General features: G+C 44.0%; 2 long non-coding RNA genes across 3 annotated transcripts; one reads left to right on the forward strand and one right to left on the reverse strand.

Annotated features, from left to right (window-relative positions):
• Positions 1–2,837: 2,837 nt before the first annotated feature.
• Positions 2,838–48,986, reverse strand: LOC128346894 (uncharacterized). The gene is made up of 3 exons (XR_008317276.1): positions 48,660–48,986; positions 39,636–39,763; positions 2,838–4,363 (listed from the first exon to the last, which is right to left on the reverse strand). It is a non-coding gene; the product is annotated as an uncharacterized LOC128346894 (long non-coding RNA).
• Positions 48,987–49,422: 436 nt separating this feature from the next.
• Positions 49,423–109,453, forward strand: LOC128346889 (uncharacterized). Of its 2 annotated transcripts, XR_008317274.1 has the most exons (5): positions 49,423–49,836; positions 56,142–56,280; positions 70,763–70,911; positions 107,164–107,290; positions 109,056–109,453. It is a non-coding gene; the product is annotated as an uncharacterized LOC128346889 (long non-coding RNA). The 2 variants fall into 2 exon arrangements; XR_008317273.1 differs by lacking the exon at positions 70,763–70,911.
• The last annotated feature ends 34,726 nt before the right edge of the window (positions 109,454–144,179 follow it).

The following is a 144,179-nucleotide window of genomic DNA, read 5'->3' on the forward strand; positions in this document are numbered from 1 at the left end:
TTTATCAAAATATACATATATAATACCAATAAAGATATGCAAATTGTATGCCAAGTGGGGAGTTTTTGGAGACTTTTTTGGGTAAAAGGTAAAGTTGTGCTGTTGAATCGGTGTCGACTCCTGGCAACCACAGAGCCCTGTGGTTGTCTTTGGTAGAATACAGGAGGAGTTTACCATTGCCATCTCCCACGCAGTATGAGATTATGCCTTTCAGCATCTTCCTATATCGCTGCTGCCCAAAATAGGTGTTCCCATAGTCTGGGAAACATACCAGCGGGGATTCGAACCAGCAACCTCCTGCTCCCTAGGCAAGTTTCTTCCATGCTGCACCATTAGGTGGCTCAATACCCACTTTTTTGGTGATAGATATCAACTTTTTTCACCATCTGGACCTGGCAGCCCTACTTAGAGACGAGCCTAGGAAAGTTCGCGTTTCAATAAACCAGTAATAACTTCCTTCATTGAATGTGTAAAGTGGTCTGAGTCAGGGGCAGGTATGTGCAGACATGCACCATGAGTTGCCAGGTTGTGGCATGCAGGGGCGTAACTATAATAGGGCAAGGGGAGACAGTTGTCTGGGGGCCCACTGCCTTGGCCCCCCCGAGGCAAGTCACATGACTGACTCCCCCAGCCGCGCACCCACCCAGGCTTCCTTCAGTTGTATTCATCCTCCGAAATTGATGTGAGTGTTAAGACCTGGAGCTAGGGAAGAGCATGTCTTTCTCTAGTACCATTAAATGACTTGCATTGTCCACAATTTACAAAACCGCTTTTTGTTACCACTATTCAGCCTCATTTAAGATTTCTTTACTTCATGAGCTGAGCTTCAGTGAGGGGGGGCATTTTAAAATCTTGTCTCTGGGCCCACTCCAACTTTGCTACGCCCCTAGTGGCATGGCTGTGGAAATGGCAGAGATGGCTGGGGTTTGTGGCAGTCAATTCCTGGTGGCCCGAGTCTGCATTCCTGCCTGCCTCACATTTGCTGTGTTGCTTGCCCATGCCCTGGCCCAAGACTATAGGCAAACCCCCACCAAGCCACAGTATGTATTGTGCTGTGTATTACAGAAGCACTGAGCAACACTTTGCATTTGACTTGTGGCACAGTTGCCAAAATGGCTAGCCACGACTGACAATGAGGAACTTGCAACTTTCTGCAACTTCATCACACCACTAGCTTGACTGAATGGCTCACACCTTGTTGACAGAACCTTCTGCTTAGGAGAGCAAAAAGGCCAACTTTGAGTTGCGAAACAAAGTGAAGCCCCTTTTGGTCATGGAATATGTATAACATGAACACATTGCAGGGAGGCTCCATCCTCATCCTCTGTGCATTCATACCGATGCCTGAGCAAGGCCTCTGTGCATATAGCTGTATGCATGGAGGGCTCTCACTATGTGATCAGGACCTTTACAAAACCAGGGTTCCTTCTTGGTCATATGCATAGGGCCTTCCAGCATGGACAACTGTATGTAAAGGGAAGGACTCACTTCAGGCATTCTAATGAATGTGCACAGGTTGAAGGCAGAGCTTGCTGCACCACATGCATCCCACATTCCTGAAAAAGGCGACTGTGTGCTTTCAAACTGCACATAACTTAATATAGGAATATCTATGATATGCTTATAGAAGGGTTGATAGTTGTGCTTTATCAGGCCTAATTAAGGACAGGGGAAATGTCAGTTTCCATCCAAACAGATACTGATTGTCCTATTCATGACTTCCTTGAAAACAGATGCAATTTTGTGTCTATGGCTGTAAATATTGCCAGGTGACTGGAAAGACAGACGTTTTGGAGTGTTGCAGTTACTGCTTCCTTTCCCTGTGCCAGTGGTGAAATGTTTGATTTGCAAATCTGGTGCAGAGGCATCCACCCAGCTGAACAAAGCTTTGCAGAAGCAGTTTCCTCTGTAGAAATTAATATACTGGCATGGGTTGTTGACCAATTAGTCTGTACATTTTTGGAAAGAGAGGCTGCATCTCTGATGTTTCCGGTGTTGGCATTCATCAGGAATACAGAAATTAAAGTTGCTAGATATAAGTCAGACATAAGGCAGATACTGCTATTTGTTCTGTGAAGCTTTAATATTCTGGAGTTTAAGAAATAATTAATATAGAATATGATAATGCAAGCAGAAAATAATTTCTTCTAGACTCACACTGCATATTTTTCAAATTTGATTTTTGCTTGTATTTAACAGTGATTTGTAAATATGCTCAGTAGGATTTACTTACAAAAACTTGTGCAGAAGACAGCAGTCACATGGGTGATCTCAGTCAGTCAGGGATCACATAGTGAAAGGGATGATGTCTTGATGCCACATAGCCAATCAAATTTGGCTAGATTATGACATAACTTAGGGCAAAAATCAATTTGACAATCAGTGAACAGGAAAACTATGTGATTTGGCTATACAATGCTGTTACTGAGAGCAAAAGAAATTAATTGAAGAGAGGGAAAACAAGGGAGGGCAATATAAATGAACAGGTGAACATGTGCTCAGCACTACCAAAAATTGTTGAAAGCAGAGGGCATTTTTCAGCATTGCTAAAAATGTTCTGATAGACATAATGAGAAAAGAGTCAACCCTAATTTCTTCTAAGGGTATATAAGCTATTTTAGATACAAAGAGTCAATTATGAAATATACGGACTTGCCAACTGATATAAAAATGTATGGTCTTGATGAATAATTAGTAGCAAAAATAATAAAATGTTTAGGGGGGAAAGAAGAATATCTTCTGGAGTGTTTTGGATGAAAAAGAATCCTAACAAAGGAAGGGTAATGGACTTGGTTTTATTTCTTAGCTGATACACCATCACAAATAATAGCATTTTACAGCACTCCAAACTACGGACCAATGGCATAATGACTGACATTATAAGGGGGAAATGCTGCTTTTTCTTGGCCTTGCAACATTCATTGTCCATGAGCTAGAGGGGAGATGTCTTTTCTCAGTATTTATGTGATGCTGAGACATCCTATTTGTGCTCTCCTACACTCTGTTTCACTACACGCTGTTATAGAGGAGCATCATTTGCTATGGATGTAAAATTCTTCACATGGGGTAGCTACATGGAAGAATTAATGCACAAAGCACATTCACATTGATAGGTGCTACTTCCTGGTGGCAATTCATGCAAGTAAAGAGGTTGGAAAATATGCCATGACGTTTATGTAGATCACTGCTGGAAAATGGTCTCTATAAATATGGTTCCACTTAAATATGGTTGCACCAATGACTTATCTCAACTCATGTGGCTGCATCCATGGAGCTGCTCTACATGGGTGATTTTAAAGCATAAGGACTGGCACTCTGACATGCAAGTATTGCAATCCCTGTGTTTAAAGTTTCTCTAACTTTGCTACTCCATTGGTATGGCTGAGCATAGAATTGTCTAGCTTAAACCTTTGCAGGCATAAGGTGAAACAGTGCTCATCTTTTCTAGACCACAGGGCCAAAATGCCATTTTAATAACACCCTTATTTGGACAGAAATTATATTTTTAGTTGGGTCCAACTGCACATTAAATTCACTCTAATGTGCATGCAATGCTCCTGCATGGGTGGGTTTTCATTTGGGATTTAATATTAGGGCCAGCTTATGATGCACAATGAGAATGCATGCACAGTGCTGGTCCAACATGGAAATCAACAGGGAAGCCTTTATGCAGCTGCTGCAGTGAGCATCTGAACTCCTACTTGCATTGGGGCCCCTTGATCGTGCTGAATGTACATATAGCAAAGGGCCTTATTGTTGGTGGGTGCATCATTAAATTGACAACTTAACATGCATACGTTTCATCACTAAAGTCCTGGTTAACAATTCATGGAGCACTTTGATTTTGCATTATTCAAATTCTGCCACAACTAGTGCAATTTACTGTATTCTGTTTCATGCAGACATCAAACATGAAATGTGAAGCAAATGTGAAGCAAGACTGTTCAGTTGCAAGAATTTCTAAGTGCAGTTTTTAAACTGCAAGAAAGCAACTGGTTACTCCGCTGTGACTGAAGATTGCTAGCTACTTACTTACACATTTATTATCCGTTCTATTCTGAGGGTAAAGAATGAGTTTGAACTATAAAAGCTGAGCCTGCAGGAAGCCCTATCAGTCTCTCCACACTTCTGCTGTCATTCCTATTGTACAAGAAACATTATTCAAACGGCAGGCTCCAAACTCCCAGGTAACTGGGGACAGCAGGATATCAAGTATATTCTTCATCAACCTTTTTGTTGTGATGGGAAGAAATGAACTAACTTCACTTTCATCTTGCTGTGTCCTCACATCACCCAGTAGGTGAAGTGGCCTTGGCCAAACTCTTTGATAGAACACTGCCCTTTGGAGTCATAAATTTTCCATCTGTAAGAAAAGAGTTGCTGTTAGTTGGGTTTTTGTTTTTTTATTGTTCAGAACTTTGCTCAACTAGCCATTAAAATATTTGATGCATTTCCTGAAATGAAACAGTGCCATTTGCTGAAACCCTTTGCTCTCCTTTAAGTGCCATAAAACAACAATAATATGACCCCAGCAAATTCACACATTTGATTGTCTAGGACTTCTGGACAATATTATTCAGCACTTGCTGTTGCCACCAACCTAAGAAAATGAACAAACAACAACAACATACCCTGATGGTAAATGTGAATGTTGAATTTTTATAGTTCTGTTAGATGGTTCGGAGTGTTTCATGTGCTTCACAACAACTTTTTAAGATAGGTCAGTAGCATTTCCCCTGTATTGCATTTGCAACAGACAATAATGACTTGATCTGGCAAGTTTATAAGCCCTGTTCAGACATTCTATCCAACACCCCTACAATGAGTGTACTGCATACACAGATACAGATCTGTATACAAATACAGCTATTCACATGTTAGGTTGAACAAGTACAGCAGTACACTTCCTTTCTGTATCATGCAGTTAAGGGGCCTGTGCCCAGGTTAGCTTTTAAAATAAAACAGGTTTATTCATTCACACAAAAACTTGTCATGTGTACAGACATCTGTATAGCCATGCAACATAGTGTCTGACTAGGGCTATAACTGAGGAGAAACTCTTGACTGATTGTTCAAGATCCAACTAGATGTGGTGAGAAACTGTTATGACTGGAACTCTTGATGATAAGCAGCTAATAGTGGCTTTGGAGGCGTGCGTGATTTGTATCAGGTCCATGATGCAGGGGAAAAGAAAGGTTAGCCCGCCACCAGCACCTACTATACCATGACCCTAATTCAAACTGGGTGTGGGGAGTTGTGGCTGTTGTTTGAAAAAGAAACAAGTTCTAGTAAGAAGAACTAATCTGCCTACTTTCCTTTCATTATCTCTACAACTGGACTAAATTTGGTACAAATCAGTTAGGCAGTTCATAAGTTAGCCCACTTCCACCTCAAATGTTCATGCATCTGCCATCTTGAATTGGGGTGGATGACATCATTACAAACTATGCGTTTGAGGTGTCCCTACAACTGTACCAAATTTGGTTCAAATTGGTTTCTATTTGCACCTCAAATGTTCAAGCATCCGTCATCTTGATTTTGACAAATATGATAAATAAAAATCTTGGATTGGGGTTGATGACATTATTACAAACTACACCACTGAGGTGTCCCTATCTGTCACTCACAATAACTGTACTACATTTGGTTCAAATTGTTTAGACGGTCCACAAGTTAGTCCACTTCCACCTCAAATGTTTACGCATCTGCCATCTTGTATTAGGGTGGATGACATCATCACAAACTACACCATTGCGGTGTCCCTGTGTGTCACTCACTACAACTGTACTAAATTTGGTTCAAATTGGTTAGATGGTCCACAAGTTAGCCTATTGGCTCCTCAAATGTTCACACGTCCACCATCTTGAATCAGGGTGGATGATATCATAATAAACTATGCCAATGAGGCATCCGAATGTATCCCTACAGATGTAGCAAATTTGGTTCAAATTGGTTTGGAGATTCACAAGTTAGCCCACTTGCACCTCAAAAGTTTGCTCGTCTGCCATCTTGAATCAGGATGGATGACATCATCACAAACTACTGCTGAGCCTTGCATGGTGACAAGTTGCAAGTTGCAGAAGTCAAAGATGTCTGCACATTAGAAGCCAACCCCGTATTGCTTCAGCAGTGGGTTAGTCCATTTCAAAAACAAACAGGCCATCCTTACGTGCTTTCTCCAACAACTTCTTTAGCATGAGTTATGCTTTTCTTTCACCCTTCTAGATTCTTCTTTTTAAAAATTATCCTTAAAATATATCTCAAGTCTGCCTGGTTGCCCCAAACCAATCTGGCAGGTTGAGAGCTGGTGTCGTAGAGCTGGTATAGTAGTATTGTGGCTGAGAGACAGAGCTGTGAATCAGGATTCCCACAGTTTGAATCTCGCCTCTGCCATAAACTTACTATGTGGTTTCCAATCCCTCTTAGCCCTTCTTTCATTTGTAATATGGGGATAATAAGATTTACTTGCAGTGTTTTTGTAAAGATTACAGCAAGATAAAACATGTATTGCATATTCAAAATGTGCTTTACACATGCTAAATAAGTATTATTACACATAAAACCTAATTTTCTGGAAGGCACCATAGGTCAACAGAAGAACATGTGATTTGTAGGTATATGGGTATTTCACCCAGTATGCCAGTGATCTTTGCTATTTCTCAATGGTTGCTGCTTGCCATAAAGACCCAAGTTCTTCAAGACTGGAAAAGGTCTCTTCCTGAGATCACAGTGTTCTTCAGCTTGCCAGGGCTGATAATACTGGCCTAGTATTGGCCTGATTCAGCATAAGGCAGTTCCTTAGATACAGTTCTGAACTGTAGCAATGTCATTGCCTACTGGGCAGGTGAAATGAACAAAGACAGGAAAGGGAAAGAGAAGTGGTGGTGGGGTGTGTGTGCAACCAAGGCAGCTAATTAGAGGATTAATTCAGAATTTCTGAACCACATATTTTTGGACATAGCAGAAATATCCTTGGAAAATGCATGATCATAATCAAGATAATACAGTAAACTATGAGGCTAGTTCAGATGTCACACAGAACCACAGTTAAAGCCTGGTTCTGCAGGATGTCTCTGAGCCTTGGGATGACACAGTCCCCACTTCCATGTCTGCACAAGCCTGAGAAGAATTTTACTTCCAATTTAGAATTTTTTTTAAACTTCCAATTCGAATTTTCGTTTTGTCCAAATGAAAGCAGTGACAAGTCTTTATTGCTGATGGAACTAGTTTCAGAATAGTGTTACATATTAAAAACAAATGGTTGCTTTTTCTATTGGGGATGTAAAAATGTTCGTTGGCACCATCTATTACTACTACCACAGATATCTTGCAATTTAGGCTACAGACAAGAAGGTTTATCAAATTTATAGCAGTTAATATATGCAGGGTAATCTACAATCCTTGTTTAAATCACATCATCACCAATTTTTCATTTTTTTCATTATTTTTATTCATTATCTTCTATATATTTAATTCTCTAAGGCATACCCGCAGCTAATCCCGTGTGTGGCAGCTCTCGCGAGAGTTTGCAAGCAGAAGCATCTGACTGGACAGTAGGGATTCCATATGCAGATAGGGAGGAGGAGCCTGTGGCAACATGGTGATTGGGCAGTGGGGATTCCATATGCAGATAAGGTGGAGGAGCCTGTGATGGTTAAGTTCAGTTGGAATGCAACTGTTACTGGTCGGAAGGTGTTCTTGATTGTAGAGGAGAGGAATAATAAAAGGATGGTGGGCAGGGGTCTGCTAAGAGAGGAGTCCTGAGGGAGGAAAGAGCCCCTTCAGGAGAAGGAGGCTGCTGTTGTGTGAATTAGATGAGAAAACAAGGTGAATGAGATCTGTTAACAAGATGAACAAGATCTGTTAACTCAGGGATGGAGGGAAGGAGGGAGGGAGGGGGAGAGAGAACATGAAGGGAGTGGGGAAGAGTGGGGAAGAGCGAGTGGAGGAGAGAGAAAGAGAGAAAAGGGGAGGGGAAGAGAGACAAGGGTGAGGGACGGACCCTAGCCTGTCAGCAGCCTGAGGGGAATGAATGGCCATGGCAGCACCAGCAGCAAGGAAGAGTCAAGTCAACTACTGCTGCTGTTTGGGGCTACCAAAGCCATTGGTGGAGGCAGGCAGGCAGGCAAAAGGGTCAAGTCAACCCAGGCAGGCAAGGGATGGGCCTGGGCCTAGGCCTGTCAGCGGCCTGAGGGGAACGAGTGGCTGTGGCGGTGATGGCAGCGAGGAAAAGTTCCTGTGAGCTGGAGCAGAGCAGACCTCGGGTGAGGAGGTCTCTGAGGACAGGAGGCTGCAGCTTGGCCAATAGGTGCCAGCAACGCTGCAGCCGTGACCAAGAGAGATGAGGGGGATGGACTAAAGATATGGAAGAGTGATCAAGAGGGGTGAGGGGGATGGAAGCAACGGGATGGAGGAGCAGGAGTGCAGCTCTAGTGAGGGTTGAGAGATCTCTGAGGTAGGGGGCTGTGGCGGGAGTGAGGGGAACAATCAAGTACTAGAGCGCAGACGCACTACACAGGTTAAGCTAGTTGTTGTTGTTGTTGTTGTTATGATGTCCGATGGGGCCCCCCACCGGCCTTACCAGCTCCGACGTTCCCTCAGCAACCAAGGCCAGAAAGGCCCCAGGTGGTGCAGGCGGCCAGGCAGAGCACCCCAACGAGCGGCCAGCCGAGATGCTGCAAGACCAAGAAGCCGGGCTAGAGGTGCTGGGGGAAGGGCGGGGGTGAGTGAGGGAGGAGGCAGTAGCAGACAGAGGCACAGCTGAGTGGGATAAGGGTAAGAGCAGCCTGATATGGCAGGGCGGAGGTCCAATCAGTGGGGGCGTGGGATGCATCAGTTGTCAGGAAGGATATAAGGCAAGCTCAGCCAGTGATGAGGGGCAGTTGGAGAGTGAGTGGTGGAGGCCTGTGGAGAGAGACTGCCACAGTGATCCCAAGGAGCCTGGAGGAGGAGGAGGCAGACTTGGGTGAACCAAACCCCTCCCCTCAAAAAAAAAAAAAAGTAAAACAAGAGAATGGCTGTGGCGAGACCAGGGTCATGACAATTATTGTTGTTGTTGTTGTTGTTTACACAGTCAGACAGATGTTATTGACTGGTTTGTTTTATCCAGACATCGAGTCCTTCCCAAGGACCTGGGATGGCTGAATTTTATTATCAATGTTGTTGCTGTTGTTATAGGTATCGGCGCAGAATATAGACTGTTCCCAGTAAAGCTGCTTTTTGTAATTGGCTGATGGCGATTTCTGTGGCCCCTATGGTGTTGAGGTGCTCTTTAAGTTGTTTGGAATTGCACCTAGGGTGCCAATGACCACTGGGATTATTTTGGTCTTTTTCTGCCACAGCCTTTTAATTTCAATTTGTAGATCTTTGTATTTGGTGATTTTTTCTATTTCTTTTTCTTCTATTCTGCTATCCCCTGGTTTTGCTATGTCGATTATTTTGACTTCTTTTTCTTTCTTCTCAGCTACAGTTATATCTGGTATATTGTGTGGCAGATGTTTGTCTGTTTGTAGTCGGAAGTCCCATAATATTTTTGCATCTTCATTTTCTACAACTTTTTCAATTGTATGGTCCCACCAATCTTTGGCTACAGGTAGCTTGTATATTTTGCAGACGTTCCAGTGTATCATCCCTGCTACCTTGTCATGCCTTGGTTTGTAGTCAGTCTGTGCGATCTTTTTACAACATCTGATTAGGTGGTCCACGGTTTCATCTGCTTCTTTACAAAGGCGGCACTTGCTGTTTGTTGTGGATTTTTTGGCTTTTGCTCTTATTGCATTTGTTCTTAGTGCCTGTTCTTGTGCAGCCAGTATTAAACCCTCTCTTTCTTTCTTCAAGTTGCCATTCTTAAGCCATTGCCAGGTCTTGGTGATATCTGATTTTCCACTTATATTGTGCAAATATTGACCATGCAGGGGCTTATTTCTCCATTTTTCTGCTCGGTTCTTGACTTGTTCTTTCTTGTAGGCCTGCTTTCTTTCATTGGTGTTGAATAGTTTCTTGTTATTGACCATTTGAAGTGCATCTTCTTCAATATCCTTTATATATTCTTCAAGGCCTCTTTTCTCCTCCTCTACTGTTTGATGGACTTGCATTATTCCTCTTCCACCTGAGCTGCGAGGGAGGTATAGCCTATCTACATCACTGCAGGAGTGCAGAGCATGATTGATGGTCATTATCTTCCTGATCTTACGATCTAGCGTCTCTAGCTTTGCCTGGTCCAGTCTATTATTCCTGCACTGCATCTGATAATACGTATAGCCCAGGTGTTTATGGCTTGTATGGTGTTCCCACCATTGAGTTTGGACTTTAGGATTTTTCTAACTCTCCTTATCTGTTCATTTCCAATTTTTCTTTTAACTTCAGTGTGTGCAATGTTATCAGCCTCAAGAATTATTATTATTATTATTATTAGGCAGAGAACTAGTGATGGGACCAAGCACATCCTCTGAATTCAAAGCTCTACTGGAATTTGAAACCAAGCCTATAACTCTAGAGCATCTTTATTTGGAAATAAATGGCCTACATGAGGAGGAAAATTACTTGAAATTAAAAGGACAAGTTATGCATTACTATTTCGAGTAATTTCCAATTAAATTAGTTTAGGAGTTAATGGCCGACATGCTAACACAGCACTAGTGTTCTGTGAGATGCACCAGTGCTGCAGATGGGTCCTATACTAATGCAGTACCAACATTTGTGCGTTTGTGTTTGTGGGGTGAGTGGGTGGGATTTAATGATCTCCCATTTCCTGGAAGTCCTCTCTGTTACCCAAAAATATGTCCCCTGAGAGACATACTTCTGCAAATGAAAAGGACTTTTGGAGGGAGGTGAGAGAAACGGAAATCACTTCCCCATCCCTCTCTACCTGCACTTCAAGGCAGGTATGCTGCCTGCAGCAGCCTCTCTGTGAAGGAGCAGCCCTTATTCCGCTCTTCTACCACTGCACATGTGAGTCACTAGAATGGATTGTGTGCTTAAGTGACTTCTAAGGACGTGTAGTTTTCTTTGGATTATACCAACTAAGTAAGTAAAGTGTGCTGTCAACTCGATTTCGACTCCTGGTGCCCACAGAGCCCTGTGGTTTTCTTTGGTAGAACACCAGCTATGTAGCTATTAATCTGTTCTACTAGGCTATGTTCTGCTATACAAATTGACATTAAATAGCACTTCCTTCAGTTAATTCGTTGGAACTTCACTGATGCGAGAGAGAGAGAGAGAGAGAGAGAGAGAGAGAGAGATCAGAATCAAGCCCAGTGTTTAAAATCTGACAAGAGCAACTACTAAATTAATGTAGTTAATAACAAGTAGTTGGCTAGCAGCTATCCCAGTCCTTCACGCCTAACTCTTCATTTGTTGTGATGCAAGTAATGTTTCTAAAGTTGACTGACAGGCTGGCCAGGCTGTTAGTAACACTCAGGATAGGTGTCTCCAGCCGCACCTCTTAAGAATGGAGTATGCTCCTCAAAATGAGACCAACCTTCGACCTGCAGCCATCATTTTGGCCATCAGGGCAACAGTTGTTTCCCAGAACATCAGCAATTGTCTTTCTCCTTATGTCAGGAAGCTCTTGAAACATTATACGGGGATAATTAAGTGATGAATAAGGGTCAGCCTGAACAAATAAATCAATCGGATAGTTTGAACACAGACTGATTGAGCAAAAACAAGGAATTCCGCTATGCCTGTTACCGCGGCTCTTGATGTTAACTGACTTTGTTAACATTGCGTCCAAAGGCGGCAAGCGAGAAAGCTTTGTGAGGAATCAAAAGCTGAGCAAAGAGACATGGGCTTTAATTGTTCAGCTTTATTTTTGAAATAAAGACATGCAGGGCATCAATTTAGCTGACTTTAATGGAGCACAAAACTGAAGCCATTCTTTAGAATGCTAATTGAGTTAGAAGGTTTTTTTCCACAACAAGAATTCAAAATTGGCCTTGCCATAATCATGTGTACACTTGTGGGGATTGTGGGTGATGAATGTAAGATACAGGAGAAGGTAAACATTAACACTATAAGACTAGGAGGAAAAATACTGTTGAATAAATTCACCAGATGGCCTACCTTAAGCTTTCATGATCAAACACTACAGAAATCAAGGTCATTAACTTAGGAAGAGGATTCTGTTGTTCACAAGGGGCAGCAAGGCAGTATTTTAAATTTAAAAAAAAAATCACAGAAGAGGCCACCATTTACCTAGACATCAAAGTCTTCCCAACAGGAAAAAAATGCTTTTGAAACATAGTACTTCTCTTACAAAAACAAATCAATATTTTACCTACACATCAGTGAGAAATAAAATCATACAGGTGATAAAAGACTGCTTTGTTTAAGCTGTCTACAGATAGATGGCTCAGAGCACATAGGATTGTTTATGTGTTGGCATTATGTTTTAAGTTCTCTGTGATAGTTTTAAAGGACTATTATGATAATGAGACTATTTGTGCCTCTGTTTTTGCAGGTACATACTCTGTTAATCACTGAAATGCATTCTCCCCTCCCATGGGACAAAACCACAGCAGGTTACCCCGGTGTTCATAGAAACAAAAGGCTAGTTTGGACTATACTTCCTCAACTCACATGATTAAAGGGGGAATGCACCAAGTGCACACCTGTCATGGCTTCTTTCATGATGTCCTGATGCCGTCCTGGTACATCCCTTAGGTGTGTGTGTGTGTGGGTGGGTTGGGGCTGTTTGTCCAATTGGCCACTCTGTACCCCAAATACTAGTTTAAGATAGTAGTGAGATATGGCCCTAGTGTCTCTTATTCAGTGGCGAAACTCTGTTACATTGCTGGTAGAATTCGGATCACTCTGGTTCATGGTGAGACTGGTGGAATTGTCTGAATGTATTTCTTGATTGTGCTGCTGTTTTATTTATTTGATTTGCTAATCAATTGACTGAATAAAGATGACTGGCTGACTGATAGTAGTAGTAGTAGTAGTAGTAGTAGTAGTAGTAGTAGTAGTAGGTGTGTTTATAGCTGCCATTCAGATAAATAGCCTCCCACACAATAAAGGGAGACACTGGGAGGGTGTCAGGACATTGTGAAAGATGTCACGACAGGTGCACACTTGGCATGCCACCCCACTTTATTTGTGTGGGCCTGGGAAGTATCTTCCAAACTAGCCCAGAGTATTTACACAGAAATCATTCTACTGATAGTTGGCATGGTTCTTCTGCATAAGCTTTTGTGCAGCTCCCATTCATTTCAGGAGGGCTTGTGCAGGAAAACCTCTCGGAGAACTGCACCTGGATTTATTGATGTCACCACAATAATCTTTACCTGGATGCTCAAATGTCATCTTCATGTAGTAGCATAATGTAGTGCCATCTTTGTCCTATTTCGGATTTCCTTTCCGAGGAGTGCAGATAGTGTGTGTGTGTGTGTGTGTGTGTGTGTGTGTGTGTGTGTGTGTACTGATGAGCCCAGGGTACCAATAGTAGAGACCCCAAGACTTACTTAGGATACTGGTAGGGAAACTAACTCTCCCAGTCCTCCCAAACCCTCAACAGAATCTCTTGGTGGCCCCCATGAGTATGTATTTTCTATGGCATCTGTTTAGAAGAAAGGAATGGAGATGGATGGGTTATGTTTATCATTTATCATTTAGCTTTATCATTCATTTATCATTAAATTTTAATACTGCCTTTCATTAAAACAATCTCAAGGCAGTTTACAAAACATTTAAAACAATGGAAGACTATAAAAATTACACAATAAAAATATTAAATTGGAATATAAAAATACACATCTAATACAAGTTTCTCAGGTTTTTCATCAGCTCATATTTTATCTCATAATCTCTGACTTGTTCTGTAATTCATTATATGCATCATCCACTATTTTTTGTGTGACAGTGGTTTGTGACAGATCTTTTTTTGTCATGTCAGCTTTAGATGAAACTTGGTATGCCTTTTCCAATCTGTTCTAGATCTGTCCATTTTAAAACACTGGTTCAGTGAAAACCCTTTTTCAGGGTTTCCTCGTGCACAATATAACCATAAATACAAAGCAGCAGCAACAAAAATAACACTAATATAAAAGCCTGGGTAAAAATCCAAGATTTCACTTGCTTTCTAAAAAGTGATGGAAACTGAGGAACAGATGCCCACTGGGAAAGCATTCCCAAATCTGAGGGCAATAACTGAGAAGGCCCTGTCATGTGTGCACGACAGCCGAGGCTCCCTTATTTTGAGCACATGGAGCAGAGCCCCCTCTGATGACCTCGTCAAGTGGGCAGAAACCCTTGGGAACAGGTGGTCCCTCAGGTATTTAGGTCCCAAACCAAAAAGGGCTTTAAAGGCCAAAACTACCACCTTGAATTGGACCTAGAAACAAATTGGCAGCTAATGTAGCTCTTTCAAAATGGGTGTAATATGATCCCAGTTGGCAGCTCTGGATAAAATCCTAGCTGCCATATTTTGCATCAGCTGCAGTTTCTGAATATTCTTCAAGGGCAGCCCCACATAGAGTGTGTTGCAGTAATCCAGATGGACAGTGAGGTGGACAAAGGGATGGACAGGTTGGTGGGGTGGTGGTGAGAAGACCCAGCCTGCCAGCCAGTTCCCAGCATTGTTAGCTTATTCACCATTCTTGCCTTCTCTTTGGAGAAAAACAAGACAGATTGGACTTTTAAAATAAGTAAATTGAACATCAATGTGCAGAAAATGGAATTAATTGTTTCCCCTCCCAAACTGTTGGTATATTCTTTTATCTCATATTTTATCTCATCATCTCTGACTAGTTCTGTAATTCATTATATGTATCAAGTCCACCATTGTGACAGTTGCTTGTGGCAGATTTTTTTGTCATCTCAGCTTTAGATGAAACTTGGTTTTCCATTTCCAATCTGTTCTAGATCTGTCCATTTTTAAATGCTGATTCAGTGAAAACCCCTTTTCATTTTTTACTATTTTTACAATTAATTGCTCTAATATTATTTTCTCTTCAGCCTTTAATATTTGTCTTTTTTATATTTCTTTACACTGGCTCCCTCTTACTTTCTGGATTTCACATTTCTTTTATTTGTTTTTAAATATCTTCATTGTCTTAGTCTTTGCTATCTCTCATCTCTGCTTTCTCCTCATCCTCCTTCTTGGTGTCTTCACTTTTCCAATACAAACATTTTAAAACCTTGCCTCTTGTGTGCTATTTCTCAATTAAAACAAAAACAAAAACCTACAATGCCATATGCCTGGAGTACTCTTCTTTTGTTGATGCTATGCTTCCTTTCTTCCTTTCTCCAGGAAGGTACTGGAAACTAATCATTTCCCTCTGCTTTTCCTACATTATCCTATTTGGTTGATATTTGGCATATTATCCTTCTTCTCACCTAATTCCTTTCTGTGGTGTTTAACTAAAATGTAAACTTATAGACTTGTCTCCTTTAATTGGAATTGATACAGAATAAGTAATAAATGATGGTTATAATGAAGATGACAACAGTGGCTTTAACTGCTATGAAGTCAACCTACTGCACCCCAAGATCTCCTGGAATTAATAACCTTGTAGTAGTAGCAACTGGGGAGAGTCTGTAATTCAGTAGTTAGAGCACATGCTTTAAAGAACATAAGAAACTACCTCATTTCGCATCCCCTAAGGGGAATTTCTTACAGTGCTCACATGTTGTTACTCATCCAAAGGCAAACCACGGTGGAATCTCCTGTTTAGCAAAGGGGATAATTCATGTTCATTACCACAAGACCAGCTCTCCTCCCTTTGCTTTGTACAGAGAAGGTCTCAGGTCCAATTCCTGGCATCTCCGGGCAGAGTTGAGAAAGACCATTGCCAGAAACCCTGGATGTAGACAATGCTGGCTGACACCCTGACTAATGATGCACTAGCCCCACACTACTTTCTGGGTCCTCTAACATGCCTGCTGTTGTGGAAGAGGAGTTTGGAGCACTCCTCATGCTCTGCTTTGGAATTGCTCTGTACAATTGGGAACATATTGCTGAGAGTCGGCAATTGTTTTGGAATTTGGATTTTACAGAGAGTATTGGAGCACAGGAATACACTGAACTCCTAGTCCTCTTTCACAACAGCACATGTGCTAGAGGACCCAGGGAGTAGCACAGGGGCTAATGCTGTGTGCCCTCAGGGACTCAAATGTACATAGTACATAATACTATGTTGCTTGAGTCCTCCAGGGCTCAAGCACACATAGTGAGGATCTCCACCCCTGAGCTAGATGGACCAATAGCCTGACTCAGCATAGGCAACTCTCTATGCTCATGTTCAACAGAGAGGTGGCAAAGCAGATGGAGAAAGGGAGAGGTGGGCAGGCTCCTCCAGTTCTCTTTATTGTCCCCTCTCCGCATTCTGAATTATTACTGGTCCCCTTATGTATTATGTATTCTTTACGATAGTTGCCCTTTGCTAATTTTTAATAGATCCCCACATGTTAAATCATTCCCCCTTCCAACAAAATAACACATGTATTAAAAGGTTCATTTTGAAAATAGTATTTGCCTTTTCTCCCTATGCAATAAAATCGGAAACGTAATAATAATAATATTGCCATGAAATTAATTTATTATATATTCATTAAAATATGACACTCCTGAACCATTCAAAATAGCATAAGTATTATGTTATTGCAAATAAAATTTTTGTTTATGCTGCATACATTTCCAACAAATCCAGCAGTGGTAATGCTATTATTTTCCTGATGTTTTAGAAAGCACTTTTCGAAACACAGCACATTGGAGATGCATGATATATAATGTTTGCTACAAATATTTCATAAATTTATTTCAGAAAAACTCAAATGAAGATATGTAAAGAAATAATAATGATCATGGATATTTTCTGGCTTGCCTTGATTATTTTTGATGACATCTTTCGATATATCTTCTTTTGCACTGTGGAAATATTTGGTTGGACTAATATGCCACAGATTTGTTATTTGCAGGAATTTGCATTGTAACTCACTGACTCATATATCCCATGAGTTTTAAAACTATTACAAGACAGTAAGAGGACGCATAAGAAAGAAAAGAATGTGATTATAAAACACTTAAAATAATTATATAGAAGATATTATATGATACAGGGACTTCTTTCCCTGATGAACGTGTAAAGAATCTATGGGAAACATATCTATGCACCCTCATAAATTACTAGCGTTTGCTAAGAAAGGTGTAATGGATTATGTTGAAAGATGAAGGAGAGCTTATATACCATAACCAATCAGCTTTTTTCTTAAAGGTCAGGACATTCTGTCTGGGTCCACTTGAGTTTTTGATTCTGCCTTTGCACTATTCATGGGCACAATGTAACTGTCAGTCTCAACAACGGCCCCCAGATCCACTGGCTCCACTGCTCACAGGGTAACACACAATATTTCACATCCACAAAACAATTCAGCGTCTGCATAGGCAAACCATATGATTACCATGGGGAGCAATATTGACACACCCTACTGAGCTCTCTTAAGGAGACACTTAAAAGAGCTGGACCTTAAAAAAGAATATGATCTTGCCATTCTTCTCTATTACTAAGTTACCAAATAGCATTTTAATGTTCGGTCTTCATAGGACGGGGCCTAATGCAAATGTCCCCATCTCCCACGCTCCCCACTACCCCATTTCTCATTTTACTAGTTGGTGACAGTTTTACTGCTTTTCAAAATCTCCCAGGTCCGTAAGAAGGTAGCATGATAGATATTAGGAAGAGTTTAGCAGCCCGACATATAGCCTGTTTAGATTTCCCCAGTGAGTGTTTATCATGGTATATATATTATTCATTTCTATTTCCAAGATAAATCCAAAGACTGGCATGAATTTATATGCATATGAGACTGCACTGCTTGCTTGCCTTTGGGAGACCAAAGGCACTGACTCACCAAGGCACTGACTCACTTCTAAAGGCATGCCACAGCAGGTTGGTTTGAATACAGGAATAACTTGGGCTGTGGGAATCTTGAAGGGATTCCGTATTAGATTGTTAAGGGAAGTGTGATCTCAAATGTGTGGGGTGAGGCAAGGACTGATGAGGATGAGAGCTGGTTCACATGCATTGGGCATCATTTGATTTCTCATCACTTGGTTCCTTAACATGTGATGACTCTCAACCAGCGTGGTGTAATTCTACCATGGGTAGAATGGTAGAATTCTGATATGATAGAGTGCTGGGACCGGGGAGACCCGAGTTCAAATCCCCATTCAGCCATGATACTTGCCGGGTGACTCTGGGCCAGTCACTTCTCTCTCAGCCTAACCTACTTCACAGGGTTGTTGTGAGGAGAAACTTAAGTATGTAGTACACTGCTCTGGGCTCTTTGGAGGAAGAGCAGGATATAAAATGTAAAAAAAACCACCCAAAAAACCTACTTGTGTTAATTGTCTCAATTGAAAAGTATTGTTTTTGTATTGGTATGAAGATTCCATCCATAGTGATTAATGTGCGGTGGCTCAATCACACATCCAAGGCATCAGCTGATGCTATACATCCAAGTCAATGGTGCAGAGTATAAGGTACCTGGGCCTGGCTCCTGAACAAGTGAAGAACATACATGAGGCCAAGTGTAATTCTACCCATGGTAACACAGCCAGGGGCTGACATCAAGACTAGCAAAGTGCAGAAAAGGAAGGACGTGTTACAGACTAAGAGGCTGTTCACATGCAAAACCAGGGCAAGGGAGCTCAGCTTGGTTTTGCACGCATGTGTGAACCACTGGGATTGAGCCCGATCCCAGCGGTACCATGGCGGCAAACACGCCTATGAAGCCACCCTTCAAAATGAAGCCACCCTTGTAAGCAGCCACAGCTGGCAGACTCAGGGAGGGGAGGGGGTTCCCCATAATGCAGTGCACACCCGCATGGAGCATTATTGGAACTCTGGGGGTGGGGCAATGCACATCACTGTGTCCCAGCACCCCGACCCTTGGAGCTTCCGGCAGCAGCTGGTACTCATGTGGGCTGGCAGTCTGCCCACCCAGGGATGTTGGATCGATCCACTGTGGGGAGGCAAGCTCTTTAGGGCTTCCTCACCACAAACCATGTAGCCCCTTCTCACTGCTCACAAGAAAAGGCTTTAAAGCAGCTTGGATCATATTTGACCCAAAAGTCATTGTCATTTCCCCCCTATCAACCTTTCCCTCTGAAATGCTCTTTGTGACCTGTAAATATGTCCTTGAGGACTATGCAAACTCAGGGACATATACTGTATTTAGGTGGCACAGAACACTTCAGAGGGAAGAGGAGATTAGTGAACATCGCTTCCCCATAAGCGTGCCCACACGGCTTTAGTCTGGAATGCAGGATGCTATGCATGTGCTTCATTAGTCTGATGTCAGCCAAGGGCTTCAGGAATGGCTAGGGCCATTTATGTCAACATTACCTGGGCTCTCTACTTGCACTGGTACAACACTGGGACCACAAAGACATTATATCAAAAATATCAATAAATTCTAAAATCTATAGGGTCTATGAAATCAGGATCTATAAAAATGGTCCCAAAAATATGTATTATATGAAAAATACCAGTAAATGCCACCTTATCCTCCAACAGCCCTGTGATTGAGGTTGTGATAGAGATCAAAGGTTGTGATTGATGCAAAGTCATGCAGCTAATCTCACGACTGAGCATTGATTTTTCATCCAAATTTTCCCTAGTCCTATTCTGACACTCTCTAACAAGGATACCACACTAATTTATGGTGCTGGCCAGAAACCTAACCAGGTGATCTGGATATCTAGGTCTGGCTAACCCTGTTCCCATAGGCTTGATTGCTCAGTCTAAGCAACATCTCATAACAAGTAAGCCATAGACTACCTCCTTTCCTTACCTTCTTCTTCCCATTCTCAGAGCGCCTTCTATGGGAATCTTACCTTACCATTTTCATAGAAGTTGATTTGTTTCTTGCTGTGGCCTGAAACTGCTCTGAACTTGGCTAAGGCCTGACAACTGCTTACCAGACCACTTCACACATTGGCCCACATGATGTACAGTGTTATGGCTTTGTAAGACTGCACCCCGGGGCTGCTGTGGTGCTGGTAAGAATGGGCAGAAGTGCTAGCAGCAGCCCTGAGGAGCCAGAATGTTGTGCATGATGTGGGTGATTATGTTTTATAGATGTACACCTAATATTTTTAAGCATGCACTCAAAAATATAATGCATAATAATGCTTGGAAACATGTCTTACTTTAGTGAACTAGGACTGATTGCAGTGCATGTATGAACATTTCAAAATGCTACTAGAAGAGACGTGGATACAATGAAACTAGAAGTATTTTATCTATCTGTTGACAATCCAATAGCCATCTGTAAGATGTTAAAAGTCCAAGATAGTTCATGGTTTAAAAAAAACCAACCCCAAAACATCAACTAATCACAGTCAAAGGACCAAAAGCAGCAGATACAGCAGACACAGTTAAAAAAACTAAAAAAAACCAAGAGGACACTCTGTAATCATAACTGCCCAAGGCCTTGGGGAATATTGAAATTAGTCCTAGGTAGATGTTTAAATGTGTATTTTAAGTGGATGCATTGATTCATCTCCAAAATGTGATAACTTGTCTTGTGAGATATTAAGGTCATTCATACTACCTAATGGTGTGGGGCTGGGGAGGGTGGAGGGAGGTAGGATCACATCTACCTTCCCCATATTATCCTTGTCTTCTCTTTGGACACACCGTTTGTCTTTGGATGAGCCATGCTACTGGGAACAGCGTGGCCATCTGTAGGCCAGGGAAATGAAGCTCAGCCTCCAGAAAACCCACAATGTGCCACGCAATGAATGCAATGCATTGGAAAATTTCCCCGCTGCTGGGCATGCCCATGCCCTTCTACCTCAGTAAAAGCCCAGGTAAAAAAACTCAGGCTATCTGGCAGGTTTTTTCCTGTGACACTCTATGGATGTGAAAGCTGAATTTTGAAGAAGCAAGACAGGAAATGTATTGACATTTTTGAACTTTGGTGCCGGAGAAGACTTTTGACGATGCCATGGACAGCCATGAAAACAAACAAATGGATCCTAGAACAAATCAATCCAGAATTTTCACTTGAGGCAGAAATGACCAGGCTCAAACTATCATACTTAGGACACATTATGTGAAAACCCAGCTCCCATGAGAAGTCCATAATGCTGGGAAAAGTTGAAAGAAAGAGAAGAAGAGGACAACCAGCAGCAAGGTGGATGGACTCGATTACAATAGCAGTGAATGCACCACTGAGAGACTTTAAAGGCCAAACTGAAGACAGCTCATCCTTGGAGAATCTATCTATGTGGTCTCTAAGAGTCGGCACCAACTTGACGGCACTTAATCAATCAGTCAGTCACCTGGTGGAGGAGCCCCAGGATTGGGATTGACTCTGATGCTCCACAGCAGCAGGCCTACCCAGGTAGATTCAAGCCCAGGTAGGGCTACTCATATGCATGCCCTTATTAACTTAGGCCAAAATCCTGTGTGAACAGTCTTGAGAGTAAGTCCCATGGAACTCAGTGGATCTTACTTCTGAGTAAACATGCTTAGGATTGCATTGTTACTGTCAAAAGATTTTGCATAAATATTTTGATCATTTCCCCAGCGCAAATACGTGCATTCCCTAAACTCATTGTAAATAGATATGTTTCTTGTCAGAAGCAATGTGCTCAGAGTACCCCCTCCAAGATGGGAAAGCTTGTGTGTTCAGCCGCCCATGACAAGCACATGTCAGACCAGACAACTCTGAAGTGGAACACTGCTTATCTGATGGACAAGCCATTAGAGTTGTTTGTGATGCTAAAGGCTGCTTTTGTCATATCTGAGGAGCGATAAAGAGAGAAAGGTTAAGAAACTCATATGATAATTCCATGCTGTTTGAAAGTCAAATTATTTTCATCATGTGATCTGAGTTAGATGTAGAGTGCAACACTATGTATTTAGATCTACATCTTCTGAAGGTACTGTGGAATATGGAAGCTTAGAGTTAATTTTGTCAGTAATTGCAGCAATATTTCTGAGAAATTAAAATAAAAGGCTAACTGTGGAAATGATGGCTCTCATTCATAGATGCATGTACACAGCGGGACTTTTAACTTTTTAAAAAGCAGCTCTGTTGCACCACAGCAGAAGCTGAGACTGGCATTTGGGAGGCTTTTAGAAGCTGTTTCTGATGAGACACGGAGAGTGGCTCTTAAAGAAAAACAAAGAAAAGAAAAGCCCGGCTGCCTGTGCACAAACCCAGACACATCTGATGAGCTTTGCTAGTGAGAATTGCAACCCATCATCATGATCACTATCCATCGGCATAGTATAAAAATAATTTAGCTTCCATTATTGGCTTCGCACTAGTCCTGCTTCTTGCAGTCATGTAAGAATTCATGGCTTCAGATCCTATGGAGTGGGGTAGAGACTCCTGTGGAGGAAGGTTTCTTTTAGACCTATGGCCAGAATCTTCATTGCTTAGAGATCAACGAAGAGATGACATACAAGCTTTTGGATAAAGGGGGGCACAGACAAATGTGCCCCCAATTTTTTAACCAAACTGTTAAAAGAGGCGTCAAGTGGGGATAAGGTAGCTAAAAGGCAGGGCCGGAGGTTGCATCTAACTAACCTGTCCTGTGGTAGCCCATCTGCGCTCAAGTACTGATGAGCCCACCTGGGCTGAAAATAATCTAAAGCACAGGATATGACTTCGCCAGTCCGTTAGGCTTCGGGGCAGGTTTGAAATTATCAAGTGTATGATAATTTCATACAAAAATTCCAATGCTTGACTTAAGAGAAATAATAAACCAGATTTGCTTTCACCCAGACCTCCTTAACCTGAATAACATAGTTAGTTTGTGCTGTTCATATGATCTTGCTTTCTAGCTCTATATGCCACAGGTAGGCATGCCTACCATTCCATGCTCTTGACATGCCACAAAGACGCTTGTACAGAACCAATGAGATATCTGACTGAAGACAGGTGTCATGACTCAAAGCTGTGACCCTCCACCCATCCTGGAAGATTCCTTAGATGAGGAGGAAGACGGGGTGTAGGAACCCAAAATTCACAGCCAGGAACTTGCTACAGAGGACTTCTTGGAAGAGGAGGAAGATGGGGCACAGGAACCCAAACCCCAGCCCTCTGTGCCAAGGTCTGACAACAATGCGCTGCCCTTTGACTCTGACTTTGAACAATCTGCCAGTGACACTGAAGACCTATAAGTCTTGGCAGGATCAGAGACATAACTGAGATCCATTTAAGCCTTACTAGACCTGCCCCTGGGGGTGGGGTTGCCTCCATCTTGACCAGGAGTTGTAGTATAAAGCTTCAGTGAGCCTCAGGAAGACTGTTGGAGCAACAGCTCATATAGCGCTCCTGTGGAGTGGTGACCTTAGCCTATTGTATTCCCAGCTTCAACTGGTTTGACCATGCATTTGCCTAGCCTCTGTATCTGTTGATTACTGGGTTGGCCTTGGCCTGCTTGACCTTGCTTCTGCCTTGACTACTGTACCCACGAGACTACTGGTTTAACTTTCCTGCTTGACCTTGTCCCTGTCTTTCCCTTTGCATATCAAGGAGTTATTCTCACAAGGAGCAGAAGCCCAGCCCGGTTTTTGCTGCTCATGAGAATCACCAGGAGCTCCTAAATAGCCTGTTGCTTAACCCGGGTTTGGGGCATGAGTGCACCCAAAAACCTGGCTAACTGATCATGTGTCTGCTGCAGCTGCTTGCAGCAGGCACACTCGACAGGGGAGTAATGGGCACACTCAGGGCACACCCGGCTCCCAGTAATGCACCACACACTTGTTATTGGGGCTCCATGGGGTGGGGCACAGTGCAACATGTTATAAGTACCCTGACCATCCAGAGCAGCAGTTGACATATGCTTCTTGGGACAAATGGATCCCCTCTTTCCCAAATGACTCAGGGTGGGGGAACTAGAAATCATGCTGGTCAGGGGCGTATCTAGGGTGGGGCAGGCAGGGCACATGCTCTGGGTGCCACTTGAAGGGCACCATTTTTAAAATTAATTTTTTTAAATGGCCACCAAAAACAAAATGGCCACCACACATGCTCAAATGGTCCTTGTGAGGCCCTAGAGGCCAGCGAGGGGAGGGGGAACCTTTGCAGACCCCACCCATGGCCTATAGGAAGCCCCCCAAAGGGGCTACTGATAAAAAATAATTTTTAAATTTAATATAATATAAGTCACTGTACACATATTCAGTTTGGCACTATGTACAGAGAATCAGGGCTTGTGAATACTGAGCTGAAGCTTATGAGCTAGGATTGTATTCATTTGCTCTTACTTTGCTTCTTGTGATAAGTGAGTTAAATGTGATGTCTTAATAATATGGCTATTAATGGTAAGTTTGTCTTTGAATCAGTGTGAAATCCTTAGTATTATGGCCCACTGGGAGTTTCTTGCTCTCTTTCTCTCATTTTAACTGTCTTTCTGAAATACTAGAATATATTCCAAGCAGTGACACAGTTTACTCTGCATATCCTTTAATTATTTTCAGAGTATCTGGGAAAAGTCAAATTCTCCATTTATTTTTAAAACTTATGTAATAGTGATGATACAATGCATAGTAGAGAATTAGACAGGCACTTCTGTTTAGTTTTCCAAGTATACCTCCACATAGTATTTGAGTATTTCATGAGCCCCAGCATACTGAAATGTGTAGTTTCCCAGCACATTTTGGTCTGGCTACGTCCACTGCTAAATATTTTTTGAAATATTAAAAGATTAACGAGCTTGACTTGTATTTTTGAGCTGATATTATGGAAAAGTTATCTGAAAGATGGGTGTCAGATGTTTGGACAGGGGGCGCAATTTCAGTGCTTGCCCTAGGCGCTATTTTCCCTAGATACGCCTCTGATGCTGGTGTATCATCACTCCCCCATGTCAGGCCAAAACTGTGGCTAGCTTATTGTTTTGGTTTTTTTTTAACAGGCTTGATTCACCACCCCAACATCCCTTGCCCCAGACTATCACAGCTGCTGCAGCATTTCCACTAAGTGGCAGATTGCCCTAGTAAACAGGTCTGAAACTTTGTTCAACCCCCCTTGCCACCATTGAGATAAACTCTAGAGTGGATAACACCAAGTTATTTTCACCTAGGTGGATTGCTAAAAGTCTGGTGTGCACTCTTGATACGCCCGCTTGTATAATCAAGGGATCCGCTCTTGCCACCTCATTCCTTGCCTGCACTCCCAACTCAGGACTGCGTCTGGTGAAAATCCCAAGTGCAAGTCTCTGCTGTGCTGGGAAGCTCAGTAAGGGATGATGTGCCCAACTATCCACATTGGGGAAGTTGCTCCCCTACCAACAGGATCTGTAACAAGAAGAGAAGACCAATGTACATTAGCTGGCAGCAAAACCCAAACTTCCAACTCCTACAAGGGAAGCCGAGGTCTTGTAAATGCAGAGCTGGAAAATCCAAGAGGACTATTTCCTAATTTGCTTAATAGTGTCCTCCCTGGTTCCTTCTTCAGCTGTCGTTGTGGTGGCTCCAATATAAAACAAATGAGAAGTTATTGGCTGAAAGAAGTTATCTACTGCCCAGACAAGAACTGGAATGGTATCAAAGGTGCTCCCGGACTTTTCAATTAGAAAATGGCCACCCCACCTTGTAGGCACTGAGCAATGTAGGTCCAAGCTACCATCACTGGGTAGAGAAAGGAATCCAAATTTGCCCACATTTGAATCATGGTGCCCCGCCTGACCTGAAACAGCAGGACTTCAAGCAAGCTGGAACATATTCATGACAAAGTTCCCATGAGCTTTGTCAAGTTTGCTAGGATTAAGGGAGACTGTTTGTCTGGATCCCAGCCATGTTCCCTATCCTGTCCCTGCAAAACCCATCTGACCCTGAAGTCAGCAGAGGGGTCAGTCTTGCCCCTAGCCTTACAGAAAAAACTAATGGCAGCTAAACACTGTGACATGGAGCTACAAGACAACCCTGTCTTGCGTAGGTGGACCCAAAATTGCAAAATCTGGGAAAGAGAAACCGCCATATGCCCATCATTGGTTGAGAAGCCCAAGAAGGCTGAGAACTGGGCAAAGCATCATTTGTACATTACCCTGCTGGAAGAGGAGATAGCAGCAAAGCCCTATCTACCTTGGCTGCCTATGAGTCCAGATGTCTGAAGGGAGTTGCAGCAGTTCCAGTTTGGTTTCTAGTGCTAATTCCCTGAATCTGGAAAGCTGAAAACACAACAGGGCATCTGCCATCTCATTGTCGAGACTGGGCATGTGTTTAGCTTTAAATGATATTGTTACACACCCCTTTGGTCCTGAGTCATATGCCTATGCTCAAGTGCCCCAGATACCAGGCTGTACTAGCGAGCCAACTTAATGCTCCTGTGTACCAAGTTATATCTGCAGGCTTAATTGACAAGCGTTCCAAGTACAATCTTATGCCAGCACACCAACTTAATGCTCCTACACACCAATTTATCCTTGCAAGCCAAGACACAAACACTCCAGGCATCAGTTTATACCAGTGGGCCAACTTAACACCCCTGTATACCAGTCACAGGTGTAGCCAGCGGAGCAGTGGCCCATGTTCTGCCCCACCAGTGGCCTGCCCTTTGCACGCAACACCATGCACGAAGAAGGCAGGGCCCGAGCTCCAAGAAACCCATGAGAGCCCTCCCAAAGTCAGCCAGTGCTTGCTTCTGGCTGTATTTATTTCCCTTCCTCTTTCTCCAGCGAGGGAGGTGAAGGGAAATAAATGATTCCACCAGCTGGCTGGAAATAAGATTGGGAGGGCTGGGGTGGGCCCTCTGACAATTGGGCCATGGCCCTGCTGCATGTGACATCACACACAATGGGTGCTTTGGTGGCAGGAGTGTAGCTAGGGGAGAGGGGGGCCATGTTCACCCCTCTCTCTGGTGGGCCCTCAGAGTGAAGGAGACTATGAAGAAGATAGGGGAGGGGTGTTGCTGCGGGCCCTCAGGAGCTCGGGGGAACGAGTTCTTTGTACCCATCCGTTCAATTATAGCTACATCCCTGTTCGGTGGCCCCTTCTATTGGTGGCCTTTGAACCCATTTGCTCAATGGTGGTTCCACCCCTGGTACTGGTCTATATCTGCGAGCTTAACTCCAAAGCTGTCTGAGGATTCCTGCCTAATTCAAAGAGGGATTCAACCAGTGGATGCGTGAGAAGACACAAGGAACCAAACCTGAAGTGTAATAATTTTACTTAAGGAAATAGATGCTATGAAATACAATAGATATAAGGTTCTGGCAACCAAAGCTAATTTACCTAACTCTAGCAGTTTACCTAGCAATGGAAGGGGAAAGGGAGGGAGGAGGGGAATGGAAGCAGGAAATATCCCTTACCAAAGGTGTAGGGAGACCTTAAATGGCCAGTTTAAGGTCTCTCCTGGTGATTACAGATGCTAGGGTTTGATGAGAAGATGGGGTGCATGATGCTTGGGGGCAAGGATGTTACAATGGAAAAGATGCGTCTTCTGGATCTGCCCTCTGAAAACTGGGTCTGGAGTCTTCTGGTTTTATACTCTTCTCAGTCCTTGACTGTTTGTAGTGATAAATGACCCTCACATTCATCAAAATATATAGTTATGACAACTCCGCCACCTGTCTGGCCTTGGGTCTTCAGATGTTCTTTAGATGTTCTCCTCTCATTCTTTCATCCTCTCAGCATACACAGCTTCTTATCTTCTGCACCTCAAGACATGCAAAATAAGTGGTTTATACTTTTCTTTTCATTAATGTCTTTGGCCTTGGTGCTTAGACACTAATTTTTCAATAGTCATCACTTTTTATTTCTGGTCCTTTGGTCACAAAGTCTGTATCAGTTTTTTTAAAAAGGGAATTTGAGGAAAGTGGTGACAGGGGTAAGATTGCAATTATGCCAAATTGCTATAGAGAATACAGATGCCAGTTGTCTTGAACACAATACAGTCACATTCATAAGCACAACCAAATTTGGTTCAAATCAGTTAGGCGGGGTTCACAGGTTAGCCCACTTGTACCCAATTTGTTTAATATTGATCCAGGCATTGTGAAGTTGATGCAGGGGACACACAGACATGAGCGGAATCATGGCCATAACTATGATTAGACAAGGGGAGACAGTCATCTGGGGCCCACTGCCTGGAAGGGCCCACCCAGAGACATGTCACATGACTCCCAATCGCCCACCCACCCAGCCCCAAGACCCCTCAGTCAGCCCTCCTGGCCGGCAATCTAAACAGCCAGCCTGCAAGCTGCTAGAGAGCTCCTTTCTCTCCCCCGCCTCTCAGCTGATCAATGGGTGGACGGGGCTTCCAGAGAGGCCTCCCTGCAGGCCTCCCTGAAGCCTGAACTCGAGTGACCGGCAGGCAGGCATTAGGAAGGAAGGAGGTAGGCAGGCAGAGTGGCCATCGCTGGCTGCCTTTTACCCACCACAGTTCTCTGCAGACTCTCTGCCCAGCATAGACCAGCCTTTGCCTGCTTAGTAATGGAGGTATGATATGATTCCTTTTTGTGGTTCCCCCCCCCCATATAGAAGGATCTGCTTGCCATAGGGCTTTGATATGGGGGGTGGTGGAGAGAGAGACTGAGAAGTCTCTCAATATTTGAAACAGATTGGAAAATTTGCTGGCTTTTTTTTTAAACTATCTAAAAAAATCCTATAAGTGGCTTGTTTCATGGCAGAAAATTATAAAAATTTCTGGAATAAACAATATTTTATTCATTCATTCATTCATTCATTTAGAAATACACTTATGTTCAAGTTGTTTTGCAATCCAGAAGGTCTGAGTGAGAACTGTGAAGCATGTGTTGTGCTTTTACTTTATTTTTCTTTAGGAATGCTAAGCTGGTTCAACATGCCCCAAAACCTCACTCACACTATTTAAACTGTATGTCATCAGTCAGGATGATTCTGTAATGATATGAAATGTTAAGGAGGCCCTGCACATGCTGATTTGCCCCCCAGCCCCACACCCCACTATGGATGACCCTGCTTCTGAGCACCTGCAGAGAGTGGTTTTTATCTCAGTAGAGTGAGAGACCACAACCAGCCCTACTTCCACATTGGGGAGCAGGGAAAATGACTTTTAGGACAGAGGGCGAAACTTCAGGAGTTCCTTGAGCCCTGGCATGTCTCATCTATCTTAAAATTTTACCAAGAAGAGGCAGATTCCTCATTCTCCCCGCCCCTCTTTTTCTCCTGAGGAATGGTGCTAATTCTTGCTCTTTTCTCTATTTCTCTCCACCTATCTTACTTGCTTCAGTGGGACTTACTGGTCTCCTATAGGGAGCAAAATATGCTGGGAGCACAAATTAGTTTGGTTTGGTTTACATCCCTGAGCATGTGCAACCCTATATGCACTTACCAGGGAAGGATCTCAGACAGTTGAATGCAATGGAGTTTATTTTTAAGTAGACGTGCTTTCCTTGCTAGTAGGTCCTTTAGGTTTCAATGAAATGTACTTCCAGCTAAATGTGGTTAGATTTGCTGCCTGAGGCTGCAGTTCTCCACACACTTACCTGGGATGTTTACACACAGCAGGTTTTACTGCAAGTTTACTGGAAGGCTTTACTACAAAATTGAAGTTGTCCCAAAGAACCAATGCAAAATAGTGGATTTTCTTAAAACTTGGTATATAAATCAGGCTACATTCTAACGAGCAGTGAAATACCTGAATTGCGTGTGAACTGCTCCCCAATAATTCGCAGGGACTTCAGGGTAAATCTGGTCAACATGTGAATGCAGCATCTCCATTCCAGAGGAGATGTGTGTTAAAGGGCTTTAAAAGCCCCGTTTGAAAAACCTCCTGGAATCAAACTTTACTGAATTTGTTCAGAATTCTGAGAAAACATACATAGGCTCACACTGCATGGTTGAAAGTTTCCTTTGCTAATCTGCAACCAGGGGCCAATTTTAGTTATTAGTGTTTCAAGTGTGTTCTAAGCATTATAAGTAGCACAAATATTTAGTATTCAATGTATATCACTATATATTGTGAAGTGTGCATGTGTGTATTCAGTGAAATGTATTTCCAGGCAGCATACTTATTTTGAAATATCAGACTTATATCCTTGGGGGCCTGGGATGTGTGGAGGCCCTGGACTTTGAGGGGAGGCATTTTAAAATCTCATCTCTTGGCCCAATCCAACTTTGCTACGCCCCTGGGCGGAATGCCAGGGAGCTTTACACACATGGCTTTTGGTTTGAATCTACTCTGGAATGGAGTGTGCCAGTCCACATATTAGCTGCATTTACCCTGAATCCTGGTCAAACCGCTGCAGTTAAACAATGTTTAACTGGGATTGAAAACCAGGATTATCTGGAAATTCCGAGTTCTTATGTCACACTCTGAGGCTGTTCTCACAGGCAGTGGAAGCTGGGCTAAGGTGGCACAGTCTGGTTACCACTGTGCGTGAGAACTGCTGGGAGCTGCGTGGCTCCTGGCAGCAGCACAGTGGCAAACCCTCTTGTATAGCCTGCTGCTTAACCTGGGTTTGGGGGGCAAGAGTGCCCGAAAAGCGGGTTAGAGAATCGTGTGTCACTGCAATGTGCCACTGTGCTGCAGTGCTCTGCTGTGACTCATGAGTAGCCCCCTGATGGGGAGGCTACAACAAGCCTCCCAGCATCGGGAGGTTCCCCAGAATGCTCCACATACTCATGTAGGTCATTCTGGGACTCCAGCTGACTCCGTGATGGAGCCGGTAATCATCTGGGCAGCCGTTCCAGCCACCCAGGGAGGACTGCCTGATGGTTTGCAGGGAGAGTGGGTCAAACCCACTCTCCTCGTAGACCCCTTTTGGCTCTACACACGAATCTTGTGTAGAGCCTGATTGTGGGAGTGCGTGGAGCCTGGCGAACAAGGTTAACTCTTTGACTGTGCTTGTCATCGTAGTGAGAACATAGCCCTAGTAATATGTTTATTAGTACCAGCAAAGTCTTAAGCAAGCTTTTGAATTCACCACAACTCTTCATCAGGCTGGATGTTGTTCAGCAAAACAAAATCGGGTGTGGGGAGTAGGGCATGTTGTAGGGAGCAGGGCGTGTTGTGGGAGCCCAAAAGTCTGCAGCTGAACAATCTGAAGGTGGAATGCAAGAGACAATTCCACTATCATCACAAGCTGCTAAACCAGGGATGGAGAACCTGAGGCTCTCCAGCTGTTGTTGGACTACAACTCCCGTAAATTGCAACTACAGATTATGATAGTTGTACTCCAACAACAGATGGAGAGCTTCAGGTTGACCATCCCTGTTAGGAACATAGGAAACTCCCACATTCCAAGTCAGACCATTGGTCCATCTAGCTCAGTATTGTCTACACCAGGGATTCTCAACGTTGGGTCCCCAGATGTTACTGGACTTCAACTCCCATAATCCCCAGACAAAGGTCACTGGAGCTGGGGATTGTGGAATTTGAAGTCCAATAGCATCTAGGGCCCCAACACTGAGAATTCCTGGTCTATACAGACTGGCAGTGCTTTTCCAAGGTTGCAGGCAGAGTCTCTCTCAGCTCTATCTTAGAAATGCCAGGGAGGGAACTTGGAACCTTCTGCATTCGAGCATGCAGATGCTCTTCCTAAAGTGGCCCCATCCCCTAAGGGGAATATGTTCTAGGCATTGCTTTAGAGATGCATGCTAGGCTTCTGGGACAAAGAATAATGGCAGTTCCCCCATTTTTAGAAAACATGGAATATTTCAGAAAATATGTGTATTCACACATTATCATTTTAGGGGCATACCTAAGTTGTTTTAAGCATATAACTAAAAATGTGTGAATGTGACAAACACGTATTTGTGAGCATGTGCATACTGTAACTATACTCATCAGGGAACTCATCCGGAGCAGCAGACGTGAATTTGCTGCTCTATGATGTGTGAAATGGCCCTAGAGCTTTAGGACTGTTGAAGATACTAACCATAAAAATTTAGTAAATTTTTTTTAGTGTGTCAGGCTTATTAAATTTTCCATTGTTTAAAAAACAAACCGTTCAATCAGGCTTTAAATATGTTAGCACATGGGATGAGGGAGGTGTTGCCTGCTAATATCAGGCCATGTTAAACCCTCCATCATATATGGGAGAGAGCAAAAGAGAAGTTAAATTTAGAACACAACACTGTACATGAAAGAATCTCTCCCTGGGGTGCTTCTACAATAGGCCACAGAGTACCATTCTTGTGTTCTAACAGATGCCCAACAGAGAAGTTCCAGGCCCTAAACCTCACTGTAGTCTCTTGTGTTAATGAGGACTCTTGATGCAGTTTAAGGTACACTGGTGAGCAGCTCTAAATCAGAGCTCATCCTGCTGTAGGAAACTTTACAATGGATACAGAGGCCAGTCTGTTAGCATTCCAGATGTGGCGCCTGTACCTTGCCTATGACCAGCATTCATTTCTGCACTCCACAGCTGGTCCATGTAAATGTGCCATATTGCAGCCCATCTGCTCAGAGAGTGCACAGTGGCACATCTCTCTCTGACAGTGGACCATTTTATTGAACACTATAAATATTGAAATTCATAGGCATGAAGCAGCAGATTTTTAATGTTACTTAGAGAGACATTTGAGCCACAACCTTTGGCAGAAGCATACACTGTTACTATCTCAGTACACTGTGCACCATTTGGTTCAGACTCATGAACAACTTTTCCAGAGATTTCATGGCTCTCCAATCCCAGGTAAAATGGAGTACAGACCCTATGGGATGATATTTAGTGTGAATGTCACCCTGCATACAATGTGCATTTGGGATATGGACTTTCTAGCCCTGTGCTGCGTTGAACCATATGTTAATGTTTTTATACTCAGAAAAGATTAGATCGGGGACCAATAAAGTTTCAAAACTACAAATAATAGGCTAACCATTATGAAATGTGAGGTATTCCTTTGCCTGTCCCCCCCCCCGCCGCGCTTCCCAAAGTCTCTGCAGTTTTTCTTTATTTTTAAATGGCAAGTCTGCATTTTGCTTCAGGAAAGCAGCTTATCCATATTTTATAAGTTAATATGTGCACATTTTGTAATAAAAAATAAACATCCCTATTAATTTGAAAATGCTGGCAACTGATCTGGATCAGAAACAAATTCACACAGCTTTGCACATTTTCTCTTTCAAACACACTCTAGAAAGAGTGCATTTAGGTGGCAAAATGGAGACAGATATTGATATCTTTGTTTTTCTGGGGGATGTCCTCATTTGCAACCTGCAACTAAGGCTATGAATTTGACCCTAAAAGCAGTTAGGCTGTCCTTCGGATGTTTACTATAGTGTAAACAAAGATAATGAGGCATCTCCAGCAGTTCTAAGAACCAGGATGGAATTGCCCCAATTGCTCTCCCTTTGAATCAGATAGGAATTTGAATGGCTGGGTTTAATTTAGCACAGGATTAGAGCCATAAAAACAAGGAAATTGCTTTTAAAATAGTGATTTAAAAACACACACAAAACCACCATGTAATATACGTTCACTGTTTGTGCACATGAAAATGCTGCATTCTTCACACAGTACAGAGGGAAAGATTCTGATTACCACATTTACAGCCCAGTCTATGCATGTTTACTCAGAAGTAAGTCTTACTGGGTTCAGTGGAATATACTCAGAAGTAGTCAGTGGGATATACTCAGAAGGGGAAACTTAAGTATGTAGTACACCACTCTGGGCTCCTTGGAGGAAGAGCAGGATATAAAATGTAAACAAACAAACAAACAAACAAATAAATAAAATAAGTAAGTCCCACTGGGTGGATTCAAGTGAGTGTGAGGCTGCAGCTTTTGCAATTAGAACCAGGGTATTTGCTTACTTAACTGCTTCCAATTCGAGGAACAGAAGTTGGTGGGGGTGTGCGGAATTAGGTACTAGAGTTCTCAGTGTGGTATTTGTTTTGTTTGTGGTTATGTCTAACAGTTAACACAACAGCTAGCTTTCAAGGTTTCCCCATTTATTTGCTGGTGTGAAGTAGAAAGCACAAAGGAGTTGTTTTTATAAATATGGATGGACTAACACTCGGGCACATACATTTCTCAGCACTGCTACTATTTAAGTAAGTTGCATTATACATTTTTAGTTTTTTGTAGTAGTTTTTTTAAAGCTTTCTTTAACAGCAAAGTCGTAACATTTCAACAATAAGCTGTGTCATTGTTCAAACAGTTCCCTGAGTTCCCAATCAGCAGCAGTGTTATGTAAGGTGGCAGGTTAATAAATGCGACACACTGAAATCATTTGTACCAGATTATCTCTCCTTCCAAACTCTGACAGATGCTAAGTCCAGCTGGTAAAGAAAAGTTTATAGGCGAGCTGGATCTAGGGCCTTCACACACTCCACAATGTTGGCTACCAATGCTGGTTTTAATGAGTCACGAATTGCCTGTTTATCTTCTGCTCCCTGCTGTTTCTGCATTTTCTCTTCCAGAACAATCCTAGAAACACATGCTGCTACAGACGCTGGAGCAATGTGTGTAGACATTTGAGCCAAATTATTATAAAGAACTCTTTCTTCTCTGATATTAAAAAAAGGGGGGCGAGAATTGCACATTGCCTAGCAAATCGTTATCTCAGATGTTCACTCTGACATGCTCAATATGGCCTACCAGAGAAAGTTGGAGACATTTGAAACCTTAACAACTCCCGAAAATGACACTGTAATTGGCGGGTTTTGTTGTTCATGTTCTGGCTCGGCTAAAAACTGCTCCAAACACTTTGTTTAATGATGTTACATTATGACAACACATGGCTTCTATACAGCAAGCCATCATGTTTAACATGCGTCTACACAGGAGCAGTAGCAAGTAGCCAGGAAATAGTAACAGATACAGGAAAACAAGGTCTAACAATGGGAGGACGAGTGGCAGCATCCAGTCCCTTCCCATCCAGCTGGAGGCAGATGATCCTTTTTTTCGGAGTGTTGAAGGTGGCACAAGAGAGGCATTGTTAGCCGTGGTGTGTGCAGCTATCCCACATTCGGTGCTGCTGTATACTTCCAAGTGGGGAGCAATGTTAGTCCGAAGCAGCAAATGTAACAAAGGGTTTTGTGGCACCTTAAGGACTAACACAGACACGGAATGCAATCTACTTAATTAGATGCATGATGTGTAATCCTCACTAGGCAGGTAGGTGTGTGTGCGTGTGTGTGTGTGTGTGTGTGTACACACACACACACCTACACATGATTATGAGAAAATAAGTAGTTCTGGTAAGAAGTTCTTGGTGTAGAGCTGACATCAAATTTGTGGCAGGAATGGATCCCTGTGTTTTGAGTTTCTGTTATATAGGTGTTGCTGCTGAACTTTTAAGATTAGGGAGGCCTGTGGCAGAGAAGTGTCCAGATGGGACACTGATTATGCAAGTCTCTGGGCGGTTTACAACAAAACAATAAAAACAACAGATAAAAAGATTAAAACATGACAACAATTTAAAAATTAAAAAGTTAAAACTATTAAAAACTCAATTAAAACAATATTTAATTAAAAACCTGGGTGAACAAATGCATCTTAACTGCCTTTTTAAAAGCTGTCAGAGATGGGGAGGCTCTTATTTCAGCAGGAAGTGTGTTCCAAAGCCTTGGGGCAGCAACGGAGAAGGCCCATCCCTGAGTAGCCACCAGATGAGCCTGTGGCAAGTGCAGATGAACCTCTCCAGATGATCTCAATGGGCGGTGTGGTTCATAGCGAAGAAGGTGTCCTCTTAAAGAAAGAGCCCCTGGTGGCGCAGTGGTAAAACTGCCGCCCTGTAACCAGAAGGTTACAAGTTCAATCCTGACCAGGGGCTCAAGGTTGACTCAGCCTTCCATCCTTCCGAGGTTGGTAAAATGAATACCCAGAATGTTGGGGGCAATATGCTAAATCATTGTAAACCGCTTAGAGAGCTCCGGCTATAAAGTGGTATATAAATGTAAGTGCTATTGCTAAGTGCTAAATACCCAGGACCCAAGCTGTTTAGGGCTCTATAGGTTATAACCAAAACCTTGTATTTTGCCTGGAAACTTATCGACAACCAGTGAAGATCTTTTAAGATAGGCGTGATATGGTCTATCTGAGATGACCCAGAGACCAACATGGTTGCCACATTCTGGACCAACTGCAGTTTCTGGACTATGTACAAAGGCAGCCCCACATAGAGTGCATTGCAGTAGTCAAGTCTGGAGGTGACCAGCAGATGTACTGCTGTTCTGAGATCATAATGCCACTGATGGTTTCTTGGAGTGGTTTTAGTTGGGAGCTATAGGTGACAAACAGTGATTTTTTGTTTTGTTTTACTTCTGGGTCTTTCTTGTAGTAGATAGTCTCTGGGTACAATTTCTAAATTCCACAATGACTTTCATCTTACCACCCATCTGATCCTGAACCACACAGGCCAGGTTCATTTTCTGAATACTACTGTACAACTACATGATGGATTTATAAACATCACCCTATACTAGAAACCTACTGGGGCTATTCCCACGATCGGGAAAAATTGGGCTAGGAAAGCCTAGCCCGATTTTTCCCGATCGTCAGAACCACCGGGCTCGGCTTAGCCCGCTCTTCCCGCTCACTGCCCCAAATGTGAGATCATGAGACCCGGTCCACTGACTACTACACATACCTACATGCTTTTCACCCAGAACACACCCCACACTTAATTTCCTATAGCCAGACCCTATGATACAACTGTATTTGTTCCGACCCATTGGATAGGCGCTCCATTTGAAGAATTTATAGTAGGGCTGCTCGTGTGGAGCTCCTGGATTAGTCCTGATCTCAGCACATTTCACCAGGGTAGCCTGGGTTTTCTACCCAGGCTTATAGAGAGGTAGAACAGCACGAGCGCATCTACCTACCCCACTCCCCAGTCAGATGAACACTCGGGCTGCCTGCCTGCCGGTTCATAGAGTCAGGCGGCAAGAGCACCTAGCAGCAGGGAAATCTCCCAATGCACCACACTCCTCACATTGTGGGATTCCTGGAGGCTGGGCTTCATTGTCCCAGCCTCCAGACGGCTGTGCTGCTTGCTGCAGTGTGGATTGTGTGGGCACGTGAGCTGCTTGGCTGAAGGCAAACTAGTCGTGTGCGGGGAAGGTAGGATCGATCCTGCCTTCCACACTGCCCTCCCCAGCCGTGGGACAAATGGTCATGTGAACGACCTTACTGATACTTCTCTCTCACAGGCCTTGGGTAGTATGCTTCTTGTTTAGAGAAGTGTGTGTACACCAAGAGCAACAGTGCTTCTGACGTACCACTTTTGGCTTTCTTTAAAATGATATGAGATTTGATGTTGCCTTTACTAGGCTGATTCTATAATGGCTTTGACCAGAGATCCTTGATACACCTGAGTGAAATTAAGGCTGGAATCTGCCAACCAGGACTCGGATCCAAATAGCTGCTTAGGCTCAAGCAAGTGGAACTTTTTATTGACTGAGCTGACACCCTTTTCATGTTACAAAGTGCTTTTGAAATTCCCCTCAATTTCACAGGATGCTTGCCATGTAGGATAAGGGGACACTGTTCAAGGAAAACCAGTCTAAAACCATCTTGTGCTCACAGAAATAGCTGTATGGTTCTCTGGATCATAGCCTAGATTTCTAATGGCCCAATGGTAAGGCCAGCATAGCGTTATCGACAGGGTGCTGAACATGAACTGTGGATATCTTGTTTCATGCCCTACTTATCCTTGAAGTTTAGTGGGTGGCCTGAGCCATCAATACAATAAAACAGAGCAGTGACAAAACAAGGCAAAACACAAGGCAGCTAAAACAAATCTAAAGGCCTGGGCAAGGTAAAGAGAGAGGAAAATCTTCACTGGGCACTGAAAGAACAACAGACTGACTTGGTGCTCAGTGAGCCTCCTCAGGTAGAACATTGCAGCAGCACCACAGACAAAATCCTCCCATAGGTAACCACCCGCTTCAATCAGATGGGGTAGGAAGCCAAAGCAGAGTACCTGAAGGTGATCTCAATATCCAGGCAGTCCTTATACTGAGGCAGACCATTGGTCAATTGAGGTCAGTATTGCCTGTATTGATTGCAATTCAGGGTTCCAGACAGGGGTCAATCCCAGGGGTCATGCCTGGTTTCAGACAGGGGTCATGCCTGGAGATGCCAGGGATTGGACTTGGGACCTCTTGCATACAATGCATGTGCTCCACCACTGAGCTATGCAGTAGCCCATCACCAACTTAATTGAACAATTTCCCTTTCTGAAGAGGGAAGAGCCCCCTGTGGACTCATACAGGCAGACTCATGAGGCACACAGCACTCTCCCATTGGCCAACAGAGGTGCTCTTACCCCCAGACCTTGGAATCCAAGGTGTTGGGGGCCTCCTGACACCACACTACCCTATCACTGCCCCATGGCACTGAACTACGGCACCAAAAAATTCAATAATTCTAGCCACCCATCTGGGGATGGGAGGTGTGGGGTGTGAGCTGAGCAGGCCTTCCCCCATCCCCCTGGTGGTAGTGGCAGTGGTGGGCATAATGGCTGGTGGGCCTGACCATTCGGCCCAGCAGCCCTTGAGAATTGTGAGGCGCTTCAGTGCGCCTATGCAGTTAGAATAGAGTGACTCAAGCCTGAGATGTTGGGGCTTGTGAGACTCTATTCTTAAGGGCCGCTGGGCTGAACGGTCAGGCCCAGAGGCCTCTTCCACTCCGCCTGCTGCCATCGCCACCACAGGGGTGGGGGTGGGGCTGCTCAGCTCACCCCCACACACCCCAGCCACACACATGGCAGCTAGAATTATTGAAATGCTTGGTGCCATGGTTCGGCGTGGCGGGACAGCGGCGGCATGCTTCTGGGGAAGTTAAAACCTTTAACTTTTTTTTAAACTCATGGCGGGTGGCGGGTGGGTGGGTGGCCCTCTGAAGACCTTCAGGTCTAGGCACCAAAATTACCTGTTGGCCAACTCCACCTGACAAGCCAGAATGCCAGGAGTTGGAGCAAGTGAGGTCTGCGGGATCAATTATTATTATTGTTAATAATAATAATAATAATAATAATAATAATAATAATAATAATAATTTTAAAAAAAATTCAATTTCTATACCGCTCTTCCAAAAATGGCTCAGGGCGGCTTACTCAGAGAAATAATAAATAAATAAGATTGATCCCTGTCCCCAAAGGGCTCAAAATCTAAAAGAAACATAAGACAGACACCAGCAACAGTCACTGGAGGTACTGTGCTGGGGGTGGAGAGGGCCAGTTACTCTCCCCCTGCTAAATAAAAAGAATCACCACATTAAAAGGTGCCTCTTTGTCCAGTTAGCAGGGCAAGTCAGTTAGGGCTTGAATAGTAATAACAGTGGAGCTGTTTCAGCACGGGAGAGGCATGCTCTTACATCTGGTCTCAGTCAGTGATCTAGCTACAGCATTTTGTCCTGACTTTAGTTTCCAAATCACATTTGGGACAGTCCCATGTTTAGCATATTGCAACAGTCCAAATAGGATGTGGCCAGAAAATGGATGGCTGTGGCCAAGAGATGTCTCAATTGGCACATGAGCGGAAGTTGATGAAAGCTGTTTCATGTTACTGAAACCACATTGACCTCCATGGATATGGTCAAAAATAACAGTACCCTAAACAATGAACCTGATTCTAATCTTTAGGAGGAGGGCAACCCCATCCAAAATTAGCCAACCACCATTGCCATCAGCACTGAGGAACCATCTACCAACAGCTTGTCAACACTGAGTTTCAGTTTATTGGCCCTCATTTAGTCCATTATCAGTCTCAGACACTGGTTCTGCATGTCAACAACATCACCTGTATTTGATGAAAAGGAGAAGTAGAACTGGGGGTCATCAGTGATGACACCGCACTTCAAATCCATGGATGATTTCACTCAGCAGTTTCATACAGGTGTTAAACAACACTGGGGTCAAACTAGAGTCCTGTAGAACAAGAGAGCATCATCATCATGAAGCAGATAAAACGTTTTTAAGCAACACCTTCCCAGGGTGGAATGGAACCATTGACATTGGCTTCTAATGCCGCCCTAGACAGGCCGTTCAGAAGGATACCATGGTCAATTGTACTGAAAGCCACTGAGAGGTCCAGATGACTTCCTTCCTTCCTTCCTTCCTTCCTTTTCTATCCTCCATTTATTTTTGTAACTGACTTCATACATTTGGTGGAAAGACCCTTGCAAATAGGGAAAATAGGGGGTTGTAGCTTTTGCACTGATCTTCTCTCAGGTTTCAGTTCAATTTCCTTGAAAAAGGAAATGAACAACTTCTAATTTGTTTCAGCCACATTTGACCAATGGAGCAATCCAGGACATGGGGAGCTCTGAAGTCTCTTGTGTTATGTAAGGAGCGTTGAGGCATTCTGTGGTATAACAAAATCAAGTACTCCAGCTAGGTATCACAATATGGTAACCTGAAGTAACTTTTAAGCATTGATGGGCTTTTATGTAAACAAACAAATATATGTCTCTGCCTTATCTAGCATAGACTTTCTAAACAACAAAATATGGCACATACTATATTTCATTGTTATGACAGAACAGTTGCCACATTCTTAGGTTTCCCAAGGTTCTATTTTGTTTCTGCTGGCTGCGGTTGAATACAGGTTTTGATGTCCTCATTAAGAAATGGCAAAGAGAAAATTTCCCCCAGTGTCCCCAATTATTAACAGAATGTTTTTAATTTGCCTATTCTTTGCACATGGGAAACTGTATGGTCATTAGACAGATGTTGAAACTCACCAATTTTATAACCAGCAGCTGGAGAAGACAATGGATGTCATATGAAATATATGCTAGGGAAAGAGTCCATAATCTGCACTAGTATACTGAAAATCACCATTTGTAATTTTTCACTGTCGTTCTATAAAAGACAACACTGTGTTGTGATATTTATAGCATTTGTTAAGATCAGTGTAATGCACATGCAGGTATGATTATTAGGAGAAATATATGAACCTCTACATTATCTACTACATTTATCTTTTTAAAGGCTATGATAATGATGGGAAGAAGGCATACAGATTAAATATTGTCAACATCAAGACGTGGAAGGAGACAGTACGTTTGGCTCCCAACCATGAAATTTTATTCTGCAGTTGCCTTCTTAATGGCATCTCTTGAGGTCAGTGGCTTTGAATACCTCCAATTGTATAGGGTCACTCGGGCAGCATTGGCCAAGGAGAAAAACTTCAGACAGGAGAAACAATGGCAGAAGTCACCATTTCAATGTTCTGCCTTCTATATCATCCAATTGATTCCATGGCCCCCCACTATGATGTCACTGTTTGACCAGTTTGCTTTAAAACAGCTTAATTAGCTGAAAGGAAAGCTATGTCTGACCATGTTTGTGATTTTATAAAAAAGAAACAAGCCAAAGCTCTCGCCTTTCAGAAAGCTCATTGTCTGCCTTGTCGGAAATCTTAGATCTGCAATGAAACAACATTCCTTTCATACAGAATTAAGGCCCTGACAACAAATTTCCCCAGATCGGGGAAATAACAGACTTTGAAATGCATGAGTGTTGATATATTTATTGTTTATGAATCCTCATACCTGTGTATCCTTATTAATGAATCAGTGTGAGAGAGTATATATTTCGTAAAAGAGGGTTTCCTGCACCACACAATGGATGAGAAACATTTAGTGACAGATATTTAGGACACTTTCACGTGTAAACTTCAAACCTACTGTATTTAATGTGAATGTAAATCGTACATGGTTGAGAATTTACAGTCACTTTTTGAGTATGTAATCCATTCCATTTAATGCGGCATGCTTAGAGTGAGAGAGTTCTAAGAATGCTTTAACATCTCAGGTAAAAACAACCCTAGATCTTGAGGAGATTCTGACAATTGGGAAAAAGCGGGCTAAGGGAGCCTAGCTCGCTTTTGCCAGATTGTGTGCTGCCACGGGAGCCACGCAGCTCCCAGCAGCAAACCCTCTCAATTCCCCTACCCTTAGACGAGGTTAGTGGAGTGAGCACTCCGCTAACCCCTTCTATTTGATCGTGTATTGCTGTGGCACAGCTTCACGCCATGGCAACACATGAGGAGATCCCTGCCGGGAGGCTGAAACAAGCCTCCTGGCCCTGGGGGTCTCTCCAGGATGCCCCGCACGCTCATGTGGGGCATAATGGAACTTCTGGGGGCCGCACAGCCCCCGATCCCTGCAGCCCCCGCCGGCTCAGTGACGGAACAGGCAGTTGTGAGGGCGGCCAATCCGGCCACCCAGGGGTGTCTGAGGATCTTCTGTGGGGAGAGCGGGCTAAGCTGGTAACCTCCCGGCTTGACTACTGCAATGCACTCTACGTGGGGCTGCCTTTGTACCTAGTCCGGAAACTTTAGTTAGTTCAGAATGCGGCAGCCAGATTGGTCTCTGGGGCAACCCGGAGAGACCATATTATGACTGTTCTGAAACAGTTACACTGGCTGCCGATATGTTTCCTGGCAAAATACAAAGTGCTGGTTATTACCTTTAAAGCCCTGAATGGCTTGGGTCCGAGATATCTTAGAGAGCGCCTTCTTTTACATGATCCCCTCCGCACGTTAAGGTCATCTGGGGAGGTCCGTCTACAGTTACCACCGGTTTGTTTGGTGGTGACTCAGAGGCAGGCCTTCTCTGTAGCTGCTCCCGGGCTGTGGAATGCACTCCCAGAAGAAATTCACAATCTTAGTTCCTTACTGTCCTTCAAGAGAGCCCTTAAAACCCATCTGTTTGGCCCAGCCTTTCAGGGTTTTTAATTAGTTTTAATTGTTTTAATGTTAACCAGGTTTTCAGGGTTTTAATTGTTCTGATAGTTTAATTGTTTTTAAGATGTTTTTTAAATTGGTGTTTTTATTTATATTTCTGTTTTTAATTGTTATTGGTTTTAATGGTTTCTGTTTTTAATTGTAAACCACCCTGAGCCATTTTGGAAGGGTGGTATAAAAATCAAATAAATAAATAAAAAATAAGCCCGCACTCCCTGCAAACCCTTTTAAAGCAGGTCTCACTGATCATGAGACTCATCTCATTATCTTTATCATTGTCCAGATTAGAGTGTCACAAGCGCCGACATCACGGGCTTGCGGCACTCTATTCACCTGTGCAGGTGTGCTGGAGCACCTCACAGTCCCCAGGGCCCCTGGGCCGAACAGTGAGGCCCAGCAGCCACTCCCACTCTGCCCACCACCACCATGGGAGTGGGGGAGGCCTGCTTGGCTCACCCCCACACTTCCCACCACCCCCAGCCCCCAGCCGTGCACATGGCAGCTAGAATTATTGAAGTTTTTTGTGCTGCAGTTGACAGAGTGCCTCTATCAATAGTATTAATCCTGACCTGCAAGTTCACCATTTATTGGTTTAGAGATACTGTCATCAGGTGTTAATTTAGAGAACACACTATATGGGTGTTGCCAGAAATATGACTTGCTGAAGGAGTAGACCCAAACCTCAGAAAATGCCATCACTATCCCAGCAGTACATTCCAGGTTCCCAGTGTGTTCCTTCTCATCAGCCTAAGAAGAGGCATGCTTGCTTTTAGCACATGCCTTCCGTTGAACAAGAGGGAATTCGTAAAGCATGTAGAAAATGAAAAAGGGGAAAGAGAGGCTGCATTCACATGTAACGCAGAACCATAGTTGAATGGCCCGAGGTTCCACAGGCATTACATCCGAATGGGAAATACGGTTTGGAGCGGCGACAAAACCAAGGGTTCAGATTTGGAACTCCAATCTGAACCCTCGGGTTGTAGTGAGTTGTTGCCACATCCCCAGGCTGGATGCAGCCTGTGTGTCATCCGAATTCTGGACTATGGGTTGCATCCCCTGAAACTGGAGTTGTGGGAGGAAGCTTATCCCTCAAATCTTGCATGATTGGCTGGGCAGGCTGTCCTTCATGGAAGAAGGAAGCCCACACAGCCAATTCCCTCTCCTTTATGCAGTCTTGGAAGTCAGAATCAGACAGGAAAATGGGGGGAGGAGGAGCAGTGCGAGTCCATTGGACCCGTGGTTCCATGTGATGTGCGAATGCAGCCAACGAGAATGATGCTTGTTGCCTGATTCTGACTTGAATCATCGGTCCATCTAGCCTGGTATTGCCCTGTCAACTCAGACTGCTCTTGCAAGGGAATCAATTGGGTGTATGTTTCACTTTCTTCATGAAATTATATTTTATTTTTATCTTCAAAAGGTTACATCTATAATTATAAAAAAAATTAAATAAGCAATGGGTGTTAATTGCATGAGGCATTATAGATAACCAATATGTTCACTGTTGATGTCCAAATCTTCATTTAAAATGCCTTAATAAGTGATAATGCTCTGTATTTTTTTCATCTTAAAGATTAAAGCATATCATGCAGTGTGATATTTTTTGTAGGAAATTCTCTCTCACACATTTTTAGAAAGGTGAAGCAAAGGGTGATTAAATCAGAAACAAAGTCAGTAATTAGCAGTATAAATCTCCGAGTGATTTTAGTAGGTCACGAAATTAACGGGTACAGACTTTGGACACATCTGCTCTTTTGGCAACTACTTCCCTTTCTACATGTTCTGATTGGATGGCTCTAATCATATGATAGATCTCCTGGAACTTATTTGTGTTCCCAGTGCTAAAGACAAGCAAGTGATGAAACCCGGCATGTCTAAAACACTCATATACGTTGCATTATGAGAAGTATAGAACTCTTAGCAACCAAAACCATGGTGCCACATTCTGCACACTCTTCAGTCTTTTCAGAGAATACGTGAAGGGGGAAAACATAACACATTATAATGGACAGATCAGCTGCAGCACATTGCATTGCTAGCTTTGAATGGAGGCAGAATATTTAGCTAAAGGCGGAGAGATCTGCTATATTGATAGAGAAAGAGGACAGCATCTACAAGAGGGTTATAGAGGTTTTATTTTATATATTTTTTGTGCAGTCTATCTACTGTTTGGCTAGTATAAAGCTTGGGCCCTGTCTTCACTCTAGCTTATAGTGCTCTGTTTGATTATGTGTAGTTTGCATTCCTTACCACACACGGTTATGTAGCCATCTGCTCCCTCCATATTATTTATATGTTTCAGTTGCATTCTGCCCTTCCTCTGAGAAGCTCAGAGTGGCCATTTAGCCTCACAACAACCTTGTAAGTTGAGTTCATCAGGGAGATGGTGACTTGCCCAGGTCTACCGAGAGAGCTTCACAGCTGTGTGGGAAACTGGGGTGCTCGCATCCAGCCCCAGCACTCTATACAATGCACCAGACTGGCTCTCATGCATCATGTGTTGGCACAACAAAGTCTGCAACCAGATGGCAAATTCCCCTAGAAAATATAGAGCTAGATAGGACATGAGAGAAAGGGTATCTCTAGAAAAAGAGCCAGCTAGTATGGAATTTAGTGCTACAGTTACTGCTCTGAACTATACCTCCTGCACTGATCCAGCAAGTCCATTTGGAATAGCAGTGTTCAGCCCAGGGGTTGGCATACTGCTTGTTTGGGATTTGGATTTCAGGTGCATAGGTTCAACATGACTAACACTCAAAAAACCCTCCATCTAGGAGTGCTGGAAGGATAGGATTAGGTGTCCGTCATGGCTTTAAATAACCTTGGGTGAGAAGGGCATGTTTCTACATGGCAGTCCTGCAGGTGGCATGGGGGCTGCCAAGAACACAATGGGCTCCACCTACAAACTAAGCGATTCTGAGGAGTGGGCAGATGGTGGGCAAGAGAGAGTTGGCACCTCAGTGATAATGTGGGAAGGGAAGAATGAACATAAGATTAGTCCTGCCGGATCAGGCCCAAGGCCCATCCAGTCCAGCATCCTGTTTCACACAGTGGCCCACCAGATGCCTCTGAAAAGCTCACAGGCAGGAAGTGAGGGGATGCCCCCTCTCTCTTGCTGTTGCTCCCCTGCAACTGGTACTTAGAGGCATCTTGCCTCTGAGGCTGGAGGTGGCCTATAGCCTTCAGACTTGTAGCCATTGACAGACCTGTCCTCCATGAAAATGTCGGATATGTGAGAACAGCAGTACACATCAGACTTCTTTGAATAACTCAACTATTTGGGGGGGGAAGCCCAAGTTCGTTGTACCAAGTACAACTTAACTGAGAACTGTCTTTGGTGACTGCTTCATCTGGACCTCATACAGAGTTCAAGTATTTACATAGACTTCACACAGACCTTTCTTTCAGGTTACTCACATGGCTTGTATCATCCTGAGGCCATTTGGACTTGCGTCTTGAGGCAGTACAAAACAGAGACTTAGGGGTAATAGAGGAGATTTGGGGTAGGGTGGTTAAATATTTTTTAGTAGAAAGATACAGAGCTCCATTTTCATGTGTTAGTATGATATGTTGACTTCATATCTAGAGAGTAACCTCAGCAAAACCCAGTCTAACTAATGGAGGTGGTAGCTGAAACCACATGACACCCTGGAGAACTCCTTTACATATTACAAGGGAGCCTAATGCAGGATGTGAGTGAGTGAATTGTTAACTGAACTTAAGAGGCACCTTTTACAGCAGCAATTATCTTATATTTAGCAGGGAGAGACCAACTGTTCCTACCCAAACCAGCACAGCATTATTGCTGGCATCTACCTTGTGTTTCTTTTTAGGCTGTGAGGGACAGGAAATAATCTCATTTATTTACTTTTTTGCCCTATATAAACTGTTCTGACAACTTGTGTTGAAAAGCAGTATATAAATATTTGTCATCATCATAGAATTGTCTGTATTGTCTTTCTGTGTTTTTTTGTATCTTGCAAAGGGGAGATACGCATGAATTGAACCCACATAAGGAGTACAGGGAACAGACGTGCATCCATGGAACAGATGCGCATATTCTCTTACGCAGGGTTCCTCGAAGTATAGAACGAGGTTGTGCAAGATACTTTCTTGCTGCTTTCTCAAAATGTGTGAGGTGGTACCAACGATGTAGTGTGAGACAAGCAAGGGGCAGAAAACCAGAGACTTATGCATGATATCTCAAGTCTTACAAATGAGATTTCTTGATTTCCAAACTGGTGGATATCTTTGTTATTCCAACATGATACTTATGACTGGGAAGCAAGTTAAATGTTTCCAGAGAAACTTTGACGTTCCATACATTTTAGAAGTATTTTGTGACAGTTATTTGTTCTTTTCCTTGTCTACACTTTGGACAATATTATCTGGAAACCAAAGTATGACAGCCAAAGGAGGATAGAAACAGCATTATCTGCTCTCAAAAGCAGATCCTCAGATTTAACAATATAACACAACATTCACTATTCTACTACAGGAAAGAAATAACATTTTGCAATACTTCATTGAGGAAAAGAAGCAAAAGACAATGGTATGGTATGGTCATTATACTTGCCTGGTTGATAGTTCTGTATAGGTAATTCTAAAAATCCTTCCAGTTAAGAGTTAAGTTAAGTGCTCTAAAAAGCATGGAACTTGCTGCAAGTTCAGATGGTGACCTTACCCTCCATGCCATGTAAGCAGCAAAGATTTTTTTTACCATCTGGTATATTATTCTGGCCTTACAAGTTACTTGCTTTGGTCATTCAGCTCCACACTGAGTTGCAAGAAATGCACTTGATAACTTTTTTCCTGATGCATCACTGCAAGGCACAATGCTTTCCCAAAACGTCATGAGGAAAAATGCATTTACTACTGACTGGTGTCTGTAGGCAGCACAGAAAGGAAACACCAAGTACTATATTGTAAAACGTGTTAGCAGAAGACAAAGTCACTAAGCTTACACACTAGAGTATATTTATTCAGTCCCGGATTAACCTAGTAGCAAAAGTAGCATTTGCTACGGGCCCTGCATTTTCGAGGGCACCGCACTATCAGTGATCACTCTGATAGTCTATATAGTCTATCACGCTGCTCGCCACCCAAATAGCTGGTTTGCCTTGGCCCCCCTGAAGAAGCATGAGGCACAGGGGAGCCTTTCATTGGCTACCTGGCCTCTGCAGGGGCAGGGTGTAGCCCATGCGGCCGGCTTCGGCGGCCGGCCTCTTCAGTCTGCTCTGTGAAGGCAAGGAGAGTGGACGTGGAGGCCGGAGCTCTGCTAGCTGAGTAGGCAGGCTGTGCAGGCTTGCAGCCTTGTCTGTATGGGTGCACAGCAGGGAGGGCAGGTTCCCACCCTGCGGGGTGGCTGTGGCAGCTGCAGCATGGCAAGGACGGTAGAAACGGGGGGGGGAAGCGATTTTGTCACAAGCCCCCCCCCTCAATTTGGCGAAGTGCCTGCGGGCCGTGGGAGGGCCGGGCTCATTGGGCAGCCTCCTTGGGGAGCGTGGGGGGCATAGCGGGCATCCTCATGCAGTGGTTTGCTTCCCAGGCCGTGAGCAATGGTTTCCCATGGGCAGGCCTGAGGGGGAGAGTGGGCTTGGGGGGTTGTGCTAGGGCCATAGCAGCCCCTTTCAAACGAAGGTGTGTTTTAGCAGTATTGAAACACTTCTAGTAAAAGTTTATGTGAAAAGTCCAAAATCTCCAGAAATGCATAGGTGTGTGTGTGTGTGTGTGTGTGTGTGTGTGTAGTTCTTCCTCTTTTTATTTTATTCTGGATGATTAAACACATAACTGTTCCTCAATCAATGGTAACAAAAGCTTCCAACATGATTCTCCTATACAAAAGTTACCATAGTTCAACTCAGTAATTCCGTTTTCTTGAAATTTCTCTGCTGACCCAATTCTTGCCTTCCACTCCAAAAATTGGTAATTTAGGGCACCTTTATAACATATGCTACAGGCCCTGCACTAGCTTTATCCAGCCCTGTATTTCTTTCCTTTAAATCACAGGCACCTGTTTAATGGTTATGATATGCTGTACCTCATCCCTCTTTCTTGATATGAAGAGCTTACCTTGAAGAGCTTACCTCCCCGCAGACAATCCGTTTTCTTCCCTCAGGTGGGCAGATTGCCCACTCAGACGAGCACTGGCTGCTGCTAAGACTAAGGGTAAAGGCACGCAGCAGCCATGTTTATTGAGGGAAAAGATTGTTACTGGGAAGAATCAACCAGGCTATTTGAGACGTGGTGCGATGTAGATGCTCAGCTGATTACTCTGTTATAATGTGGACTTCAAGGACTAATAGCTTGAAAAATAGCAGATTCTGTTCAAAACAACAAAAGTATGTACTGCTTTATGGACCTGATTTTTAATATACATTTAAAAGGACAAGGTGGATAGAGAAAGATATGGCTAAAATCAGGTCACTTACATGTAAAAAACCCTCAGCTTTTTAGGGGCCAGGTTTCAAACTGCTATGCCTTTGCCAGTTCTCAGTAGATTAGCACCATATCTGGAAAGGTGGCGGTGCTTGTCACCTGGTTGCTCCTTCCTAAGTTTTAGGCAGATTGGACAGATAGGCCACATTCACATGTAGTGCAGAACTGGGGTTCAAGGGGCCAGAGGTTGCTTTACCATTACATATGAATGCACGCAGCTCCGGTTCCACAAAGCAACCGACCCAAAGTTGTTGATTTTTTAAAACTCCAATCTGAACCCTCAGGTTGTAATGGGTTTTATTGCCCCAACCCATGATCTCTGTTACATCCAAATTCAGACAGGACAGCAAGGTGGGGTGGGGAGCAGGACCTCAAGTTCATTGGACCCGTGGTTGTGCGTTACATGCAAATACAGCTATAGTTATCTTTTAGAACCAAAAGAATATTCAAGGCTTAGAATGATGGAATGCAGTTTTTACACCTTACCTTAACTACACACACAGTATTGTGCCCGTAGAAGATGTTCTACCCTTCAGCGAGTGTTTGATAAACCTCCTTGGTTCTTTCATGAGACATCTTTCATTTCTCACAGCACAAAACCCGTATGTGAACATGGCGACTGTTCTGACACTTTGTGTGTGAACATCATGCAGTTCAAAAGAACTTTGTTTGGCATGGAGCTAGGGTTCTTTCTTACAGAGCCATAGCTTTTGTTTAGGTGTCAAAGGAGCATCCCTCTCATCTCTCAGATTGATGGCATCGTCTAGGACTTCCCACATAGACAAGATAAACTAAAGGCTTCTGCAGACAGGTATGTAACTGTGGAGACAGCAATGCTGCAGAAGAGGCCTTCTAATCAGAGTGAATGTTTGTCCCACAGTCAACTCTATGGCATAGCGGTCACCTTTGACATGACTTGCTGAATAGCAGTTTGTTTTTTAATTTTCATGGTTCAGCCATAGGCCATGCAAAGTAAATACAAGTAGACAGACAACAGTGGGTTCAAAGAAACATAAGACAAGAATCCTCCTTCTTTTCTCCTGTCCCCCAGACCCTGGAAGACAGTTTTAGTAATGGTCATGTATGAATCAATCTGTTTTGAGTCTTTGAAGTGATTTTGATGGAAAGCATTGGAATAGAATTCTGAAAACTGTTGGGGTCAACAAGAATTATTCAGTTACATTGACTATGTCCACAGAGAGTTCACCAGAAGCTGCTAACCCTCTATGGTAGAAATGTGTGTTGTTGACAAACTATTTAAACAAGAGAGGGAACTAGAATCTGAACAATCTTGGACATATTAAGAATTTTATATGCATGAGTATTTCACAGAATGAAGTATAGTCAAAAATCCTATGCTATACATATATGACCTCTTTATCTATGAGTGTATAGCTAATTGTTTGATGTTACTGCACTTTTTCTGGAAGATGATGGGCTAAGGTTTTCCTTTCATGTCTGATGGGCAACTCAGGTGTTGTAGAGGAAGTTGAACAATTTCTTTAAAATAATTATGACAGACATGACACAGCCAAAATTAAATCCTTGAAATTTCATTAATTTAAGTGGAACAGAGTTAAGTGCATACTTACCACTTCCAATTCAATAAATCAATGCATGTGAATTGCAATATTCAGGTCTTTCACATGATCATCTGTGGGTGTTTTGGAGGAGGAAAGAACTCCTACCCTGATCCCCAATAGACAAACAGAGCCTCTGTTTGACTCTAACTCACCCCATACCTCATGCAAGCAGCAGTGGGCTCCATTCTTGAAAAACTGAGCTCAGTCCTCCAAGGATCAAGCGAAGTATCCCATAATGCGTTGTGCTCACAGTAGAGAGGCAGTCCTCAATAGAGCAACAGCTCTCTTCTGCTTGGCCCCTCTAGCCAAAGAACTCTATGACAAACATGGTTGCTGGCTGCCAAGCACAGCTTTAACCAGCAAATTCAACAGACAATTGAACTCTGAGGTAGGGCAACTGCTATTTTTATCCTCCCTCAATAAAAACCAAGGTAAAGAAGTTGGGCTACCCACATTTGAGTGGGCTGTGTTGGAGAATGCTTCATAAGCAGAGAGTTCTCATAAGCAGCAATAGCTGGATTTTCTGCCTTCTACCTTTATGTTGTTGATTGTGAGAATGAGCCCATTATCCTTTGTTTTTTAAATGCTATCCTTGGGGTATATAATCTACATTACAAATTGTGTATTAGTTTAACTATCATTGAGTTTCCCCAAGAAACCTGATAATTGTAGTTTTGGTTGGTGACGATACTTAGAATTCTGTTTTAACGATTCCTAATCCCTCTCATTGAACAAGACCTTGCACGCTAGAGACCTGGATGCCAGCAGGAGCTTTTTTGCCAAGGCTAATATCAGCTATAGGGAGTCATGATCAGGACCACAGTGAGGTCAGAGGATAAACCCCATCCACCGACACCATGGACCCAATCTATGGGGAGATGATCTGCTAGTTTTAGATTGTGATGCTTTTAGATTGTGATGCTGGGACAGGGATCCATCTTATTTATTTATTATTTCTCTGTGTAAACTGCCCAGAGCCATTTTTGGAAGGGCGGTATAGAAATCAAATTATTATTTCTTGTTTACAGGTGTTATTGACTGGTGGTAAACAAGAAATAATAATCTGATTTCTATACCGCCCTTCCAAAAATAGATCCGGGCAGTTTACACAGAGAAATAATAAATAAATAAGCTGGATCCCTGTCTCCAAAAGCATCACAATCTAAAATTATTATTATTAATAATAATAATAATACTTACAGCCTATATTCTGTGATGATATCTATAATAATAACAGCAACAACATTGATAATAAAATTCAGCCATCCCAGGTCCTTGGGAAGGGCTCGATGTCGGATAAAACAAACCAGTCAATGACACCTGTCTGACTATGTAAACAACAACAATAATAATAGTTACTGAATGAAAAACAAGCATGCTGGCCCATATCTCATGTTTAAAGTAATAGTGTATTTTGACCCTTAAGAGAAATGATCATTGCAAAAAGTTTTATGCATGATCTGAATAGATCATGTGGCAGCTAGAACTGTTATGGTGCAATATGGCCCTCTGATGGGAGGAAGGAATGGCTGTTAAACCACCTTCTCTGTAGTGTGGATAGCAGTTTGAACTATCTCTTTAACACTTTCCTGATTACTTTGTTCACATTCTATGCCTATCAAATTCTATACACAAAGCAAGAACACTTCTCAAAAGAGGAATGGAATTTTAAAATCATTATCAATTGATAATCGATCATTTTTAACTCCCATCCCCAGCCACAATTATAGTCCCCATATTAAGCCCAAGTCTGAGAACCCCTGAGTTAGTTTGTAAAAGATACATTTTATTTTGCTGAACCTTATTGTGGTATCTTTTTATCATTGAATGCCATATAAACTTATATGACATACATAAATTAAATTTTACATAAATATGACTTTATATAATATATGACTTATATAAATATGACTTACATAAATACAACTTTACTTTTTAACCTACTTTAGTTTCCGGTAAGCTTATGAGATCACCTGGCATTCTGTGTGTGTGTCCATGTGTCCCCTGCCCCCCCATCAACTTTATAACGCCTGGACCAATATGAACCAAATCAGGTACAGTTGTAGGGACACAGAGGGACAGCTCAACGGCATCATTTGTGATGATGTAATCCACCCCAATCTAAGATGGCAGACATGTAAACTTCTGAGGCGCACATGGGCTAACTTGTGAACCGCTTAACCAATTTGAACTAAATATGCTACAGCTGCAGGGACACGTATAGTGAGTGATGATGTCATCCACTCTAATTCAAGATGGTGGCCGTGTGAACATCTGAGGCACAAGCGGGCTAATTTGTGGACTGTCTACAGTGGCAGTGAGTGACACACATGGATTCCTCAATGGCGTAATTTGTGATGGTGTCATCCACCCCAATCCAAGATGGTGGATGAGTAAACTTTTGAGGCACAAGTGGGCTAACTTGTGAACTGCTTAACCAATTTGAACCAAATTTCTTACAGCTGCAGGGACACATAGGGATGCCTGAATGGCATGGTGTTTGATTATGTCATCCACTCCAATTCAAGATGGCAGCTGCGTGAACATCTGAGGTGCAAGTGGGCTAATGTTTTATTTATTTATTTATTTATTTATTTATTTATTTATTATTAAAACTTTTATACTGTCCCTCCAAAAGGCTCAGGGCGGTTTACATTAAAACACCATTAAAATCAGTTAATAATTAAAACAAAAATTATAAAAGCATAGAACAATGATTAACAATTAAAAACATCGGGGGGAAAAATTAAATAGTCAGAACAATTTAAAAACAAGTTTTAAAAAGCTGAGAAAGCCTGGTTGAAGAGATGTGTTTTCAGAAGTTTTTTAAAAATTGCCAGAGATGGGGAGGATCATATCCTAGCGGGGAGCACATTCCACATTCTCGGAGCATCAGCCAAGAAGGCCCATCTGTGTAGCCACCAAACGAGTTGGCAGCAACTGGACATGGACTTCCTCAAGTGACCTCAATGGGCGGTGGGGCTCATCGCGAAGAAGACGCTCTCTTATATACCCAGGGCCTAAGCCGTTTAGGGCTTTATAAGTTATAACTAGCACTTTGTATTTTGCCCAGAAACCTATTGGCAGCCAGTGTAGCTCCATCAACAGAGGAGTAATGTGGTCTCTCCGAGATGACCCAGAGACCAACCTGGCTGCCGCATTCTGAACCAACTGAAGTTTCCGGACTATGTACAAAGGCAGCCCAACGCAGAGCGCATTAAAGAAATAAAGTCTGGAGCATGGGCGTAACAAGGCTGGAGTGGGCTCAGAGACAAAATTTCAATATGGGCCCCTCGCTGATACACACACACACTTCACAATATATAGTCATGTGACTTGCCTCTGGGAGGCCCCTCAAGGCGTGGGGGCTCCCAGGCAGCCGCCTCCCCTTGCCGAATAGTAGTTTTGCCCCTGGTCTGGAAGTTACCAACAGATGTACCACTGTTTTGAGGTCATTGATCTCAAGAAACGGGCGCAGCTGGCATATCAGCCGAAGCTGATAGAAAGCACCCTGGCCACCACCTCAACCTGAGAAACCAAGGAGAGATGTTGATCCAGAAGTACTCTCATACTGCGAACCTGTTCCTTATGGGTGAAGTGTGACCCCATAAGAACATAAGAACAGCCCTGCTGGATCAGGCCCAAGGCCCATCTAGTCCAGCATCCTGTTTCGCACAGTGGCCCACCAGATGCCTCTGGAAGCCTCAGACAGGAGTTGAGGGCATGCCCTCTCTCCTGCCATTACTCCCCCGCAACTGGTACTCAGAGGCACCCCGCCCCCGAGGCTGGAGGTAGCCCACAGCCCTCCGACTAGTAGCCATTGATAGACCTCTCCTCCATGAAGTCATCCAAACCCCTCTTAAAGCCATCCAGGTTGTCAGCTGTCACCACATCCTGTGGCAGAGAGTTCCACAAGTGGATCACGCGTTGTGTGAAAAAGTACTTCCGTTTGTTGGTCCTAGACCTCCTGGCAATCAATTTCATGGAGTGACCCCTGGTTCTAGTGTTGTGTGAGAGGGAAAAGAATATCTCTCTCTCTCCACTTTCTCCACGCCATGCATGATTTTATAGACCTCTATCATGTCTCCTCGCAATCATCTTTTTTCTAAACTAAAAAGCCCCAGGTGTTGTAGTCTTGCCTCATAAGAAAGGTGCTCTAGGCCCCTGATCATCTTGGTTGCCCTCTTCTGTACTTTCTCCAGTTCAACAATGTCCTTTTTAAGATGTGGTGACCAGAATTGAACGCAGTACTCCAAGTGTGGTCACACCATAGTTTTGTATAAGGGCATTATAATGTTAGCCGTTTTATTTTCAATCCCCTTCCTAATTATCCCTAGCATGGAATTGGCCTTTTTCACAGCTGCCGCACATTGAGTCGACACTTTCAACGAGCTGTCCACCACAACCCCAGGATCCCTCTCCTGGTCCGTCACCAACAGCTCGGATCCCATCAGCATATACTTGAAGTTGGGGGGTTTCGTCCCAATGTGCATCACTTTACACTTGCTAACACTGAACCGCATTTGCCATTTTGTCACCCACTCCCCCAGTTTGGAGAGATCCTTTTGGAGCTCCTCACAGTCTGTTTGGGATTTCACTACCCGGAAGAGTTTGGTATCATCTGCTAATTTGGCCACATTGCTGCTTACCCCTGCTTCTAGATCATTTATGAATAAATTAAAAAGCACCGGTCCCAGTACAGATCCCTGGGGGACCCCACTTCTTACTTCCCTCCATAGTGAAAACTCTCCATTTATCGCTACCCTCTGTTTCCTGTCTTTCAACCAGTTAGCAATCCACACATGTACTTGTCCCTTTATCCCATGACAGCTAAGTTTCTCAGGAGTCTTTGATGAGGAACTTTGCCAAAAGCTTTTTGGAAGTCCAGGTAGACTATGTCAACTGGATCACCTTGATCCACACACTCGTTGACACTCTCAAAGAAGTCCAAAAGGTTGGTGAGGCAAGATTTACCTTTGCGGAAGCCATGCTGGCTCACTCCCAGCAGGGCCTGTTCTTCTAGGTGCTTTACAATTTTATCCTTGAGGATGCTTCCCATCAATTTGCCTGGAACGGACGTTAGGCTAACCGGCCTGTAATTTCCCAGATCTCCCCTGGATCCCTTTTTGAAAATCAGGGGTGGGAGGCACTCTTTTACAGTGGTTCCGCTCCTACCTCTTGGACAGATTCCAGATGGTGTCGATTGGAGATTGTTGCTCTTCAAAATCTGAGCTTAATTATGGTGTCCCTCAAGGCTCCATACTTTCTCCAACGCTTTTTAACATCTACATGAAACTGTTGGGAGAGATCATCAGGAGATTTGGAGCTGGGTGTTACCAGTATGCTGATGACACCCAGATCTACTTCTCCATGTCAACTTCTTCAGGAGTTGGCGTATCCTCCCTAAATGCCTGCCTGGAAGCCGGAATGGGCTGGATGAGGGAAAATAAATTGAAGCTGAATCCAGATAAGACAGAGGTATTTATTGTGCGGGGTCAGAACTCTAGATTTGATTTTGATCTACCTGTTCTAGATGTTCTCAGAGCACAGCCAGCAGGGATAGCAAACAGGACGTAGGAGTTTTGCAGGAGTTTAGCGGGAAGTGTGCGGCGGATCCTGGAACAAGCCCCTGCAATCACAAGGATCACAAGGAGCCTGGTGGAGAAGAGAACGTAAGTACATATCCTTCCCTCGTATCCCTCATATTCAGCAGGGCTGTTCTTATGTTCTTATGTTCTTATCCCAAGTGGTCTCAGGACTGACGCACATTGCTGGTCACACGCTTGATTTGATCTTTCATTCTGATCAGAGTGGTATTCTGTGGGTGGGGACTCCTGTGATTTCCCCATTGTCATGGATGGATCACCATCTGGTTAAGGTTGGACTCACAATCACTTCCCACCTTTGCAGGGTGAGGAACCTATTAGGATAGTCTGCCTGAGTAGGTTATTGGATCCAATGGGGTTTCAAGAAGCCTTGGAGGGATTTCGTGTTGGCTCTGCCACCAGTTCTCCACCTGCTGATGCCTGGTGGAGAACTGGAACAGCAAACTCACCGGGACAGTAGATGCGAATGCTCCTAAGCGTCCTCTCCGACCCACTTCAAAATTGGCCTCACGGTATACAGAAGAACTATGGGGGCTGAAGCAGCAAGTTAGATGACTGGAGTACAAGTGGAGAAAGACTTTGTGTTGTAAATCTGTCAGGCTAGCCAGACGGAGCGTAAAACAGGCAGAGGCAGAAGTATAATAGCAAAGTTACAGGAAGAAATTCGCCAAACCAGGTTTAGTCCGAGTCAAATCCAATCAATCCAACAGAGTCCAAATCAAAGTCCACGGGCAAGGTCAACACAGTCCAGGATCCAAACATGGCCAAGGCTATACACAAACACAGCCGATTAGCTCACAGGAAATTGACATTGCTATCAACAAGGTAACTGTGGTGCAGTTGTCTTAAATAGGCTGCCCCCTGGTGCTGTTAATAAAGAGTTCCTGAGTCTGCAGCTTTGCCTGTTGTTCTACGCATGCGGTTCCTTAGCTCTTGCTGTCTCTTGGACCGACGCCTCTCCACAGCTGAGACCGGTCACGCCTCATCCACAAGAGCTGCCTCACCTGGCTCTAACTCATTTTCAACTCCCCATGCATCAGACCCACTCTCCTTTGCAACTTCTGGTCCTTGCCCTCCCTCCTCTGCTGTAACCTCCTTACTCTCCTCCAGCTCCTCCTCGGTGTATTCCAGCATGACAATGACAACTCTCCTCAAATCCGACAGATTGAACATAGAGCGCATTTGACGATCTATGCTCGGGTGATACATGCAGGAAAGAAGCGATTCGTTTCTGCTCATATTGCATCCACAAGTTCACGTCTGGCAGAGCTGTTCAGGGTTGTGAGAGGGCTAGTATGTGCCCCTCCTCCCTTGTATCAGAATCTGGAACCATCGATTACCCATGGTGATGTGTTTAATGAATTTTTTGTTGAAAAAATATCTCGTTTTGGGGCCGACTTAGACTCTGTCTCCACAATTACTTCACTGTCTGATGTGGAAGTGTCCAGCAACTCTTGTGTAGTTAAGTTGGATCAGTTCCAGTTTGTGAGTCCTGAGGATGTGGACAAGCTGATTGGAACAGTGTGACCTACCCAGCGGCGTAACTAGGGTGCGGCAGGCAGGGCATGTGCCCTGGGCACCACTTGAAGGGGGGCGCCATTTTTTAAAAATTAATTTTTTAAAAAATGGCCACTGAAAACAAAATGGCCACTGTGCATGCTCAAATGGCCTCTGTGAGGCCCTAAGCCATGCCAGGCCATTTGAGCATGCATGGCAGCCATTTTGTTTTCAGCAGCCATATATATAGCCACCACACATGCTCAAATGGTCCCTGCAAAGCCGTAGAGGCCAGCGAGGGGAGGGGGAACCTTTGCAGACCCACTCCACAGCCTTTAGGAAGCCCCCGAAGAGGCTACAGGTATTTAAAAAAATTTAATATAATATAAGTCACTGTACACATATTCACTTTGGCACTATGTACAGAGAATCAGGGCTTGTGAATAATGAGCTGAAGCTTATGAGCTAGGATTGTATTCATTTGCTCTTACTTTGCTTCTTGTGATAAGTGAGTTAAATGTGATGTCTTAATAATATGGCTATTTAATGGTGAGTTTGTCTTTGAATCAGTATGAAATACTTAGTATTAAGGCCCACTGGGAGTTTCTTGCTCTCTTTCTCTCATTTTAACTGTCTTTCTGAAATACTAGAATATATTCCAAGCAGTGACACAGTTTACTCTGATATCCTTTAATTATTTTCAGGGTATCTGGGAAAAGTCAAATTCTCCATTGATTTTTTAAATGTATGTAATAGTGATGCTACAATGCATAGTAGAGAATTAGATATTAGTTTTCCAAGTACACCTCCACGTAGTATTTGGGTATTTTATGAGCCCCAGCATACTGAAATTTGTAGTTTTCCAGCATTTTTTGGTCTGGCTACATCCACTGCTAAATAGTTTTTGAAATATTAAAAGATTAACAAGCTTGACTTGTATTTTTCAGCTGAAAGATGGGTGTCAGATATTTGGACAGGGGGTGCAATTTCAGTGCTTATCCTAGGCACTATTTTCCCTAGATACGTTTCTGGACCTACCACCTTTTCTCTTGACCCTTGCCCGACATGGCTTATACTAACTGGCAGAGGGATTGTAGTAGAAGGCCTGGTAGAAATTATAAATGCTTCTCTGAGGGAAGGCAGGATGCCTCCTTGACTTAAGGAGGAATTATTAGACCACTTCTGAAGAAGCCTACCTTGGGTCCTTCAGAGCTGAGCAACTACAAGCCTGTCTCCAACCTTCTGTGGCTGGGCAAGGTAATTGAGAGGGTGGTGGCCTTCTAGCTCCAGACAGTCCTGGAGGAAACTGATTATCTATATCCATTTCAAACTGGCTTTCAGGTGGGCTGTGGGGTGGAGACTGCCTTGGTCGGCCTGATGGATAATCTCCAATTGGGAATTGACAGAGGAATTGTGACTCTGTTGGTCCTTTTGGACCTCTCGGCGACTTTCAATACTATCGACCATAGTATCCTACTGCAGTGGCTGGGGGGGTTGTGAATGGGAGGTACTGCTTTGCAGTGGTTCCGCTCCTACTTCTCAGGCAGTTTCCAGAGGGTGTCCCTTGAAGACTGCTGTTCTTTAAAATCTGAACTTTTGTATGGTGTCCCCCAGGGCTCCATATTGTTGTTTAACATCTACATGAAACCGCTGGTAGAGCTAATGAGGAGATTTGGTGCAGGGTGCTATCAGTATGCTGATGACACCCAAATCTACTTTTCCATGTCAACATCATCAGGAGATGGCATAACCTCCTTAAATGCCTACCTGCCTGTAGGCAGTATTGGGTTGGATGAGGGATAACAAACTGACACTGAATCCAGATAAGATGGAGGTACTCATTGTGTGGGGCCAAAACTCAGGAGATGAGTCTGATCTGCCTGTACTGGATGGGGTCACACTTCCTCAGAAGGAACAGGTATGAAGTCTGGGGGTGCTTCTGGATCCAAGCCTCCCCCTGGTGTCCCAGGTTGTGGCCAGAGGTGCCTTCTGTCAGCTTCAGCTGACATGCCAGCTGTGTCCGTTTCTTGAGATAAATGACCTCAGAACAGTGGTACATCTGCTGGTAACCTCCAGACTGGATTACTGCAATGCGCTCTGTGTGGGGCTGCCCTTGTGTGTAGTCCAGAAACTACAATTGGTACAGAATGTGGCAGCCTGGTTGGTCTCTGGGTCATCTCAAAGAGACCATATTACTCCCATATTGAAAGATCTACATTGGCTGCCGATAGGTTTCTGGGCAAAATACAAGATGCTGCTTATAACCTATAAAGCCCTAAACGGCTTGGGTCCTGGCTATTTAAGAGAAAGTCTTCTTCGTCATGAACCCTGCCACCCATTGAGAGCATCAGGAGAGGTCCATCTGCAGTTGCCACCAGCTTGTCTAGTGGCTACTCCAGGACAGGCCTTCTCCGCTGCTGCTCCAAAGCTTTGGAACGTGCTCCCTGCTGAAATAAGAGCCTTCCCATCTCTGACAACTTTTAAAAGTCTTTAAAGACGCATCTATTCACCCAGGCTTATAACTAAGTACTGTTTTAACATCGTTTTAAAATGTTGTTTTAAAATTTAAACTTTTGTAATGTTTTAACTTTTACTGTATCATTTATTTTGTTTTAACTAATGTTTTAACTTTTTATGTTTGTTTGTTTGCTTGCTTTGTTGTAAACTGCCCAGAGATGTGAGTTTTGGACGGTATAAAAATATGTAAAATAAAATAAAATAAAATAAAATAAAATAAAATAAAATAAAATGGATGAATGAATAAATAAATAAATTATAGATTTTGGCATCACCATGGGGTTAAAAATATGAAGATGCCATAAGTATGCATTATCTAGGGCTTCAGGGCTTAAGCTTTGGTTAATGAAGGCATGTTTAGTGAGAAAAGCCCCCAGCTGCTACTTTAAAATGTAGTCTGTTGTTTTATTAGCCATCATTTGCAAATTTCTGTCCAGGATTTTCTATCATTCTGAACATGATGGCTATTTTAACTAAGTCAGGACTATCATGACTTAGAATGTAAGAGTGAAGGATGGACATAAATTGTGACTGTTCCACCTAAATTAGGGCAATCAAAGAGTAGCGTTGAAGGATATAGATATAAGAGAATGAATGTACATGTGGTGTTTTATAAAATTATAAAGGCATACCATTTGCCTGATGTTTGAGAGAAGGGTCAAAACTGATGTCAGGTTCAGCAGCATTCAACTTGCTGGAATGTACATCGGTAACACAAGTTTTGAAACCAGGTTCACACCATGGACAAAAAACCTGCCATGATGGCTCTGAAAATTCCATGTCCAGCCCAAATGTGAGTGAATTTACATGCTGAATATTCATATTGCTGGGGAGAAGAATTCCTAGCTAAAAATTAATATATATCCATAAAATCAATATGTTTCTACTTTAAAATGTTTATACTTTACACAAGGCATACTTTTCCCCCTTGCTCCCCAAAGTAAGTTAAGTGCACAAAGACTTCAGGATTGCTGTGATGAAACAAAGGGTTCCTTGTTAGACTAGCACTCTGTCATCAGGGAAGCTCATCACAGAGACCTCGAAAATGACAACAATGCACGACAACAGTTTCATCACAGAAGGAGACTAACGCACCTTGAATCTACCCAGCTTTCTCATTCCATGCTTGACCACCTGCCAGGAAATATGTGGCAGGCCAGCTGACCTCATTCTTAAATCACTTTTGAGAGGTAGAACTTCCTATAAACTGGGATGGACTATGGGGCTAAGTAAAGAAAGACGAGAGATTTACAACTATTCAATATTTCTCGCTTTTGAAAATTAAACGGCATGATAGAGACACTAAAAGGGGGGTTCACAGAAAGGGGCAATCCCATGCATGACCAGTTCAACATTCAGGACCTTGCTAGAGAAGTGGCATCAGTATATAAATTAAAAAGAAGTTATTGTTTTGTAAGGTGATGGCTATAGAGATGCAGGGCATTCTGGCCTTCCCCAGGCCTTCAATGGAATATCTATCAATAAAAAGAAACTCCCTCATGTGAAGAAGTATGTTTGGTATTTTAACAGGCCTTTTAAAGAACTGCATCCACAATGAAAGGGTGGAGGGAAAGAGGCTTACTTCATGTGAATCAAGCTGTCATAGGAATGGCACACGGGAATGGCCTTGTTAGGTTCCATGCTTTTGTAAAATAAATAACACTCAAAAGCTGAGTTTAAATTTACAAAAGAATCCCGAAGTAAGGATGTTTCCAAAGGAAGCAGCACACAATTTCTGCATTCTTCTGATTAGTGCTCCATGTACCGTTTTATTTTTAATATGAACACTACATACTTAAAGAACAGGTATTACCCAATTTGTGCTATAAAAATGTAGTGTTGCTCTCAGGATTAGGATTCACTGTTTTGTCACAAAACTATGGAACTAAGTCTTCAACTGACATAAACTGTTATTTCTCTCCTGATATTAATGGAGTATGGTCAGGTTAGTCCAGTTTAGATTCTGGCATGTTATCCATAGAATTATGGTGTGAAGTAATCTGGTCTAAATTAGTGAAGGCCTGCTTTGAAAAGCCCAACAAGTTAACGCTTTATTATTTATCAGTGAAGTTGGCACACAATGAAAACACGGACAGGGGGAATTTGCACAGTGTTTAACTTAGGTCAAAAAACCAAGTAATTTGTTAAGTGGCAAGGGCACCAACACGTGCCAGGTCACGCTGAATTTTCTTTAAAAACAAAAAAAGTAACAAAGTTAAACTTTCAATCAACCTGAAAATATTTGCTTTTTATGGGAGCAGTGCAGAACGAATGGGACAGCCAATCTTTCTTCAGTGGGCGATTTTCAGAAAGTGAAAAGCTCTGTGGAAGAAAGTGGAAAGCGAAGGAACGGAGGGGGAGAAGTACAGAGAAAAAAATGGGGGACAAAATCTAAGATTAAAAATCCAATGTGAACATGAAAAATCCAATGTGAAAAATGTGAAGCAATAAGGAAAGAAAAGCATGTGAGAATATTACCGGATAGTTTATGTCTGTTATTTCTTGATAAGAGGGCTTCAAGAGTAAGAAACTAAGAAGAGCTTTAGGAAACAAGGGAATGTGTATAGCCTGTATAACCTATTTTAGTGAAATTTTTGGATACACATAACTTAATTATTATTATTATTATTTTAAAAGATCCTTATATCTGCTTTTCATCAAGAAAACCAGCTGGAATTTTGAAAAGTCAAAGGCTGCAATCTTATGCACACTTACGTGGGAGTAATCCACTGAACTCAGTGAGACTTAACTAACAATGCCTTCAACGGACTTTAACTCTAGTTTGGAAAAGCTCATTTGTTGGTAAATTTCCTCATTTCTAATTAGTTATTAGTTAATTACTCAATGTCCATAAAATGCTGTGTGAACCTTGAAACAAGAACAAAGAAGTGGCGGCTTAATTGAGGGAGAACAGGATGGTTGGAAGCTCCTTGTAAATGAAGAGCTTTTTAAAAACAATATATATTGAAATGATTCCTTTTACATTCCTGAAGTCCTGTTAGAGCTGATATATGGACTACCACTGTTTGTGCTTGTTGAATAATTTCTTCTAAATTCTTCAGGAACTACACTAGGTGTCACTCCATCCATCCCTTTTCTTCAAATACTTTAAACCATATTTTTTTCTTTGTTATTCAAATTTAATTTTCACAACCAAGGGGTCCCCTCCCCCAGTATGTCTTGGTCCCCATACTTGGTCAGCACCCTGAACTTGAGCTCCATTTCTAGCCTTGTCTATTGTATTAAAAATGCAATCTCTGTGTGTAGTTTAAAAATAAATTACTCCTAACATTATTTCAATGGGAGCACATATGCTGGAAGTTTTATTCTTACTTATAAACTATAACCTACACAGAGTATCATATAAATATTCTTATTGTTGCACAGTGGCTTTGAGATGCTATTTGTGGGAGTAATTTCCAAACATAAGCAACTACAGCAATATTGTGTGTGTATCTCTCCTCCTGTGCTCACCCCCCCCCCCCCGCCCCCAGCCCTCTGCTCACACACTCATACACACTCTAAGCTATCTGGTGAAAGCAAGAGTGCTGGATAGTTTTGACCTCCAGCATCCATACAATGAGGAATAGACAATACAGAAGTTTGGCTATTTTCTATACAGACCTGCTTTTGTACTCTTGTCGGGGGCTTGATCCTTGGAGCCTTGTGAGCTCAGTAGATGCCCGGGAGATAGATGTGATCTGTTAGCCTCATCCAGAGCCGACAGCTGAGCCACTTTCACACAGTCAGGCAGGTATGGCTGTGCCTGGGTAACAGATGAGAACTCATGGGGAGCCCTTGACTATGGAGAGTGAACAATAAAAAGAAACCATATTGGACACAGATACAAAAGGACTCCCCTGTTTTATTGCTGCCTTCCCTTGTTCCTTTTCTCCTCTTCCTCGCTAAGCTGTAATGAATATGGAGACTGCTTTCCTCCTGGAAGTATCTGAACATACGCAGGGTCCAGATGCTGTTCTGTTTTTTCGCCCCTTTCCTGCCTGCAAATGCTGCCCGTTAACCGAGGGTTTCATTTGCAGCCATGCTGTATGTTCTGTGAAATACCTCTTTAATTCTAGGAAAAACAGTTTTGGACCTCTCAGAAGTGCCTGTTGTTGGCACAGTGCTGATGTCACAATGATTGGGGTTCAAATCTAGAGTCTTGTGACATGATAAAAATTTACAAGTTGTTTCAAATTAATGTTTTTGTTTTTTTAAGGAGATGTTTGATTTCTTACAAAACAAGTCAGAGCTTATCCTGATGAAACACCTAACCGCTAATGTATTATAGGAAGCAAACCATTTCCATCTCTCTTAAGCACTATTGCCTTTCTTTGGAAAACAGGCTGCAGTCCTGCACACAGAGAGGAGACATAAATCCCAGTTAGGTCAATGTAACCGAAGTGGCCTAACTGCATGCAGAATTGCAGCCAAAAGCTAGATATATTAAATGTGCCATATTTCCATTTGTGTGTGTGTTTTAAAATAGTAGCTCTGGGGGGTGGGTGGGATAGGGAATATGGATTAAAACTGTGGTGTTCATGGGAGAGCTACGCTTATTCTCTGTGTACATAATCCTGATGAAAACAGCTGCCCATAGTATTTGTTGGAAATGGAGTTCCAGTGCATTGACCTTTTGCACCAACTATCCTAATGACCACTAGGGGCATTGGGAGTAGAGGTAGTTAGTGAGGGTCTCCTTACCTGTCCCTGCTTTGCCTCTGCTGTGACCCCTGCCTTGACTCCTCAGGTACTTCCTGTAGTGAGTCAGTCCTCTTCCTTTCTTCCCAGAGAGATGGAAACATCTCTCTCCCTCCCTATCTATTCATTATATTGCTGATAGATAGAATAGGTTTTCCTAGCTCAAGTGTACTTCATTAATTAATCAACTTAGTATTTAGATTGTACAACAATCTCTATACATGTTCTTTAAGTCACTGCAACAAGTAAACTCTACACTCTACTCTGTAAGTGGAGTGGGTAGCTTCTCTTGTTGGCGCTCTGCTAAATAATCACAAACCCCAACAGTATTGCTATTTGCTCTTGGAGGAAAGCTACCACTATGAGTACTATGGTGAGGAAAACTCACTTTTAAAAACAATTTGGGAAAACTTCAAATCTGGACTGCATAGGCTTAAGGCTGTTATCAAAGTGCAAAAGATCTGGACGGTCGGTCATAACAAAGCCTATAAAGAATGCTCTAGTGCTCTGCTAGTTCCAACAAACAATTAGGGATGTGCACGGAACAGGATTTGTGTTCCATTTCGAGCTTGGAATGGAACACAAATGCCTGTAACAGTCTATTGGAACAACCAGTCACGCAGGTTGTTCTAATGGAATGAGCACGGAATGCTTTGAGTGTTCCAAGCTGATCCAAGCACCATTTTGGTGGGCTGTTTTTCCCTTGTTGACTAGTTTTGGCACTGGCTTCCGATTAGTTTGTGATCTCTTTGCTTCCTGGTTTGCTTGTTATCATACAAATCAACTTGATCAGTATGATAACAAGCCAATCAAGAAGCAAGGAGATCACAAACCAATCGCAAGCCAGTGCCAAAACCAATCAGCAAAGGAAAAACACTTCTCCAAAATGGCGCTTGGAACATTCAAAACATTCTGACTTAGAACAGGGTCGGTTTATTCTGATCTTAAAACAGGCCCTTCATTTGAAGGGCATTCTGTTTCGAGCTCAAAACACTCAAAACAGTCTGTTTCACGCTGGAACATCCTGCATGATCCTATAAAGAATTATGTGGAGCAACCCTTAGACTCTAGAGCCACATCCTAAAGTATTGTCTTTAACCTCATGCTGCAGTAATCATGCTGAAGCTAGTCAGCAAGGCTGACAGGAGGGGAGAACAGAGCCAACTGTACTGGTGAAGCAGAGGCCTGAAGGAGGACTGCCAGGGTAGGCACCACCCCATCTCCCTGTGTCTGCCTGCCAATCACTTTCTCCTCCCTTACAAAGAGGCCAGTTAGCCTCGTGGGTCTTCAGGAAACACTTTAGGCCAGCACTGTACTGCTTTCAACACACTTCCTGAAGGCCAATAGAGTGCTGCCCTAGAGTGTCTCAGAGGACCTGCTTGAGACCAGCACTTTCCTAGCTGAATACATTTCTACTCCAGTTCCCTTTTTTAAAGGAAGAGTGGGAGGCTGGAGTGAAGGAAGCGGATAGGAAGGGCTGGGGGGAGGAAGAAGAGGTGGAAGGAGAATTGGTAGGCTGGCAGATCGGTGATCTGGGATGGGGGTGGTGGAAAAAGCTGCTTTGTCTAGTAAGCGGGTGGGCAGCAGCCCACCACACCGTTTCCAATACATTGTGGGTGGTGGGGTCCACTCTACATACAGTAGATCGGGCTCAGAAAATCCAGTGGGCACCCTGGCCTTCACTGCTTGGATTGGAGACTGCTTAGGAACCCTGGCTGAGAAGAAAGAAAGGAGAGAAGGAAAGAGGAGAGAAAAGAGAGAAAGAGAAAAATGATTTTCAACCTATGTTCTGGGAAGCCATGATTATTTGTTTGTTTGTTTGGTTGGTTGGTTGGTTTGTATACCGCCCTTCCAAAATGGCTCATTGAGGGTTTTTTTTTAAAAGAGAAGAACTATAATGGCAGACCAGCTTCCTTAACAGGCACCTTGCCCACTATTGTGTTTTAAGTCTGCAGTGTACAGATGGGAAGTATTGAATGTATTCCAGCAGGCACCCTTGATCCACATGGGGCAACAGGGAGACCTAACAATTGGTTCCTTGAGGCATTCCAAAACCACTGATCTGAATTCACCTTTAAGCATGACAATCCTTATAATTCATTGAAACGTGAATTTCTTGTGCTTGTTTTGGTGATTCCTAAAAGGACAAGAAGAGCCCTACTAAATCAAACCATCTAGTCCAGCATCCTGCTTCCCTCAGTGACCAACTAGATGTTTCTGAGAACCTACAAGGAAGGTATAAGAACATAAGAATAGCCCTGCTGGATCAGGACCAAGGCCCATCTAGTCCAGCATCCTGTTTCACACAGTGGCCCACAAGATGCGGCTGGAAGCCACAGGCAGGAGCTGATGACATGCCCTCTCTCCTGCTGTTACTCCCCTGCAACTGGTACTCAGAGGCATCCTGCCTTTGAGGCTGGAGGTGACTTATAGCTCTCCAACTAGTAGCCGATGATAGACCTCTCCTTCATGAAGTTATCCAAACTCTTCTTAAAGCCATCCAGGTTGTTGGCTGTCACCACATCTTACATAGGAAGCTGCCATATACTAAGTCAGAACATAGGTCCATCTCGCTCAGTATTGTCTACACAGACTGGCAGCGGCTTCTCCAAGGTTGCAGGCAGAAATCTCTCTCAGCCCTATCTTGGAGAAGCCAGGGAAGGAACTTCGAGCCTAGATGCTCTTCCCAGAGTGGCTCCATCCCCTAAGGGGATTATCTTACAGTACTCACACTTCTAGTCTCCCTTTCATATGCAACCAGGGCGGATCCTGCTTAGCTTAAGGGGACATGTCATGCTTTCTACCACAAGACCAGCTCTCTTCCCATCTTGTGGCAGATAATTCCACAAGTTGATTGTGCATTGTGTGAAAAAGTACTTCCGTTTGTTGGTCCTAGATTTCCTGGCAATCAATTTCATGGGATGACCCCTGATTCTAGTGTTATGTGAGAGGGAGAGGAATTTCTCTCTATCCACTTTCTCCACACCATGCATGATTTGATAGACTTCTATCATGTCTCCCCACAGTCATCTTTTTCTAAACTAAATAGCCCCAGGTGTTGTAGCCTTGCCTCATAAGAAAGGTGCTTTAGGCCCCTGATCATCTTGGTTGCCCTCTTCTGCACCTTTTCCAGTTCTACAATGTCCTTTTTGAGATGTGGTGACCAGAATTGTACACAGTACTCCAGGTGTGGCCACACCATAGCTTTGTATAAGGGCAATATAATATTAGCAATTTTATTTTCAGTCCCCTTCCTAATGATCCCTAGCATGGAATTGGCCTATTTCACAGCTGCCACACATTGAGTCGACACTTTCAACGAGCTGTCCACCACAACCCCAAGATCCCTCTCCTGGTCAGTCACCGACAGCTCAGATCCCATCAGCATATACTTGGTTGGTTTTTTGTAACAATGTGCATCACTTTACACTTGCCAACATTTGCCACTTTGTCGCCCACTCCCCAAATTTGGAGAGATCCTTTTGGAGCTCCTCACAGTCTGTTTTGGATTTCACTACCTGAAAGAGTTTGGTATCATCTGCAAATCTGGCACCTCACTGCTTACCCTAGCTTCTAGATTATTTATGAATAAATTAAAAAGCACCAGTATGGATGCAATAATCTTCCCCTGCTGTTGCTCCCCAACAATGGGTATGTAGTAGGCATGTGCCCAAAACGTTTCAGAGGCCATTGTAAAGGCCTCTGAAACGTTTCGGTGCTGGGGGGGGTATTTGGCATTTTGGCGCCGGCAGGGGTAGTACTTTAAGGGTGGGGGAAGGTGTACTCACTCCCCCCGCCACATTTCCCCCGCCAGCACTCTGTAAACTTTAAGCTCCTTGGGGTGGCAGCGTTCCTCCCTGCCACCCCGTTCCCCCTGTCTGCCGGAAATAGCGAGCGTGCGTGCGCCCATCATGCATGCGCATGCACAGCAGACGGGCACACACGCACTACTTCCAGCCACTTCCAGCCGACAGGGGGAACGGGGCGGCAGGGAGGAATGCTGCCGCCCCGAGGGGCTTGAAGTTTACAGAGTGCCGGCGGGGGAAATGCGGCGGGGGGGTGTGAATACACCCCCCCTATAGTACTTCCCCCGCTGGTGCCGAAGCCTCTTCGTGCACATCCCTAGTATGTGGTGATCTGCCTTTGCACATGGCGGCTCCATAACGCTTTTGTGACTAATAGCCATTTATTGATGTATCCTCTATGAATTTGTCTAATCACCTTTTAAAGCCAACTAAGCTAGTGACTAGCACATCTTGTGACTGTCAATTCTATATATTAATTATGCAGAAGAGCATACAGCACAAAGAGAAAGTGGTTTCAGAACTGAAACCACAGACATATTCTGGGCACTCTCAACAATGCAGTGAAGGGGTTAATTTAGCATTGACCAGTACTTGCAACACACTTGCCATCTTTATTTAGATAATATGGAGCTGTCTCTCCCTGCTAGTCTATTAAGATTAAGTAAACTGTTTCTCATCATTAGTGTGCCTAATGACAAGAGAGATGGAGCTGAACAGACAACGCCTTCCCTTGCTGTGCAATCCAATGAGGTCATTTCCCCATGTTCCACATCCTCACCTGCAATAGAAAATGACCAGCCTCACTACCTTTGCTGTGGGGGGCATCTTTTGTCATGATGGTTGCAGTTGAGTGCTGGACTGACTATTCGGGTTTTTTAAAATGTGATCTGGGGGATGTAGGTTGTCACAAAATGGGCCCATGTTCTACTAGCTGATGTCAAATTGGTGGGTCTTAGTCCCAGAAGTATGTGCCCAGTTTAGTCAAAGAGAGATTGTCAAATAAAGCAATAAATCTTCTTGTTCAATGACTTGGTGCAGATTCCAATCTAATTCTGCATGATGAGTGAGGCTTTCTGCATTCATGGTATCTCTAAGGGCCAGTGAAGACATGCAAACACCATGAGTACACTGGAGCAGCATTGCTGTCACAGTATCTTGTGCCATGGAAGAATCCTGAGAACACTGATATTCATAATATAGTTCCTGATATTCTAGGTTTATTAGATCTGTATTACATTTATATTTCACCTTTCCTCCAAGAGTGAAAACATACATGATTCTTCCCACTCCCATTTTATCCTGACAACGACCCGGTTAGGAAGGTTGGGCTAAAAGCTAATGAGGTCATTCACATAACTAGGTCTGCCCAGGTTAGAGCATGCACACCCTCCTACCCCACTGCCTAGTTGTGTAGGGTCACTGTTACCACAGAGTCTGTGGTAAGGAGTGGCCCGGCCTCAGGAATTTCCACAATGCACTGTGCTTCTCACACAGTGCATTATGGGATTCCTGGAGGCCAGGCTCGCTTCACCAGCCTCCAGATCATTGCACCACTCACCACTGCAGCAATCATGTGGGTGTGCTAGAGGGACAGTTTACCAGGATCTGAAGGTGGTGTGGGGGAAGTTGGGACAATTCTGCCTTCTTCCCACCCTGCCCAGCCCCACCTGAAGCAGTCATGTGAATGACCTTAATGACTGGCTCAAAGTCAGTAAACTTCATGGTTGAGAAGGGATATAAACCGGATCTCCCCAAACCAGTGCTGTGTCTCTTACACCATGCTAGCTATAATTAGAATTATTAATTATAGCATTTGTATTGTCCTTATAAAAACCCTATGAGGGAGGGAGTTTTATTCCATTTTTACTGATTAGGAATCGAGACTTTGTCCAGCATCATTTGCTGATCCATAGACAAGCAGGTCTTCCACTTCCAGGTCCAACGAAATCCAAATGCATTGGACCTCAACGGCCTTCCCAACCACCACTCAACTGAAACTCCAGTCTTTGTGCATACTGTGATTTTAGGTGCACTATGAAAAGAGACTGCTGTAGATAGAAGGAGAGTCCTGATTGCTACGACAGGTGAAAAAGGAAAAGTGAATGAAGGATTGGTGGAAGACTAAGGAAAAGATGAAGCAGCTGCATCCTCACCTGCTGCACTGGAGGATCTGAAGGTATAATTAAACCTTGGAGTGTTCCTTTGTCCACTTAGGTGAACAAGATTCTACGCATAGATCAAAATACATTCAGACAAATTATCTAGGGCTTTTGCTTTCCTTCTTCTGCCAGTCTGGCATGCTCAGGAGAGGTTTCTGCAATGACAGATATATAAAATTCTCCATTCATCTCCCTTTTAGGCTTCAATTTTCTCCTTAAAAAGATGTGCAGGCCAATCTGAGACAGTTTTGTGCCTAAGCACACTGAAACCAGTGACTTTAGTGAGCCTAACACTCCATAGGATTGAGCTGATATGCTTCTTTCCAAGCCTTTCCTGGATATTCTGAATTCCCTAGTTATCGTATTCAGCTGCAGCCTTTCCCCGGGAAGGCCTTGATCACTGCACCAAGGTCTTTGATTGGCTGGATGAGATGCTGTATGTCTAACTTGTCCTTTTAATTTCAGTGGAACTACTTTGAGTACTTTTCCTTATCATGAGGCTTTACAGACAGGGCTTCTACCCCAAATCTCCTTCGGGAGAGAGTGAGTGCATTCACACACCAGCCAAACCTACCCTGAAGTCCCTTTGAAATCCTTGGACCCACTCCACACACAAATTGGGCTTTGTCCTGTGAATTCTAGCTTATCTCGAGGTATATCAGAGTTTTTAAAATGCTGGTCTTAAGCTACTTTTTCTGAAAATGCTGGAGCAGATAGGAAAGGCACTGACATAGAATCATTAGCACGATGAGAGGGATATTCTCTTTAGAAATGAAGATGTAGCTCTTTAGTACTCTCCCCCCCTCCATTGGCTTGGAGGAAAACACGTGAACTTGCATCAAAACAAAACCCAAGAGCAGAGGGGAGGGGCTGCTTCCCTCAGTGTTTTGGGGTATTTTTTTTTACATTTTTATATCCCACTCTTTCTCCAAGGAGCCCAGAGCAGTGTACTACATACTTAGGTTTCTCCTCACAACAACCCTGTGAAATAGTTTAGGCTGAGAGAGAGAAGTGGCTGGCCCAGAATCACCCAGCTAGTTTCATGGCTGAATGGGGATTTGAACTCGGGTCTCCCTGATATGACAGTGCCGTGAGTGTGAGTCGAAATGGCTTTGCTCAACATTTACCCCGCAGCATGAAGCCATGTGCAAATAACTCCCATGTCATGCAGTCATAATAAATGAAATTGTAGAAACATAACCAGGCACATGACATTACTTCACACTTTCACTTCTGCTGAATTACAGAGCAGCCGTCCTGTATAGGAGCAACAGTAGATGGGAAGAGAACAGCTCAAGTATTCTCAGGAGCAGCATGATCCAACACCCAAATCTATCTCTCTATTAAGATATTTTGGCGGCTCTGCTGAGTTTTAAATACATTTCCAGGATCCGCTGCTTCTCTGGCTGCTCCTGGGTTCACGATATAGGAATGTCCCAATGAACATGAGCTGCATTCCTATGGAAATTTACCTGGGAGTCAGTCCCACTGAAGCATAAAGACAATCTCACTGACACAGGAGGACCACAAAACATGAACTTAAAATCGGGGCACAATCCAGCCAAGCTGAATAACCTTGCTACAATACTTCATGCACTTACTAGAATGTAAGTCCCATTGAACTCAGCAGAATGTACTTCTGAGTAAACATGCTTAGACTGCACTGCAGATCCTTGATCTCAGTGGAAGAATCAAACATATGCTTACAGTGAAATTAATGGACCTTAAATGTATTCATTTTGCAGGGCACAGAAGCAGGCATAGTGGGGGGAAACAATGACGAATTAACTGAGAAATCAAATCTTTTCAGCATCTCATCTTTTATAGTATCATATCACATCTTTGGTACACTTTCTGACTTCCTTCTTTTTGGAAATATCATAGTATTCAACTCTTTTGCTATAAAATATTCTCACATTTGCTTAAACTAAACATGTCATAGGCACTGTGGTACCTGCCGATCTGGATGGTGCTGAGTTACATTTGTGTCTCTGTTGAAGCTTTAGAAACAAAATGGAAAGTAAAGGGGGAAATGAGGAAATGTGGCAACAGCTTATAGCTGTCTGTGGCATGAAAGTGGATTATAATGTCATTCACTAACTGACAGATCATTTAGTGTCCTGGAAGAGTCTGTTTTTGCACTGCTGACATTTTCACAAGGGAATTTCAGGAAGGCTCCTTATTGTCAGAGCTATTTTTCACCCAATTTGTTTCCAAATGATGTCTAACCTGAGGTCTTCCCCCTGAGAGGGATTTAAGCGATGATTAATGAGAAGTGTTTGGCCAGACCCACCTGGGGAATGGCCCATCTGCAAACTCAGGTAAGATGGAGCTGCCTACAAGACGTCAGCTTGCGAATGGCAGATCGCTTCCCATGACTTTAGGCATGGCTCACAGCAAATGCAAGATGTTCACTGTTAGCATTGCTGTGATTCATAAAGGTAACTGGAGAGAAATGCCACTCAGTCTGTCACAAAGATTTGTAGATGGCACTTCAGTGTATTTCTGACAGCATTGTTGTATATCAATAGAGGGTGTGTAAAACAATTTACAGAATAAAATAACTGATCATATTATGCCTTCTTATGGTTACTTATCTAGCAAATTTACCATTCTTATCTCTTTTGTTTTCATATCAGTCCAGTGAGGCAGGTCAGCATCGTGCCTTTTTGAACAGTAGGAACAACAGCAAACTGTGAATAGCAGCAAAGTTAACTAGAACCTCTTACTAGAGCCTTCTGTTTTAGAGTGACAATATTCCTTCAGTGCTCTTCACATGTACAAGGTCCTATTCACCAACTCTTATTCTCATACAAATCTGAATGAAATCAACAGAAGGCATAAAGCACTGGTAAAGGTAAAGTGTGCCGTCAAGTTGATTTTGACTCCTGGCGCCCACAAAGCCCTGTGTTTTTCTTTTGGCAGAATACAGGAGGGGTTTACAATTGCCTCCTCTCGTGAAGTATGAGAAGATGCCTTTCAGCATCTTCTTATATCATTGCTGCCCAATATAGTACCAGCAGGAATTCGAATCGGCAACTTTCTGCTTGTTAGTCAAGCATTTCCCCGCTGTGCCATTAGGTGGCTTAAAGCACTGGTACTTGGTGGATAATGGCCCCAGTTCCATATAAGCTCATAGAGACTTGGGCTGCATTCGCACAAGCATAAAACCAGAGGTTAAGGGGCCTCCGGTTTCAGTTTGTGTATGTCTGAATGTAGGGAACTATAGTGATGACCAAAAACCTGTACCTTCAGATTGTAGTGAGGTTTGCCTCCTAGACCTCCAGCTTAGCAGTGTTGTGTTCGAATGTGACACCGCAGTCTCCCTGATCTGTACCAGGAGTTTGAGGGAGGAAGCTCTTTCCTAGCTCCGGCTGCTATTGTCTGGTTCCTCCTCCATTTCCTCCTCCTCTCTGCAGTCTCACTGACCGCAGAGTGGGAGTTCTCTGTGATGTCCAAACTGGAACAGGAGAGCAGGGGTGTGCTAAGAACCGTAAAGGGCCTTTTCGGTTGCTGCCCCACTTCTTTGGAACTCTCTTCCCCTTCAGATTCATTTAGCCCCTTCCTTACTGGTCTTCAGATCTCTATTGAAGACACTTCTTTTTCGCCAGGCTTTTGCCCTGTAGTTTACCTATTTGTTTTTTGTTAGTTACTTTAGTTCTTAATTTAGAATGTAGTTTTTAATGTTGCCTTGTTTGCATGTTTTTGTGCACCGCTCGGAGTTTTCGGAGTGGGCGGTATATTGCATGTCATAAATAAATAAATAAATAAATAAATAGGAGATGTTCATCTCATGGAAACTTCATATGACCATAAGTCAGGCAGCAATTTGTTAGAGGCTCATATCCCAACATGGTTCAATTGAGACAGAAATGCAGGTTTTCCACATTCAAATAATGAGGTGGGTCTCACGATCAATGAGACCCACCTCCAGACGGTTTGCGTGGAGAGCGGGCTAAGCCTGCTCTCCCCGCAGACGATCATTAGCCCTCCCTGGGTGGTCAGATTGGCCGCCCACACAACTGCTGGCTTCGTCATGGAGCCAGCAGGGGCTTGGGAGTTCGGGGGTTGCGCGGCCCCTGGGAGTTCCAGCATGCTCTGTGCAAGCGTGCAGAACATGCTGGAGAGACCCCCGAGCCGGGAGGCTGCTTTTTAGCTTCCCAGTCAGGTGTCTCCTTGTGAGTTGCCACGGCATGGAGCCGCGCCGCAGCAACACACTATCGTATAGCCCAGGTTAGCAGAGCACTCACTCCACTAACCTGGGCTAAGAGGAGAGTTTCCTAAGCGGGTAACCCACTTTGAGGCAACCAGTCTCGCCTGCAAGCCCGGTGTTCCTCATGGTCTGCTAAAACTGGGCTATGCTCCCCAGCCCGATTTTAGCTGGTCATGAGAATAGCCTCGATATGTTTTGTTAATTAGGGTTGGCATTGCATATTAAGCAGGTCAAGGAGTTGCCTTAAAAATCAGGTGAGAAAATGGGAAGGAGTAAGAAATGGCCATTCTTCCCAGATTGGTAGTGAAAGCAAGATGGTCCAAAGACCCCAGTTTCCAGCTGCAGGGAGTGCTGGACTCATGCCTTCTAGTCCAGGGATTCTGCATATTCAGGATCACATTTGTAGCACTAATCAGCTGTGGAGTGAAGGTCCCACAGTTCTGAGAATTTTGGGTAAGAAACCAAAGTATTGCCTGCCTAAGGAGCAAAAACAAATCTTGCACTAACCCTGTTATTTGGGCTATTCCCTGCACTTTGGGAACTTCTGTTGAAAATCAGCATATAAATATCCATCGTATTTGATAAGCCAGAATCACTTGTAAAAATGTTGTCCAACTGATGCCTAATATCATGTTCCTAAAATTCTAATGGAAAGCTTAAAAAAAAAACCCTCTGAAAATTTGGTTTCTTTTTGTGAAGCTAAAATTAAGACAAGTTTCTTAATGAGTGGTTTTCTTTCTCTGATTTATGAGATGACTGTAGACTCAGTTATCATAGGAGAATGTATTCCTGCTCAGTCTTCATCCTGTCTGTTGAAGCAATCCTAGGAAGCCACAGCATCCTACAGTCCAAACCATTAGAGCAAAAAATCGTAATGCATCCAACTGCCTACAAATAAAACAGATTGTTTGTAGGGATTACTTATGACTGATAAAGAACAAGCATTCAGACTGGTAAAGCCATTTGTCTTGTAAATTGCCAGTAGTCCCCTGGTTTTCTGTACTGATTGTGGAGCAGAATGCTTCTCACTTGCAGTATTTTGGCATAGCAGAGAATGGGAATGAGGGTAGCTTTTTAATTTTAAACCAACTGTTGTGCAAAAAATGCCTTCAGTTTGATGTGTTCAAAATGTAGCCTGCAAAACAATCTCTCACTTTCTTTAACCACTTCTCTTGCCAGCAACATGTTTACCATGATTTAGATGTCTATTATACGCATGAATGGCTTGTCTACTTAATTTCATCAAAAAAATGAACCCTCGTAAGAGGCACAGATGCTGGTATGATGGTAATCAAATTAGTTTTTGGACAGGTTTATGGCCACTTGCTGTCAGTTAAGCTCTTTTTGGCTATCTTCACTCCTAATACAGTTTTGATGGTGATTAATGGCTCCATTAATACACTGTTTTTGTGGTGATAGACACAACATTATAGTGTTGTTGACCACAGATGATCATAACATTCTGTAAAACCCAGTCCTGAAAAACATTATTCATACCTAATGTGGAAATGTCAGAAGATATGCTGCAAGCTTAATATGTAAGGATCTTCAAGGTAGAATTAGAATACAGCCCTACACACCACTGAAATTATGCTGCTGACTTACACAGAAGCAGGATAGAATCCATAAAGCCTATTTCCCCTTGTAGGTATAGTAAGTGTATATACCCTTATATAAACTTACTAACAGATCAGTCCCTCTGTCTTCAGTGGATTTTCTTCCTAGGTAAATGGACACAAAACTGCAGTCTTCTAGTGCAATCCTTGCCAGTGGCATTGAAAGCATTGGGCCACCAGGGCATGTGTCCTGGATCAATGCTTAAGTGCCCCAAATGTCTCCACACTGCCTGAGAAGTTGGGCATTCTGTTACTTTAACAAGTGGTTCCCAACCAAGGTTTCTCCAGATGTTGCTGAACTACAACTCCCAGCATCCCCAGCCACAATAAATTATAGCTGGGGGTGATGGGGGTTGTAGTTCAGGAACATCTGGAGGAACCCTGGTTAGGAACCACTGACTTAAACCATTTGGTGGTGGTGTCGCATGTTACTTTTTACAGCCCCTTGCTGTGTGCACTGCATGGCATCCGCATTCTCTGTAGCCACCTTCCCACCCCATGGTGTGATGGCAGTGGACACAGCCTCTTTACTGCATATACTCTCAGCTCAAGCAGGAATTCCCTGCCATTCCTGCATGCGGTGCTGAAAGGCAGGCAGTGGCCCTTCCTTCCTTCCTTCCTTCCTTCCTTCCTTCCTCCCTTCCCCTCTCACCACCTTGAGGCATGCAGTACTTGGAGAAAGCATGCTGAGCTTGCTGCAGCCATTTGCAGATGGAAGAGTGAGGTTGAAGTATAACAAAGGTGACACCTTGTGGAAGACAACAGAGTGAGGAGCTGCTTGATTTAAAAGATAGTGTCTGACACCCAGACTACTGAAGCAGGTGTGGAATGTGAGCTGTGTGCCTGCTGTGAAGAACCTAAGACAGCTGCCCAGTGCCCAGTATGCAGTGGGGAGGGTCCTACTTCAAAGCACCCTGTGCTTCTGAGAAATATGTCCCTGAGGGTTGTACAGTACTCAAGGTCATACTTTGGTGTGGCACACAACACTTCCAGGGGAAGGAATGACTGGGATGGGTGGATTGAAAGTTGCCCATCACTGCCTTCCCTGTAAGCACTCTGCACCACACAAAAGTATGTCCCTGAGGGCTGTTCACAATTCAGGGACATATTTGTATAGGTCTGTTTGAATGGAAGATAGGACCCCCAAAACCTACCTTCCCCACTGCACACTGGATACTACCTTAGTTGGAAGGGCTGCCACCACTATGGGTGCACAGCAACCAGTTCAAGTCCACTTGGGTAATCTGGATGTCAGTCAGTATAAGAATCTTCACCTTGCTCTCCTTGGAAATACTTGGCTCCAAAAACTAGAAGGGAGTTTTGAATTCTTTTAGAGAGCATGAAAAGATTTAATTTTCAAAATGGGATGGGGTGGGTGGATTTAGGCCCCAGATCTTTTAAGTACTTAGCAACACACCTAACCCTGTTTATTTGAAATTATTCCCACTGGTTTCAACTGAACACATGTTTAGAACTGCAGTCTTGAACTTCAGTACCAGAAAGAGAGCACTCCACACTTTTCTGGTTGTTAGTATGCCAAGAATATAGCTGCATGGACTTTTTTTAAAAAAATGACCCTCTTTTTATAGCAAGCAAATGATTAAAATAATCTACCACCAAGGCTTGGAGCTCCTGGATCCCTCCCAAGAAAGGGCATGTGTGCTGCCTGGTTTGTTTTCACTGAGACATCCTTCTGGGAAAAGGGGGAGACCTTACTTTAGAACAGGGACATCATAGGACCCAGCAGCGAGTAGTCAACAACACCCAAAAGATCAGACATGAGAGCTGTGTAGACTAATATCCCAAGACAATTACCTCCACCCAACATCTCCAACAACTGACAGTGCCAAGCCCACCTAGCTTCTCAGTGTTCTCCCAGGTTAACAGATGTTGTAGTCTTTGGGCAGAAGTTCTTTTCACTGTGCAGAAATAACAGAGCGGAATCTCTCTCTACAGTAATCAGAATAGTGTTAGAGGCCATTCTAAATAGTCTACAATTGGTTTTAGTTTAAAATGCACCCAAGAAATAAACTACTGAAGCGTAGGTTGCAGAAAGAATAACTCATACATAATGAACATAATGTGGGGAAACTGAGATACAGACAGACATCACCTCTCCAGTTCTTCCCACTATCTTTGAGTGGATTTTAATTGTAACCTGCTTTGATAGACCATCTTGGCTGAAAAGTGGTACATAAATCTAATAAATATATTTATCAATGCAATACAGAATCTCAGTTATTCCCAAATGTTGAATTGGCAATTGCTAATACTGAATGTTGCGAAGACTGCAGCAGTGTGGCAACAACACAAGTCCTACACACATTTATTTGGAAGTCAGAGTGAGTTTATTCAGCAAGAAAAAATTCTACCTAGGTCTGTATTCCAAATTGACAAAACACATGGTGGGGGGGATGCTAATTTTCTTCAGAACAGCACTTTTGTCATCTCATGTTTATTAAGCTAGCTTGGTTCCCTACTATCACCCAGTGGCTGTTTGCTTATATGTGCAATCTGATGTCATGAAGCTGGAAAGGGTTTCACCTCTGACCACAGAGAAGACTGGGGGCTTTACTGCGCAAGGAAGTGGTGCAAGTTAGGACGAGTTAGGAGGAGAGTATATAAAGTGCATATAAGCATAAATAAGCACAACTGGGAGTAAATTGAGGCCGTTCACATTGTTGCTTTTTATTACAGTTCATTACAGGTTTTCGTTTATTGTTCATATGGCAGGCTTCCCCCTGATCTATTCTGGCCAATAGGGTTGTAGAGGAGGCGGAATTGCATGCCTCCTGCTTTCTATTGGTACCTTGACTTGTGCCCAGGTAGGCAAGGAGTGTGTGTGTGTGCACATATGTGGTTCAGAGTATTTTAGTTTCCCCCCACAAAATTTAAAATATTTTAATCCTAGTGTATGCTTGCAATCAAATGTTCCATGATGCATTGACTGTCACTGAGACAGTCTCTGGGGTCTGTGGCACCAAGAAGCAGCACCTCTCAACCTGTAGAGTTTCCTGATAGGAAGCAGGCACCAAGTTTCCCTCCACCTGTTTTCCCATTGCAGCTTTCCTGGGCCAGCCATTGGCATCTGGGTCTGGAACTTGTAGTCAGAAGTAAGTCCCTCGCTAATCAGTTGGGTTCCTCCCTGGTAAGCATGTTTAAGATTGCAGTCTTATGCACACCTTTGGATCTTGTGCACGAGAGAGAGAGAGAGAGAGACAGACAGACACAGACACAGACACAGACACAGACAGACAGACCCCTACTGAACACAGTGGGGCTTACCTCTGAGTAAACATGCCTGAGATTGGACTGCATTTCTTTTTATCCCCCCCCCCACACACACACACACACTGCAATTGATGGGGACTAAAGTGCTCCACTTTGGCAGGATTGTGTCCTGCATATTTGGAACCAGGGCAAAACAAGGCAGCAATTCAGAGCCATGATTGGGTGGTGGAGAACTGATTCCTAAAACCTGGAATTGTAGTCACAGTAATAACATATGGTGTGCATTTTCTCTCCAGATTTTCTTCCTCTCCCTCTCCCTATCCTTTGATGTTTTCATACAAGAACACCATGGAGTTTTTTGTTTTTTTTTAAAAAGGAGGGGTTTCCACCACCCTGCCCAGGCACCATGGAAATAATACTTATTTGTCAAAGGAAATTGAGCTGCAGTTATTCTGCTGCAGTATTCTTGTTGGGCAAGAATACCCTTCATGTTTAAAAACAACAACACCCTACTTAAAGGTTGTGGATGTCACACAGCATCTAGATAGGCTGTTAAGCAGTGCTGTGGAGCAGTCAGCTGTCATTGTGAATGTCACTCAGAGGCGTATCTAGGGAAAATAGTGCCTAGGGCAAACACTGAAATTGCGCCCCCTTTCCAACATCTGACACCCATCTTTCAGATAACTTTACCATAATATCAGCTGGAAAATACAAGTTAGGCTTGTTAATCTATTAATATTTTAAAAACTATTTAACAGTGGACTTAGCCAGACCAAAAAATGCTGGAAAACTACACATTTCAGTATGCTGGGGCTCATGAAATACCCAAATACTACGTGGAGGTGTACTTGGAAAACTAAACAGAAGTGCCTGTCTAATTCTCTACTATGCATCATAGCATCACCATTACATAGGTTTTAAAAATAAATGGAGAATTTGACTTTCCCCAGATACTCTGAAAATAATGAAAGGATATGCAGAGTAAACTGTGTCACTGCTTGGAATATATCCTAGCATTTCAGAAAGACAGTTAAAATGAGAGCAAGAGAGCAAGAAACTCCCAGTGGGCCTTCATACTCAGGATTTCACACTGATTCAAAGACGAACTCACCATTAATAGCCATATTATTAAGACATCACATTTAACTCACTTATCACAAGAAGCAAAGTAAGAGCAAATGAATACAATCCTAGCTCATAAGCTTCAGCTCAGTATTCACAAGCCCTGATTCTCTGTACATAGTGCCATTCTGAATATGTGTACAGTGTCTTATATTATTATTATTTTTTTAAATTGCCTGTAGCCCCTTTGGGGGGCTTCCTAAAGGCTGTGGGGGGAGTTCTGCAAAGGTCCCCCTCCCCCTGCTGGCCTCTAGGGCCTCACAGGGACCATTTGAGCATGTGCGGTGGCCATTTTTAAAAATAATCTTTTTTTAAAAGTGGCTGCTCAAAACAAAATAGCCACCGCACATGCTCAAATGGCCTCTGCAAGGCCTGGCATGGCCTAGGGCCTCACAGAGGCTATTTGAGCATGCACGGTGACCATTTTGTTTTCGGCAGCCATTTGTTCTTTAATTTTTTGATTTTACAAAATGGCGCCCCTTCAAGTGGCGCCTGGGGCACGTGCCCTGCCTGCCCTACCCTAGATACGCCCCTGATGTCACTGTCAGCACCAACAATGTTGAGAAATGAAGTTGGGAGGTCCTGGAAGCCAAATTTAGGCTGTGAGGTAGCAGATTGAAGTCCAGGACCCCCAGAATAGTGTTCTTTGAAGTGCTACCTGTTCCATGCACAGAGCCAGCAAGACAGTCAGAGCTGAGGTGTCTCACTGCATGGTTGAGACAGTGGTGCTGGGAGGAGGGGTGTAAATTTGTTGGGCACTGGGATACATTTTGGGGCAAGCAAAGCCTGTACAAGATGGAACCAGTCTGCTGGTGCTTCAAAGCAAAAAGGTTGCAGAGCAGCTTTTTAAATAATGCCTGGAGGATTGCCAACAGGAACTGGGTAGTATCTGGTTCAGCAAACGAAATCCCCTAAGGTGCGAGGGTGCAAATGTTTCAGATGAACCAGAAGTAGACAGATTAGAACCAGGGTAGAGCAGATGGAAACACATGATAGCTGGTCAAAAAAGGTCAAATGACAGTAAGGGAGATAGCACATGCCAACATCATGTAAGAGACTTGGTGTCTAGGTATTTATATACAAATGCCAGAAGCCTCCGAACCAAGATGAGTGAGCTGGAATGCTTGGCTGCTAATGAAAACATAGATATAGTAGGCATAACAGAAACCTGGTGGAATGGTCAGAACCAGTGGGACACTTATTCCTGGATATAAACTCTACAGAAAGGACAGGGAGGGGCAGATTGGGGATGAAGTAGCCATATATATTTAATAAGGGATAGAATTAAACAAGCTAGAAAACCTAGGAGGACTGAAGTCCTCCACAGAATCATTATGGCTGGCCATAGGGGGACTGAAAGGAAATGTGTTACTTTTGTGTTACATGCTATTGCCCTCTGGATCAAAATGCTGAGAGTGACCTGGAGTTGGAGAAGCAAATCAGAGAGGCATCAAAGAGACAGAGCTGTAATAATGGGTGATTTCAATTAACCTCATATTGATTGATTGATTGATTGATTGATTGATTGATTGATTAAGTGCCGTCAAGTCAGTGTCAACTCTTAGTGACCACATAGATAGATTCTCTCCAGGATGATCTGTCTTCAACTTGGCCTTTAAGGTCTCTCAGTGGCGCATTCATTGCTGTTGTCATTGAGTCCATCCACCTTGCTGCTGGTCATCCTCTTCTCTTTCCTTCAACTTTCCCCAGCATTATGGACTTCTCAGGGGAACTGGGTTTTCACATAATGTGTCCTAAGTATGATAGTTTGAGCCTGGTCATTTGTGCCTTGAGTGAAAATCCTGGATTGATTTGTTCTATGATCCATTTGTTTGTTTTCCTGGCTGTCCACGGTATCTTCAAAAGTCTTCTCCAGCACCAAAGTTCAAAAGTGTCAATACATTGCTTGCAATACATTACATCTTGCTTCTTCAGAGTCCAGCTTTCGCATCCATAGAGTGTCATGGGAAAAACCATTGCCTGAATGATTCTAATCTTTTTAGGTATAGACATGTCACAGCATCTAAATATCCTTTCCAAGGCCTTCATTGCAACCCTACCAAATGCTAGTCTGTGGCATATTTCTTGACTGCTGGATCCTTTACCGTTGATGGTCCATCATAAAAGACAGAAACTATCCACCACTTCAGTGTCTTCATTATCAGTTCTGAGGCAGGTTGTTGTACTTGTTGTCATTTGTTTAGTCTTCTTTACTTTTAGTCATAGTCCAGTTTTTTCACTGTGCTCCTTCACTTTCATTACTAGAGCTTGCAGATCATCCACATTCTCAGCTATCAGAGTGGTGTCATCAGCGCAGCACAGGTCATTGATGTTTCTTCCTCCAGGTTTAAAACCACGCTCATCTTCTTCCAATCCAGCTTCTCTCAGTATACAGTATGTTCAGCATATAAGTGGACAGCAGGGTGCAGAAAGGAATTGTGCATAGGAGTGGTATTAAGAGTGGTGGCAGGTGATACTGACACTACTCAAAGTGTCAGAGTATATGGCACTGCCATTTTCAACACTTTTCCAAAATGCAATGTTTAAACATGCGTATATCGAGGCTGTTCTTGCATGCATCCTAACCCAGGCTAGGGAAGCCCAGCCTGGGTTAGGCTGTGCATGAGAACTGCTGGGATTGGGCCCGATCCTGGAGGGGCAGTGCTCCCTAGCCCATCTTTTAAACCCATTCTTAGCCAGGGTTAAGGGCTTGAGCAAGCCCTTAACCTGCGTGCTGAGAGATCATGTATTTACTAGGGCTACATTCAGCCCCAGTAGACACAGAGACAGGTGCCTAGAGTACCCGTCTCCTGGGGGAATCCTCCAGTGCATCACACATGTTGCGCAGTGCATTGTGGGATATTTCCTCCCGAGTTCCCTGCTGTGCCATGCAGCATGGATTGTCTGGGAGCACGGTCTGCACTCCCGGCAAAAGTCCAGCACCAGTCTAGGGGAAGGTGAATTCTACCAACCTTCCCCTGCCTGTCTGCCTGCCTGCCTACTGCCCTTCCTGCCTGGTCATGTGAACGACCACATCATGTATTAAGGACCAATTGTCATGAATCATAATGAAAAAAATCTGTTAGCTGTTTGAACAACACCTTGCTCTTGCTGCATTGAAATTAATGCAAATCCCTCCCTTGTATGAACTGCCACCTGGGCTAAGTGCAGTGAAGCAGGAGTAAATAGATAGTTCAGTAACTATCTATTAATAATCTAACAAACTATTAGATTTATTTATTACTAATTAATTAATTAGATTTATTGGTTTATTAAATCTAATGAACTAATAATAATCTATTAAACTATTTAATAATAGTTTAGAATAAATCTACAGTAGTTTTAAATTGTTTTCTTAATTTTTAAACGTTTTGATGTTGTTGTAAACCACCCAGAAACAGAAGATTGGGGTGGTCTACACATTTGAAAAACAAACAAACAAACAAACAAACAAATCTCCATTTGGGAAACTTCCAGGAAAAGCTAATTTCAGCAGTTTGAATATGAATCTGTTCATAGTTCCATGAACTGGTTCATTTTGTTTGGGCCCAACCATGAACTGGTTTGGCGGTTCGAGGGCAGTGCCGGAGGGGTGAGCAGCAAGTGGCACCTTGAAAAGTGAGTACAGCAGGTCCTTACCAGCATGAGTGTCACTCCCTGCAGCTTCCTGCTGCAGATGCGCAGACCCCCACAGCCCTGCGTTGTGGCCTCCGTGCATGCGTGGAAGCCATTTACATTGTTAGCAACACCATGCTGAGCACACAAATGGCTTCCACACGTTTGGGGGCCATGTGTATGCCGGTGCTGCACCACTGCTATGTGTGGGCTTCTGGGAGGTAGTGCCGCAGCATCAGGAAACTGCATGGAGTGGTGGTCATGCAGGTAAGGACCTGCTGTGTTCACTTTTAAAGGTGCTGATCACCCCACCCCACCCTGGCGCTGCCCTCGAACTGCGAACCGGTTTGTGGTCAGAGCAAACCGAAACAAACTGGTTTGCTGAACCACAAACCAGTTGGTATTCTAACTGCTGCATGCATTGAGGTTTGTGCACATCCCTAATTTTCATCTGTATAAAATGTTAATACAAATAGAAGTGTTGTTTTTTAAGCTTGGGGTTTTTTTAAGGGTTCTGAGGTTTTTATTTTTTATTTTAGTTTTTAAAAGTTATTCTTTTACATTTTGACATTTTAAGTTCCTGTTCCAAATGTGGCTGTAAAATTGTTAAAAAATATAAGTAGTGATTATTTCATCTGCACATCATGTAATCCCTCCAACTTGTTGCTTTAGAAACACTTATTATGTAAATCTTTTGGATAAATTTGGGCAAATGCCTACTTTTGCTTGTGTGTTTATCAAGAAAGTTTAGGATTATCTGGACAGTATTTTTTGTAAACAAGTTCAATAGTTACCCCAGGTGCTGAGTTTCTGTTTTGTTCCTAATACACATTTTGCCAGTCTGGATAATAATAAGAGCTAAATATCGAATTATAATCTGTCAACTGGAGACGAAACATCAAAGTACCATGTCATGTGTCCAATACAATGGAAAATTGTGGTGGATCTACCCATTTTCTTTAAACCTATTAATATATTATAATTCTTTTCATATACATAAGTATGATCCCATCTGTCTGGTACATGCTGGCAAACTTCACTGACAGATTTTATCTTGTTAGCAGAGGAAAGCTTGTTATGAGAACAGTTACAAAAGCTTTTTGAGTTCTGCCTAAGAAGACCTTGAAAGCAAAAATATATCTCATGATCTGTTTTTGTCTAGGAAAAAGAAAAGCCTTAATTAGTTATAGCATTAACAACAAAGAAGAAGAGGGGGTGGGATAAAACTCATAAGAGGAAACCAGAAAATAACAATCATGTATGTTCATGGGAACATGTTTATGGGAACATACATGATTAAAACATGTATTTTTTACACAACAGTATTTTTAAAAGGCTCAAGGCAAGCTATAATATAGACTGAGGACACAATCCAATGCCTTAAAAATGGTTTGAGAAGCATAGGTTTTGGTGGAAGTTCCCCCATGCCAGTGTAACTTCAGATATGCTTCCACCATCATTGCATATACCCCAGAAGAATGCTGTGTCAATGTAATGATGGCATCAGCGTAAATACACCATAGGATTGTCCAGTTTGACTACTCATTCTTAAACTGTGTACATTTTCAGGAAAGCCACAAAACCACAATGAACAAAGAAGAGTGAGCCAGAGTTTTATTTTGTTGTTTCCAATATATTCTGAAGAAGCAACCCACTGTTCAGTTTACATTTTTAAAATTTAAGCTTGTTAAGCTTCCAAGTGGAGCTTTGAAAGCACCACCATGTTCCCTTCACAACACAACTAAGATTCTCCCCACGGATATGGCTTTGTTCGATATTAGACACATAGGGCAAATGCACTAGTTGAGTTAAATTCAGACATTTTACAAGCTCTTCCCATATGGTGACCTTGACAAAATGTGGTGGTCTGCAGTGAACAAGCAAGCCTGGTCCTCCACACCACAAGGATTTAGAACCACTGTATTAAGTCAAACTCTAGTCCCATGGCAAAAGACAGAAACTTAGTTGATGTCAATATATTTACAGTAAGTGTACTCCTATTAGACTTTGTCTACTGGCCCAGCTTCACATGAAAAGGACATGTGGGCACACACATCGTTCCCCTGCAAGCAAACCTGCATGCCTTTATCTAACTGTGGGTGGGGTAACTATTTTGTAGTATTTGAACCACATGTAGAAGAGGTTTGGATTAAACCAAACCTGTACTACCCACCTATCATGCATTTAGGGAAATGTGTCCTAAAGGGGGAAGGGAAGGACATATTTGCTGACAATACACACATACCTCATGGAGTCCGGCCAATGAATGAAGTACCGTTTGAGCTGGCCCATGGATAGGATATTACTGTGCATGGTTTGAACATGTGTGAATAACTGCATGTGTGCACACTGTACACAGATTGTGATGTGTTCAACATAATATGTGACTATGACTTGATACATGATAGATAGATAGATAGATAGATAGATAGATAGATAGATAGATATTGTTGGTTAACTGAACAGAAATATAATGGGCAAGATATTTCAGCTTCCGCCTTCTTCAGTTGCTCTGTTGTTATACGCAAGGTACAGTAGCTGCAGTAACACTTATAGAATGTCTGTGACTATTCAGCACTCTAGGATTGGCTGTTGCTGAGATGTTTGCTGGAATCATGTGTGTAGGTCATTTGTTGTCTTATCCACATTCTGGATATTCATTCATTCATTCATTCATTCATTCATTATATTTATATATCGCCTGGCATGTGCATCCTTAGGAAGTGTACATAAGTTAAAATACAACGAATATAAAACAAGATTAAATTATTAAAACAATTGTATGATATGATACGAACCATTTGAAATTAATTAATTAAAAGCCCGAGAAAACAGGTGTGTCTTAAGGGTCCCTTAACAGCAGTCAGAGATAGAGAAGCTCTGATCCTGAAAGGGAGTGCATTCCAGAGCCCTGGGGCAGCCACAAAGAAGGTCTTGTCCCAAGTAACCACCAAATGAGCCAGTGATAAATATAACTGGACCTCTCCAGATGACCTTAATAGGTGGAAGGTTGATGACCAAGGAGGTGCTCTCTTAAATACCCTGGACCCACCCAAGATGTTGTTTGCACTCAATCAGGTAGATCACATTACAGGATCTGCAGTTGATGTTCTGTGTGATCTGATACAATCCTCACACGGGCAGAAGAAACTGAGCTAAGGGAGGCCAGCCAGGTTGCCCCTGTGCATGTGAACCACTGGGAGCCGTGCGGCTCCCAGCAGTTAGCCCGCTTAATGCCCCCCCCCCTTATACAAGGTTAGCAGAGCGAGCACTCCGCTAACCCAATTTTGACAATCGTGAGTCACCATGGCAACTCATTAGTAGACCCCCGACCGGGAGGCTACGGGAACATAGGAAGCTGCCATATACTGAGTCAGACCATCTAGCTCAGTATTGTCTTCACAGACTGGCAGTGGCTTCTCCAAGGTTGCAGGCAGGAATCTCTCTCAGCCCTATCTTGGAGAAGCCAAGGAGGGAACTTGAAACCTTCTGCTCTTCAGGCCTCCCGGCCTTGGAGGTCTCCTAGAATGCCCCACACACTCGCGCGGGGCATCCTGGGCCTTCTGGGGACTGGGCAGCCCCCGATCCCAGCCGCCCCTACCAGCTCTGTGCCGGAGCTGATAGTCATGTGGACGGCCAATCCAGCCACCCAGGGCTAGCCAGAGGATCATCTGTAGGGAGAGTGGGGCTTGACCCGCTCTCCCTGCAGAACCCCTTAAGGCTCTTCACACTGAGCATGTGTAAAGCCTCAATGTGTCATACAGATAGATGCAGGTGATACATCTTTTTGAATCACAACAGTGTGAACCTGGATTATTGATTTACGGCTTAATTACATCTCTCACCAACTATCTCTTCAGATTTGGTGCTGGAAAGAATGCTACCATAGGTGGTTTACTGATTGCTTAAAAAGTTGTTCCAAGTTGTTTAAAATAAGCTTTGTCTTATTGTTTGGTAATAGGAGCAGCAAGATGGAAATCAACCACAAATGGGATGTTTTGAATTTCATTGGTTGTTATGTTGCCTTTGTAGAGAAGGGTCTCTCTGGATAGGATGGATGCACAGTGGATGTTCTCCAGTGACATGTGTAGACGATGATATGTGCAGTATCTTTGTTGTTACAGATATGTTTGATTCTAAGAACCAAGCTGCAGGTCACATACAACATGAGGATAAAGAAACCCTAAAATCCAAATCTGATTAACCCTCAATCCTCAAAACACAAGCTAGAACAAATAACAAGGTATCATTCAGATGCTACTGTTGAGACATGGAGGCACTTAAAAATGGCTCCACCTGAGAGCAATCACCATGTGGTTCGTATTTTGTGTGAAATGCTTTATCACATAATTTGGGCAATTTTGACCATACCACCCAACAGGCCAAAGACTGGTTAAAAATGCTTAGGAATAAGTATAGATTTTTTTAAAAGGAGCTAGACCACAAGGATCCTGTATACTTACCAAGAAGCAGTCCCTGGACTCCATTTCCCCCCCTTTTTGAAACTCATTTTGAAGTAATGATTGCATTTTCCAGTGTATGTGTACCTTAATTCATCTCCACTGTTTCATATAGTGATTGTTTGTTTTGCATTGTCTATTGCTTATCAGGTTTCTCAAAACCTGAATAAACTAGAGATATTTTTTTTTAAACCCACAACATTCTACCTTAAGGTCATCATGATCCTTTTCTAGTGTCCCTGACATCTGAAGTATAGTGGGTGACAATTGAGGAGAGAGGCTTTTTGGTGGTGGCGGCACCGTGTCTCTGAAGTGATCTCCTCAAGGATTCCCCCCTTGGTATCTTTTTGGCACCATGCAAAGACCTTTTTATTTTCTCTTAACTTTTAACCTCCTTTTGACATTGTTTTATGCTGAGTCAGACCATTGGTCTATCTAGCTCAGTATTGTCTTCACAGGTTGTCAGCAGCTTCTCCAAGGTTTTAGGCAGGAATCTCTCTCAGCCCTACCTTGGAGATGCCAGGGAGGGAACCTGGGAACCTTCTGCTCTTCCCAGAGCGGATCCATCCCCTGAGGGGAATATCTTACAGTGCTCACACTTCTAGTCTCACTTTCATATGCAACCAGGGTGGACCCTGCTTAGCTAAGGGGACATGTCATGCTTGCTACCACAAGACCAACTCTCCTCTCTGTGCACCCTCTGTTGTAAATTAGCATGTTTTAGTGATCAGATTTACACCATTGTATAAGAAGTATGTGAAGAAGTATCAACAGGAAACTTGATTTAAACAATGATATCAATCAGGGTTTTCTCTTTTGTGGTTTAAATCAGGATTTAAATCAGTGATTTGAATCACCTTGATTTAAACCAATCCACCCTGTACCCCTCTTAATTGGTTGGGCTGACAACAACAGATATTTCTGATGGGCTCACTGCTTTGCTGGGTGTAGGTCTACAAGCTACATCTGGAGAAAACAGAAAATATAGATGACGCTTCCTTCCCATGTTCATTGAAAGCCAATAGATATTTTATCTTTCAAGGTGAAATATCTCTAGGTGTCCTTTTAATAAGAAGAATTACTGTTGGGGAGGGGGAGTAAAACTGACCAAGTGGTCATGAAAGCCAGTATGGATTTTGGTCTGAGGATAGAGACTGTGTAAGAGAGGCCTGGATACGACCATATACCTTATCAATAAAGGGATCTTTTATGAGAAAAGAAGAAGATCTTGGGGGTAGGGGAGCTCCTTCAAATCACCTCAGTTATTATATTTTTGTGACGGGACCCATTTCCACTAAATGGCATTGGCTTCATCCATGCGTCGTATCTTATATAAGAGGGTATTTGGGGAATGCCAAGGGTAACTGCTTTGGTCAAGGCTCCCTCAAATCATGATAGATTTTACATAGCTCTTCAAAGACTTCTAAGAATGGGCAAACTGTGCCCTTTTAGAGCATCCTGGGAGCACACCCTGAAGCCCTGCCCAGCACTGATTCACAGCCCTTCTGATCACAGAAAGAATCTGTCCACACCATTGTTGTTGTTTGTTGTCGCCATCATCATCATCATCATCATCATCATCATCATCATCATCATTTATACCCCACTTTTCCTCCAAGGAGCCCATAGTGGTGTACATGGTTATGTTTATCCTCACAACAACCCTGTGTGGTTGATTAGATGGAGAGATACGTGACTGGCCCAGGCTCAGCCAGTGAGTTTCATGGCTAAATGGGGATTTGAACTCAGGTCTCCCTGGTCCTAGTCCAACACTCTAACCATTACACCACACTGCCTCTAGCATTTGTCTTTGCAGACCCATGCCGTAAGCATGGGCTGCACAGGAGTGAGGCTTCTTAGGCACATCAGCATTGGAGAAGGGCTTGTGGGCACACGTCAGGGCATGAATACTTCACCCCCTTTTTTAAAATGGCTGAAGAGGGCTTGTGTCAGGACACATTTCTACACTTTTATCCCTCATGGACTCGCTGAACATAACTGGGAGGTTCTTTTGGAATGTGTCAAGGTGCCTGGGGCCTAAATGTACCCAGGTTGCTTTGGTGGGTTTACTTCCAAGTAAACACATTTAAGAATGAGCTGTAAATTGCTGTCTTTTGTAGCCACCCATGTGTTGTAGAAGCAAAGGGAAGAAGAGGGCGGGGGGAATCAAATTGCCTGTGGATACAAAAGATTTTACTTCTGGCACCTCGATGATTAGTTTTTTCTTCTTCTATTGTTACTCCTCACAGTTTCATCTGTAATATGTATAGTAATTGTTTGCAGCCTGGCAACAGAATGAAGGAGTAAGGGGGTGGGTGGGAATACTATAGCCCCCTGTTAGCCGCAATCCAAACTTCAAAGGCTTTGGGGACTCTGAACAGACAGGTTTAAAGCAGGCACAAAAACAAAAGGGCCACTTCCATCCAGGCCGATCCAGGGTGAGTCCTGGTCCATTTTCTTTCTTTTTAAAGCAAAGGTTCTTGGCAAGGGGAAAGAGGCATTATGCCCATGGCTGTATGCCCTCTCGGTACTGCATCAGATGGAGAAATGGGCATTTACAGCACCATAAATCAAGAGATAAACCATACATGAGCAGCTGCCGCTTGTGTTAATAACTATAATTATTAATCATGTCAATTTCACACCCTTCAAATTTATGCTATGGGCTTTCTTCAGGAAAGTCATCCTCGGCACCGTGAGCTGTTTATGGTATGAAAATATTATGTGCTGATGTTTTGGGGTAATTGTTCCATCACCCTGAAATTGGGTTTGTGGAGATACCCAATGCCCAGCAATGGTGTGTGTGTGTGTGTGTGTGTGTGTGTGAGAGAGAGAGAGAGAGAGAGAGAGAGAGAGAGAGAGAGAGAGAGAGAGAGAGAGAGAGCTTCTGGTATATATCATTGTCACACATTTGCCATTGTTATCAAAGCAAGTGAACTACTTTCGGCTTCTGTCCTGGTCTTTTGCCAGCTGATCATCCTTATTCAAATCTTCTCTTATGACTATGTGAAGACACACTTAGACGCTGCCTTGGTGTGATGTCAATTGTCAAGCAACAGTGACAGGAGTGGCAGAAAGTTGCTTCACTGTATTTTAAATTGGGGTGTCCAAAAAATAGTTCTATGTTGTCCCAAAAGAACCCCATTCCTGTCCCCATTCCTGTCCATGAGAGAGTGGACCAAATAAAGCTTTAAGGGCTAGTTCCACTTTTTGCCTATTTTAGAAAAGAATTCATTCACAAGGTTGCACAGTTGGTTTCAGAAGAAACAAACTTAACAGTGATGTCACTTTCCACGTTAGGGTTTTTATCATCAGGTTGTTGTTTTTTACAGTAACATTGGCAAACACTATTTGGCAACCATGCAAACAGCTCATGGAGGGAGTGATCCAATTATTAATTTTTAATCATAGTTTTCCTTAACAACAGAAGGCTTTTGGAAACTAATCATCATGTTAAGTTGACACTGCAGCAGCTACTAATCACCAACCATCCTGAGCAAGAGCACAGGACATTTCCCACTTACATGCTGAAGCTGCACAGCCCCCATTGGGCAGTTGCTAAATTATCCTGCTGACTTTACAGCTGCTCCATTCGAATGACCCCTAGAAGGATCCGGGAATTGTTAGAAGAGATTTCTATTAATCAACCACAAACAGACTATTACCATTTCACACTTTTCCTCCATCGTTTCACACATTTAATGAATATGAAGGTCTGTTCTTCAGTTCAAAAGCACTCTCAGTGGTGGGGGTGGGGGTTTAGAAAAATAAAGTCAGAAAAACAATAGGGATCAGATGGCAACAAGTGTTACTGCCAAGGTTGTTCTGAAACTGCTTAGACAGTAGCAAAAGGGTGAATCTGAGGTGCTCCTTCTACAGAGGCAGGTGGATTAGAGTCTTAAAGAGCTCACATTTACTGCTGCAGAGTTCATGAGTTCATTCTCTTTCTCACTGTGCATCTCTGCTAACCTGAGCCAGAGATGTCTTCACTCTTTCTGAAAGAGTCCAGGTCTCCAGAGGGAGGGAGAAAAAGCTACACATGAGGAAGAGTGCTTCCACACTCAGATCCTTCCGTCTTGTGCAGTCAACTTTTATTCCAGGGTTGCAGGGAGACTCCCGGTGGCCCAGGGACAAAGTTGTTTTGGGGGCTCCCCATGTGCCCCAGTGCTGAAGCCACGCCCCCACTGCCCCGCCCCACCACCGTGCTGCCCCCTCTATTTACCTGTGGCAGTGGTGGGCAGGTGGCCTTCTCGGCGCACCGGCTTCTCACTGGCCAGCATGCCAGCTTCTCTTGTGCCTGCGTATGGGCCTCCCCATTGAGTAGGGGGAGCGTAGTGCCATGTCACACTCTCCCTACTCAATGGGGAGTCCCACGCACAGGCGCGAGAGAAGCCAGCACACCGGCCAGGGAATGAGGAGGCCGGCGCGCCGGCCGGGGAGATGGGCAAAGCCTGGCCGCCGCCACCACCACCCACCACTACCACCACCAACAAGGGAGAAATGGTGGCAGGTGGCATGGGGTTGCACATGGCAGGGCTCTTGCGGGCCCCTTGACCCTTTGGGCCCAGGGTCATTTGCACCCCCTCATCCAATGGACGCTACACCCATGTGTCATTCCCAGGAGTGGCCCTTCCATGGGGCGAGGAGAGGTACCAGATTATTGGGGCTCCATTAACACAGCAAGAGGTCCTCCCCCATTTTAAAAAGGGGGGAAGGGGGAGGAGGGTGCATGCAAGGGGGACAACATATGGTGTCCTGCCTTGGGCACACTGAGCTATTGGGCTGCCACTAGTAATTCCACAAATCAAGCAAACAACCCTCAACCCCCATCCACACTACAGTCGCCTTTCTCTGCTTCTGATTGCTCACATCAGAAACGGATTTACTTGTTCTAAAATGGCTGAGGTCCAATGTTGCATCCGTTTGTGTATAACTTGTTATATGGGTAATTCAGACTGCTGTTGTTTTTCTTCCTCTTCTTGGAATCTTCTTTAGCCTGTTTAGTTGTTTCATTCCTTCAAAGGTGCACCAGCACCAGTGGACAGCAAACCTGAGTTGAGAGACACCTCTCATTTTGACAGGAAAAACATTCTCTTCTGTCACAGTGACTACAGAACTCCAATGTTCTTCACTTTATTTCCTCACTCAAGAATTGTCAAGACTGGTCTTATCACTAGGGAATTGTAGGGACTCACCTAAATACTGCAATGGGCAGTATTTTTGCTGCAGCAGTAAATGAAAAGAACATTTTCTTCAAAGTTATTACCAAGATTTATGTACTTCTTCTGCTCAGGTACAGCAGCAAGTCAAAGCACGGAGTGCCTGCTTTCAACAACAGTACTAATTGCGGGGGAGATAAAGGGATAGCGGTCATGGATGGTGGATAAAGGTGGTGGATAAGCAGCCCATCATGACCCAGGGTACCAATGCTTCCTGGGAAGTGTGGCATTCAAGGGACGGAGAAGAGAGACCAACTGGAATGAGTATGCTCCCCATTCAGTGATTTGAATGGGGAGCGAGGTAAAAGAAGGCTCTGCCATGACACTATAATCTACCAGAATAGTTAGTATGGTAAACAGGGGTACTGGGGCCAGAAGCTCCAGCATTTGCTAGTGGGCATCATTTTTATAGGCTGCTATTATTCTTGAAGTCAGTATAGAAAGCTCCTCAATTCTTAGCCCAGTGGTTTATAGGGATGTGCGGACTGGTCTGGAGGTTCAGGGGTTGAGTCCAGAGGTCCGGGGGTCTGGGATCAGATCAAACCCCACCCCAGGTTCCATCCATTTTGCTTTTTCCAAAATGGCCACCACACATGCGCAAATTACCTCTGTGAGGCCCTGGGTCATGCCAGGCAGAGGCCATTTATGCATGTGTGGCGGTGGCTGAAATGGCCGCCCCACGCACTTACGGAGGCCCGAATGGGCTGAAACGAAGCATTTTCCCGGGCTGCGGCAGTGATTTAAGAGGCCAGTGGGGAAGGGGGAACCTTCACAGACACACACACACACCGCGGCATACAGGAAGCCCCCCGAAGGGGCTAGAGGTATTTTAATTTTTTTTTTTTTTCAAAAAAAAAATTGCGAATCTCCAGACCGGACTGGAGGGTGGGGGTTTGATGGGGGCCGGCCGAACTTGGCCAGTCAGGTTCGAGTCCAGTCTGTACTTATTTATTTTTTATTTATTTATTGTTGCATTTGTATACCGCCTTTCGTTAAAAGACAACCCCAAGGCGGTTCAAGACTTGAACCGAACCGGGCCAGCTGGTTCCATGCACAGCCCTAGTGGAAAGATGAATTGTGGGAGCATGGCTAGCTGTTTGTGATGTTTACTGCAAGTAGCCCCTTTATCACTAGGATGTTGTATGAGCGAACTCTTCACCCAATGCAAGGCTGCACAACTTCTGCACAACTTCGGCTCCTTCTGAGCCTGTTCACATGAGCAGCCCTACCCAGGCTTGGGGCTGCCCTGCCTCCCCGGGTAGCCCGAGTTTTTTATTTGCGATTATTCAGGGGTTGTGTGTCTGCTCGGACTGCAGGCACGTCGGGCTCTGGGCACCTTACAGCGTCCGGCTTGCGGGGAAATCCCTCAATGCACCACACTCCTTGCATGGTGCATTAAGAGATATCTGGAGGCCGGGCTTCATTTTCCTGGCCTCCAGAGATCCGCGCTGCTTAGAGCGACACATCACACAGGGGTTCGGTGATCATCTGGGGGGAAGATAAGTTCGACCTTGCTCCCCCACCCCGCCTTCCTCTTCGCCCCAAAAATGGTCACGTGAACGACCTCATTGGATTACAGCTCCCATCATACCTGACTATTGGCCACTGTGGTTGGGGATGATAGTCCCAAAACAGCTGGAGCACAAAGGTTGTGCAGCCTCGACTAACGTCTTGTCTATAGAATGTGTTGCCCATTTTCATGCACATTGGCTAACATGTGGACCAGCACTGGGGGGGGGGGGTGAAGGGGGGGGAGAGAGAGAGAAGAAACAATTTAACTGTGGGCCAAACTATACATTACAACATGCACATGAATGTGGAGAAGTGCAAAAGCCCTTCATTTGATGAAAAGTCATTGATTAAAGCAATGAAGCAGTCAGGGCCTCTTAAACCTTTTCCCGCCTGCTGGTTCCTGCCCAGGACTGCCTCACCCAAATGACGTTTTTCACATGGCACTCCAAACATATATTTACAAGGAAAGACATATGTTTCAAACCATTTGGGTCAGAGGAAAGGCACATGGGGGCGGGCGCTATTTGGAGTAAGAAAATGGCCGGGGGGGGGGCAGGGTTAAGAATCCTTGGCCTGCCTATCAGTTCTTTGCTACCAATGGCTCCCTCCCAGAATGGCTTTTCATTGTGGGGATACCACTGCACATATATAAGTGTAAAGTAGTTTGGCTGCTCTATGTCTGGAATGTAGTTTGACCCTACAAGTTTATTCCAGCCTTACCCTTCTGCCTGTATCCTAGTTCTGCCACACACATGCAACTTAAAGGTAAAGTTGTGCCTTCGAGTCGGTGTCGACTCCTGGCGCCCACAGAGCCCTGTGGTTTTCTTTGGTAGAATACAGGAGGGGTTTACCATTGCCTCCTCCCACGCAGATGAGATGATGCCTTTCAGAATCTCCCTATATCGCTGCTGCCCGATATAGGTATTTCCCATAGTCTGGGAAACATGCCCATGGGGCTTCGAACTGGCCACCTCTTTCTCCCTAGGCAAGTTATTTCCTGGCTGCACCATTAGGTGAGGAGTGATTGCTCAGTGGAAGGCAGGGCTGGCCTCATAATGAGGTGCAGCAGTTGCCTCAGGTGGTGAATTATCGGGGATAGGAAGGGGACCCTGAGATTGCCTGCTCATCTCAACTGCTCCTTGGTGCCTGCCTGAGCAGCATGAGAGCTCCCATCCCACCTGCCTGCCACTGCCACACTCCAATTGGAAAAAAAGGGAAAGAACACAGAAAAGGAAGTGGAGGAGTCATCGAGGAGCCCACCACTTTGCTCTCCTCCAGCTCCCCTTCCACCCCCTTCCCCTTCTTTTCAAATCCAGGCGAGGAAGGATTGGAAAGGTGGGGCAGGTGGCAGTCATGCTGCCAGACCAGATAGTGCGGGGGAGGGGGGAGGCTGCATCTTGCACCCCACCTCAGCTGCCTGAAGACCTTGGGCTACCTCTGCTGGTAGAACACGTGCTTTGCATTCAGAAAGCTCCAGGTTGAATCCTGACATCTCCAGGACGGTAGAACTGGAAAAGAATTAAGACTCTTGCCTGCAACCCTACAGAACTGCAGCCGGGGGAGATGAACTTGTGCTAGAGTATAAGCTGTAGTGTAAGCTACCTAATGGCACAGTGGGGAAATGGCTTTACTAGCAAGCCAGAGGTTTGCCAGTTCAAATCCCTGCTGAAACACCTCTATCGGGCAGCAGCAATATAGGAAGATGCTGAAAGGAAGATGCTGAAAGGCAATATAGGAAGATGCTGAAAGGAAGATGCTGAAAGGCATACTGCGCGGGAGATGGCAATGGTAAACCCTTCCCGTATTCTACGAAAGGCAGACACAGGGCTCTGTGGTCGCCAGGAGTTGACACTGACTCGACGGCACACTTTACCTATAAGGCCATATACTTAGTATAAGGCAGCTTCTTATACAGTATGTTCATTGTGCAAATGTCCTTTTGGTTCTTACAAGGCATGATGCGTTCTAGCTTTATGTATTTTCTGAAACCTCAAACCTTCAAGTATTTGTAGAAGATATCCATTCTTGTGCCCTCTTTCAATAGCCCCCTCCTTCCCCACTTCAACTACACAGAGGGTTGAACCTAGAGATGTGACAACAGGGAGGGATGGGAAGAATGGAAACAACATGTCTGAAACCCTGATTTGGGGTAAGGGTTAATTAGGAGTGCTCATGTGCCTCATTCAGCTCCTGGATTCCATCTCCAGTTCCAGACTCCCAGATTCACATGACCAGCCTCCAGTTTATCTCCCATTTCAAATTTGAAACATTTCCATTTTTTACTCCATAGGCTTTTCAGCCTATGATGACTAGAGGTGGATGATAATGGGGGAACTGGTGGAAATGCCTTTGAGAGCCCTATTTGTTTTATTTATTTTATTTTATTTTATTTATTATGTGTCAGTATTATAATTGACACATAGTTTGGCTAGGCTGACAGTGTAGCTGCTGCTAGGAAGAACCCAGCCAGATATAACAGTAAATCCAAAGTGGAATTGGAATGGCGTAGAAATTGGAAGCCTACTGAGTAAATTACTTGAATTGTAATCTTACGGTCCCTGCATCCTCCTGTCTGGCTTTTGGGAGGAGGAATTCTCCAAAGTGCCCTTTCTGTTCTCTCGCAGTGAATTATAGGCACGGGTGTTGCCTCAGAGTTGGGGAAGGAAGGAAGTTTATTCACTTCCCTCATTCACCTATCAGTGGGAGCCAAAAGCCTGAGCCCCTCTCTGGGAGACTGTCAGGCTAACAAACCCCGTCCCAACTGATCTGCTCATCCTCGGCAGCCTCTGCCTTAAATAAATCCCTGCATCTCGGACCCGCCTCCCCACTTTCGGCCGGCTTCGTCTTCCCTGGCCAGGCACATGTCCTGGACACCCAATCCCTGGCCTCCAAAGGGGGCTCATTCCCCAACTCCACCCCCTGCCTTATCATTCCTCCAGCTGCTTTCCGCTGTGGAGCTGCTATCCTGGCTAGTCCCTCTCCACCAATCTGCTGCTGCCTCATCCCCCAGAAGCTGTTGCACATCTCTCTGAATGCTCTCTGGCTTTGGAGAGGTCATTGCCAGGGCTGTCCTGGCGTCTGGAGCCCCTGGCTTCTCTCGGCACTCAACAGGCTGGCCAGGCATACCTCCCTGCCTCGGGGAGGAGGGGAAGAAACCCCAACATCTCCATTATGCAAGCAACATATAAAGTTGCACCTTTTTTCTGGCCAAGCTACAATTGCCTTACAGACAGCAAGTTAGCAGGTAAAGCCTTCCCACTTCTGCATCACAGAAAATTGTATTTGTAGAATTTCTGACTGCTATTTCCTAAGAACAGATGAATAACCCTGGAACAGACCAAAGATTAATCTAGTCCAGCATCCTGCTTCTCACAGTGGCTACACAGGTGCTTCCAGAAAGCCTAGAAACAGGGAATGAAGATTATTGCTCACTTTTACCATTGATCCTCAGTAGCTGGTAACCAGTGGCATATTGCCTCTTAGTCTGGGTAGTTCCACATAATCATCATGACAATCCTCAGTCTGGTATCACTATCAAAGGTAGAGGGGTCTTGTTGCCTCCCCCCACCACAAATATATATATATATATATATATATATATATATATATATATATATATATATATATATATCAATCACTTTAGCTTTACTTCTGCAAGACAGACCAGAAAAACGTTTGATTTTAGCAACACATAGAAAATATAATTAATCCAGTAACTACTGTAAGCTAATAACAAGTTGCTCTGGTAAGAACGAATCTACCTACTTTGTTTTAACTATAATCTTAATTTATAATTACCATCCTCACAAGTTAGCCAGCTATAAATGTCCACATGCCTGCCATCTTGAACTGGGGTGGATGACATCATTACAAACTATGCCCTTGAGCTGTTCCTATGTGTCCCTCCACCTCTAGCAAATTTGGTTCAAATTGGTTAGTCATCGTTCCCATCATTACAAACTACACCACTGAGGTATCCCTATGTGTCACTCACTACCACTGTACAAATTTGGTTTAGATAGGTTAGGCAGTCCACAAGTTAGCCCACTTGTGCCTCAACCATTCATGCATCCGCCATCTTGAATTGGGGTGGATGACATCATTAAAAACTGTGCCCTTGAGCCATTCCTATGTGTTCTACACCTGTAGCAAATTTGCTTCAAATCAGTTAGGAGGTTTGCAAGTTATCCCACTTGTGCTTCAAATGTTCATGCATCTGCCATGTTGAATTGGGGTGGATAACATCATCACAAACTACGCCCCTGAAGTGTGCCTATGTGCCCCTACTGCTGTAGCAAATTTGGTCCAAATTGGTTCCCACTTGCACCTCAAATGTTCACATATCTGCCATCTTGAACTGGGGTAGATGACATCATCACAAACTACACTGTTGCAGTGTCCCTATGAACCAAATTTGGTTCATATAGACACAGACATTGAAAAGTTGATCTCTCTCTCTCTCTCTCTCTCTCTGCTGGGTGATCTCATAAGTGTACTTTCTTTAAGGAAAGTAGACTGCAAAATAGAGGATCGGTCCACATAATCGATGTAATGCATCCAGAGGAAGCCCAGATTGCTGAGGCGTGCACACTCCCGTGGAGTGTGTTGTGTGAACTTGGACATTTCCCCCAAACCCTGATTGACACTGTGCCAAACCCACCTCACCCCACACTGGTAATCTAGAATCTGAAATGGGATTGGCAGTGTGGGGTTGGTATGGGGGTAACCCCTTACCAAACCCCACAATGGGGGTTATGGGAAAATGTCCAAGTTCATGCAACACACTGAGGCTATTCTCACGATGGGGGGAAACCGGGCTAAAGAAGCCCAGTCCGGTTTTCCCCCATCATGAAAACCAGCAGGCTTACGGGCAAGCCTGGTGGTTCTTTGGTGGCTAGCCCACCAAAGTAGCCCTCCCCTTAGCCCAGGTTAGTGGAGTGAGCGCTCTGCTAACTCGGGTTTTCTCATCGTGTGCCACCATGGCATGGCTTCACGCCATGGCGACACATGAGGAGACCCCCACCAGGAGGCTGCAAGCAGCCTCCCTGGTTCAGAGGTCTCTCCAGGATGCCCTGCATGCTCTCAAGGGGCATCCTGGAACTTCCGGGGGCCGTGTGGCCCCCGATCCCCGCTGCCCCTGTCAGCTCCATGACAGAGCTGGCAGTCATGTGGGTAGCTTATCTGGCCGCCCAGCTATGAGTGGCTGCTCGTCTGCGGAGAGAGCGGGCTAAGCCCACTCTCCCCGCAGAACCCCCCTCCAGCGCTTCACACCAATTGTGTGAAGCACCTCACTCTGTGGGAGTGTGCACACGTCAGCGATCTGGGCTTCCTGCAGAGCCCACGTTACATTGTTTGTATGAACTGGCCCTCATTGTCCTGTAACCATGGACTCAGTGGGTTTTCCACTTCTTGGATGAACACCCAACCATCACAATCCACCAGCTGTATCTGAGGGGATAGGACCAGAGTTCAGTGGTAGAGCATCTGCTTTGCCTCAGATTCAGTCCCCAGCATCTCCATGTAGGACCCAGAAAGACTCCTACAAGAAACCTTGGAGAGCCACGGCCAGTCCGTGCGGACAGTACTGAGCTAGATAGGCCAATGCTCTGACTTGGTATAAGGCAGATTCCTATGTTCCTACAATACAAATTGCCCTCCATGAGATTAGAAGCTAGGGCACATGTGGAAACATCTGAACCACTCCTAATCGCATGGTTGCAATACTAGTACTAGTAATACATGCAGTTAGAGGTGATCCAGACATTCACCCCGCATGTGACTATGTGGGGCAGAAAAGCAAGCTGTGGGAGGGGACACCCTTATTTCTCATTGCACAGAAGGCAGATCCATCAGACAGTATTGTCGAAACCAGCCCATTGCCAGGCTACCTTAAACTGCTTTCTTTCTTCTCGCATGTCTTTAATGCAAAGAGTAAATCTACCGTGAGTTTGCACAGGCACACGAATCAGTCAATGGTTCCAACATCAAGTGATGACTCTTGGGTGTGGTGCAGTTATCACAGATAAGGTCACGCTCTATAGATGGACCTTTCCAATTACCTCACTCGAAACACTTGAGTATAGACAGTTGATACGGCCCATTGAAAGCAAGCAGGGTATGAGCCTTAAGACTCCCCACTCCCCGCTGCCTCCCAGACAGTCCATTAAGTTTAAAGCAGTTCTTCCATCAATTGAGTTTGAGATATCCTCTATAATAAAAGCCTTGGGTGTGCGCCCGTGTCTCTGCACCCGTGTCTCTGCACCCGTGTCTTCCTCGGCCGTTCTGGGCATGTGTGGAGCGCATGCCCAGAATGCCCGAGGAAGATATGGCTGCAGGCACCAGGCGGCCATGTTGAGGAGAGCGGTGGGCTGAGAACGGACTACGGGGAGGTCAGATGCATCAGCGGCGGGTCCAGCCGGGCCCCAGGGAGAGGAGAGGCGGCGGCGGGTCTGGCCCGCCCGCCGAAAAGAACAGGGGCGGCGGGTCCGGCCCGGCCGCAAGGAGAGCAGAGGCGGTGGGCCCAGCTTCTCTGCAGTTCCTTGAGGCTTCTCCACAAGCTCGGCCCCAGGGTGCCGGCGTGGCTGCTGCGTCCTGCCCCAACCCATGGCCGGTGTGTGGGGCACGCCTGGGCAGGAGCAGTGAGGGAAAGTCCCCAGAGGAGAAGTCGCAGCAGCTGCTGCTGCCGACAGAATGGGTACGGTGCTGTCGCTGTCGCCCGGTGTGCCGGAGAAAAGCGGTGGCGGCGTCCTGCCGCCGCCTCCTCTCTAAATGTCACTGCCCAGGCTGCGGCCTGTGGCATTGGCAAGGCCTGAGAAGGGAACGCGGGCAGCTTCCGACAGGGTCTGCTCTGTGCTGCGAGCCGGGGACTCCCCCTTGCCGTCGTATGCGGTGGGAAAGAAGCGGCTAGGCCACAGCTCTGAGGCAGGCTTCGCCAGAGGAACTGTCCCCTTTAGGGACTGCGACCCCTTTCCTGTTAGGGAACCACTCTGGGGCGAGGAGGCCGCCTTTAAGACCCTCTGGTGGGTGTGGGTAGGAGCAGCATCCCTGGCTCCCGTTCCAGGTCCCTCCTTCCGGGCTGGCTTAATTTAGTGCCCCCACCCCTTATGTACTAGATGGTGTGCTTCCGTTGAAAGAGGAGTGGGGCAGGGGGAGAGGGGGAGGGGCAAGAGGGAGTGGGGGGCATGGGGAGGGGGAGGGGCAAGAGGGAGTGGGGGAGGGGAGGGGTAAGAGGGAGTGGGGGAGGGGAAAGTGCAAAAGGGAGTGGGTCGGGGAAGGGCAAGAGGGAGTGGGTCGGGGGGAGGGGGAGGGCAAGAGGGAGTGGGGCAGGGGGGAGGGGGAAGGGCAAGAGAGTGGGGTGGGAGGGAGGGGAAGAGAGACAAGAGTGTGGGGCAGAAGGGAGGGAGGGAGAGTGGGGCAGTACTCTCAGAAAAGGAAATACAGATCTGACAAACGTATCTACACAACCCTACTAGCGCCCGTTATTTTAACGGGCTTAAAATTACTAGTGAATGTATAAACTCACATGTATAACCTTCTGCTCTTTATTCCATCAGTGTGGGAAGCTCAACAAGCCTCTACTGGGGGCAGAGATTTTTCTGTGGTGTCCTTAGGGAGGTCTGTATGGCCCCCTTCTCAGGGGTAGTTCCCCCATGAGACAAACTGAGGCATGTGCCACAGGCACACCTTTGGGGTGGGGCCTGTGTGTGGGGTAGCAGAATGTGTTCCCGCCACCCCCGCACCCCTTGCCTCCCGCCCAGCTAGTTTATGTTGGCCTTGTGCCTGAGACCAATGGATGAAATGCCACTCCCCCACTGGCCCCAACCCCAGGCTGGAGCTGACAGACCCACAGCCAGCCCCACTTCCACCCCACCCCCACCTCCCAAGTCTCCTGCTCTTTGGAGAGCCAGTCGCCACCACTGCACAGGAAGCTGCTGTACTTCTCCACGCTGCATGGATAGCCGGCAGTGCAGCAGGAATGTTCTCCTTCTTCAGTTCCACTGGGTCTACCTCTCTCCAAGCCTTCATCCCTTAACATGGGTCCCACTTTTGTCTCTGCTGTTTATATTTGATACTCCCCCCCCCACCGCCATATTTGTTTTAAATGTTTTGTTGTGTTTATTGCTTTAAGTTTTGTAGTAAGCTGCCTCAGGCTGAATTTTTAAGAGAGGCAGGATAGGCATTTTAAAAACAAAGTAAATACATTTTTTAAAAATTGTCCAGCAAGCTCATTTGCATTACAAATGCCTGCTCTCTTTTTCTTTTACATTAACAATCATCTGACACTCACATAAAGGAGCTTTCCAGACCATTTTTGCTCAACAGCAGCAAAATGCCTCTGTTTGGGCAAGTCACATTGAAAATGTAAACAGCTGGGGGAACAACTAACAACCCCCCCAAACAGCAACTTCCTTATGCTGGATATACAACATCCTAGCTCTATATCGCAGCGATTAAATTCGAGACAGGCATTGACAATGGGAACAGCACCCTGCTGTCCATGTAGGGACTGTGCTGTCACAATGCAGGAAGTGTGAAAGCACACTTCCGAGATCCTACGTGACCCCGTTGCAGGGTCTAATCTGGAAAGCGCCAAAGAGTGCAAAGGAACCATAAAGGCGATGTAAGCCTTCCATGTGAAATACTAGTGATGATGTACCAAACTATATAACTGTTAAGTCAGTTTTAAAATGGCTTGTGTGTAAACAAATTGAGAGGGGTTCCAAGGCACTTCAGTTTCATGTACTAAAATGTTCATAGTGATTGCACAGGACACTGACTACTGCAGTGTCATTCCTGTGACAATATCATTGACATTGCCATTATGTCAAAGGCCTTAGAGCAGGATTTCTTAACCTTGGGCTCCCAGATGTTGGACTACAACTCCCATCATCCTCTGCCACAAAGGCCATGTCTGGCGATGATGGGAGCTGTAGTTCAACAACTTCTGGGGCCCAAAGTTAAGAAACCCTGCCTTATAGTAAAGCTTTTATCAAGTTAAGAAATGAAACTTAAATTTACAATATTTTTGACACATGGCAGTGTATATTAATTGCCTGTATTTAGCTTGTTTTTACATAATCATTTCACATATCCTGTAGACCTTTCTGTCATTTCCTTGCTATTTCACTGCAAGATTCAGGGCATGATTCACTGCCTAATATATGGGATGCCTGGCATTTAAACATCCCAAGGGTACACAAGCAATTACTATTGTAATCAAAGCTTCCCTCTGCTTTACATTTCATGTTTGATTTAAGATCAGTTGCATCCTTTATTGTGCTGCATCCAACCTGGTCTGCAGCAAGCCTGTATCAAAGTCTCCCAAGTTATTTCTGAATCCTATTCTGAATTCTGAATCTGGATTTTGTACAAGTCAGAATCCAAACTTGAAATACAGAACTCAAAATGCTGATTTTGCATTACAACATGGAATACTGATCCAGTACATGTTTTTGTAGAGTCATTTCATGGACTAATAAGGAGTCGGGAGTCCCCCACCCAAGAGTGGATGAATCACCAGTCTTCCTAGTCAAATGCCTTGCCCCCTCCCCCTACAATGGTAAAACTGAAAAGTAAAATTTGTCCTCAGATTTATTGGTGGATATTTTAAAAGTCCATTTCCAAACTTCCCAAAAAGAAAAGAAAAGAAAGAAAAGCTGACAGCATTAGCAACTGTCCTATACAAGATTTTTTCCAGATGAAGATTTTTCCATGCATCCATTTCACTCATCAGAATATGCCATTTCCAGGACAGGAAGCAAACCATGGGAGCAATTCTACAGTCAGATGACTTTGCTTCAAAGAAATAGGCTTGTTGCAATAGGTATATATAATGCAATTCAGTAAATTCAGCCTCTGAGCAGTTGGGGAAGAGGGGGGAGGGAGTGGAACAAAGCTGCTTCTTTTGAGGATGATTCTATCCGACTAAAAAAATACAGGAGAAAAGCACAGCTTCTTTCAGCTGTCCCCCTTTGTGCACTTTCCCATACGAAAGTATGTTGCCACCGCTGCTCTGCACTTTGTTATTATGACAGGAAAAAAATGAATTTCTAATGAGGTATCTGTACCAGCTGCAAGCACCTTGTGGATCTCCATGGCCCATAAGCACAGTCAGATGTAGTTTTTGAATGCTAAAAGGCCGTGAGGAGGAAGGTCACTCTCTCTCTCTCTCTCTCTCTCTCTCTCTCTCTCTCTCTCTCTCTCTCTCTCTCTCTCTCTCTGAAGTTAGAAAAGTAAAAGGCATCTTCTGGGCTTTAAAGTAACTGTGTTGGTGTCAGTTCAGGCATAATCATGTGAGAAGCAAAGTTGTGTGTTAGGGTCAAACTACATGTGCATGTAAATGTGTGCTACTGGGATGTGCTTCCAATGCAAAATACTTTGTGTAGGGGGACAAACATGGTCAGGACTGGAGTTGGCAGGTAGGGGCAGGTTCACTCTTTCCCTGCACTCCATTTCTTACTGAAAATCACACACACACACACACACACACACACACACACACCAAAGGGGCAATTTTCCCCTGGAGCAGAAATCAGAGAGTTGGGAGTGGAAGTTCCTGAAGACATGAGTATTTTCCGTGTAAGAACCATGAAGCACAAACAACATACATGTAATTTGTGTATGGTGTTTTTGGAAGGGTGGTATAGAAATTGAATGAATGAATGAAAAGTTCCCAGAGATACTCCACTAGTATCTGGCTTCAGATTGTTTCAGTGATAGAACTCTGTCTTTCTCCCCAATTCCCCCTTCCATCTGACTACCTATTTTCAGCCAGCGTGGTATAGTGGTTAGAGTGCTGGACTAGGACCGGGGAGACCTGAGTTCAAATCCCCATTCAGTCATGATACTTGCTGGGTGACTCTGGGCCAGTCACTTCTCTCTCAGCCTAACCTACTTCAAAGGGTTGTTGTGAGGAGAAACTTAAGTATGTAGTACATCGCTCTGGGCTCCTTGGAGAAAAAGCAGGATATAAAATGTAAAATTATAAGAGTAGAAGAATCCTGATGTGGGTCTTAACTTCTGTTGAGCTTTACTCAGTAATTCCACAAAACTACTGAAATGAAGTAGTCATATTTTGGCAGGAAACAAGGCAAAGATACTATTCTAGTAGATGTCCTCTGGATTCCTACTAGGACTGTTTCCACCAGAAAATGTCAACATTTCAGTCTGTTTGCTAAAGCTGATGTAGAGAAGAGCAAATAGCTTTGAATTTAGTAAGAGCTTTAGCTGGAGTATAGGTGTGTTTACATGTCAGGGAATTTTTGTTTTATTTACTTCACAGGACATGACAAGACAATCAAAAGCACCCAGACCATGTTCCACCAAAGATATTTGGCAAACTTCAGACCCAGCTTGAATAATATGAACCAGCGCTTCCACAGAGGGACTGAGCACTCAGCCATTGCAAGGTGTGTGTGATCACAATAGCCCATAATGAGCTGCCCAAAATTGCATGAATCATTTGTTCATCCTCCATGTGGAGGCTCCAGTTTACTCAACTGGTAGCCCCTTGGGTTACCAAGGAATCTTTGAATTATGCCAATATATAAGACTCATCACAGGAAACTTAGATCCTCAGGTAACTGGTTGGGATAATGAGAAGCTTTTATAAACTGCTTTTTGAGTTGTGAGGTAAACAAAATATTCTGGAACTGCTTGAGCAGGTAAACCAGTGCATCTTTAGTCAGAGCTTAATCCATCCTCTCTCTTATAGAGATCTTAGTGTGATTGTAATTTGATATTCCATGTTGTTTTCATTGTCAGGGCACAAAGTGGTATTGTTTTGCTAAGGGCTGCTTCAAATGTGGGTCACAGTCTTGGGGGTCTTGAGTCACCTGATGTGGTGTCAAGAATGCCTAAGTTCTCAAAATGGGAGTTTCAAACTTGGGTGTCCTCAGATACTTGAAATGGGGTCAGGAATGCGGGGAATCAAGGGGTGATCCACTGCTGAGTTGATGGAAGATAAATATGCATTGCATGTACACACATGCAATGTACACACAAAATGTACACACACTCTACACACAATGTGTACACACACCTGAGACACTCATTTCCTGAGACACAGACCTGCGTCAATCAAGAGGTGGGAGAGGACCTCTTGATTGAGGGATAAAGAGTAGTACTCCCACTAAAATAATATTTAGTATCAATTCATCCTGATTCACAGTTTCTAATTTGCAGCAGAATTGTCACACACATCCACCAAATGCTCTCTTTTTTTGCTTCTTTAATGGAAAATAATAATATTATAAATGGTGTGCATACTGCCTTTTGCTACATTAGTCCTGGTTCTCACAGTAGGGATTTCTTCAGCATTTGCAACAGTGGACTATTATGAAGCAATCCTCATTCACAGTGATAGCTCGTGCACCAATGGGAGTGGTCTGAGAATCAGGACAGCCGTTCTAGGAGAGGATGAATTTCTGTCCTCCCCCAACATTTTAACTGTTGTCAAATTAAAATACTATGTGTACATTCTTAGTAAGTGTAGGTTAATAGTTATGAATAGGTGTATGACATCAGATGGCCCCAGCCAAACTGTGGTCCCTGCTTTAGAATGATCTGAAAGTACCTCTGACAAATAATTCCAAAGAAGGAGTGATCAGAGAGTACCTTTAAAATCCTCCACAGTACAGAACATGGCAGCTTTTCTCTGGTCATGTGATGAAATGATAGCTATTTCCCAATATTTCCGTACGAATACAGGAATGAGGGCAAAAGGAGAGAGTGTGTAATATGTGAATTAAAGATGTGGAACTGCAGAATATGGTTCTGCAGAGGGCCCCATGCTCAAAATATCCAGCCTTTATGTATACTCCTTGGGTCTAACAGTCATGCCTATAAACATGCACATGCATCTCCTTTCCTCGCTTCCTGACTGAAGGCCAGGGCTGATTGACTGACTAGCTGTCTGTTGGCAGTGTCCCTGCAGGTGGTGATGGCATTGATGGATAGTGATGGATGACTATGACACAGCTCCACCCTCCCCACTTAACCATGTGCATGACAGAAGGTCCCGCAGACCAGGGCTGGCTATCTAGCAATCCCCCCTAAAGAGGCATTTAGATGTGTAAAAAACAATGCATTTGGCTCCAGCAGGGACTCGCCCTGCAAATTTGGGGCCCTTTAATGAGTTGCTAATGTGAAAATAATTTTCTTTTCTGACTTTAGAATTGCAGGAATAAAGACAGATGGAGAAATGGCATAGAATTGATAATACTTTGGCCAACGGCTAGGAGACAGCCCTTCAGGAAATGTTCTCTTTGGGGGAGGGAATTCTATCATTGTCAAGAGCTGACAAGCACTCACTTGACATTTTTGCACTTTCATATTTCCTGAGAATTTGGGTTTTAAAAGATGGGCTGGTTCAAGATGTTCAGAATGAAAGTAGAAGTGATTACTAATACATTGCTTGGAATGCCATATGATTACTAGAGAAAATGCATGAAGATGAATCTAGGGACGTATCTTTTGAAATGCTAGTTGAATGAAAGACCATAATAATCTTAATAAAGTAGTAACCTGAATGTTAACTAGCTCCTTGTGCTAACTTCTCAATACTCAAAGTATCACAAAGAATGAAATGTTGGCATTAAAAGCTTATTTGATTTAATAAATCTACGCATTTACAAGCAAACAGCAATTCTTGGCTGGAGTCAGAGTTCAATGAGACAAAGAAATGCACTTTCCCACTCCATTAGGTCACTACTGAGAGCTAAAGCATCCAGTAACAACATCACACAGAGATGCCAGTAAATGGCCTCTATGGAACCCAGCCACCCCCATGGCAGTTACATGTAGCACCAGTCATCAAGTCATTGTGTGCCTGGTGTGGAGAGTTCCCACACCAGCACTACCACTTTCACTAAGAAAGTAAAAATGGTGTGCACAGCACACTTTCTGTACTAGTCTTCACATTGTGGCTGTTAACACAGGCCATCTTTTGAGCAAGTGAAGGTTATAATCTACAGAGGCCTACATGTGTTGATGAGTGCCAGCTCTCAGCAGTGACCTAATGCGGACAGGGAATTTCACACACCCCACCACCACCACCCTCTCCTCCAATATTCTGCTTCACACCATAAGCAATTTCAGAGGGGAAGGAAGGGCAATCATCTAGACCCATTTCACACTGGTTTGGGGGCAAGCTATGGGGTGGAGACTGCCTTGGTTGGCCTGATGGATGATCTCCGATTGGGAATTGACAGAGGGAGTGTGACTCTGTTGGTCCTTTTGGATCTCTCAGCGGCATTCAACAATATTGACCATAGTATCCTTCTGGAACATCTGAGGGGATTGGGGGTGGAAGGCACTGTTTTGCTGTGGTTCCGCTCCTACTTCATGGGCAGATTCCAGATGGTGTCCCTTGGAGACTATTGTTCCTCTAAATCTGAACTTTCTTATGGTGTCCCTCAGGGCTCCATATTGTCTCCAATGTTGTTTAACATCTACATGAAACCGCTGGGAGAGATCATCAGGAGATTTAGTGCAGGGTGTTATCAGTATGCTGATGACACCCAAATCTACTTCTCCATGTCAACCTCATCAGGAGAAGGCATAACCTCCCTAAATGCATGCCTGGAGGCAGTAATGGACTGGATGAGGGATAACAAACTGAGGCTGAATCCAGATAAGACAGAGGTACTTATTGTGTGGGGTCGGAACTCTGGAGACAATATTGACCTGCCAGTTCTGGATGGGGTCACACTCCCCTGGAAGGAACAGGTAGGCACTCTGGGGGTGCTTTTGGATCCGAACCTCTCCCTGGTGTCCCGGGTTGAGGAGGTGGCCAGAGGTGCTTTTTATCAGCTTTGGCTGATACGCCAGCTGAGTCCTTTTCTTGAGATGAACAAGCTCAAAACGGTGATACATATGCTGGTATTATTGGATAGATTACTGAAATGCACTTTATGTGGGGCTGCTTTTGTATGTAGTCCGGAAACTGCAGTTGGTCCAGAATGCAACGGCCAGGTTGGTCTCTGGATCATCTAGGAGAGACCATATCACTCCTGTGTTGAAAGAATTACACTGGCTGCCGATACATTTCTGGGCAAAATACAAGGTGCTGGTTATTACTTATAAAGTCCTAAACAGCTTATGCCCTGGGTATTTAAGAGAACATCTTCTTCACCATGAGCCCCACTGCCTGTTGAGATGATCTAGAGAGGTTCACATGCAGTTGCCGCCAACTCACTGGGAGACAATGATAGTAAATAAAGAATAAATAAATAAATATAAATAAAGAATGATAATAAATGCTGGAATAACAAGAGCAGCACATTATTTCCATGTAGAAAGCCAAAGGCTTTGCATCCCTGCTGAGACCCTGGAGGGGGGAAAGTACTGGGACTGCTTCCCTGCCTGTCCCTGCAGCACTACACCACTGCCTGACAGTCTTCTTCCTCCCCCACTCCCCTTTCAGTGGTGTGGCAAGGTACCACTGCCTCCTTGCAGATGCACAGAGTGCTGCCTTTCCTCCACCCCACCCCATGTACTGTGCCCCCCTGCAGCTGCTACTGAAGGCAACCCACCTTGTCTCACCTCATTGGGGTGGTGACCCTGCATTGCTGGACCTATTGCTGGATGAAGAACTGGAACATGAAATAAGGCAAGCAAGCATACCCCAAGCAGGTTTACCTGAAATTCAACTCCATGCAAGTCAATAGGATCTACTTCAGAGAAAGCATGTTTCGGTTAGAAGCAATAATGTGAAATGTATAGGTATTTCTTTTTCATGAATCTAGCATGTAGGTCAAAACTCACCTCAGAGAAATGCACTTTGCCCCTAATGTGACCACTGCCCCCCAATATTGTTTTTCTGGTGCTTCTACTGCATCTCAACCATGAGTAACTGCATGTGTAAGAATGTAATAAAATTAGTGTTTAATAAACACATTTCAAGTGCTGAAGGGCTTCACACAGTCTAAGGCTGTTCACACAATCAAAAACTGGGTAGGAAAAGTGCCCTGCCCAGGTTTGGGAGCTGTGCATGTTCCCTATTCTCCATGTGTGTGAGCAAACAGCTTTCATACACAGCATTTTACCAAGGTAGAAGGAAAAGCCGTGTTATCCAGCTCCTATCTCACACACAGTCACTCTCCTCTCCTCCTACCTAGTTGTTTGCTCACACACAAGCAAAAATTGAGAGTGCACACAGCTCCCAAACCTGGGTAGGACACTTGTCCTACTCATTCCTTGATCATGTGAATGGCCTTCCTATCTCACTCATCTGTACAACTTCCCTGGTGGCGCAGTGGTAAAACTGCCGCCCTGTAACCAGAAGGTTGCAAGTTCGATCCTGACCAGGGGCTCAAGGTTGACTCAGCCTTCCATCCTTCCGAGGTCGGTAAAATGAGTACCCAGAATGTTGGGGGCAATATGCTAAATCATTGTAAACCGCTTAGAGAGCTCCGGCTATAGAGCGGTATATAAATGTAAGTGCTAGTGCTAGTGCTATTGCTATCAAGTAAGCCATGTTATCAAACCTGTATTGAAATTAATACTAAAAGAACAACTATTTGTCTGTGGACAGTGGGTGTGCATGGAACCACTCTTAGCAGTTTGGACTGAATGCAAACTAAATTTGAATCGAACCGCTGGTCTGCGGACTGATTTGTTAGAACTGGTAGGATGGTTTTGTTCGTGCACTTGAACTGGGTCAAACCTCTTCGGCCAGGTTCAACCCTGTTTGAGATGTATGTAAAGGGGGATCCAGTAAGGACTGGGGATTCCTAGAAAGTACAATGGGGTTGAAAAGGGTGGGAGGTGGGTGGGAGGTTAACTTACCCGTGGCGGCGGTGGGGGGCCAGCAACAACTCCCCTAGTCCGCACCGCTGCTCCCCCGCAATCAGCATGGGCTGGCTGGGGCCTGGTTTGGACCTTTGTTTATGTGCAGAGGCTATTTGCATGACCTCTGCACATGCACGGAGGCCATTTGTGTCACCACACAAATTTGCATGGTGATGCAAATGGCCTCCACGCATGTGGCCTCTGTCCATGCACAGAGGCCCAAACTGGGCCCCAGCTGATCCAAGCTGATGTGGGAATTGCCAATGGGGCCTAGGGGAGCCACCACCAGTCCTCTGCTACTGAGAAGTTGTCGCCGCAGATAAGGTGACCTCCCATCCACCCTTTTCAACCCCATTGCTCTTTCTAGGGATCCCCGATGCTTGTACAAAGGAATTCTTACCAGATTCCCCTTTACGGGCACCCTGATCCAGTTCAGTCTGAACCAGGCCCAGTGCAGCTTTAACCTGGCTGGTTTGAATCTAACCGGGTTCGATTTAAACCGGTTCCACACACTCCTACTATGGTCTTCTTGCAAGCTTGGGGCTGCTGTGAGATTTGAACCAGAAACTTCCTGATGCCCAGCTCATACTCTGAGCCACTATACTCTATTAGCTTGAAGGTATATGAGAGATACTAGAGCAGGAGCAGGAGTATGACATAGGAATCTCTGACAAGGTTAAACATCTATGAAACTGGGATCCAGAAAGTATTAAATCCTCTTCCTCATTCAGAAAGCTCTCTAGGTCAGAATTAGAGTAGTCAACTCTGACTGAAGCTCTTCCTGGAGATACCCCCAACCCCAACCCCCAGTATTATAAATCCAGTATTTTCCCCAACATCTCCAGGTTTGGGAGCTGAGTGTGCTCCCAATTTTTGCTTGTGTGTGACATTAACATCTCAATTCAATTACTTTCAGTAGTCACTTGAAGATTGATGCTGATTCTTAAAGACTCCAGGTCAGTCCTGGAGGATAGGCAACCCTAATATTTGCCCCATTGGCTGCAAAACCCAACAATGGGTTTTGTTACTGTTATTCTGCATCTGTTACTATGGAACAAGTATTAGTGCTTGCAGCCTTTCATCCTTCCCCTTCCTTTCTGTGGCATACTGCTGACTTCCATGGTGGTGAGAGGGGAGATTTACAGCACTTAACATAGAACTGCTCTTGAGAATCTTCCCCCAGGGACAGAAGTTGAGCAATAGCCCTCATTCCACACCCATCAGTGAGGCTCACAGACCATATGGGGGAGGAGGTGGGGAAGATGCTGCACTGCCTAGTCAGGCCTGCACAACATATGACCCAGCAAGCCAAATGCAGCCCACCAGCCATGTATGGCAATGCCCCCATGAGCTCTACAAATTTCTTGTTCCTTTCTGTCACAATATATGGCAGTAGGGATGGAGTCACAAAGAGGCTTAAAGAGGAGAGCAAAAATCACAGTTATTTTACCCTATTGCAATGTTATTGAGTCAATGGAGACCTTTAGCATGTGATCAGCAGTGTCCCTGCCCACATCAATAAGGGTTAAAAAAAATATAAGTTACTAAGCCTCTGGCTCTGGGTAGATTTCCAGCCAATCCAGGACGTTGTTTCCTTTTGTGTGCTTATTAAAGCAAACACACTGACTTCTGCTTTCTTTTGACATATCGCTTGCTCATGCCCAAATTGCCTTGCCTTCCGTGCTCTCCTGACAGAGGAACTAGCAGCTACATTGAAATAAATGAGAAGATGGGAGAGGCACTTGCCACCAGAATGCCTGGTAACCCTATTTTATTAATATATATGACAGAATCATGCTCTTGCTTTCCTTTCGTCGCTAATCCCCAGAGAGGGACCGTCTACAAAGCGATAACATCTGGTGTCCATTATTTCACCAGATCTGTTGTGATTAGTCCATATGATCAGTCTGGCCAATCGGTGTGGGATTCCGACAGCCCCCTCCACCAGTCCACTTGAGCTGTCACTTCTGCTTTGGGAACCTTGCTAATTTGCCAGTGCAATTTCCAATATTTGCTAGATTTCCACAAGGAAATCTCGGAGCCTTTCAGGGCAATAGCCTGTACAGCTCCAAACAGAAGGCTACCCCTGGTAATAAAAGGGAAGCTTTATCAATTAACTCAAACAGCTCTGTCGAAACAGTCGCAGGACTTCCTCCCATTTCAATTAGAGGCAACTTATTAAATGCTCCGGTTTAAAAAAACTACTCAAGCAAGTGTCTGGAAGGGCAGCCGGGTGGAATATGCTGGTGCATGCTGGAAACCTCAAGCAAAGGGCTACCCTGTTTGACAAAAGACATCTCACTCGCTAACGGTCCTCTCATTCTGTTCCCTTTAGTAGGTGAGTTGCATCCAACTGGCAGAGAAGCCAGTAATATGGAGGGCATGAAAAGAGTTCATTTTTTAAGATACATACTTGCACATCTTTCTCTCTTTCACACTGCCAGATTCCTTATGTGCACATTGCAAGACAAAAATATGAATACATCTTATTTATTCAGGCATTGACATGCCTAAAATACAAGCCCAGGGTTTGAAACTCAGATTATTTTCTCTGCAATGTCCGGCTAGAAATAGGAGACTGACATTCAAGCTAGTATTCTCACAAAAGCGAATATACAACATGAAAAAGGCAGCGTGAAGTGATTCTTTTTGGCAGCTGTTCTTACAGTTTTCTGTGTGGAAGGTCACTAGGCTTGTTTGCTTGTTTCTTGGAGTCTTAAAGGCTTCCAAATTTCTTCTTCAGACTCCAATAGTCTGGAAATGGTAAATAGACACCACCATGGGTGGGGTGGGGTGGGGGTTGTGAGCAGTATCTGATGCACAGCCAGTGGGCAGGCGGAGGGAAAGCTTAAGGAACAACTCCTCAAACTTCTGAGGGGGAGAAGAAAGTCATGGGGGGGGATTGAAGATGTGGGTTAATAGGCAGAGGAGTTCAGTAGAGGGGAAATCCTCAAATGCTTAGGAGTGGATCTGCACCCCTATGAGCAGCTCTAACATACAGTCACTATGAGGAACAGCTATGTGCAAGCTTTTCAAGAGGCCTCCCAGGGGACTGATGTAATGTAAGAATCAGATCTGAACAGTAGTGTCTTGATTTGTTGACAAAATATGTAATATTGCTTTGGTGTAAAAAAAAAACAAACCACAGACAACTCATAATGATAATGAGGACAACTGTACTGCAGCAACCCATAACAATAATGAAGGCAATAGTACTGACTGCTCCATATATATTTCCTATACATCACATCTTGGAAGAATTTTGAAGATAAGTTAATGAGCTAATGAGCAGTTAATAATCTCTTTTGGATCTCTCAGTAGCTTTCTATACTATCGACCATGGTATCCTTCTGCATCTCCTGAGGGATTTGGGGATAGGAGGCACTGTTTTACAGTGGTTCTGCTCCTATGTCTTGGGGAGATTTTCAGATGGTGGTGCTTGGTGACAATTGATCTTCAAACAGGAGCTACTATATGCAGCCCCAGGGCTTCATTCTGTCACCAGAAGCTCTCTCTCTCTCTCTCTCTCTCTCTCTCTCTCTCTCTCTCTCTCTCTCTCTCTCTCTCACACACACACACACACACACACACACACACACACACACTTCCCCACCTCCCCCATTCTGCCAAACCACGTTTCCCCCTCTCCCCGGCTGAGAAATATTGCCCTGTTTTCCTTGCTCCCTGGATGGGCCTCCTCCTCCCCCCTCACCCCCCCATCCCACTGCATGACACAGCGGGCTTTCAGAGGTTTAAAAAAAAAAGAGAGAGGCAAAGCCCACTGTGCCTGGCCAGGGGAGGGAGGGAGGGGGAAGTGGCTGCTGCCTGGCCATGAAGAGGGGGAAACGGGGCAATGCTTCCCAGCTGGGGAGAGGGAAAAACAGGGTGCAGGTAGTTGGGCGGTGGTGGCAGGTGCAGTAGAGACTGTGTGCCCTCCAGAAACTGCTGCATGGGGGCCTGGGGGTTTGTGCACACATGCACGTATGCACCTGAGAGGGAACAGTGCTTCTCAGTTGTTGCCCTTTGGTTGTGGAACGTGTTCCCTGTGGATATAAGAGGATTATCTTCCTTGGAGGCATGAAAGACCCTTTTTATCCTGGAAAAGATCCTGAAAGATCTTTTTAACCTGGCTTTTAATTACATCTAGTTTTAGTTTTAATTTTAATCTGGTTTAAATGTGTGTGTAAGTGTGTGTGTGTGTGTGTGTGTGTGTGTGTGTGTGTGTGTGTAATTTTAATTGTTTTATTATGTGTTTTTATTTTAATGCCACTTTGGGAAGGATGGTGTATAAATTGAATGCATGAATGAATGAATGAATGAATGAGGAGGTGTTTAATGTGATCTCTCTGCCCTAATTCTAAGATGGGGCATGGCTGAAATAAGGTGCTGGGGCAAACTCCTCCTCTCCATCATGCAAATAGCCCTTAGTATGAAAATGATACAAATATGAAGATGACAAATATTTATATACCACTTTTCAACCAAAGGTCCCAAAGCAGTTTGCATAGCTATTAAATAAATAAATAAATAAATAAATAAATAAATCCATTTGGCTCAGAGTCTTATAAAAAAGAAACATAAGATAGACACTAGAAACAGCCACTGGAGGGATGCTGTACTCGGGATGGATAGGGCCAGTTGCTTTCGACTGTTTTTAAAAGGTGCCTCTTTACACAGTTATCAAGGGACACTGCTAACCAGGTCCACTGTAGGAGTGCCTGTCTGGCCAGAGTCCATGTTAGCACTTGGTATTGATGGGCACCTGCCAAGGTCAACATCATACCAGGGGGCCCACTGCCAAGCCTGTGCAAATATACAGGTATTTAAAACACCTTAAGTTTCCAGTACTCATTCCGCATTATGTAAATTATTATTACATGCATTATGCAAAAGGTTGCTGGACTTCTTATCACTTGGGAAACTGGAGAGCTTGAAATGCTATGTTACCTAGAAGCAAGAAAAAAGAAGAAGCACAAACTATTATTATTATTTCTTCTTTACACAGTCAGACAAGTGTTACTGACTGGTTTGTTTTATCCAGTCATCGTGTCCTTCCCAAGGACCTGGGATAGCTGAATTTTATCATCAATACTGTTGGTTATTATAGATATTATTATTTTTTCTTGTTTACACAGTCAGACAGGTGTTATTGACTGGTTGTTTTATCCAGACATCAAGTCCTTCCCAAGGACCTAGGATGGCTGAATTTTATTGTCACTGTTGTTGTTGTTGTTGTTATAGATATCGTCGCAGAATATAGGCTGTTCCCAGTAAAGCTGCTTTTTGTAATTGGCTGATGGTGATTTCTGTGGCCCCTATGGTGTTGAGGTGCTCTTCAAGGTCTTTTGGAACTGCACCCAGGGCGCCAATTACCACTGGGATTATTTTGGTCTTTTTCTGCCACAGCCTTTCAATTTCAATTTGTAGATCTTTGTATTTGGTGATTTTTTTCTATTTCTTTTTCTTCTATGCTGCTATCCCCTGGTATTGCTATGTCGATTATTTTCACTTGTTTTTCTTTCTTCTTGACTACAGTTATATCTGGTGTATTGTGTGGCAGATGTTTGTCTGTTTGTAGTCGGAAGTCCCATAATATTTTTACATCTTCATTTTCTACAACTTTTTCAATTGTATGGTCCCACCAATTTTTGGCTACAGGTAGCTTGTATTTTTTGCAGATGTTCCAGTGTATCATCCCTGCTACCTTGTCATGCCTTTGTTTGTAGTCAGTCTGTGCGATCTTTTTACAACAGCTGATTAGGTGGTCCACTGTTTCATCTGCTTCTTTACAAAGGCGGCACTTGCTGTTTGTTGTGGATTTTTTGACTTTTGCTCTTATTGCATTTGTTCTTAGTGCCTGTTCTTGTGCAGCCAGTATTAAACCCTCTGTTTCTTTCTTCAAGTTGCCATTCTTAAGCCATTGCCAGGTCTTGGTGATGTCTGATTTTCCACTTATATTGTGCAAATATTGACCATGCAGTGGCTTATTTTTCCATTTTCTGCTCGGTTCTTGACTTGTTCGTTCTTGTAGGTCTGCTTTGTTTCATTGGTGTTGAATAGTTTCTCGTTATTGACCATTTGAAGTGCATCTTCTTCACTGTCCCTTATATATTTTTCAAGGCCTCTTTTCTCCTCCTCTACTGTTTGATGCACTTGCAGCATTCCTCTTCCAAGTGCATCAAACAGTAGAGGAGGAGAAAAGATTAATAATAATAATAATAATAATAATAATAATTCGATTTCTATACCGCCCTCCCAAAAATGGCTCAGGGCGGTTTACACAGAGAAATAACAAATAAATAAGATGGATCCCTGTCCCCAAAGGGCTCACATTCTAAATGGATATCATTTTAAAATATAATGCAAGAAATTAGGTGGGGACCATGTGTGGCATTTCAAGCATTGCTGCAGATTAGGAAAGAACTAAGCTGGGTGTCTTTCCTTTCTGACATATAATGGTAAACAAGAGCTCATCCTGCTACCTGTTGTGGTATGGTTTGGGAGCTCCAAGCCCATCTGAAAGTACTTCACAACAGAAGCTATGGGAGAAGTGCTTCTTCTAAAGAACATATGAATCCACTTTCTGTGTCCACTAAAGTTGAAACATTTTGTGAATGGGACAAGTCTTTGACATAACACATCTTTATCCTGAAATATATTCGGGAAGGACGATTGTCAAGTTCCAATGGTAAAGACTTCTTCAGAAGTGCTGCTTTGAAAAATATAGGGGAAATGCACCTTTGTCCCTTTAAAAAACCATCAATCAAAAGGTCCATTTTGCTATAGTTTGGTCAGACCCTACCTACTAGGAGCTCAGCTGCACTAGGCTAATTTCCATAAGCATCATGTGGTGTTACAGAAACCACATTTTGCCAAGCTGTCAACTGTACAGCCTTCTCTTTGCTAAACAGACTCCCATTAAAACTGTCTGCACAATTTGTCAGTTAAATGAGGTACAAGAGGGACGCTCTATTTGCCCCTAATTAGCTGTGCAGACTACCTTTGTCTGTTTGATTAAGTATTCACATTATCAATTTTGTTTAATCTGATTCATTTCACATACCTCCCCTGGGACTCAGCCCATACGGTTAACTAATCTCTGATATCATCTCTCGTATCAAGCAGCAATGAACTCCCACAGAACACATTTCAAACCACCTTCCCCACCCCACCCCTGAAATCTTCAGGAAAGTGGGATCTTGCATGATGAACCAACATTAAACTGCCTGGTTGGAACTGAGCATTGACATATTTAACCTAAGCCATAACAAAGGAGCTTCATCCCCAGTCTAATTCCTAGCCATCCTCTGAGTGCTTTTCTCGGAGGAGTCAAATGAAAACATTCAGCTAGTTGGGAAAAGCCTGTGGTCTGAACTGCTTAGTATTCAATCTTCTTGCATTCACAGCTTAATAATGGATCACAGATTTTACTTGGGCACCAAGGTTTGGGGCAATAGAAAAGTCTAGTTTTTTTAACCACTACTACTACTACTACTACTACTACTACTACCACCACTGTTACTATGAATATTTATATACCACTTTCTCAACAAAGCTCCTCAAGGCGGTTTACATAGAAAAATAAATAATAAATACATGAGATGGTTCTTTGTCCCAAAAGGGCTCACAATCTAAGAAAAAGCATATGGTAAGACACCAGCAACAGCCGATGGAAGGGTGCTGTGCTGGAGTGGGATAAGAACAGTTGCTCTCCCCTCACTAAATACAAGAGAATCGCCACATAAAAGGTGCCTCTTTGCTCAATTAGCAGGGGCAGTAGATGTAAGGGCCAGTCTAGAGCAGATTAATCGAACCCAAACCAGGAGTGTGTACTTGGGCCTTGCCCAGAATGTTGTATTTTCACCACTGAGATCTCTGAGATCTCAGAAGCACAGCAGACAAAAAAAATAAAAATAAATACTCTTTACTATGTAAGGGCAGAAGGCCACCACTCTAGCAATTACTGTATATCAGGCATGAGCAATCCAGAGGTTTCATACTGCCTGCTTATCACAAGATCTAATGTTGCACAGCCCTATTCCCTTCTGTGACTAATGGCTCTGAGGCCTGAGCACACACAGAACTAAGTAGTGGGGTAAGGACACAGCTTTAAGCCATGAAGTTCCCAGTCAAAGCCCCAGCGTCTCCAATAAGGAAGATGGTGCAAAGTTCAGAAAGCATATGTATGAATACATGGTTTTAAGTCATTTTTGCTGTATAACGTGTTTGCTCAAAATATTTTTATGAAGTTGAGGTCTATCATTGCCATTACACACTTTGGGAAGTCGTCATAACATACTTTGAGGCACCCCAGTCTGCTGATCAGAAAAACAGACATGATCATGCTTACGGCTTTCAGCTCTTCAGATAAATGCCTGTAACTGTGAAGAATGCAGGCTGGAGAATGGGACTTCCATTCTTGCATTGCATGCTGTAATCATGGAAGTGTTTCCCTCCACGCCCCCTCCCCCAAATAGTCTAAACAGTCTACAATTATTCACACATTACTGTCTTTCACACAAACATCGCAGGTTGTTTTTGTTTATTTTTTAATAGGAAGAGTTCCTACCCTGTTTCCCACAGATGAGCAGAACTTCTGTTTGGATCTGTGAACTAGTCAGTACCCAGACATCTATGGCAGGCATGAGCTGGAAACATAACAAGTCCTCCAAGGATTTCTAGCATGCATGGCACTGCCTTGAGACTCATCATTCATCAGCTTTGTGATTCACCACAAAGGGGCCAGAAGTAGGCAGAACCCTAAAGAAGGCATTGCAAACAAAGGACCATAGAGTATGATGTGCAGAATGGTACATAGGTGTCAGCACCTCTAGCCACAGCTCTCTATCACAGACATTGTCGTTTGCTGTCAGGGACTTCTAGAAATGTCAAATGCATCCACATGATCAACACTCCAAGGTAGGACAGCTCCTATTTACCTCCTACCTTTGTAAAGAATGAGGTACAGAAGTTGGGCAACCCATATTTGAACAAGCTGTGCTGGAGGGATTTGCATGGGTTCTCACTAGTGATAATAGCTGGGTTTGTTGCCCCCACCTTCATTTTGATGATTGTATGAACAGCCCTATTATGTTCCACACATGTACAATAGTACATTTCCTAACTGTACCCTGCATTTGAGGGGGTCTGTACCCAGGATCACTTTTAAAGTGAGCTCATATACAGTCATTCACACAAAAACATGTACGTGTGTAAGACACCTGTATGCATGTACAGCATTATCTCTGAATATATTTGGACAACTAAAGACATTTGGATGACTGTAACTCTATTCCAGACAATGAATCTTGTTTCTAAAGTGTGTATAAGTTGTGCTAGCAAAATATAGCAGTACTGAAGAATTTTGCAGCTTGATCCATAAATTACCCAACTATGAAATTAGTCAACCATATGTGAGAACAGCAGCACATACCAGACCTCTTCTAATAACTCAACTATTTATTGCTTCCTTGGTAGGAAAAAAAACACAAGCACAAATTATCTGAGGACTGTCTATAGTCTCTCGTCCATCTGGGCCTAGGACGCTTCAGGCCCCTGAGGAGATCACAGAGACCCAACCAATGACAAGTTTCTTTTGCAAAACTGAAGCTCTTTCCCCTATTCTCTTGCATTACCTGTTTCATCCTGAAGATTTTGAGTTAGCACACAACGATAAGCTTGGTTCTGATAAAATTATCTTTCATTCTTTCTTTATTGCACTAGATTCTCTTTATAAGTCAGTGCAGCTACTGCACCAGCATTCTGTATCAACATATGGACAAGGACCACAGCTCCCTGGGTGGAAGTTGAGTGGGCAGGGCCACCTCCTAGCTGATCTCTGGCTGACTTTCCTCCTCTGCCACACTCAGCATGCTCTGTCTCCTCCCCCTCCCAACCTGCCTCCACTCTGTTATTGCTGCAGTTGCTCAGGTGAGAGCCCCTCATTCTGGGTTCTCACATGCCTGGATCCAAAACAGGAAGCAAGTGATACACGTGATAGTTGATGTGACTACGGTTGGGCCTGGATGGTTGTGGAGGGAAGCTCCTCACAGCACCGTTAATTGCTGCCTCTCAGTGGGAGTTTGGTTGGCCCTGAGGATTGCAGGGTCTGCACTGCTGAGGGGCGGGAGGCAGTGGCAATAGAGAAAAGCTCCTTAACTTTCTTCCCTCTCCCACTGTATCCCCAAACCAGTGTGGGCTAGTCATTTTCTGTCCAGGCTGGTTATTTTACCTGGCAGCCTGCACTGCTCAAGTTAAAGCCAATGCTCCGCACTTCTCAGTTGAGATTGTTGGGTGGGGGGATCCAAAGTCAAACTTCACCAAGGGCACCAAAAACTGTAGACTGACTTGTAGTATTTGTCCAAAGCTCAAAGCTATAGTTCTCCTGTCTCTTCTGTGCTCCTTCCCCTTTATATCTATTTTACCTTGTCCATATGCACCAATATGTACCAAGAACTGGTACCCCTAGGCAACCACCTACATCTGCCTAGTGGTATGGCCAACCCTAGATACTACAGCTCCTGGTTGTAGGACTTCTGAGCATCGCGGGCATGCGATGTCCATAGTTGAACTGCGCAGGTGCGCAGTTTGGCCAGAGTGCAGAGGCCTGCTGCCGCACTCGCTGCCTATCCTGCTCGGATTACCCCCTAACCCCACCCCCAGAGCCGGAGGCCAAGATAAGTAGCGGCAACTGGGCAGAAGCAACGGTGGGGAGCGACTGGGCAGGAGCATGGCTGCCCTGCCCCTTGCGTCTGACATCAGACACAGGGGACATGGCTTGAAGTGCGGGGGCATAGGCGCGCTTTGGGCATGCGTTGGGTGCCCTCAATCCGAGTTTTGTCCCATGGCCCCTGGGGGTCTTGCTACACCCCTGTGAGGCACCACAAGACCCTTGTGGGTTTTGCTGCAACAGACTAACATGGCTACCCCTCTGGAAGTTGTCATATTGGGCTGCTTCAGACTCCATGGCAATCTTGATTAAAGCTGGGCTCTGCGTGACATTTCTGAGCTCAGGACAGTTGCTCCCCCTTTCCATAGACCATGCAAGTGTCCACTGCCTCTCTAGCTTATAGAAAACCAAGAACGGTCATGACGTCTGAACCCACCTGCCTGCATTTATTCCAGCCTACATAGTTCAAATAAGCAGAGGTCTGTAGTTTATGTCAAACCTTGGGTAAAGATGCTCGAATTACAGGGGAGGCAGAGAAGGACCAAACCCCTTACTTTTTATGATTGCTACTGTGAGCCTCTTAGCTACTGTTCTGGAAGATATATGGGGGCATTCGGGGGCAGGGCATCTCAGTGTGTCAGCACAGGGCTTCAAGTAGGGATGTGCGTTTCGTTTCGGATACAAAATGTTTTGTGCACAAAACAGGCCGTTTCGGCTGTTTTGTAGCCAAAACAAAACACCCAATGCTCAAAACAGAAAGTTTTGTAGCCAAAACAAAACATCCCTGTTTCAGATACAAAACGTTTTGTTGTTTCGGCTGTTTTGGAACTCCATTTTGCAATCGCAAAAAGTCTTTCTCCTTCAGTCTCCATTTTGAGTTTTGACATCTGTTTGAATTTCCAGCCCTTCCAGCCCACAGATTGGCCAGCGAAAGCATGGGCTGATCTGCTGGCAATTGCCTCCTTATTCCTTTTAAGCAAATTTAAGGGTAAATTGTACCCTCATTGTCTAGTGGGGCAGTGTGCATTTACCCTCATTGACCAGTGGGACATTGTGCATTTCACTGTTGTTGTTTCACACTGTTGTGATTAGATCAATTGCATTTTGAGTGGGAGGGATGTGGATGTGCATGACCTTTGGAAATCTGCCTGATTTTTTCCAAAGCTCTGCTGTTGTTAATATGTGATGTTGATGTTATTTGGGGTGGATTCGGGGCAGAAAGGGGGCTTTGGGGGAAGAAGAGTCGTTCAGGTGGTAGTGCCCCAATGGGTGCCTGCTGCCACCCAGATTCCAAAGGAATTGGGAAAAGGGCTGATTTTTAAAGAATTTCTGAAGTTGAAATGTCTTTGGGGCAGATGCGGGGCAGAAAGGGGGCCTGAGGGGCAAAATAGTGAGTTGGGTGGCAGTGCCCCAAGGGGTGCCTGCCACTTGCCCTATTCCAAAGGAATAGGGCAAAGGACTGATTTCTTAGGAATTGTTGAAGTTTACGCTTCTTTAAGATCTCCTCCCCAGGGAATAAAGGAGGTTTCAGAAGACGCATAACTCCACCTTGGGGGCACTGGGGTAGCCAGGAGCGAGTGGTGGTATAGTGCACACAGGGTGCCAACCACCCCCTTGGGTTGCTGACCCATGGGGTGCTGGGTTCTGTTGTTTCTGAGGTGTTCTGAGTATAGATTCTCTGGTAGCATATGAGATTTTCAATGACAAACCATGAATCCACTCTCACATGCTACCAGAGAATCTGAATCTACACTCAAACATCTCAGAAACAACAGAACCCAGTACCCCATGGGTTAGCAACCCATGGGGGTGATTGGCACCCCATGTGCTCTATACCACCACTTGCTCTGGGCCACCCTGGTGCCCCCCAAGTGCAGTTATGGGGCAGGAACTAAGGAGGTCCATCATTCCCTATGGGGAAGAACTTTACAGACACGCAAACCCCATTACATCTTTAAAAATCAGCCCTCTGCCCAATTCCTTTGAAATAATTCTGGCAGCTTCCTTGCCCCCACTGGGCACTACCACCCACCCTACTCTGCTCTGGGCCACCCCTTTTCCCCCAACATGAAGCTATACTTTTGCTGAAACCTCCATTCTTCCCTATGGGAAAAATCCTATATTTCAAAAATTCACCAAAAATCAGCCCTTTGCCCAATTCCTCTGAAATTTGGGTGGTAGTTTCCACCCATTGGGCACTACCACCCACACCCACTAGTTTTTCCCCTGGGCCATTTTTCAAAATCCAAAAAGTTTCAGATTCAGATTTTGCAATTTCGAACAAAGAACAAAATTGGGGTGTTTCGGATTGGCTGATTTCGAACAAAGAACAAATCGGGGGTGTTTCGGATTTGGGCCAAAAACAAAACAGGGAAAAACAAAACGCACAACCCTACTTCACAGCGTACTCTCAGTAACACTGAACATGAGTGCAGTTCCCCTCAGTTGTACAACATCAGAACAAGACAGTTGAGCATAATCCAGGACAGTAAAGCAAGCTGATAGGAGCGTAGGAACATAGGAAGCTGCCATATAACTGAGTCAGAGCATTGGTCCATCTAGCTCAGTACTGTCTACACAAACTGGCAGTGGTTTCTCCATGGTTGCAGGCAGGAGTCTCTCTCAGCTCTATCTTGGAGATGCCTGGGAGGGAACTTGGAACCTTGATGCTCTTCTCAGAGTGGGCCCATCCCCCTAAGGGGAATACTCAAATGCAAACCAGCGTGGACCTTGCTTAGCAAAGGGGACAATTCATGCTTGCTACCACAAGACCAGCCCATTGATTTGAATGAGCTTAAATATGCTTCACCTTGTGTGGAATTGTTGTAGCCAGTATTCCCTCTAAGGCATGCACACATGCCTGCACTCACAAGTTTTTTTAATGTCCGCCCAGTTAATTTTAGATCCCGCTCAGGTTGAAGCAGGAAGGCCCCATTCTGAATGCATGTGTGCAAACACTGCCTTGATACTCCGCCCAGAACAAAACTCATTCCACATACAGAGATGAAAAAAATTAGAAAGAACTCCGGTTGTAGCCTCTATTGATAGAAATATAGACAGACATATAATATTGAATATGCACTAATTCTGCAATTGCTGCAAAATTATTTAAATGCTTTTTTGGTCGACCCTTTCCTTTTCTTTCATTATTAGGTGTTTGATATACACTCACACCTTCTTCTCCCCCCTCTCCCTCCTTTCTGCTCACCATTGCTGGTAAAAGGCCACCGTCGCAGAGGACAGCAGCAGCGTTGGCTGGTTGCCTTCTAGTTGCGGGTCTGAAGCCAAAAGTGAAAATGATGGGAGCAATGGGACATTTACTGGCTCTAGATTCCTCCCACCCCTTCTGCAGAACAATGTCACTAAAGGTTATCGCAGGCTGTGTAGACTAAATCAGTCCAGGAAAAGAAATTAAGTCTTGACAAGCAAGCAGTATCAGACGGTGAAATGTGGAATTAAATGTAGTTCAAAATGCTAATTCCAAAACAGGGGTTGAGCTTCCATTCAAATATATACGTACCTTTACATTCATTTCAACCTTCCCATTGTAATGGCTGCTTTTAATGCAATCTGTGATAAAGTCACACAATGAGCGCTCAAAAACCATCAGCGGGTTTGGCAGTGTCCTTCTTTCTTTCATATCCCCCTCGCTAACAGTTTGAATGTGAGATGGCTAATGTTGTGCCTGACAAGAAAGGATGGATCATTTTCTTGGATGCTGCTATCAGCAGACTTGGTGCTGGTACACTCTCCAAGGGAGTCCCCAAACTACAGGTTACTGGCAGGCAGACAAACTCACTGACAGCCATTTGTGACCAACTATGAAACACCATCTGCTCGAGTTTGGAGGGGGTGGGGGAGGAACATATCCAGCAAGTGATACCACTGTGAGAAATGATTTTTCTGTGTTGACACACAGTGGTCTTCAGATAGCCCTAAAGAACGAACTCGTGTTGTTGTTGTGGTGTGTGTGTGTGTGTGTGTGTGTGTGTGTGTGTGTGTGTGTGTAAAAGACACAGAAAAAGAGCAAGAGAAAATAACTAACTAGCCCCTTAGCTCTGATTCTATAGGTAACATATTCTGATTCTTTCAGAAATCTCATGATTGCTGAACATACGAGAACTGTATACAGCCATCAGTTAAGCATTTTTCAGAAAGTCATAGTTAAAACAGACAACTTCTCCTTCTCTCATAGAATGTTTTATCCCCTAATAACAATCGTTGCTCAGGTATCCATGGACACAGGTTGAACATTTATCCCCTCCCACTTTCCAAGAATAAAATGAGCTCTAACCCAGATACAATGTCAAAGCATGTCAAGCTTACACACACCTTGGGATTGGGAACTATTAGATTATTCATATATATCAACATATATATTTTATTGAATTTGGAAAACAGTATGCTTCATAGTTTGAAAGGAAACTGCACTTCCCAGTGTTGTAAATAGCTTCTGTAGCTTAGTCAATTATAGGTAATTGCTCATTAAGGTGTGAAAGTGTTTGATAATTGATGTGGAGTGCATAGCCTAAATGTACCCCTTGAGAAGGATGTTTGGAATTCTATGGTCAATTTGTATGCAATTAATTTGATTTTTCTTTGACTCAGTTTCTCTTTTGGTGAAATTGTAGTATTACACTTTATCGCATGAGAGTGTTTAAGAATTATTTCTGCTGGGAGCTAACTGGGTATTCTAGAGCAGATATGTCATAAATATTTCTCATAGGGTCGCCTGCAATATTTAGAGGCTGTGCACACGAGCAACGCTACCCAGCTTTGGGAAGCCCTACCTGCGTAAGGCTGCTTGTGTGCAGCGGGATCAAGACTGAGCCCAGCACTTAATCCCCTGCAAGCCCAGGTTTTGTACCCCAGCTTTTACCTGGGTTAAAGGGTGCAACTGCTCCCTTTACCCCAAGCACGGGATTGCAACCTGAGCATACACAGAGTTGGGCACCTAGAGCTCCTGACTCCCGGGGGAATCCTCCAATGCACCACACTCATTGCATGATTCCTGGAATCTGGAACAATGAGTCCTGGCCTCCAGAGTTCTGTGCTGCATGGAACAGAGTGGATCATGTGGGAGCCTGGTGGCACACCAAAAAGGACTTTGGAGATCATCTGGAGGGAAGGTAGGTTCCACCCTATCTTCCTGCCCACCCATCTGGCCATGAAAAACAGCTTTAATGTCAATTAATCAGTTAGACTAATCAGTTAAAACATGTGCGTCGGCTATGACCCTAAGATGCCTGTGGGTAGGGAATGTGCCAGACTGGCCCACAATTAGCCTTGCCATGTCTCCCAGAATTTAGGGTAGCCCCCGGATTTTGGCTCCATCACTTGAATACTAAATTCCACTCAGATTCACACGGATTTCAAATGTGCTGCCCAGATTGCCTGGATTTTACTCTGGATCCGATCACATGGGAGGGCAGAGAAGGAGGGGAAAGTACACAAATCTGTCAAATAAATAAATGCAAATTAGTTGTTGCATATTTTGCATAATATGCAAATTAGGCCACCTGGATTTGGGAAGCTTGAATATGGCAACCCTATCTACGATCAAACGGGCCCACCGCAAACTGGGCTGGTTCAACTGGTTCAATTGCGGACGGGACAGGCCCTTGCAAAAGGGATCCAGCCCACGATTGAAACGGACCAAACCCAGTTCGCCCATGGGACCGGTTCGCTGGCTCAAGCAGCTGTAAAGGGGAATCTGGTGAGGCTTCCCCCTTGCTTCTGAAGTAAAAACTTTTGTAAAGGGTGGTGGGGGAGTGGCAAGTGAGAGGCGCCTTTAAAAGTCAAATTGAAGGTGCTTACTGGCAGGCCTGTGGTGCTCCCCCCATCCTTGCAGCTGTGGCGGTGGCAAGATCTGGGCTCCGTGCATGTGCCAAGGCCATTTGCAGCATGGTCAGCAATACGCTGAACACACCAATAGTCTCAGCACATGCACAGAGGCCAGATCTTGCCACCGCCACAGCTGCAAGGATGGCGGGAGCACCACAGGCCATCTTCACTGGATTCCCCTTTACAGCCTCTTGAACTGGTGAACTGGTTCGAGCAGGTTCAGTCAGACGGATTGGACCGGTTGGCCAGTCCAACCAAACCAGTTCGCAGACCAGGGTCTGATCTGAATTAAATTCTAATTCAGACCATATAGTGAAAATTGATTCTGTGCGCACCCCTACCTCTGGGGAACAATTTTTTTAAATGGTTAATTGTTTTAATACAATAGCTCAAAAAAACGATAAACAGCATATAAACAGCATATAAAGAGCCATTCCCCTTCCTTTAACCACATAAGGGAAAACCTTTTCCAAGATGGTGTCCACTGCTACATCTTTGTGCATCACCTAAAAATGAGTTAAGTAATTATTCTTCAGAAGTATAGTTTTATTCATTGACAAATAGCTGTTCTTGCTTGTTTTTGTTTTTGTGGATTGCCTGCAACCTCTGGAGTCAGGCGCTAGATACATTAAATAAATACATAAATAAAAATGCATGCAGATTTAGGACCATAGGAAGCTGCCTTATACCGAGTCAGATAATTGGTCCAATTAGCTCAGTGTTGTCTACACTGACTGGCAGCGGTTCTCCAAGGTTTCAGGCAGGAGTTTTTCCTAGCCCTATACTGGAGATGCCACGGATTGAACCTAGGACCTTCTGTATGCAAGCAGATGCTCTACCACTGAGCTATGGTCCCTATAAATGCTATAACGAGCCCCATTCTGCTGTGACAGATTAATTGATAACACTGATTAATCAAGAACACTGATTAATTAACTGATTAATTGATAACATTCATAAGATTAATCAATTAAAATTTATTTATCGGATGATAGTCTTAATTCCTTATAACATAGCAGGAATGCTTTCATTTTTAAAGACAGCAAATACTTCGTCCCACTTATATCAACATAAGATATTTATGCACACACTTAATTCTGCTCTTGACATTAACAGGAGTGCATCACGTTAGCCAGATCATGCATGAACTCTCCAAAGTAAGGCAAACACAGACTCCAGGAAGCTTCCTCCCTGAGCCAAATAGCATCAATGGGATCAGGTAAACTGGCTTAGGGCTAGAGTGGGTAACGAGGTAAAGCCCCCTCTCCCACCCTGGTCCCAATCCAGATCAGTTGCAAAGACGCTATTTACATTGAAGAAAACAAACACCTCATCCCCAATCATGCAATCAACATATCATCTAGCCTGGCCTGCGTCTTGAAATAATGTTAGCTGCCTCTACCACTTAGGAATAAGGGGGAAGTGTATGAAGATGAATTGTCTATAAATGCTACAATGTGAACTGTTATCCAATGTAAGAAAAAAGACATCCAGCGACACGGTTTATGCATTTACATGCATATTTTTCATCACAAAAGTTTCAGATTCTATAAAGGGTGTCTCACATGCTTCACAGAATCACAGGAAGGGTATTTTTCTTGCTCATTAATTTAAAGAAGGCACACAGCCAATGACATATGCCAGGTCTTCTCTCTCTGGCCAGGAAACTACTTCTCTTTTTAAGAGTCTTAATAGTCCTTAGTCTTATGATTAAGTAATGAGAGTTGGCATCCAAAGTGTCTGAGGTTCCGCTGATCTTGCATTATTTTTGTAGTTCCTGGAAGACTATAAAGAAAAATGTTGGGAAGTAAAATATGCAGGCAAAAGGCTAAATAACATAGAACAAATACAAGTTTCTTGTGGCCATGCAGGGCTGCTGACAGGAACTTCTACACTAATTATACACACACACACATGCACCCACCAAGGGATACAGTCCCTGTCCATATGACAACATGTCTGACTTCTGACTTCATCAGAATTCACCATCAACAGATTCATGTGCAACCCCTCTCCAATCTCTGGTCTTGCCACATGACACACACACAAAATATCTTTTGTACTTTCTTCACCATGAACACGGCCATAAAACCAACCCTGGATAGCATGTTTATTTGATTTGAAAACAACCCTCTCCCGCTTTCTCTCCTGCAATAACTTTCCTACATGTATGTCAGTACTGGAACAGTAGTACAGAGGTATGGCGCAGCAGGGAAATGACATGATTAGTAAGCCAGATATTGCTGGTTCGAATCCCCAGTGGTTTGTTTCCCAGACTATGGTAAACACCTATATCGGGCAGCAGCGATATAGGAAGCTGCTGAAAGGCATCATCTCATACTGCACAGGAGAAGGCAATGGTAAGCCCCTCCTGTATTCTGCCAAAGACAACCACAGGGCTCTGTGGTCACCAGGAGTAGACACCAACTTGACGGCACACTTCACTTTACCTTTACCTTTAGTTACCAGAAAATGACCAATGCTGAATGAGCATATCATCCATTTATATACTGCCCTTTCTCCAAGGAGTCTGGGGTAGCATACATGATTCTTACCCGTGTTTTATCCTTACAACAATCCTGTCCTTTTGGCAAAATTGCAGTATTACCCCTCTGTCTCATAAGAATAACTTAGGCTGAGAGGGAGTGACTGGAGCAGAGGCACCCAGTGCATTTTGTGGTGGGGATGAACTGGGATCAGAAGTGGGAAGCCACATGTCCACTATCAGTGCTTCCTGGCAAGATGCAACACAACGCCAATTTTAGAGTAATGTGTAAGCATGCCCTGAGACTTATAGTTAAGTATGAAGTAAGGCTTAGTTCCCACACTGTGAAAAGATCCCTATTAACATTATAAGTAGCAAAACTTTAGTTTTGACTTGCTTTTAATGATTACACAGATGAAGATGCACACCCCATTCACATAACCATGCATACCCAGGTCAGAGGCTGTATCCTGTGAATGGGGTGAGGGAGGAAGAATAGAAGGTGTGATATTAGCTCTTTGAAACACTGTAATGCATTTTGAGGAAAAGCACAGTTATCTGTCCTCAAGATGGACTGGAAGTCAGTCAGTCAGTCAGAATAAAATCTAAACATAAGAAAATCTAAATGTAGAATTTTTTGAAACCATCAGAAAAAGATAAGTGAAATGGACAACACTGGTTGGCTCAGCCCTCTAAGGCTGAATCCTTCCACTGCAGCATGGTGGTCTTCCCTGTATTAAGCTGAGAATAAATATATTCAAGGCTCCTTTCATACAGTTAGGAGCAGTCCAATATGTCAGTGCATCCATCTGTAAGTGGTTTCAGCAGTGAGCTGGCTGTGTTTTGTTCAGTGGTGGCACACTCACCATGTTTTGTTCACTTAGGACCAGGGCTATCCTTAGGGCGTGACAAGCAGAGAAACCACCCGGGCCCCTCTTTTAACCCCCATTAGAATTAACTGGAAGGGGGCCCCACACTGGCTGATTTGCCATGGGTCCCACTCACCGCCAGGGGTCTCTAAGGACAGCCCTGCTTAGGACTAAGCTCAGAAGAACTAAGCTCAGAAGGACTAAGCTCAGAGAAGCCTTATCCTGCTTGCATGGGACTGATTGGCTGGCTTCCTAAAACATTCTAAGGCAATCCTGAACAATGATAAAACTGTTACAGAATTGACTTCTTAAAAAAATTTTTTTTTTTAAATTAAATGTTTAATTGAATCATCATTTAGGCCATGTTTTTAAAGCTAAACTAAATAGCCTGTTTGAAGTATAAGGGGAAAAACAAGACAAAACAGTGTCAGTTCCCTGATCAGTCTGTCTGTCTTTGGTATTTCAAATGCATGAAGAAGCACTCTCTGCTGGGAAAATAGGCCGCTTATTTATTTGCTTATTTGCTTATTTGTTTTATAGGCAGCTCTTCAGCACTGCTGATCCCAGGACAGCTAACAAACAGCGAACAAAAATACATCAATGATAAAATCTAAAAGCAATCAATAACAATATAAGTAACAATATAAACGCAGCAGCAGATGGGAAGCATACAATCACAGCAGACAAACGGAGAACTGCAGATTAAACTGCAGATAGAACTGTGGGGCTGCTTTGGTATGTATTCCAGAAATTACAGTTGGTCCAAAATGCGGCAGCCAGGTTGGTCTCTGGGTCATCTAGGAGAGACCATATTACTCCTGTGTTGGAAGAACTACACTGGCTGCTGATACGTTTCCAGGAAAAATACAAAGTGCTGGTTATTACCTATAAAGCCCTAAACAGCTTAGGCCCTGGGTATTTAAGAGAATGTCTTCTACACCATGAGCCCTACCTCCTGTTAAGATCATCTGGAGAGGTTCGTCTGCGGTTGCCGCCAACTTGTTTGGCAGCTACTGGGGACAGGCCTTCTCTGTTGCTGGCCCTGGAAATTGAAAAGTGCTCCCTGTTGAAATAAGAGCTGCCCCATTTTCTGGCGACTTCTAAAAAGGCATTGAAGACGCATTTATTCACCCAGGCTTTTAATTAGGTTTATGGTTTTAAATTTTTAATGTTGGTTTTAAATGATTTTAAAGTTAATCATTTTAATGTTTAAATTATTTTAATTGTTTAATTTATTTAGTTTTGATTTTAATTGTTAATTGATTTTAATTGTTTTTGTTTTGATGTAAACTGCCCTGAGCCATTTTTGGAAGGGCAGTATATAAATCAAATAAATACATAAGTACATAAATAAAGGCAACTAATGAAAAAGTAAAAACTGTAAGATTAAAAGGCAACACATGAAAAAGCCTAGAAATTTTTTTTAAGAGGTCTTTGCCTGGCACCAAAAAGACATCACAGCAGAAACCAAGGAAGCCTCTCCTGGGAGGGCTCTCCAAAGGACAGATATCACATCTAAGAAGGTCCATTCCTTGGTCACCAGCCTCTAATGATATTTCAGTGTGTGGGCAGATTTTTGTGGCAGAAGATAGTCCTGGGGCCCAAGTCACAGAGGACTTTATAGATGAGTACCAACATTTTTGAATGGTGCCCAGAAATTGATTGGCAACCTGTGATGCTGATTCTGAGCTTGTGAGATATGTCCCCAGTGGTCACTCCCAGTCAGCAAACTAGCAACAGCGTTTTGGACAAACTAAAATTTCTGGATGGTCTTCAAAGGCATTCCGAGGTGTCATGCATTATCATGCCTTAATCTGGAGACCAAAATTAGCTATGGCCAGGCTATCTCAAGCTAAGAGTGAGTGAAGTTGGTGAACTGCCATAGCTGATGGAGAGGTCACTTTGGCCTCCAGTGATAAGGCAAGAGCTATCACTATCCCCAAGCTGTGAAGCTAATAATTTAGGAGGAGTGCAGTCTCATTCAGAACAGGCTGAAATATGCACTGCAACTTCATTTGTGGTCATCTATAAAGTAAAGTGAAGTTGTGCCACCAAGTCGGTGTCAACTCCTGCCGAACACAGAGCCATGTGGTTTTTCTTTCACAGCCGTGGTTTACCATTGCCATCTCCCGTGCAGCCTGAGATGATGCCTTTCAGCATCTTCCTATATCGCTGCTGCCTAATATAGGTGTTTCCCATAGTCTGGGAAGCACACCAGCGGGGATTTGAACCAGCAACCTTTTGCTCGCTAGACAACTTACTTCCCCGCTGCGCCATTAGGTGGCTCCATCTGTATACATCCTAAAATACAATCTTAACAGTGGGCCCTAGACCCATGTGTATGCTCATCACCAAACATTCAGTGTAGCATATGACAGACATGTGCATATGTTTTAGGTATATACCTGGTACAGATATCATATTCCTATTGCCTTTCTGCCTCTCTTTCTGAGGAATGAGATGTGTGCATGGACGATGTGCAAACAGGTTCGACGTCAAATGTGTTCAATGTCGAACCAGTTTGGTTCGACTGTTCAGGGTAGAATTGAACCACCCCCTGTTTGGACTGACCCCAGACCAACCAACCTCCCCTGGGGGCGTTCACGAGTGTTGTCCCCCCACAGTTTGGTCTGGGGGGAGGGGTTGTTAGTGAGGGGTTTTTTTTTAAATTGTGTTTTGTTTTTACACTTCCCCACTCCAGGGGAGTTGTCCGAGCTGGCAGGGGTAGGGGCGCAGAGGTTCCCCCTCCCCTCTCCATCAGCCTCCCTTATTTAAGAAATCGGCCTGGATCATGCCAGGCCACACAGAGGCCCATTGTGCAGATGCATCAGCCTCCAAAATGGCCACCGTACAGAGGGTGAAAGGCCAAAGAGTGGCTGAAGAGTGGCAAGGAAGACCAGCGGGGGGAGGCGGAACCTTCACAGAACTCCCCCACTGCTGCCTCAGACAACTCCCCCAGAGGAGATAAGTGTAAATATATAAAATGGTGGAGGGCGGGGTTTGTTGAGGTGGTGCCAGACCGAACTGGCTCGGTCTGGTTTGGGTCCAGTTTGGACCCAAACCAAACTGGACCATCCAGTTCTGTGCACATCCCTACACTGACAATAGGTGCTAATGATAGTCATGCAACCATGTGCACACCACACTCCAAACTGCAACTGATGTGTGTTGTGGGAGAGATGACATGCATCTCCAACTAACAAAACATTGTTGTCTGAGAAATGTGATTTCCCTATAACATATGAGACTAGCTTGTGGAAAGACACTTATATCGCTGGCAACAACCAGTTACGATCTGCACATTTCATACACAATGAATGGTCATCTAGAAAGTCTGAACTGCCTAGAACTGTCACTCTGAGCATAAGAGTTGCAGTCACTGGAAAACAAAAAGGGGCCTGATAACTTTGAGGAAGGGATTGCAATTTTATATACCAAGTATTGCTTTAAAGCCCTTCGTTCTGTAGATGAAAATCTGTCATACGCACTTGACTGAAGACATGCAGAAATTTACTTTCAATCGCTGTGGGAGTTGGTGCAGCCATAATCTTAAACATCTTTCTGAAAGAAAGCACATATGTTTAATATATTGCTTGAATGGGCAAGAAAAGGTAGTGGATTTCATTCCCCCTGTGGTCTCCCATTGCCTTGAACAGAAGTGGGCGCTAAAAGCTCAAAATCAGCAACCTCGAGTGACCCACAATAGAGACAAATCAACGGCATCGTTCTCATCTGTGCTCTAAGGAGGAAAAACACATCACATTACACCAGAGGGTCCGTGTGGCTTGCCGGTGGGAACATTACTGGCCAATGACAGGCAAAATGGGAAAGGGGAACAGGGAAGCCTTATGATTTAAATATGCTTTCACTTATGGCCATCCAGCCTGGAGGGGGGAAAAACCAAATCTAAACATTTGTCTGTAGAATCAGGTGATGATTGGCCCTCTGTTGTCTCAAGGGGGGCAGGAAAATGGTTCCTGCACCTGCCACCTAATTCAGTTTAAAACCTGACACATTTACCAAGAGTGGGCTGGCATAATGAAGTCCATTCAGGCTGTCAGTGGAGTCAATAACTTATCCCCAACTGCTTTTGTTTCTGTGGCGGCAGAGCCTCTGATCAGGCTGAGGTACTTATTCAAGTAAAATTTATTTTCAATTGGAGGCCATAATACAACTGGCACAAGCCTGGCTTTGACGGGGGCTTTTGCTGGAGGCAAAACTATTGTTAAAGTTTGTATCCATTGTCCAGGCTCTTTGATGTGTCAAAGCTGGCTTAACAAGCTGGTTAAAAAGTGTTTCAGATAACAGGTGTGTCCTTTGAGGACCCAGGCACATTTTTCAACTCCTTCAAAAAGACTAGTCCAGTGGCGGATGTCTGAAGATTTATTCACTGATTGGTAGTGATCCACTTTAACCAGCTTTTGAAACAAGAAACTAGATTCAGTGGCTTACTTTCCTGCATTACTTTCCTGCATTGCTTGCTTTCAAGAAATAATTTAGAATATGTTAACCCTGGTTCAGATAAAGATGTTATAATGTACCATGTGATGTAATTAGGTGCGTGTGTGTGTGTCTTTCTCTGTAGAGAAAATTTAAGGTGGAGACTCTATTTTATTTTATTTTATTTAAAAACAAAAGAACAAAATATAACACCTTGGGTCAAAACTTGGTTGAAGTTTCCGGAGCAAAGAGAAAATAAGAAATGGTAAAATAAAAAGTAACAAAGGAAAGGTAAGATATAAGGAAATTCCTTGAATAAAAACAAAAACCTGCTCAACCAAATTCACTTTGCTGATTTAAATTTCCACACACAAGTTTTTCTAGGTTTACTTATATAAAAATCATATACTCTACATTAACAAAGCAAAAAGAGAAAAATCCATCAAAAAGTCCTCAAATAGCCTTTTGGCATAGGACAGGTATAGCTTTTTTGTATTATTACCAATGGGCCAGTTCAGAGGATACCATAGGAGAGGAGAGCTGGTCTTGTGGTAGCAAGCATGACTTGTCCCCCTGGTTGCATATGATGGCAGACTAAAAGTGTGAGCACTGTAAGATATTCCCCTCAGGGGATGAAGCCGCTCTGGGAAGAGCACAAGGTTTCAAGTTCCCTCCCTGGCTTCTCCAAGGTAGGGCTGAGAGAGATTCCTGCCTGCAACCTTGGAGAAGCCGCTGCCAGTCTGTGAAGACAATACTGAGCTAGATACTAGACCAACGGTCTGACTCATATATGGCAGCTGCCTATGTTCCTATGTTCCATCCACAGCACATGCAATCAAGGGCATCTTTTGGGATGTCTTGTCTTCTGCAAACATCTCAATGCCCTCCAACTTCCAAGCACATCCCTTTATTGCTTGTGGAGGCTGTTCATTAATGGCCCCAAGTTCTTGATACTTGTCTAAAGTTTACTGGGAGGGTGTTGGAAGAGTGTCCATGGAGGCCCAGGTCTTGATCCTCACTCAGACCTTGAGCCAAGTTACCCAGAGAGATTCATGGCTGAACAAAAAGTTGAACACGGATCTTCCCAGTCCTTGTCCAACATTCTAACCACTGCTTCTGGCAATGAGGTTTTTATGTTGATAACTATTCAGATTTTTATTTATTTGCTACATTTATATCCAGTTCTTCCTCCAAGCATCCCAGTGTGGTGTACATAGTTATGTTTCTCCTCACAGGTGTGTGCAGAAGACTTTAGGGTGAGAGATAAATGAATGGCCCAGAGTCACCCAGTGAGTTTCATAGGTGAACAGGGATTTGAACTGTTCACTAGGTTCCCCCTAGTCCTAGTCCAACATTCTGATCACTTCACCACACTAGCAACCCCACTGCAATCCCCTTTCCAAATGCAAACTGAAGCAGTATAATCTCCACCATGTGATTTCACCTGAACATGAAGGTCAGTCCTCCTGGACTTCCCCTTTTCTGAATTATGGGGTCCTATCGGCCTGAATCTTATAAACTGGTCATAGCTTTGACTCATGTTTTCCCATGTTCTGTTATATTTGGAATCCATGCATTAATCCACCTGAAGGTTGGAGATTGCTGCTGTCCCCAGAAGCCTACATCTTGAACCTGACAAGATTAATGTGTGAACCTAGAGTTTTGGTAAATGTGCATATATGCATTAATACATGCATGGTGTGGCTAGCTCTGTTCTACTAACACTCAGTCACACTCCGATCCTTAGAGTGGGCCAAGTAAGGCATAAGAATTTACCTGATTGACCAAATTACAGCTTTCAGCAATTACAGCTTTGTAAGGGCAAATTCTCAGAAAAATTAATAGATGACGATTCCTTCTTACAATGAAAGGTAGCTTTTGTCTCAAGTTGTATATTATGACCAGCGTGGTCATAATATACAGCATGGGAGCCAGCGTGGTGTAGTGGCTAGAGTGCTGGACTAGGACCAGGGAGACCCGAGTTCAAATCCTCATTCAGCCATGATACTAGCTGGGTGACTCTGAGCCAGTCACTTTTCTCTCAGCCTAACCTACTTCACAGGGCTGTTGTGAGGAGAAATTTAAGTATGTAGTACACCACTCTGGGCTCCTTGGAGGAAGAGCGGAATATAAATGTAAAATCATCATCATCATCATCACACTTAAGATAAAATTACTTTTTCAGATCCTCAGAAAAACCTCTGGTCTTGCATATTTAAATTAGATCTGCCTTAATTAATTGCTTGTAAGTCAGAAAGGGTGGTCAGCCCTATTGCTGACCACTGTGACAACTAAATGCATAATAAGCAAAACAAGGTGAAAATAGTCTAATGAAAATAAAAGGCATTGGCCTTTGGCAGCAGTTCAGGCAGTTGTGTTCTGCGGCAGTTCTCAGAGCCATACCTCCTTCATAGTTCTTGAAACTCAGTCCCAATAAAGCCTCATACTATAAAGCCTCAGATTGCTTTTTAACAAGATTGATTCTTAAAACTTGTCTCTTTAGGGTGGTGTTTTTGGGATTATTTTTTTAAAGAGCAGTATTCAGGCCCAGATACAACACACCACACCAGAAATAGGAGAGGTAAAAGGATGAGGTTCAGCCTACTATTGTGCCCCTAAAGTGGAAGTGTCACAATAGAAAGTGAAGCTGTTGCAAAGAGACTGTTGTAGGGCGAGTGATGCTGTTGCAAGGCGAGATAGTGTTTTGCGTTCTTCTTGTGGACTCAATCCATTCCACCACCACCCACCCCCGAGGTTGACAATACGTTCTGCCCACCTCCATCAGTGAAAGAGGCCCATTGACTTTCCGGCATAGACCCTTTGCCCGGACTTTCTCTGGGCATTGGGACAGAAACAAAATACGTTTGCCTGTAGTTCCCAGATTTTCCACTTTTGAGCAAATCATCCGAACGTCAAGAAAAGTTAATAGAAGGGGATGCAGCTGTCAATTGGCTGCCAAGTAGCTACGGCCAGTTATCCCACCATGGGAAATTTTTGCTTGCAAATCAATGCCGAAAACTTCAAGAGAGTCTAGTTTTACAGCATGAAATCAGATGCCTAAAGACCGATACTTCAACAACCTCATAAAGAGTTCCGCCAAGGTTCACTGCATGGCGGATGTAGCTAGTTAGTGAAAATGAAGTCTAGGGATTTTCTGGGAGAGAAAATCCCTCCGCTGCCTCCTGTCTCCCATTGGTTGCTCTCTCTGGCAATTACAAAGGAAACAGGAAAGATAATGAAACGAGAAGCTGTTTGGATACTTTCAGAAGGACCGACCAACCTGCCTTCCGCCCGCGAGGTGCGATCTGGTAGCTAATGCTGGATTTGGAATAACACCGTAAACCTAGGGGAGCCCCGAGTCGCAAGCCAATTACTCTCGGCTTTGGCTCCCCTGTGTCAAGAGCAGTGGTGCTTCAGAAGTCCGGGCGCTTTCCATGACAGCCCCATGGCCATGCCCAGCCCACCCCAACAGCCAGAGAAGCCGAGAAAGACCGGCGCTACGCGTCCCCCCTCCACTACACCCCTCGGACAGAGGGAATGTTAACGACCCCACCTCTACGACGGCGCAACTTTACCTTACCGAGTGCTGCGCTCGTGACTTTGTCCTACGGTGTAAACTTTTCGCACGTACGAATATTATAAATATATTATCATAAATGCTAATGCAAAGGGGAGGAGGGACACCCCCCATCTCCTAATAAATAAATAAATTTTAAATTCAGAAATATTGCCCTTAAACTACGAAAGTTAGAATCAAGCTGTCTAGGGATCTAATTTAGTTGTTCCTCCAAAAATAACCCGCGACCCTCCAAGGTTAGTAGGGCACTGAGCACTGTGGGATTTAGTTCCGAGTAAACATGCAGAAGATCGGCCTGTCCGAAGAAAACTTCTGCGAAGGGACTGTCATTCTGTTCTGGAGCATCTGATCTGCAGAAACTCTTGAATTTAAGACAATTGTTCCCATAGAGTTCAATAGAAATAATACTCCCGCGATCCCAAACGAATGTATTCATCTGATAGAGTCGGGAACTTACTCAGACGCTTCAAATAAACTGGGAGGGCTGTGGATTGAAGCCTCCGGGATGTGGTTAGATCGTTTTCAGGAATGATTCGTCTTTTCAGTAGGAAAAACGAATTCGAGACAGCCGGCATATATAACTGCCTCGGAGCTTGGCATCTGGTAGCGCAAAGTGTCACCCTGGCTAACTGGGCGCAGGGGAGGTTTCTATGGGGGAAGAAAACAACAGATCTAAATCCATCTCCTATCTATCTGATAGCATAATCAGTATCCGACTTCAGTTCGGATATGGCCACTAGTAAAATCCCAACACATTTCTGTAGCGACTTCCGAGTGAATTCGATGAAAGGCACTTGATGATAGTCGCTCGAAGCTTTAAATACTTGGTGCGAAAGTGAAGAGGGGAAAGAGAACTCTTCCCTCAGCTCCCTCGTCTCCCTAAGCAATGCGAATGAAGTACACTGTTGTTTTTAAGAGTGTTTTGTAGAGTTCAAGCAGAGTTTATATAGTTTCCATATAATGCTTTAGGCGAAAAGGTGTTCGCTCAACATGTGTTAAAAATCTAGATTTTAAAATCTGTTGCGGAGCGAGTTGCTGTTCACCGGGATTCTCTGCTTTCGGGGAGGTGCGGGGGAGATTCTCCCTCCCGCAAGCAGGCAGTTTGACCGGATGCATTTTTATTGCGATCAGTTGCATTAATCTTAGACTTTGTAACATGATCTGCACAGAGTTTAGTCCCTCGGTAATTTCCCCCCCTTCTGCCTCCTCCTCGCCCCCCGCGCCTACCTCCCGCTCGCGAAGTAACGGTGCCCGACTAGTTGTAGTTCAGTGGCTAAAATGTGAGGTCGGGGATTTAAATCTCAGCTCAGCCATCATACCTCCACAGGGCGACTCTTGGGCAAGTCGCTTTGTTTCTGTATCATCTGTAAATTAATGCTACTGGCCTACCGTGCAGGGTTATTGTAAAGATCACTGAGATAGTGCGACTACTACAGGAAGAACTTTTTGAATACAGGAAAAGACCTACGCAAGCACCAAACATTCTAAACAAGTGACTGGACGTGGACTAGATGTACTGAACGATCCACATCCAATCCACGTTTCCTCAGAAATAATAAGTCTCGGGAGGACTGGTTTCAGTGGGGCTTGAAGGAGCGATTGGATTGCAGCCATGTGCATCCTGTGACCCGCGCTGTGATCATTACACAAGTGCCTCGTGGACTGTGTGTTGGGATGGGGATGGGAACCCGAGGAGAAAAAGGAAAAAAAATAGGATCGAAGGAAAATGAACAAAGGACTGTAACCGGGCTTCAGGAATTTAGCTGACCGCTCGCAGTTGCTAATCCTTTATACAGGATTCTGTATTTTTCTGTATCCCGCATCTGAGCAGTCTTTCCATTATAATAACTTCCGGTGTTCTAGAGGTTGAAAAGAAGTTCCGGGTTAAGCCCTGACTCAGAGAGTATGGCACCATTCTTGGCTAGCACATTTTTGGAAGTAATCTTTTTTCTTTGCTTCGAATAAACCGGACTCACCAGCCCCCTATATCATACAGTAGCCCAAGTCCTTAGGGCAGAGATGGACAAAAGTTAGATGCGGCGCTGACTATTTCTGGTCAATTGCTGCTGGTGGACCACCTGATGATGATGCTGAATTACATTTTGGGTTTAGGTCTAATCCAGTTCTTTTTAAGCTCTGAAGCACACTCAGGATCTCCTAAGGCACATCTTAGGTGTGCCTCAGCTGTTAAGGTTTCCGAGGATGCATTCCCGCTTTGCATTTCCTCGATTTATTCCAATGCTACCGTAGAATAAATCGAGGACGATAGAGATTCTAATTAATATATACATACAGGATCTGTTTTGCTCTTGAAAAGGCTGAAAAGCACTTTTGCTCTTGAAAAGGATGAAAAGCACCGTCCAGGAACAAATTGTTCTAACAACAGCCAGCACATGAATTGAGATGTGGTTGGAGTGTTGGATGAAGACCAGGAATTCAGCCATGAAACTCACTGGGTGACTCTGGGCCAGTCATGTATTCAGCCTACCGTACCTCACAGGTTTGTTGTGAGGATAAAAATAAGCATGTACACCACTGTGAGCTCCTCGGAGGAATAGTGGAATATAAATGTAAAAAACAAAACGATAAATAATAGGATGCTGCTTCGGATTCCAAGTGTATGTGCATGCAGTTGCTCTTCGGCTGCACTGAATATGAAATCCAGATGGGAACTGAAGTACATTCCCAAAGAACGTGGGTCACTCTCCGGGTCTAGCGGACAGCAAGGAATCCACCCTTTGCAACCTGACTAAAAAATCTTGCACTTTCCCTCCTCCTCAGGCTGACATTGTGAATCCAAAAGGGACCCCGCTCTGGGCCATGCTGTGATTCTGGTCCTTTTCAAGTTAAGGCAAAGGTCCATGAAAAGATGCGAGGGATGCTCCTCAGCACGCAACACTTTCGTCCCTATGGTCCAGGCTGCGCAAATCAGCGCCGCTGGCTAATTTGTGTATAGAACCTGATTGGAGGAAGAGATCAAAAGACGGCTCACTTTCTCCCCAGGCAGTATATCCATTGGCCGGACAGGCAGGCCGTCAACACCAAGTAGCCTGACGCCTTGCTTGAGGGCCCGGCAGTCTAACGTAGGTCAGGGAGGGAGGAGTTTAGGATGAATTCTGAAAAGGCGAATCCAAAGTCCCAAGGTAGTCAGTCTCACAACTCGCACAAACATCCGCGAGCTCCCCCGCCCGACTCTCCTTTCTGCAATAACGGGGGGTGGGGACGGAACTGGAAACTGATATCCACCCCCCTCCCCGCCCCCCCAAAAAACCCTGAACGAAGAAACTGGCTTTAGTAGGAGAGATCGTTTGCGAACAGAATGGGTCCGAATTTGGAATGGTAGCATGGGTTTCGAATGGAAAAGGAGCAACAGTATCAGTGTCCTCCTGATGAATATAACCTGCACAGAACAATGTCTCCGCCCTGAATTGTTCCCCTGCTAATAGAAGACAGGGCATTGCTAAGGTTTATTGGCTGACATGATGAGAAAAATTACTCAGAGTAGTCCCACTTACATTAAAAGGACAAGTGAGACAAATAATTTTAATGGGATTACTCTGAGTAATTTTCCTCATCCTGACAGCCATTACAAGCGAGGACGTGCGGCTCAGCAGTATGCACG

This window comes from Hemicordylus capensis, chromosome 1, assembly GCF_027244095.1.
Source record: "Hemicordylus capensis ecotype Gifberg chromosome 1, rHemCap1.1.pri, whole genome shotgun sequence".
Classification (NCBI taxonomy): Eukaryota; Metazoa; Chordata; class Lepidosauria; order Squamata; family Cordylidae; genus Hemicordylus; species Hemicordylus capensis.